The following is a 134,544-nucleotide window of genomic DNA, read 5'->3' as shown; positions in this document are numbered from 1 at the left end:
GGAAGGAAGAAGAAATGTGCCAGAAATAAGTTACTCCTAGTGTAACAGCTGCATTCTGTGTGGTAGTACTCATAGGTGTGGGGCCATGGCCCATTTCCCCACATCCGGGATTTTCAGGGCTATCTGATTTATTGCATGAGACACTAGTTTAGACTGGATAATTTTAAAAGGAGTTTAGCACCATTTCCTTCTTTTACAGCTCTTTGAGAAATACTTACACGTTAGCTGTAGCGGAGAGCCAGGTGAATTATGAGACAAAAAGTTTTACTTGGGGATGGTTATGTTGCATTACCTGCCTTTCCTTAAAGGCTTTAGCTGAAATATATTCAATATAGACATTATAACATGGAAACAAAGTATCCATGACCTTTGTAAATTTATAGACAATCCAACAGAGTTGCAGAAAGCATGTGATTAATATAGTCTAGGGCTTAGAAACAGACACTGCATGCTCATGTATTCCAGCAGAACCTCTTTGAGAGTTACCTACTTATTCTCTGGAATTTCACTTGTCATTTAGAAAAATGAAAATGGGTTAAATCTCTGGCTGTTACAATTGTGAAGAAAACTTCCAAAATTAGAACAACATGTAACAAATAAACAGTTCTCTGGAGAGATGGGAGTCATCTCAGCAAGGTGCTAACTTAATTGCCCAGGAGTAATAATTTAAAGGCCAGTAAGATTTGTTACATTGTTCTTAATGTAAAAAATAGAGAGATTCAAAGTACATGCATTTAGGTTGTGTATTGCAGTACCAGTATAATCTACTTAAATGAACACCCTGTCATTTTGGCCGCTCCTAGGAACAGAAATTTTTTGGATGTGTAAGAATCCTATCCTTTTTTTCTAAACTGTCTTTTGTTCTCTGTTACATTTCAGCGTATTCAGGAGCTGATTTCATGTTGCTTCCATCTATTCCCGTTACAACCATGCAGCAGCTCCTCAGCTTGCTGTTTTCCTGTGACTGCTGTTCCCCTGCCACAGGGTGCACACACACACCACCACACACATACACAGACATAAAGGGAAAAAATTATTTGTGACTTATAAAAACAGGCAACAATATGAATTCAGTTCTTCCCAGGACAAACAGGTTAAAGTAAATGTTGGGATGTCTATGCCAAGCTATCCAGGTGTGGCGATGTGAAAACTGTCTTAGAGAGCAGGAGAAGGGACATCGTGTATGTGCTTTGAACCTTCCCCTCTGAATTGTGTTTCAAAGATTTTTATTTGCATGGATCTTTAAAACAGACAAATTTAATCCTTACAGAAGAATGCAACTGCTTCCACATATGACTCATACCTGCAGGCAGATCGGTTTACTTTTAGTTAAGATGTGCATGCCCTGGAAGACACAAATGGGTATACTGAAAATTAGCTTCATTGTTAACTATGGAGAGAAGGTCTCTACATAATCAATCAATCGCTTTTTTTTTTTTTAGTGCACCCTTCATGCCAACATGCCTGAATGCTTTATGGTCATTAAATTCAATCAAAGAACAAACCACAGAATGGACAAGGCCAGATCAATAAATCTTAAAACCTGATTCAAACTTACCAAGGACTCTGCACAAGTAACCATGAAAGGAAGGATGACTCCAGTCAGAAGTTAGAAGACAGAAACCTTTAAAGGAACTGATTATTTTTATAGCATCACCCAGCTACCAACTCATCTACTGGGAGCTCAATGTCTTAAGAGTCTTTTTGGACTTCTGAGCGATAGTAGGAAATACCATGGTGGCAAGATCTGTTTACAATGGGCCAGACAGCTATATGCTTCAGGTCATGCCCGGCCAGGGACATGCCTAATTTTAGAGATTTGCCTATGTGTGATCTCTCGATTTGATTATTGCAGAGCACCATATCAAAGAAAGATGCAGCACGCACCAGCTGGTATTAAACCTTGTGTGACTGGTTCATCTTCCAGGATCATCCCAGCAATTTGATCTTTGCAATGACTCTGTACTGAACTCAGATCCAGTCAAAAGCTGTCCATTAGTTTGGCAGAACATCTCTCCCTCCTTGCTTGAGAAGAGACCTTTGTGAAACGACAGTAGCCTTTATGAAACTACCAATTAATTGGGAGCTTTGTACATTTTGCTCACAGAAATTTCCTGGTAGCTGTCATAACCTATGAAGGTTCATTCCCAGAGACGATAAAATGACCACAGGCCTAACTCCATTCAAAACTAAATGCAAACACCAGTTCTTCAACTTAAACTTCCCTCTCTCAATAATTTTGTAAGGCATGTGCTTCTTAGTCTGTGAATCGGATCAAAAGTATTGCCTAGAGGCAAAGGGTCAGAGGAGATTCCACATATGAAAAGCAGGAGGCCCTCAAAAGGGTGCAAGCTCGGTTGCTGAACAGACACCACAAATAGGATGGATAAAAGCCCACATGAGACTCTGGTATGTGAGCAAGCAGAAGCTGACAGTTGCCCCTCAGGAATACAGTATAAAGCTTTCAGTTCTGCAGGAGACGTGATCTGAAAGTCTGCTTCCTGGGAGCACCTGAACTGTTGCATGATGCTGCACTTGCATAATTTAATAGTTGTCATGTTTCATCCCAAGGTGACTGTCCTTGGTGGTAGTGTACATAAAAAAATTTGTTAAGTTATTAGAGATAAAAGGGTCTATGCAAGAAAAGGTCAGATATTATCCTCATGACTGGCAGAAGGGGTCCATATTAAAACAAAGAAGGTACTTGATTTTCTTTTGAACATGGGCAGATGATTCAGACCCACCTGCCCTTCATATGCTCTGGCTCTCCCCTTCCCATCTCCTCTCTTTTGAAACAGATTTAAGTCCATCTACTTTTATATTTTCAAACAAAACCCATAAAAGGGCCATAAATATCATGACTCGCTAAAATGAAAGCTGTTTTCTTCTCCTCCCAGGAGACTCCTGCCTGAGAGAGAGAGACAGAAAGAGTTCACCTCTTTGAAAATTTCCTCCTCTGTTGAAGTAAAGCTGGTATCTAAGAGCAGTCTTCAAGGCTTTGTTCTTATCATCTTGACCTGCCTTTGTACCGGCTTCTCTCTGTATTGCTTGTGGAAGTGTGAAGGACGAGGCTCGGGGAAGGAGTTTTGGCTATCACTGGCAGAGCAAGGGTCATGCTTGGAAAGGGATTTCATTGTGGTTTCAGAAAACTTTATAAGCTCAGCGCACTGGCAAAAAGAATGAAGAAACTCATTCCTGGTCTCCTGGATCAGACCAGCAATTCACCCCTTCTGTCTCTGATGTTGGCCAGAAGCAGATGCATCTCAGAAGGTATAAAAACAGTTTAAGTGGGTAATTATGGAATAACCTGCCCTGAGTAGAATTTTCTCCCTGCCTGGCCCAAAGCCCTCCTTCATCTCTCTTCCTTGGTTAGAGTTCAAGTCTATGCCCTGAAGCACGACGGCTTCTCTCCCTTCCAAACCGCTTTTCATCCTGGCCTGTCTAACGTGGCTGCCTGTGACAGTGTTGTGATGGGATGTATAGGTCTTGTCCATTGAGAGTCTGTGACAGATCACAGCCTTATTGCAAAGGGAGGCAGAAAGGTGAAGAGAGGGTGAGGGAAGAGAGCATAAACTCAGATGAAATATCCATCAGGAAGATGGAAAGAAAAGTGAGTGGCTGAGAAACTAATTGCTGCCTGCTGGCCTGGGCTGTGGAGATAGCTTGCAAGTGAGCATTTTTGCTTTTGAGAGATTTCAGCCTAGAGCACACTAGGAAAGTCAGGTTGTGGTTGAAACTAGTGTTTATCAATACTTCCCCTTATATATATATATATTTTTTTTTTTAAGCTGTAGAAGTATGAGAGTAGTCTTGATAAAAGTATTCTATTACATTCTGAGGGAGCTTTTTCTTCCACTGCAGTTCACTAGTCATTTCTGAGAAGGTATTGGAGTAATCTGGCACTACTAGACATTGAACACTGGTGAAAGTTAGGCTATTTTTCTACCTCCTGAAAAGGCTTTAGGAACCCAAAAATCAGATATTCTTGTCTAGGGCCTCACCTCTATCTTATAAACAGAGGTGGATGCTCATGCTCTTGAGTAGAGCAAAGAGCATATCTGAAACTGTCATGGAGGTTACCAGCTTCCATGGGTTTGTTTGATCATTGCATAGTGCATCAACATTTATGTGACAGAATGCAAGATGCCCCAATGCGAGGGTCAGAATTGTCTGACATGAGGGCTCTTGTTCTTTAAGATGTTGTCAACATTATCTCCGGTGATAGCACTTTACCATAGAAAGCATTAACAAGGTTCCAGGGAATGCTCAGTGTACTTTCTAGGTGGATATTTTCCATAGTATGCAGGTTAAATGACAACATTAACTGATTTGTCCAGGAGTTCAACAGTTCCTAGAGAGAGGGAAAGAAGACCTAGGTCTTGGACCATATCCAAGCCTCAGTAATGATTAGTTTCACTCCCACAGTATCCACAGTTTCCCATATTTCTTTCCCTCAAAAGTGCTGCAAAGTGATCCAGCGTTTTCAGAGTGAAGGTTGTTGAAATCTCACCCAATCTCCTGGATGCCACACCGAGGTATTCAAAGCATCCTGCTGGTGTTGCGTCAGCACAGGGGATTGTTCATTAAGAAAACTGACTATATCATTTATACTGGGAACAGCTGCAGTGAGCAGTTCAGTGGCAGTGTTCAAGGCTCTGTAATCTACTGTTAGTCACCACTTGCCATTAGGTTTCTTCACTGGCCATAAAGGAGAATTGTAGGGGAAATGAGACGTGACAATGATTCCCTGTTCTTCTGCCTCCTTTATCAATTCACTAACAGGACAAATAGCATCAGAAGGTAATTTCTATTGTGGAATATTAACTAGCTTGCTATGGGGTAAAGGAGCAGCTGTTTGCAACAGATTAACAGTCAGGGATGCATTTTTAGGAGGTAAACTGTGGGGCAAAGATGGTGGTGTCCCTGTTTCCCATTTTCCACACGAGTCCACCCACAACTGACCCTTCAATACATCCATACCCAATATATTATAGGAACCTAAAAGTACAGTCAGGCAGATTGCCTGTCCATTAGACAGAATCACTTTAGCCCTGACCTGTGGGTGGTTAGTGATTTTCCCATTAACGCCTACAACAGAAACTAACTGCTCACTAAGCAGAGGCTGCCCTTTGTAAGTGTCCTTACCTACCATCGATATTTGGGCCCCTGTGTCAATGAGGAAAGTTGTAAGGTCATTACAGATCATTAACTGCGACCATCATCTCGGGACTGGGATTCTCAGCAGTGGGAGTAGCGGCAGCCAGTACTGCCACTGAAGCAGCTTCCCCACCCCCACTGCCCCCCACCCCCGCCCCAGTTTCCTACATATTCACGCTCTATGTGAGTGCTGACAGATTTGGGTATATCCCCAAGCTCACATCCCTTGCATCCTTTGGGTCCCTAGTCGCTATCCTTTTAAACCATACGGTGTCACCCCCATCTCTAGACACAGGTCCTCGCGGGCTATCACAAGTGAATGAGGGAAACCCAGCCAGTTGCCACAGAAGGGGAGTTGGCAGCCCATGGAACTGACTTGGAGAGAGCCCCTCCTCTAAACACATTTTCTATCATCTCTTATGCTCAGTACTAACCAAGGGCGTTTCCCAATTTCCCCTTTTTGCTTTTGTTGCTTGCATGGAGACAGGCTGGCTCTTTTCTATTACGTTTACTTTAGCTGACATTCCTCCCTGGTTTTTATCCTGTGGCACGTGTAGCGGTAAACCTACTAGCATACGTTGAAGGACCTCTTGGAAAGTAATACCATTTAAGCCTGTCTTAATGGCTAAAGCTAAAGATTTCAACACCCCCTCAGTTCTCTTTATTACAGGAAACAAACGTACAGGCTTACAAATCATCTCCCAAGGATGCGGCTTTGCAGGAGGGGGTTGTCCGGCACCCAGGGCAACAGGTGCTGGTCCTTCTAATTCAGCTAAAATTGCCATTTTCAGTAGGGTAGTTTGCAGGCTGGCTGCTGAGGCCCAGGGCCATGCACTTTTCCGCTCCACAGTCAGTGGGACACATGCCTCATCAGCGCAAAGCACAAATCCATAAGGGACTGGTAATGTTTGGTCCCACAGTATCCAATGATATTCCCAGACCTAATGCTCCCAATGGAGCTTTAGCTGCGGCAGAGCGGAGCTGGTTGGGTCCAACTGTCTGGATCTGTGCTAGCCAGTCCGCAGATGTGTCTCTTGGGTTAGCTCTGCATTTCTTCCCCAGACATCCTAACTCTAGGGCAGTAAACCCTCAAGTAGCTGTTGTGGAGGGAGGCAGGCTTTTGGACATGCTCTGTTGTTCAGTCTTGACTGCTGGGGCCAAGAGGGCAGGGAATCATCCTATCACATGGCCCTGAGGGGAGGGTTTGCTGGTCTGCTTCTTTCCAGATAGCCCCATCCCAATCATCATCACACATGGCACAATAGACTTTAACCAGGTCTACCATAGTAGCTTCCAAGACCCTCCTCCTGCGCTCTTCAGCTTCTGCAATGATCTGGGGCTGAAGTTTTGACTCAAGCAGTCTATTTTGCATTTCTAAATGCTTATACTTTACTTCCCAAGTATTCTTTCCATTTTCCTTTTCCTGATTTTCCTTTTTCAACTGTGTATTTTCCCCTTTCAACTCAGTCATATCTGTTGCTGCCTTACAACTGCCTAGTAGCCAGCACATAGCATCTTCCGCTTTTCCCTTCTCTGACTTACAAGAAGCCTGCCATCTGGCAGACTCCTGCCAAATATGATCAGCATCTGTGCAGTGGCTCTTGACTCAGGACAAATACCACTCGGGATTCTGCCATCCCTTTTTCTCAAATTTTTCTCCCAGTTGTTACCACTCAGTGCCTAGTTTTTCATGGCACAAACATAGGCACACAGAGACACAGACAATACCTTTACACTCACACTGAGACACAGATGATACCTTTACACTCACACCAAACCAATTGCCTCAACAGGCATGGCAAAGCAGCTTGGGCTTGCCAACATAGCATGTTCAAGAGAGATCCCACTTCTGACACCCATAAAACGTTATGGTCTGTTTGGATCTCTCAAATTTACTGAAACCACCAGACAAAAGATGATGGCTGCAGGAGACAGCAATTTGCAGGTGAACATGGCTGCATAATATCTGTTAGCTCTTTCTGGCCACCTATCCTGCCTACCTGGTGCTCTGGCTGTGACTTAACGGCGCAGCTCCCAGCATACGTCAGGCCTTAGCATGAGTTGGGTTAGCCCAAATCTGGGCAGGAGTTGAGTGAACAGTCACAGAAAGGCCAGTGTCTCAAACAAAACAAAACAAAAAAAGCAAGAGGTTATTAATAAGATAATGTAAACCAATATGTAATTTCTCATTTATGTGCATTTTTCCTTCACAACAAAAAAGTGTCACAATTGTGAGACACCATCATAGTGTAAAACAACAGAAAACACAGCTGACTCTTTGAAAGCATCTCCTTTGCTAACTCCCCATTAAACCCCATTAAAGCTCAGTAAACTATCCTTTTGATCTGTATGCGTCCTTCTTAACACTGGGGAGCAATACTGGTTTTCCCATAGGCTTACTGAAGAGGCAGCTGGGACATTGCTTTCCAGCAGTAGATCTCTGGCAGAACTTTGCGTCTTCTGTTTCCTCAGGTGACCAATGCCCAAGCCTTCTCAGTGCTCCCTCCCACTGGATTCAAGAGATGCTAGAAAGCTAGGGGTTTAGTGCTGGATAATTTTTAGGCCAGATTTTCTCTGGTGAGCAGATACTTGGGCAAGGCTTTTTGCTCAAACAATCTAACAGTGATCTGTATCATGGCAGAGCTGTCACCCTTTTAAGCTGCCATTTACAAGTTCAGGCAACTAAGTGTTTTCTTCTAATCCCATAACAGAGTGCCACTGCCTAGTATTGATGGGGTGACAGGAATATTTCCCTGAACTGTTCTCATATGCGTGTCCACAGCTTGGTCTGATGACAGTCACACACTGTAAAATAATCCTTCACCTCATTGTCAAATCCCTCTTCTGTCCACATTTAAGTCCTCTTTATAATTCCACTTTTTGCCATGTGGACAACAGTATAGCTATTGCAAGTATATAGAAATTGTAAATAACTTGCCTATTATTTTTTCCTAGTCACCTTTATTTTTGTTTCTCCCTCAGTTATGAATGCCTTGGAGAAGACAATAGGAAAAAAAATTTTACAATAAGGATGGTAGAACAGGTTGCCCAGAGAGGTGGTAGGTGCCCCAGCCCTGGAAACATGCAAGGCCAGGTTGGAGGGGCCTCTGAGCAACCTGATCCGGTTGGAGATGTCCCTGCTCCTTGCAGGGGAGTTGGACTAGATGGCTTTAAAGATCCTTTCCAACCCAAACTATTCTATGGTTCTAAGATTAGCCTCACTTAGTGCCTGGAAATTCCTTAGTTCTTAGGCCAGCTACACTTAAAAAAAAAATTATGCTAGATTCTATTTTCTTTACAAAGAAAAAAAAAAAGCCATGTTATAACCTGATTTAGTGTGATTATACTGTAAATAGGACTTAAACAAAGGGAAAATAACCCACAGTATTCAGACCATTGAGACACTGTAGTGGTAATCACTGTTCTTCCCTGCTGTTCAAAATATTTTTCCAAGTGTCCCCAAAACTGCATTGGCAGCAGAATGTGGCCCAATTCAAGGGCTTTAATGCTACTGCTAAGTAGAAATTATTTTTCTCCTAGAATTTTTCAGTGAAATAGTCTCTATTTTGAAAAAAAAAAAAAAAAAATCATAGCTATTACTGCAAAAGCACTAGAAAAAGGCAGAGACCATTAAAAAAATATTTCTGACAAATCAGTCACAGGTTTTAAAAAATTTAGTCCAATTAAGGAAGAAGTACAAATGTTGAGTTTCAAAATTAGACATTTTCTATCAATAGATGCCAAAGATTTTTTTCCTGTGTTGGTTGCTGAAGTTAATAGGGAATATAACCTCAACTTTATTCATGGGGAATCAGGAAAATAAATTTGTTTGCCTTCAGCTAATTTTTTCCTTTTTCCCCCAAGAATTGTTACACTTTCCTTGCCACACAGAGAACAGCATTTTAAACTGGTGGTTTAGTTTACCTTTAAGATCACAAATCTTCTTCACAGAAAAGATGGCCACCTCTGCCTATCGTAACACTACAGAAGAGCTCTGCCCGAGATCCATTTCTGACCTTGATGCAGGGAGACGCTGCGCTTTTCCTGCCCTGCGTAGAGAGGGTCTTTTTCATCTGATATCCACGCTCAACACTTCCAAATATTTCCCCTTTATGATCTTTTATTTCTCAGCATCCTTTCGGGCTTAGTAATAGCTAAGGACATAGTTATTTACTGTTACTCCATTAGTATCCAGAGGTCTTTACTAGCACCAGGACCCCATTGTGGTATATATTGTACGCAGCACGATTCAAGATGTTCTCACCCCAAAACACTTGATTAAATGCATGAAACAGACACAGGCAGGGAGAAAGAGATTGTGTCTGTCAGTGTATTTGAGACCCAGAAACTGCGCTCAGCATCGTACACGAATACTGCAGCAGAGGAAGTGTGCAGCAAATTTCAAAATACTCATCTCACTAACAAAGTCATTCTCCCTGAGCAATCACTCAGCTCTATGTGGCACAATTAAATACTCATTGGCCTCCAGAGAGCACAAACACAACTCTCTAAACTGGTGATTAAGCTGTTTGCCTGAGAGGGGCTGACATACATTTCAGGCCTTTTCCCAGAGAATATCCAATCTGAAAGAGTTAAGAGTTCATCAGTGCAGGTTTTTCCCCTCCCAAGTCACTGTTCCTGACTGCTAATCCACAAAGTTTGCTTTGTCCTTCTGGGCCAAAGAATACTTAAATAATCAATTCAAAAGGATAGAGTCAATGTGGGATTCTTTCACTCCAGAATAACCAACAGCACAGGGAAAGACCCTGCTTCTTCCTCAGATACAGATTCAGGTTCTCTCGGTGAGTTAAAGCGCTATCTCCCATCTTCTGAAATGGCCTGAACACTGAGCTACTGTGCTGAGAAAAGCCACTTTGCTTTTTGTCACCTGTTGCTTGTGGGCTATGTCTTGTCTGTGAATAAGGGTTGGTGTAAGAACCAAAGATAAAGTTTAGCCCAGGCTAGAAAGACGTGCTTTGTTGTAGTTTCATGTTTATGACTAACCCAGTATAATTGCAGACTACTGCCAGAGCAGTGGTCCCATCTCCCTCACCCGCCCTTCCCCAGCCTGCAGGCAGCACATTGACATCATGTTGTTTACACCAGATCTAGCAATGACCCGAGTATGGGCCTGTCAGATCAACTTGTTGATTTGACAGAAAATTAATCCTTTTTAGAGGTGGAGGCATGATGTTAATGACTACCCTGTGGCCACTCAAATCACTGTCTCCAAGATAAACGAGTCAGCAGGACTCTGCCTCAGCGGGAATCCTCAAGTACACCAGGGTAAAACTCCACCTTAAGACTGGAGCAGACCCAGTCCTTGGTATTTCTTCTTTATTTATTTAAGAAATTCATTCCTCATGCCTTATGGTGGTGTTAGAACAGTGACAAAAGGAAACCAGGTACCTAACAGAGAACTACAGGATTGGCTGGGAGGTGAGTCCCTAAAAGCTAGAGACACTGCACTGAATTCTACAGTGCCTGGATCATCTTCTGGATCTGGATCAAACTGTGGTGGTGCAGGTGGTGTCAGATATAAATACAGGCCATCACATGGATGGGGCATACACTCCTGGCAGAACTGGCAGTTTTACCTATGTTTCTGTTTGAGAAATGTTTCATAAACAATCAGATTGGTTCTGGCTCTGTGTGCCAGGTTGCACTCAAGCATGTGGCAGCCTTCTAGCAAAAAGCTAGGCTGCATCACACCTACTGAAAGTACTAGCCTTCTTTAGCATTTAACACTTCCTTAGCATTTAACAGCAAAAACTAGCAGTGTGCCAGCTTTTATTTTTGCTTTGTCCTACTGTCATGGTTCAGCCCTACTCAGCAGCTAAAATACCACACAGTTGCTCACTCCTCCGCTCACCACCCCTCTGCAGTGGGATGAGGAGTAGAATTGGTAAAGAAAAAAAGGCAAAAATTGTGAGTTGAGATTAAAAAGAAAATAAAAAAACCCCCACAGAATAAAAGAAAACAGAGATAGAAAACAAACAAAACAATAACAGAAAATACTTAAGCAGATAATTTACAGTACAATAGCTCACAATGGATCCTGATGCCCAGCTTTCTCCCAAGTAGCAGAGGCCTCCTCTCACCACTCTCCTCACTTATATACTGAACATGATGTGACAGGGTACGGAATAGCCCTTTGGTAAACTATTTGGGTAAACTATCCCAGCTGTTGGCTAATAATCATCCCAGCTGTGTTCCCCAGCCACAGGTGCCACCAGCTCAGTTCCTCTTCCAGCTCAGGTGAAAATTAACTCCATCCTAGCCAGAACCAGGACACCTACTCACTCTCCCAAGGCTCAAAAGATTGCAAATGCCTCCAAAGTATCAAAGCTTCAAATCCACTGTAGACTCGCTATTATTCCCTTCAGCTGTGAGCGTGGCAGTCAGGGAAATGGGATGAATGCTCACCATCTAGAGAATTTAAAACCTTTGTTTAGTATTAAGTCTGTCACTTTTTAACCTGACTTCTAGTTTGGAAAGTAGTCGGCTGACAACACAGGGCAATGCAATGCCCTATGCCTCTGCCTGCTGGACTTGCCCATGACAAGAGGTCATCTTGTAACCTTACCCACTTGCTGGAATGGGAGTACCATCGTGATTTTAGGTGAGATTAGCCAATTGTCAGAAGAACCTACTCTGAGGGAAACAACTTGCTGAGATTTATGCAGACAGGATTATAAAGATACTGCATGTGGCACATTACAGTCGACACACAAAGTCTTCCTATTTCCTCATTCTACCACATGGACTGAGTTACACACTCTAAAAACCATGTTCCTTGCACGAAGAAGCAGAATAAAATACTGTTTGGCTTAAATCTATTCCTGCTTGTGAATGTAAATTAAATATGTTCTCCTTCATATTTCATTTGTTCTGCTGCTTTTACCTTTGTGGAAATTTTCCTTGGTAACTCCTCTGTCATCAGTCTGGCCCTGCCTGGTGAAAATCATAAGCTCTTCTAAAGTCACAAGCTCTAGGAACACATCCTTGGTACCTTCCTATCTTGGCTGGAGGCAACGTGGAATTAGAGAACCCCAACTAGAGTGCACTGGTACATTGGCTTTTCCTACCCTCTCCTGCACAATTATTTTGGGAAAAGCTATGAATCTAGGCCAGAGAAACTATATTCGTAACATCCACTATTTAAACCTCTCACTCAGGTTCTTTCCTTCCAGCGGGAACTGACATACTGTCAAAGGTGACAGCACTGTGCTAGTTTATTTCACCAGAAGACCTGGCCATTTCTTTCTTCCCATCTACTGAGCTTGGCTGCTCCCATTATATGAACCCTGGCTCACTCCTCTCCCTAATAAAATCTCCATGCTCTATATGCTTCCTCAGCCTCACTTTGATTAGTGCTCCCATAGTCTTCCTCACTGCTAACGCTGGGTGCACGCACAGCTCTCTAATTTCCTGACAGCCTTTTTCAAACACTGGCTTTTAATCAGGCGCCCTGTTTTACCAGCACTTCCTTCTCTCACACAGTGCCTTTGAAGCGAGGCCGCCGATGGGTGGTGGGGTTCCCTCTCCACTGCCCTTTTTTGTTGTTTCCATACAGGATTCTAGGACAGAATTTCGTAGCTTTTTGGATGCTCTGATTTTTTTTTTTTTTTTCTGTGTCGTGATCCTAATTTCCTTCAGGATTCCTTCTTCCTCTCCTGGGAAATTTGTCTCTATTTCTGGCATCTGTCCTTCCTAACCCTTCCCACTTTTTTTTTCCCCCTTCCAAAGACAGGGGAAAGGAATCCATTTAATATTTTTCTGTAGTAACGTCTATCTCATCTGTCAATAAATTACCCTTTGCCATCTCTGGGAGACCCCTTTGTCTCCCTTCACTGACCTTATTCTGTACCTTGCCTGTTTTTTTTTAAGGGAGGATGCAATATCCCTGGGCTGTCATTCCATGAAGAACAGCTGTCATTCCTCCCATAGTGTATGCGTATGTTTGAGGAGGGAGGGGAAAGGAGGGGGGAATTAGGGGAAGACAGGGAGCTGCCATTGGGAAATATGATGGTCCTGTTCACAGTGGTGAATGTTTTTTCATTCATGATATTCAGCTGCAATTCTGTCTTCTTCTTCCAGTGGTTTTAGACATTCATTTTCTAATCAACAGAAATCTAACTCATATATCTGAAATATAACTACAAGAATATTTATTAAAGTAAACACATTTTTAAAGTAATTATGTATGCATTTTATAAATTTCTATTTTCTTCATAGACTGCAACTGTGAATGCTATCTTACTGTCAGAGCTGCAGTCTGATATTACAGAGTAGGATTCAGGAAGCATATCTGTGGCTAAAAAAACACGAGACTTTTCCATTTATTTTCAGTGTTATAAACTGAAATGCTCACTGAGAGGGTTAAAGAGCATGCTATAGTCCTGCGTGCAACTAGCTAGCTGTGCAGACCTGCATGAGGAAGAGACAGACTTGTGAATCCACCTATTCCAGCCCTGTCCTTACTCCTCCTTGTGCTGTTTGACGCACTGCAGAGAAGTCATCACGGAGCATTCCCTAGGTATGTCGTGGTCCAAGAGCTGCTTTGTGCTGGTCACACATAATACAAGTTCCTTTCTTCCTGCCCCTGCTCCCCCACACAATCTAATCATAAATCAGTACAGTTTGGAAAAGCAATCTCTGGCCTTGATCAAATTTTACCAGTATCTTTAAAGAAGTAAAAGAACTGAAATAAATCAACTGAGGATGCCTCCACTTCTGTAGTGTCTGGTAATTACACTTCTTAATGCATTTATTCTCACTATATGGACATACAATAAGGAAATGCAGTTATTATCTATGATGCAGGTGTGAATTAGAGACACATCAAAGTGGCCTGAAGGTATAAGACGTAGCACAAGCTAGGGCCCTCATTCTCCAAGTATCTGAGTGAAAAATTTGGAGCAACATACCATGACTCTTGTTTGATCCAATCTTGGGGTTTCCTTTGTTTGGGAACCCGTGACAGGCACCATGTGTGTGTCACAGGCCAAATCCAGGCAAGGACAAACCTAGGGTATGCCTCTGGACCTGTGAGTTCAGAGGTGTTCCAAGGCTGCAGATTAGCCAACACTAGAGAGAGACTTGAAGAACTCATGACAAATCAAAAAGAATGTCTAGGTGTGAAGCACGTATCAAACCCGTCACTTCCTCATCCTGTAAGACATCAGCAGAACATCTTTTATCTTAAAAGCACTATATTACTTATTTTACAACTGCTTTGTGACTGATGTCCGCCCTGGTCCCTTCTCTCTCTTCTAACGGCTCTGGCTCACAGTCTCGGTTGGATTTAGCTGCCCTAACTGAAAAGGTAACTTGTCTCCACAGCCAGAAGTAATAAATTCTTTAGCCATCACAGCAAAATACATTGATATGGTCTTGAATTTAATCACTCATTTTTGCAGTCCTCAATCCAGGCTATTAGAACAAATTGGTATCAGTTTAAATCAGATTTACATTAGCCCATCAGGCTATGAGTTGAAACAGTTAGCAGTGGACACACCATTCATTCAGCCACCTCTTCTTTGGGTTAACTACCTCTAGCAGTTTAGTGATAGAGGCAGCTGAAAACAGTAGTATCTCAAACCTCTTCAGGGTGAATCACTAGGGCTTGGGAACCAGAGCCCTTACTTCCCTGTAAAGATCACGGTACTGGAAAGAGTCTTGTGCCTTCAGGGACTAAGGCTCTGTTTGCATACGGAAACCGGGCTTTCAAGTGTGTCCTACTGGTAACACCAACCCTGCTCCAGCACCAGCAACAATGCTGGGAGTCTACTGAAGAATGGCTCCTGGCTACTGCCATCTTCAGGACTAGCCCATGTAATTATTCAGGCCTTTTGTAAAAAGACACCTGTGGCAACTGGCAGAGTATCAGCACAAACATTACCAGCCTTGAGGCTGAGAAACTGTTAATAGCCTTAGTAATAGAATATTAAAACCCTGATGATGAGTGAGCGTGGGTGGAATAATTGTCTGCTCAGAAAGAGGCGCCTTTTTCTCATTCTATTCCTGTAGTTGAATCCTTATCTCCTGGATAAATAAAAACAAACCTCCCCAGTTATTATTGTTCTTGTTCACCTTTTGACTCTTGATTAGATTTACCGCAGATACATCCCTTTGGCAATGAAAGTGGAATCAACGCATTTCTGATGTACTGCAGTGGAAGTCTCACCCCTGCTCCACCTCAGATTCAAGCTCCTGAATGGCTGTTAATTACCCGTCCCTCTAGCTCATGTCTAGGATACACCTTTCCAAGTGATCACTCCCTCTGATCAACAGACTGTTCCATATCACTTTGAATCTTTATCTTATTTTATATCCTCAGCACTTGGAGCCAAACCTGATACCTTTCTGGAGAAACTCATGGCAGTAGCTGCCTTACTAGGGCTGCTTCTCCTTTCTGTATTTTTCAGTGTTTTCCCAGATGAGGCCCCAGGATTATTGCAAACCAGTCCCAGGAAGAAACGCTGCTCAATTAGGCGAAAAGAAACTCAGAGGAAAAAAGGAGTAGAGCCAGCAAATTGCTTGAGATAACAATCTCCCCCCACCCGTGTGTCTCTGTAACTAAGAGGATTAGCTGAACTTTCTGTGTCACACCAAAACTGACAATAAGCAACAGTGACTTCCCCCCGCTGGCACTTGTACCTTCATGTGTTTCATTTTCTTGCCCATACTACTGCCTTGCCCCTTGCTGATTGTATGACAAACTTGGGGATGAACATGATGGCTCTTTCCTTTCCTTGAAGATTTATGACTCAAAGCCAAACAAAACTCAAATCTAGTTATTACATGCTCTGTTTTCTCCTAACAACAACTCACTTTTAACAGTATAAGCTAACCAAGGAAACATGGAAATATGGTCTACTTGATCTCACCTGATCTATCTGCTGTTTGCCAGAGAGGCAAACAGCAGCCTCAGGTCTGCTATCATGGCAGCAGGCATAAAGATGTGCATTGGGAGCAGGACCAAATCTGCAGAATATAGAAAGCAGAAGTCCCATCAAAGTTCAAAGTGACTGAGGCTTCACATAGATACAGCACTGCGAGCAAGAAGCTGCATGTTTATTTTAGCTAAAGATTTATCATTGTGTGGTAGGAGGACTACCCAGGGTACTTTTGCAGTGAAGGGAAATGAACTTTGGTAAAGGACTCTGTTGCTAATCATGGTATCAGCTGCATGTTCCTCTGACAATGGTGTACACATGGTGAACAGAATATGGCTGTGGTTGACGATGATCAAACATCAAGTAATTCTAGTTTCTATAGTAAACCAATTCCTTTTTGCTGAGCTGTGTAGAACATCCCTTTAAACCAGGTGAGCAATTCCTTTCCATGAGCCTGCCACAGAACTTGTACAAAGAGAGGAAGTTTGTTTTAAAAGACAAGACAAAGCAGTATTCTCCCCTTGAACTACACTCCCTCCATTTCTCCATCTCATGTTTCCACAGAAGACCGCAGCAGAAGATAGTAGAAACAGGAAAGGTGAATGTTTCTGATACCTGAAGGGCTACACGCAGGCACACTGACCAAGTAAGTAGCTGGTGCTACAGTAAGGAAGGAAGTGGAAAGCAAGAGGAGGCAGGAGAAGCAGAAATATTTTCACATTAATTTTGCATTACAGCAGATACCAACACTTAAAAAAGGAATGTTGTGATAAACCAAATTGGGATGTGGGACTCAGGTGATCACCACCAGGGCAGGGATTGAGGGAAAATGCTGGCACAGCAAAATCGGCAAGAAGTATTGAGGTTGGGTCATAAAATGCATGGTACTTGCCAGTTTTTGTAAAGCATTTTACTGAACAAGGCACCTGTGCTGCGTACCCTCTCATTGCTACACATCTCCCTGAACCTAAATTAAATCACTATGGCATTTCTGCCATGTTAAATGGTGCGAGCAGGTACTCTCAGGCCACATAAATTCAGCCAAGTAGTGGTTTGGGGGTCCCTGTACAGCTTTATTTGTGATCAAAGGGTATGGTGTTGTGGGGGAGAAATACCTCCAGACAGATTTAGACTTTTACTCTGTTCAGACTGAGGCATTGTAAAAAATGCCCAATGTATTGCCATGGGGCAAGACTGCCTTGTCACTCTATAACAACCCCTGTCTCGCCTATATGGAGCAGCAGTTTTACTTCAAAGGGATCTAGGTCCATTCTCTTTCCCCATTTACATGAAATGGGACTGGAGTGGAGCGTGGCAGCCTTTTAACAGTGCCCCACAGCACTGCAAGACTTCAGCCTAGAGAGTGAAGGACACCGTGTCCAATTGAAATTACAGAGGAATTTGGGGTAGGCAGAATGTAATTACACAATTGGAATTTAAACTGTGAAATTAAAAGGAAATATTCAAGGATGAAGGGGCAGAGAGAATCCCTAATCTCCAGCCAGGCTAGGCTGTGTGCCAGAAAAGTCCCTTTCTGAAGAGGGAATAAGCAAAGAGTCTGTTCTGGAAGAAAGGGAGGTAGAGAATAAAGACAATGTTTTCAAAAGCACCCTAACTCCAGCTGTGTGTTTGTTTCATAGGCTATGTCTATTCTACAGAAAACCTTGTGGTTGCTAAAAGGTGTCAGATGTGTCCCTCTTGGCCCCCTCTTCACTGAGGTCAAAAACAATTTGGTTCCTCATGTAAGCAGTACCAAAGCATTCCCAAGGTCTACAGCAGAAAGCGTGCTGTACGTCTGGTTGAAAAAAACCAGGAGTTCAGCCCTCTTTTTCACATAGGTGCGAAACAGAGTTTGTTCTTATATACAGGGTCTGCCAGACTGCAGCCACTCTTGCTGTGATATCTGAGCATTTCCCAAGTCAGAGTTAATAATTTTTAGAACAAAAAATATTATCTATTTTTAAGGGTTCCCTTGTAGTAAGGGGAGGCAGAGAAAATGACTGAAAACAGATCTATGGCAGTTTTGAGTGGCAACTGGAATCAGGCTATTGCAAATCCCACTCCCCAAGAGATCTGAATCAAGTTGTAGGACCCGATTGTTGTCTCTCTTGGAGCAGAGAGAACAGGTAGAGACTGAGGCAGCTGTATAGATCTCTGGGAGAGGAACGATGACAACCTGAAAAGGGTCTTTCAACCAAGGCACAAATAGAGAAAATCAGGGGCTCTTCTTCTTGGGCTGCCCAGCCACACATGCAACTGAAGACAAGTTACTTAATTTCTCTGTCTTAGTTTACTATTGATAAAAAAAGAACAGTGATAATTTCCTGAATCTTCAAAGTTGGTGATTTGTAATGGCATAATTGATTAAAATTGGAAAGCGCTCCGGCGCTGCATTGATGACAACCATTGAAATGCATACAAAAAAATTGAGCTAGAAAAAGTGCACCTAAAGCAGCAGAGAGTGAGAAACAGATTGAAAAACCAACCTGAAAAGATAAGTGTCCTCTTGGTGATTACCTCTCCCTTTCCTGAGGATGTGTGAAGGTTCTGAATTACAGGGTTTTTTTAAAATATGAAAATGAAAACCATGTTTCTTTTCGTCTGTGCTCCATTTCTTATCTCCAAAAAAGCAGTTAGCTGCACCTGGGAGGGGCTGAGTATTATGAGATGGTACAACTTTCCTGCTACCATTTCATTAGCTGGAAGATTCAGAGGATCGGCAACAACTCTCAGAAATAAGAGATTCAGGGTCATCCTTTCTCCAATCCAGAGACAACAAAAGAGGGACAGAAACAGAGCTAGAAAGCAATCTGGTCAAAGCAGCCAGAGGAGCGTGCAGGGGAAAATAACAGCCTATATATGCAATGGACAGCCTCCGTTCCTCTTCTGCTGTTCATGCTCACACTGTTCAAACAGTGTGTAGGAAGCAGCTCTAAGCTGAGCATAATACTGGAAAGAGAAGGTACTGAGGGGTCCCAAGCCTCGGGCGTGAGGGTGGACCACCTCCTCCACGGAACAGGAGGAGGGTGAGGAGTGACACAGGGGAGAAAGGCAAAACAGTTTTGTGGGTGAAGTACTGAACTGTACAGTCTCAGAGCACCTAGGGCCCAGATTTGAGTACCCCTAATGTCTCTGCTGTGACACTGGAGGAACTATGCATGGTCTCTACACTGCTTTTCTTTACTTCCCCTCCTTGATCAAGGAGCTACTAATTCCATTTTTCTCTCATTCTTTGCCTGCCATCTCTCTAAATTGCAGGCTTTTTGAGACACGGACTGTCTTTTGCTGTTCGTATCTGTAGCCTGTTCAAAAAATGAGACTGTAACCTCTGTGACTATTACAGAGACTGTAACAGAGAGACTGACTGTCTCTCTGTAAGGGTCTGTATTATACATGAAAAATGGTAAACAGAGACATAAAGGTAAGTTTAATTAAAGGCGAGACAATCTGAGCAGTCTGAAAGTGAAAGGAATGGAGAGGTTTGGGGGAGGTATGCACAAAAGCCTAGGGGGCAAAGAATGACTGTTTTGAGGCAGAAGCCTCCATTGCAGTACCTGGAGGACAAAAGGGAAAGCTGAAGCAAACATGACTCAGGAAACAGGGCCTCCTTGAGGAGAGAAATCTGATGGGATGAAAACATGACAGAGGGAAGGCATGTTGTGTGAGAAAAGCAGCATCTGGGATTCACATCTCAGCGGCACAGTGGAATTGGAGCAGAGCAGATAAGTTTGCTCTTAATTTCTCTATACACTAGAGCTTTGTGGGGAAAAAGGAGAATTTCCTTCCCAATGTGCTTTTTGCTGAAATAGTTCAATTTGTGTTTCTTTTCCTCCCTGCTTCCCCTCCCTGCCTCTCCACCTTAAAAAAAAAAAAAATTGTCTCTGAAACACTACTGAATTAATTCTAGCAAGAGATAGAAAATTCAGAAGGTAATATAGCTATCATAGAAAATGTGGGGTTATAGCCACAAGTGGAGCAGGCTAAGGAAGTCTAGGAATTAGGAGGATCTGCACGAAAATCAAAACAATAGACACTGATACACTGCAGAGCTTTAAAGGATCGTGAAATACTATTTCTTCCCCTTACAGGTGTGTTGATTTTGAACACTGTATTGTTTTTCACTGCCAGAAAATATTTTTAAAGCAAAATCCCTCTGAGAGGTGGTTCTATGAGCCTGACAAGTCCAGTCAGAGAACAGAAACATGGAGTCCTGCAAGGTGCTCGCTGCTTTGGGCTCTGTTTCAGCAGAGGACGTAAGCACGTTCTTAACCACCAGTGTGAGCCCAGCCTCGCTGACTGCAGCCAAACAACTCAAGTTTCCCATGTAAGTCTTTTTGTGAAACGAATCTAGAGTGCTCAGCTTCTCATAGGACTAAGCTTCGTATCATCTTTGTATCCAATTATCTCCAATTTCAAGTATTTCCAGCAAGTTGCTCGTGAGCAAGACACCAGTCAGACACATGTGGCAAGTAACATAAAATAACAAGTTGGCAGAAATCACAAGCTGTTTGCAGACAACTCACAACTGAAAGAGAGGTAAAATTTATCTGATAAATTATTCATCACTAATGATTTGGCCAGCTTTCCTGGATATATAGCCACAGGGATGTATGACACCTTGGGGAAGGCATCAGATGGAGATGCGTTCAAACTAAACTAGAGAAGAGAATGCAGACACAGGTCCAGAGCAATCTTTAAAAAGAGAGGGAGAACAGCTATACGGCCAAACAGAATAAAGTTCTCTTTATAGCTGGTCAATTAGAAAACACAGAGCAGGTTAGTAACTACCAGAAAAAAAAAACCCTAGTAACCATTTATTTTCAGACAGCTTTCTGTGGCAGCTGTGGGCTCCAGCTAACTGTGCAGAAGCTGAGCAAGAGCAAAGGCTAAATCAGGTGTGGTAATGGGAGCAAATTCTCTCCGGCGAGAAGCTGCTCCTATCACGGAGGAGGTTACTGGGAAGTAGCATGCAGGACTGAGAAGAGTCTATGGGTGAGATGGGAAGATACGGGAGAGAATATTCAGCGTAGGCAGGATTAGAGCTGAGCAGAGTCTTAATCTCGGCAGCCCTTTCTCTACACCTTTATCTGTCATGGTGCAGCCACTGTATGCTGCAGTGCTGGTATAACCTGGCCATAAAACTGGATTAACTGGCCCGCGAGGATCACGGCTCTGAACAGAAAAGGAGCACAACAATATGCCTTTGTTTACATGTTCACTTCTGTGAGTGAAACACAGATCTTTGCAAAACAAAATGCTTAATTACTGGTATGGAATATCATCAAACGTGCAAGAGTAGAATTAGTGTTAGGGGAAGGTTTTTGCTCTTTCATAGCGCAGTCCATTTTTACTTATGTTTTCTGCAGTATCACGAGTTTATTTTATAACACAGAAAAAAAAAATCCCATTACCAGAGGAACTTATTTTTAAATAAAAATGTCAAAATTACCTTTCTGATTCAGCCCTTGGAGAGAAACCCTGCTGTCTCCCTCTCTCAGCCTTTCCTTTTTCGCTCTTCCCTACCAATGAAAAAAATCTACCCATTGCCTCCAATAAGACTCATAATTTCTTCAGCAACAGCACGCAAGGACAGATCCTTGCCAGTTTCTCTTATTCCACAAGGTTTTGAGCCCCAGAAGAAAATCCAGCTTGGACTCTGACCCACTAAAGTTAATGACTCTTGGAAAAAGCTTAAACTGAGTCCTTAATGAACACTGTTCTGTAGCACCTTCTGTTTCTTCTTTCTCTTCCATGGATGAACATTACAAAGCACAGGGATTTATGCAATATTAAGAATGTAAGCAAGTTTTATTTTTACTCTGCCAAATTTGTCAATAATTAGCAAAGTTTTGCCACTCTGCCTGTTTAGCTGATTGCTCGTCCTGATTTGGAAGTTTTGAATCTAAAGCCAATTTTATTTGCTGGTGCCTTTGGTCTCTTATTATTTACTCTGCTCCCTTTTACTGAGGCAAGGCATGAAGCCCGATTCCCTCTGCCTTTCATGTCAGTCAAATTTGATGTGGAAAGTGGAAGAGGATGCAGTATTTGAGAAAGATACCGCCGGAGCACTGTACTGCTCAGAACAAGGGGCATGTTACAGTGGGTTTAAGAGAAAATTCCTTCCTTGTAATTGCCCTTTTCTGAAGGAAAACTGGACCGCCACTCATGCGCCCTCCTCCACGCACAACCGCAGGTTCCGTGATTTCATTTTCTCCGTATGCAATTCCTTTTTATTCACGGGGGATTAATTTTGCTTGGAGCTTGGGGAGTACCTGTCGCGCAGAGGCAGTTACGAGAGGTATTTTCACACAACCGCTTGCAGATACAGCTCTTTTCGAAATGCCCTTTCAGCCTGACGGTTCTATTTGAAGACGTGGTCATCGAGTTGCCTTTACTACCACGATTAACTATTTGCGGTCCTGCCCCGTCGGGTCTGGCGGCCGAACAGTTAAGGCAGGCTGTACGAGGCAGGGCTGGAAATACCCTCTTCGCTGGGAGCAGCTCCTCCCTGCCGCTTGTGCCTGCCCCGCCGCCGTTAACCCGCAGCGGCCTTCGAAGAAGCCCCCCGCAGCCGCAGGCCCCCCCCTCACCCGCCCAGCCAGCTGCGGGGGGAAAGGGAGGGGGGCGGACGCCCTGACCTCCGCCCTGCGCCATTCGCCAGCCCTGGCCAGAGCCCGGGGAGCTGGGGGGGGGTGGGGGGGTGGACAGCCCGACCCGCGCCCCCTCCCCCCAGCACAGCGGCGCGCGCGAGCCCACAGGGCGGGGGGGGGAGCAACTGAAAGGCTGGTGCGCGCGGCGCGACGGTTTACACATTAACGAGCCCTCGGCCAGGGGTGAAGAGAAGGCAGCCGCGCGCTTGCGCATTGCCGCGAGAAAGCTGGCCGGGGTGGGGGCTAGCAGGGAGCCAGCGAGTCCACTCGCTCGGCGCATGCGCGGCGGCGCGCCTCACGCTGGACGAGAAATTCAGCCGGGGAGGAGGCGGGAGAGAGAGAAGGACGCGGGGGAAGCTCGCGCAGGCGCAGAGCGAGGCGGCGGCGCGGTCGGTTGGCGGCTGCGCAGTCGGGCGGCGGGGGGAGGGGGCGCGCGGCGGGGGCAGGGGAGGAGGAGGGGAGGAGGGAGTGGGGGGGGCCGGGAGCGAGGGAGGGTTTATCGGGCGGCCGATTTTGGTTAAAATATTCAAAATGGCGGACGGAGGAGCAGCGAGTCAAGATGAGAGTTCGGCGGCGGCGGTGGCGGCAGCGGCAGGTAATCATTACTGCATTTTACATATTCATATTCATACTCGCACACGCGGCCCCCCCGCCACCAGCCCGCCCCGCTTAGCATAATTTATTAGTACTCAGGATTATTATAATTAACGGCACAGGAGGGAGCGGAGGGGGTGGGGGGGGGAAGGAAAGCAGCCTCCCCGTGCGGGGAGACACACACACACATACACATACACACGCTCCCTCCCTCGCCCGCCCGCTCCCCGACACGGAGCCACACTCGCACCCGCCCGCACGCCGGGGCACCGGCACCGGGGCAGGCAGCGGGGCGTTGGGGGGCGGCGGCGGTGCGGGCGGCGGCGGCGGCGCAACGGCGAGGCGCTGGGGTCGGGGTGGGGAGTTGGCGGCGGGGAGGGAGTTGGGGGGGGGGGTGTGAAGCCGGGAGGGGGGAGGCATCCCCGCACCCAAAAGCGGTCGGTCGGAGGTGGTTAGCCGCCACCCGGTCGGGCTCCCCCCCAACCCCCGGCCCGCACGCCCACAATAAAAGCCGTTTTACATATTCATGGAGGGGGGGGCGAAGGGGGGGAAATGCTGGTGGAACGGCCCCAGCGGGGGCCGCGGGAGGGGGTATGGCCCGCCAGGCTGGGGGGAGGTGGGCGGCCCCCCGAGTGGGGCAGAGTTCACCCGCCGGCGGCAGGACGGGGACGGAGGGGGACGGGGATGCTGGCCCCTCGGTGGGGCCGGGTGAGGGTGAAAGCCTTGCTTTCCTCATCATGTTACCCCCCCCTCCCCTCCCCCGCATCCCCCCCAGCCAGGGTTATTTCCCTAGAGCCTGAGGCCTAAAGGCACGGGGTGGATGGGTGCGGATGGCCTCGGGGGAGGGGTAGGACGAGAGTGTGGCTTGGCTTTTTATTTAAAGCTCCCCCCTCACCCCCCGCCCCGTAAAGGGCAGGTTGACTGTGGGGTGACTTGGAGGGTGTGCGGGCAGAGTTTCTCCGTGCCCCTCTCCGACGGGGGAGCCCGCGTGTTTGCACCGCTGAAGGCTGGATTTGCCCCGGCGGTGTTTTCCCTCCTCCCCCTTTGCTCTCCTGTTTCCGCAGCCCCGAGGGCTCGGGGGGGAGTAATGTGCTGCGGCCTCGGAGCGCTGGGCACCCGGAACCCCCTCCCCGCGCCCTGGGTGCCGGGGCGCGTGGTGGTGCCGGCAGCCCCGGTGGGCTGGCACTGGGGGTGCGGGTCCCGTCCCTCTCCCTCGCTCTCTCTCTCTCCTTCTCATTTGAATAATGTCTAATTCGGGGAGGTTTATATTATTGAAATGGCCGCCTGGCTTTCCCCGCCTCTCATGTTTAGTAATTCAGACCTTTAATAACAGCCACTCAGAGCCCAACGCCGTGTTTATATTTTACATTCGCCCCATGTGCTTTTGTGGTTCAATATGATTCTTCTTTCTCGCTCTCTCGCTTTTTAAAAATTTTCTTGGCAACCCACAGGGCCCAGAGATCAAACCCAGGCTGTCTGAGGAGAGGAGAGGGGAGAGCTAGGCCCTGGCTTCTCTGGCAGGCGCCTAGGCCTCACTCTCTGCTGCTTGATTTATTTACTAATAACCAAAATGACCCCCCCATCTCCACTCCACCCCTGCCAGCAAAAACAAAACCCTCCTGGGGCTTGAGCAGCATCAGATCTGCTCATAGATTCTCAAACACTCATGTCTCTTAAATAAGGAGCTTATTTTTAATTTATAGCAACTCAAGACTGTAAAGCTGTTCCTTTCATATCTGCTTTTCAGAGGCTTGGGCATTTTTGGTCCCTTTGTCCTTGATTCTTTTCCTTAAAGGAGAGTTGCTTCTAATTTACGTTTCCTGGCACTGAGAGAGCTATAGAAGACACACTCAAAATCTGAACAGCTCTCCTCCTCCTTCTGAACACAAACAGAATTGAATACATTGAAGATAATCTTATTCACCTTCTTTTTGCGTAGTGCGGATGCAGTTTAACAGAGCAGTGTGTCAGATGCTTTTGTCGCTGCTTGTATCTTTGACTGTTCTGGGTTGAGGTTTTTTTTTTTTCTCTTTCATTTAGATTTGGCTTTCAAGACAGAAGATACTACTAGGCAGTACAGGGTGTAGAAGGGAAGATAAGTTTTCTGTGATTGTGTCATAAGAACACCAAGTGAAAATTGAAATTAATCCTCTTAAATTGTCTGCAGTAATTCAGTTTTAAACCAGATATTAGTCTGCTTAGAAAGAAAACAAATGGACTACTTTATTAGAAAGAGGCAGTAATTAAAAAAAAATATGCAGGGATGTGTTTCAGATAAAGCTATGTAGGCTTTCATTAGTGACCATTGTTTTCATCCTATGGAGAAAAAAGACCTAACAGCAGGGTACTTCAAAGTAGCTGTGCCAGATTATCATGTAAACATCTCTGAAACATTACTAGGAAGACAGTTCACATACGAATGCAAGTGTCATATTTTGTATTTTGGTTCTAAATTTAATTTGTCATGAAATACGCTGCGGCTAAGGAAAAGCATTTTGATTTAAAAATAACAACTCAGATTGTTTATCCTTTTTGTTCACCCTTGGTGAAGACAGGCCTCGAATACTAGAAGAAAAAAATCTGTAGAAGCTGTAATGAGACTGTTCAGGTGACTGACTGTTTCGCAGACCAACAGCACAAGGCTGGCTGGACAAAAAGCAAGTAATATGATTTCATGCCTTAAATAGCATATGTTTTTGCACTCGCTTCACAAGATGTGGTCAAGCCGATGATGTCATTGGCCAGAGGACAAGGTGCAGTTAATTTGATTTATTGACCTGGGGTGAGGTGTAGCACTGAAACCTTCTCATAGGGAAACCATTTATCTGAGGACAATTTCCTTTATAGCAGCAATTTAACCACTGCTGAGACTGTAGATGTTTTATCCAGCATGATAAAAATGTACATTGCATCTTGCAAACAAAATTTCTTTGTCACTGTTGTTTTAGCAATTTTTATAGAATGGAATACTGGACAGTGGCCTTGTGCAGTCTTATGGCTGAGCTGGGGTTTATAACTCTGAATTCAGCTATTTACATGCTAAAATGCAGATGTATTTCTCTGAAACGTATATTTGTGTGCCTGTGTTGTAGCTTAAAATTCTACTGGAATGTGATGAGGATAGGAATGCATCTTCACCGCTGAAGCCTGTAGGCAACATATTAGTGGGAAGCCCCTTTTCCTAAACCCTGGTGTCATCTTCACTTGTTGGAAGGTGCTGAGACTAGTGTGTGGGTATTACTCTTCAGTCTTGAGTAAGGACTTTTATGTTCGTTTGTCACTGGTGAGTGTCAGGTTTTAAGCTGCCTCTTGAACCTTCTCTATCAGTGGTGGGTGGGCGGGAGAGTAATAAAACCTTTTTTTTTTCCCTACGCACTACCTGGCTGTGGTGAGAGTGGAGGGTTGTGCTACTGTTGCAGTGCTTCCTAATTCATACCAGGAGAATGTCTTCTATATTGACTGTCCTTTCAGCTTTTATTTTATTAGGGACAGAAGGAAGAAGGCTTGTCCTCCCCATGAAATAGTTCCGCTGCCTGATTACTTCTCCTCAGTTATCAAGGTGGCTCTGCCTTTTTTATCTTTTTTTTTTTTTTTTTTTTTTTCTTTTTCAAAACTGACCAAAACTTACCAGTGTAACAGCTGGTTGGAAAATAGACTAAGCTGTGTCAGTGGCTGTGCTGCTGCATGTGGAGCAGAATTGGGAAGGTGTGTATCAGTATGGTGATTTTGGTAGAAGGTAGAGTTTACTCCTCACTTTCTAGAAGGAAGGGGGAAGAATCTGAGCTTCCCACCCTGTCATTTTAGGAGGAAAAAAGTCCTCAGATTTGTTGTCACTCACAATTTCTCGAAGATTAGCCTGCAGTAATAATTCAAGCAAATAAGTGTTAATACTGACTTCCTGATGCTGAATGTGGATAGCTTCTGAATGCTTGTCTTAGCAAGTCATGGTGATAATGTCTGGAGTTGCTTCACTTGATGGAATCAGTGAGGTAGCATTCAACTTGGTCTGTCCATTAAACCTAGGAAGCACCAGCATATTCAGTGTTAGGAGTCTCTTATGAAGAAGTATAGTTCCTCCTTCTGCTTGATCATAATAATATATTGTGCAGAAACATGAAATCTTGAACACTATTGTCACTTAAATACCAATTGAAATTTGAAAAAGATTTAATTCTACATTTAGATTAGCACATCTTTCTTTTTCTGTTTTCTTTATGTTCAGGTGTGCGAGCATGCAAGTAATTTTGGGGTAAATGTTTTTTGCCCATGCTGGCCAGAATGTCTTTAATCTGTCATCCAGCTTCTTTCTATTAAATAGTGTTCATCTCCTTCGTAGACTTGTTGGTTTTCTCTCCTGGTTCTGTGACAAATTTGCAGTATTTTTTTTCTATATGATGCAGTAAGTTTTCATTTGCTTTCCTCAAATTTTGTCTCCTGTGGAGTTCAAGACTTCAGAACTGATTACAACATTTTTAATAGGCAAATCTAGTCAGTTAACTTTCTTGCCTTTTTTCCCACCGTTATTTTCTGTTCCCCTCAAACTGTTGTTGCCTGTAGCACAATAATCTTGATACTGATATTTTATACAGCTGACAATTAGGCAGCCTCTGCTACGTGCACTTACAGCTTTGTTATTTTAATCTTGAGAGAATCAGTGACAGTCCTGGCAAATGACTATCTTTTATGACCTGTATTTTCAGTCTCTGTGACAAAGCTGTTGTCAAAAGAAGGTGTTGAACAAAATTAAGTATGACTTGAGTGTCCCAAATGTGATATGCTTGGTTTGGGTGCTTAAGCTAGTATGTGAATGAAAGACTATCTCGTGTTGCTGGATAGACTTACAGTGCTGTCTGTTTACTACTGCAGAGATCTGCTTCTGTGTTGACAAATTTTCCCACCCCTTTTCCTATTGTGCTACATTGTTATACAGGGCAAGGTAAGCGTGGGATTTGTTGGACTGAGCGTGGGAGGTAAATTTAAGAAAAGATACTGGTCTTGGTTAGTGACTATTAAGTAATTGCTTCTATTTCGTTTGAAACTGTTTGACAATTGCTCATCGAGAAAAAATGTGCATAGGTGTATTTTCCTTTCTATAGTTCTTTGCATTAAATTTGCTGCTTTGTGCCACTTATTTTTCTCTGTAGAAAAAGAAATAGTTAAGATCTCAGTATTATTCCTTTCCCTAGCTTCTTATTTCATAACTAGCTAGGAAATATCCACATTTGATAATATAACTGTATTATAAATTATGAGATCTATACTGCATTACACAGTCTTTGCAAAAGGAGTTTTTTTTTTTTTTATAGACTGCTACTGGCTAATTGAATTAGTTGAGGGTTAATAAACAATATAGTTCAGTGATGAAGTGTTGGTTTGGTATAGAGGATTTACTGGGTTCCAGTCCTGAGTTGGTCACCAGTTTTGCTTGCTTTGCTGTTCTGGGCTAAATCTGTGTAGTGGGAATTATAGAGCATGTTTTCAGAGGTGTTGCTGGGGAAATAATTAGCTAATGTTTTGTAGTATTTCTGAAGGTAAGAGTACTGTGAGTCTTCTGCTTTTACATGTAATCATTCAAACTTGTACCCAGGTTAAACTTTGCTTAGGATGTTTCAGTGGTGGTACTGCTCGTGGCTCTCATCAGCCATGAAGGCCTCCTGTTGTAAAGACACAGATTACTGTCAGTTCTAACTACAATGTGACGTAGATCTGCTGTAGGGTATGCAGTTCAGTGACAGTTTAAATCAGCTCTAGCCTGTCCTCATCTCCCTGTGTGTTCCTGCCCCCTTCTCATCACTGGTGCAGATGCTTGCCTGATTCCTTTGCTGAGCTAGTTCAGGGAATAAAACTGGCAGAAAACAAGCCTTGCCAAAAACAAAGAATAGGTTTTTTTGTTGGTTTAGCTCTCTGAACTGCTTACAATGAGATTAGGAAAGTAGCAGTACCAATCAAGGAAGGGAACAAGAAGCACATGTGTTGACCCAAGTCTTCTCATAATTTCTTTCTCTCTGATGGCTTTCCTGTTGGCATAAATGGGGAGTCATGCTCTCAGCCATGTGATCCTACTGCTTGGCACCCGTCCTAGCACTTACTGGTATCCAGGATGCTTTAGCTTAACTTGCTAACCTGGTGGAAAACTAGCACAAGATAATTTTAGATCTCTGGTTTGTGACATGAAATTGGCCCAGCAAAGGCCTTCAAGTGCAGGAGAGAGGGTAGAACCATGCGAGTGAAAGTGGAGGAAGGGGAAAGAGGAAAGAGAAATGAAGCTTCCTCTTTTCAAAAGGAGCAGCAAGCATTCTGGTTAGCTTAGTTGTGTTGTATAGCTTTGCTTTTAGATTGACATAAACCACTGTGAAACCACAGTTGATTGAGTTGATGAACTCCAGTTATCTAAAATGGTACTGGCCCAAGGGAAGCATTGGGAATGTGTAGCCATGGGCACTGTGCTGGACCTCCTATTCTAGCAGCAGTCTGTAAAAGTTCACTGAAGCCAGTGATGAAACTGCACCTAAGTAAAAGAGTAGCTTAGAAACAAGTAGATGCCGAAAATTTGGCGTGACTTGTACTGTCGTAGGTATGATTGCATTAATAGTAGCCACAGCAGAAACTCTTAAATAAAAATTGTGGATGGGACCTTTAAGTGGCTCCCATTATTTCAGTGCTACTTACAGTGAGACATCTCTTGAAAAAGGATTGTGACTTAAAAGGACATAGTGGCAAAAGTACGTGGGAAATTAGACACTGTTACTTCTCCTAAATTTTGGACTGATATCCCTGTAAAGCAACCTTTTAAAAAAACCACTCACAAAAACCCCTAGTGTAACTGCTTCAGCCATTTAACACGATCACTCTGAGACAGATTTGTAAATTGTGATACTGTGACAAGGAACCTTTTGCTCATCGTTCCTTTTATTTTTTTTCTTCCGAGAAATCAGATTTGGCTGTATAGAAATCAAGTAGCACATATAGTATGTTTGACATTGTGTGACAGGGCATAAAGTTTTGGAAAAGGAAGATATGAATGGCTAAGTTAATAAAATAGTAAACACAGTTGAAGACTTAAAAATAAGTGTAGAAAAGCCTGTTGAATCAGACTGGAGATGTAGCTTACTTTTTTTTTCCTCCCTCTTTTTTTTTTTTTTAAGAGCTGTTAGGAAGCCACCATCCTTTTTGCAGTGAGCTCCTTCACTATTTGTTCTCTTTGTCCTTTCAATGATTCATTTTTATTTGAAAAATACCATGTGACTTAGTAATTTGTGCCTGACCATACTGGTGTGAAGTCGCAGCTTTATACTACTTGGATATAGCTGAGGGGGAGGAGTATACAGTGAATACAGGTAGAAATGACTCAGATGTTTGAATCACTCATTTCTACATTATTAGTTAATACAGTCTACTGAATGAGAGAGTCAAATTTCTTCCAGGAATCCTGTTGCAAAAATGCCTTTCTAATTATTCACAATTTTATTTCTTACCTGCTGATCTTTAGTAGGTTGTAACATTCATTTGAATTTTCAAATGTAGTTTTAAATAGATATTTGAATTTTCTTAATTCTAAGGCTGTGGGGATACAAATATGCTAGGAAATGCAACCTCTTCTCCCTACCAGGTCCTGCGGGAGTGTTTTCCACCCCATCCTCCAATGCACGTACGCACACCCGCATGCACACGTGCTCTGGAAAAAGTACCAGAAAGCTGGGGCTGGAGACAGTTCTAGCTCTGATTGTAGTAGTAGAAGGCATTACTGCTTCTGACTATCAAATTTCCTGTTCTCCTGCATCTATTGGTGGGTCTGCCCATTTGGGTACTGTCTAAGCCATTTCAGTTAAAATTAGCTGGGTTAGTAAAGACTGTGATCTAAGCTGCCTAAAGTAACCCAGATAATTCTGATTGAAATCTGTGAGTGAAGGATCCCCTGAGTTGCTTTGTCATCATACCTGAGGGTGTAGTTCATGTTGCACTTAATCCAATTTAAGGGTGGGCTGCTACCAAAAATAAGTGGGAATATAAGCAGGAAGAGTATTGGGCTGTCACTTTCTGGACTATTGTCTGTTTTGACAAAGCCTGTGTAAAACTGTGTCCTAGCTTCTGACAGAAATAGGTTGGGGTTGTTTGGAGAAACTGGAGGTAGGAGGGCAAAGGGAGCAGTAACTCTCCACTTGTAAGGTTTGTTTCTAAATGAGGGTGTCTGTTCTCAGTGTTAAAGAAATGGTACTTTTCAGACTTTATTGAACTTTTCAGTGGTACTTCTCTGTTTTTTCAAACTTATGTTGATCTGAACTACACAATGTAAATTGTTATTAGTATTTCCAGTATCTCAAATGAAGCATGCAATTTACAATTAATTTCCTTTAGATGGGCTTTATCATAAAGTTATCTTCACTTGCTGTTCTATTTCAGTCGGAATACAGTTACTTTAGACAGCTTATGATAACAAAGCTAACTAAACTTGGGAACTTAGGAGTATCTTTCAGAAAGGTTGAGAATTTACACTTTTGTATATTTATTTATTCTGAAGTCTGGTAGCTTCTGACTTCATATCAGTCACACTGTCTCATATGGCAAGTTGTTTGAATGGCATCATTGCTAACCTTTACCCAACTACTATTTTACTGCCAGTGTAACTTCTCTTTGGATAGGATCGGTGTAGCAGAGTAAGGAAGACACCATCAGCTGCCAGGCTGCACTGCTGCCTGTCAAATTTTGCCAACCACTGCCCTAGAAAAACTTACTGAAGTAGCAGTAGTTGTAGGGCAGACTTTTAGTCAAGGCTCTCAAATGAGGGTACATCAGGTGGAGAAGTGTAAACTGGAAACCTGATCATTTTCCAAAGTTGATGTTCATCAGTTTTGAAAAAAAAAGATCTTCTAAATTTGGAGAAATTTTTCATGTATCTGGTTTTAAACTAACCTTTGCTGCTTACCCTTTTTGTTTTTTCAGTGTGTGCAAGGTTGTACAAAGAAGGGCTAAGCAGTCTGTTGCATGTTGTTCTTCACCTCTGGCTCAGGCAAGCACTGAGCTGCAAATTCTTGGCATTTGGGAATGTAATCAAAGGAACTATCACTCTGCTTGCCCTGTTTTTACACTCTTCCCTGGATGTCTGCTGGTGACTGCTGTTGGAGGAGAGTCAGGTAGATCCTTTGTCTGAGCCATGGTGATTTTAGTATTCTCTTTCAAACAAAAAGAAAAACACCTTCTCACTTATTTCTCAGTCCATCTTAAGTTTTGTACTTAACTGGTTCTTTTCCTATCCTAAAGTGCTAAGGAGCACCATAAAAGAGTTCAGGAAAGACTGTGTGCCTTGTCTGCTCTGCACATTTCTAGCTCTGGAAAACAACCGAGGGTTTGCTCCAAGGGCTTTCCTACTAATTTCTAGTTGCCTATCAGGGAACTAGAGAACTGGAAGCTCCTTTTGCTCTCTTACTTTGAGGAGATAAGGGGAATATAAGAGCGTGGGTGATAAAAATTCAGCCTGTTGCTACTTCATTGAAAAGATCCACAACTAAGTGGATTCTCAACTCCTTAAGTCCCACTGAGGGTCTTGAGTATGTTTGAGAATTATCCTACAGACAGGGACTGCAGAAATCTGTATAATTTTTGAGCTTATTTTATTTCAAGACTATTTCTTTTCCCATTACAATGGGAAAAGGCATTGTAAAGAATATCTCCTCTCAGTTCCGAGAAGTAAAAATGCTGTGTCTCAATGTGTGATTTAATTTGATTTGGAACCAAGGTGCAACATGGTTGCACCTTATATGGTTCAGTCCAGTGGTGCAGAAGGGACTTGTTCCAGTTATACTAAGGGCTGACTAAAGCCCAGTGCCCTAAAACTTCCTGAGAATGCGCTTCAGCCATGCCTGTGTTGGGAAAAACTACTTCATTAATATTGTTCTCAACATAGTTAAAATTGAAAATGGATCCAGGCATGTCTTGTAACACATTTTAATAATATCTATAGTAGACAACTATTTATAAACAGCTGAATTTAAAGGATGTGACATTGTGTTTAGGTGCTTATACGCTTAAGTTTTCTGTAATTGTGGATTATGAACTCTGCAACAGTGGAAAGGATTTGCTATATGTAAGTTTGAACAAAGGCATAAAGAGTTACAACAATTGTTTGGCATCTTAAATCCCCTAGGCCTTCTCAACTTGGTTTGCTGGGGGAGAGAGGAGGGATAAGTAGTGTTTCTTTGTGTTGTGGTGTCTCTAGTAAGGTTTGCAAGTGTTGTGGGCACTTCTAAAGATCCTCACAGAAAACATGGTTGTTGTTTCTGTTATAATATTGATAAACGAATAATACAAGAAAAAATCTTGTGTACAAAGGTGGACCAGCACTTAGATATTCCTGTTCTCCTATCTAGTGTTAACAAAAGCAAAAGTTAGGTTTAACAGAAGGACTGTTGGAGAAAGCCTAATTCAACAAGTTCATTTTAGAGTTATATAAAAAGCTCTCTAAAGTCTTGAGACAATCCATAACTTTCTGTGTGCACTCAGAGAAGACACATTAGTTGCTTAAGGGATCATTTAATCTGTCAATCTCTTAAAAAGCAAAATTAACTGCAGGCACAGTGGTATTTTTTTTCCTTTACTTTAGTGATTTCATACTGTGTGGGTTAGAGCTAAAAATGCTTGTTTGCTAATGAGAAAGGGAATGTCATTGCCATTTGTCTTGTATTTACCTCACAAATAGGTCTGTGGATTGTATAATACAGACACTTCAAGAAATTTATACTCAGAATTGCAAAGAAATTGAAAACCTCAAGCAAGTTACATCAGAAATGAAGCTGCTTTCTGTTTTCTGAGTTTGTGGCAGTTGTATTAACTGTATTTGGTGTTTTAGGATATATGCTTGTATACACAAGGTATTGTCACCAAAGACGATATCTGTTGCAAAAGTTTTTAAAAACGTGGAAGATTGTTAATTTCTTTACTTCTCAGTGTCAGGGAGTAGATTGACGCACTCAATTATTTCCTTAGAATATGTTGTCAACTGTAGTCATTTCCCGACTACTCATCATGTTGTGGAAGGTTAGATAAACTGGGGATTTTCATGGCATCATCATTCAAGTAGTGATCATCATTCTTGGTTGTGTGAAATAATGTTAGGAGAACATTGAAGACAGAAAGATAAGGGATACAACTGTCTACTAATCACCTGTATCTGAAACTCCTCGTTTTATTGTTTGTTTGTATTCTCTACTTTGTCTAATACACATTTGTTGAGACAGTCTTATAAAAAGAATGAGACTGGAGAGGTAGGTTACTTCGGTACTTCTGTCCTTTGGTTTTGGTGTACTACCTACTGATTGGTGTATTCAGTAGCAATAGAGAAAGTGTCAAAGGCACGAAGCCAATATAGAATTGTGGTGCTGTTGTTTAGTTGGTAACTAGGACAGTTTTGTTTTCTTAGAAGCTGAAAAAACCTATCAATGCATCCTGAAACTGTTTAGACACATTGACTGATTACATATGGTTGTGTGGAAGTGTTCTCTGGTTCAGCAATAATTTATGGATTGCTCTTTAAGAACCACTGCGGGAGCAAATAAGTATACTTTATACTTTACTATGTAGTGTGGTCTGTTCGTTAAAATTTGTTTTGAAACAATTTCTTTTGGCACTAATCAACTCTAAGGTTGAACTGTGAAACACTCTGGTATTCCTGACCTACAGCTCTGACTTTATTAATCAAGTTAATATGAAGAAGTTAATTTTCAGGCGTATGTTCCTTTATGTGACTTTTTTCAATAAGTATTTGAGAATGCAACATCATATGTAACATTTGTGCATTTAATACTTAACTGTTAGTCACAAACCTGGTTGTGACCCAATAAGTTGTCAACTGCTTAGCTTTTTTTTTTTAAAAAAAAAATAATAATTTCTGAAGCTTTTATATTTGTGAATGGTGAGGAGCTGGGAATAGCAGATATTCCCAATGTAAAAGAGGACAGTTTAGAGGAAATGGAATGACCTTTTTCTTTACAAGAAAGATACTTTTGGGCTGTTCTTGGAGCCGTGCAGATTTGAAACACTGTATTTAGTGAGTGCATGAAAAACTGATGGCTGGTGTTTGAAGGCCCTGCCGGGGCAGTCCTTAAACAGCAGGAGTTGTGGGCTCTAAATGTGGAATATGTTCTTTATAAATTATTTCTGTTGCTCTATGATAGTTCGAATTTGACTGTCTGGCTTGTTGAAATAAGAACTGGAAAACGTTTTTTTCTTCAGAGTTTTGTGCCTGAACAGAAGTTTGTTGTGTATGACTGCAGTCATATGCATAGGAGAGGAAAGCACAGAGAGAGGAATTACTCTGTACTGGAAAAATTGAGGAACACTGTGGAAGAAAAACATCATTTTTTCAATTAGACTCTTTTTATTGTACGTATGCTTTATTGGACCTCTTTGTGTGCCCGAGTATTTAAAGTCTCACACCAGGTGAACAAAATAAGAGATATTGAAAAGGCAATTTACTTACAGTAATATCTTATTTCCTGTGTTGTTGACTAGATCTGTGTTTGAATAAGAACATTTCTTTTGTGGCAGCACAGGTGCTCCTTGATTCTGCAGTGAAGGCAATATTCTGTGCTTGATACTAGCTAGTTGCCATGGCAACAATTATGATGTCATGAATTCAGTGCAGTGACTTCACTGCAGTGTATTTTATCTTTATTCTCAGTTTTCTTCAGATCTTGCTAGCAAACCAAAAAGCATCTATGCGTGATACTGTGACTTGTTTATTATGTGATAACGATGACTAATATGATCCAGATCTTTCTCTCACAGTAAACCTAATTGCTACTTACCTTTAAATTCACCCCCAGAGTCTGGGAAACTGAGATCTTGCATTTTTATTTAGCTGGACCTGTTTTCACCTATACTAGCCCAAAAAGTTTGCTGGTAGGAATGAAGAGGAAAATAGCGTTGGTTTTTTTTTTAAATCATTCAGATGTGATTCTTTTCAGCTAAGAGCAATGTATGTACTTTTATAACCAAAAATGTTAGAGTAGCAGTGTCCTGTTACATCTTTTCTCATACAGTAATTTGTGCAATTCTGGCTTGCCTTTCTTAGTCCTATTCTTTCCCAAAGCAGATGAAATGTTTTCTTAGTCTCTTTTCAAGGATTTGTTGGCCTGCAGATTGTACCAGGAAACTTTGTACCCATCAGTCTTTGGAAATGGTCAGCTGTTTTCTGCTCTCTGAGCACTTCCATTTATCACCGGGTGTTACACCTCCATTTCACAGGTAGCAGAGCTGATTGTTCAGTGCATACTCTTGCCCTGTCCTTCATTGCCTTCTGATAGTCACAGAAAAGTATTTAGCATTTTTTGCTGTATTTTTAAAGTCATATGCCTTCCAAATTTAGGCCCAGTAAAAATGCCAATAAAAACATTTTGTTTAACTAGCCTGCATTTCTCTTGTTGACATAACTGTATGTCTGTTTAGAGCTGGCTTATTGGCTTAACTCAAAGGTTGCCTGAGACTTCTGGGCCATCTGACTTTACATTATTAGGGAATAGTGGAAAGTGTGTTAAAGTGGTATGCCAGTTATTTTTTGTAAGGCTTTTTTTTTTTTTTTTGGGCTTGGCAAGTAAAAGGTTCTTCACCTTTGGCTTAGTTTGACAAAGGTAGTTTCTATGTATGGATAGGGCCTAAGTATGTTGTTGTAAGTGTGCTGAAAGCCTTTCTAATAACAGGAGAAAATGTAGAATGTTCTGATTTCTTCCTGTGGCTTACTGCTGCAGTGATCATTTGCATTAAATTGTATTGAGCATATATCCCTTTAGGTGAGGTTAAAATTAAATGACCTCTTCACATTTTTCTTCCCCTGAAGATGGAGAGTTGAATAGCGAGTGGGGGGATGTCATGCACAATGTGTAAGGAAGATGAAAAATATAACAGGAAAATCAAAGTTGCAGTTGTCTTTCTGCAGAAAAGAAAAAATAATCTGTGTAGCCTGTCATGATAACCATACCATGGAAATTGAGTTCTGGCATGCTGCAAATGGAGTTAAGAATATGTGATAGATGTTTTTGTTAATGAGCTGCTAACAGAGCAAACTGCAAAATACTGTTGCAGGTACTGTTCCCATTACTTAAGTGCAGAGATCTAGTGCATGAAGATTTGCTGGTTTATGTTGGTAACAGCTGTGCTTGGAATTAGTAGCTTTTGTCTTTAATCAGCATAAATGTACTATTGATGGGGTAGCTTGTGTTAAATTCTCTAAATGTTTGTTCAAAACTGAAAACACTTTTATCTTACTGTAATGTCTGTGCATGTGGAGGGTTTTACTAATTTAAAAGAACTGGTATGATTTTATTGCTAAAGCTTTTTTGGTCTTTAAATTAGGTTTATGTGAACTTTAGAGTAGCCTTTTGTAATTTAGGTGGGGTTTTTTGTTTCTGTTAATTTATAAACATTAAGATTTTTCTAAACTTGTAGGTTCTCAAGATACGATTGGCAGGCTCCCTTTCCCACAAAAGGTTGGACCAGGTGATCTTTCAAGGTCTCTTCCAGCCTAAGCTAATCCAAGATTCTAGGATTAAGATGTTGGAAGGAATAACAGCTTTCTTGATGGCAAACTGACAAAACTGTGTGTGAAGAATTGCTAACTCAAAACTCTGACTTTTTAGTCACATGGAGATTAGATCATTCAGTTCCCAGCAGTGTTTGTGTGAATGAGTGTTGCATTTAGAAACAGTATTACGGCAGTTAATACCAAACTGAATATATATGGAGTTTAAAGCTCTGGAGTGCAGGTGTCTTGGCAATGCCGATTCTTCTGAAGAAGCGAAAGGGGAGTATAGAAGTTTTTTGGAATGCTTAGGGAAAGTGATCACCTATACAAAATTTCACCATGTGAAAGTGAAAGGAAACTTGGAATGGAAAAAGCAAAAATAAGTTTTACTATGTGGGTGCCTTATTCTCGTTTATGAATGGATGGGCATATGACCTATCTGCCATATATAGATCAGAAGGAAACCCACTGCACTTTCTTCAAACTTAACATTTAAGAGAATGGGATGATGGTGCAGAGAGGGAAGCAACAACACAAAAACACTACCTCCTCAACTGTTTTGTTTTAGAGTTATTAAATGAAACACCCTAAACTTTCAGTGCTCTTTTATTCCACTCCAAATTCTTCTATGAGAACCATTTATGTTCTTGCTTACTGGAACTTTAAAAATAAAAAAAGCTAGTGCCTCCATAGTGCTGTTGGTTCTACTTAAAAACATAGCATAAAATCAAGGTAGTATGTTACTTCACTTTACAGACTTCTACGTGTTTTGCTTATACAGAGAGACTAGAACCTGTCTCGTAAGTTATTACCCATACTGGTGGTGCGTGGAAGCGTGGCAAAGTACTTAGCTTGCATTTCAGGATAAAGTGGCAAATGGTGGCTTGAGGTTGTGTTTGTTCAGGGGCTAGGACCTAATGGTGATGTTTTAGTACTTTTTTTTGGCTGCGACTTTGAACACTTTTTCTCCAGGTCAGCAGCTTCAATAGCATTTCAGTGAAAAGAGTTAAAATGCTTGGATGGGACACTTTGCAGTGCTTACTTCACAGCCCAGAACCAAATCTTGTTCAGAATCTGAGTGCGTGAAAGAGAAGTTAACAGAAGAAAGTGGAGGCTTGAAGGGCTGCCTGCTACTGTAGAAAGATTAGGAGGCTGGAAATGCCAGGTAAGTGTTTCAGGAACAGTACCTGAAACCTGAAAAGCTGAGCTTCTAAACTTGGTCCTGCTCAAAGGTCTCTTCTGACCTATTAACCTATGAATGGGTTAATCTCTTGTCATTCTAAATATCAGATGAGCTAACTCACCAGTCCTTTGCTGCTTCCAGTCTGCTGGGGAAGGCTAGGAACCGTATCACTGGTGGAGACACACCTTTTTAGATGTGCCCTGTCCTCTAATAAAAACTGTCTTTAGCCATAAATTGCTACGTCTCTTGCAAAGCCTATATAGAAAATTATATATATCACCTTTCAAAACAGTAAGGGTTTGAAATTTAGTATTTGGAAGGTAGTCAGGAGAGTCTTCATCAGTACATGGGGGCTGCCTTTATCAAACATATGATTGTTATAGATGAGCTTTGGAGAAAACACTGTATTAATTGGGAGCCATGTGAAAACCTCCATGACAAATTAGTGAATGGAGATGGGTGATTCTCCCCACACCTATGTCCACGATTGGGAGTGCTGTGGGATGCCAGGGTGACATGGTTATCTTGGCCTCAGCGGGCTGCCTGGCTCCCTTTTTCTGCAGCTCTGATTCAGATTACCCAGCAGTCCTTGTGCTTTGCTATGATCAAATGATATAGCCCTCACAGAAAATGTGCTACTCAAAGCTCTGTGTGGCTCCTGTAGCCAACTTGATCTATACAATGGGAAATAGGAAAGCCTTCTTTATCTGATTAAACAGGTGACTTTGGCATGAAATCTCCTTTTTAATATCAGCTTGCTGGAAGTGGTATAAGTGGTGTGACAATAAAAATGCTTCCCCCCTCCCCTGCCCTGTTGGGAAAGCAAAAAAATCAACACTTCCTTGTTTCATGTATTACTGCCAGAGCATTCTGACGTTCTTTGAGTTTAATAATCAGATGCAATATCTTGTTTTTTCTTAAGCACATAACTTTTAAACTCACTGTTAACTGCCGCTATCTGTGCTACATGAGGGTTTTTTCATGGTGACCTCAACTATTGTTTCTACTTACTTGCTTGCCAATATGGCGTTAAATGAATTGATAATAAAATGAATCAATAATGAAATGAATCATGTTTCAACAGTAATCATTAAATTACAGACATCAAATCATCAGTTTGGGAAATTACTGTGCCTGCTTTAATAGTGAAACATTACCCTGCACACACAAATCTGGAAATACAGTATATTTTATTTTAAAAATGGGGATTCTTTTTCAGCAGTTCTTGATAAAGAATGTCCCTGTCCTTCTTTTGGCACTAAGTTGTAATTTTACTGAAACAGAAGCATGCCATTAGCAGTTGAAGTACTGTGATACCATACATATTATTTTGTCCTGAAGAACAGTGAAGTTACTGTACTTAAGACACAAACTTGAAGAAAAAAAACTCTCTTAATATCCCACTTGAATAAAAATAAAAGGTGAAGGTTTGCTGTAGCCCTTCTTGGATTTTCAAGGCTGTTATGTAAATAGTATTAGGATAAACACCTTTGAGTCCAGAATTTCTCTTTAAAACAAATGTAAATTTTGGAAAATAACCTTCCTATTAACACACACAAATGATATTTTAAAAGTGGGCTGCCTCTGTAGTAAATGGAGAGAAGGAAAGGTTAATTTCAGTAACCTAACAACAGATTCAATGGTTAAACTTGTTGTTTTGTGGTTCTGTTTTCTCTAGATAATTTTGGGTTTTGGAAGATTGGGAAAGGAGATATTTTTATGCCCTTTTCTTTATGATGTCTTGCTTAAGATTCTCTCCTTGCTTACGAGACACACACATGCTTACTTCTGTTGCAGGGCTATGCTGGAGAAAAGATTTGGGGGAAAGGGAGAGGAAACAGGAAGGTAGAGGAATAAGCCATCAGAAAGTGTTTGGAGAAAGATATAGCAGGAAAAGAACGGCTCAGTAGGAAAAGAATATGCTGCATTTTCTTTATAAATAGTGCATCATGTGGGTGAACTACACATCTATGTCTATAGTTTAGTAGATGTAGAGAGATAACTTGCCTGGTTGTAATTGCAAAGTGTTTGGAGTAAATGCTTCTTTAGAGAGAACTTGCAAACTGTGAAGAAGAAATCTTAGGATCGGTGGATGTACTCTTATATCATTCAGTTATCTATTAATCCATATAATTAAAAAAGAGGAGTTGAAGTAAGTGCAGTGTTCACGTAATGCAACCTCAAGATTTTAGGCAGATTGGCATTTTATGTAGCTCCCCAAATTTGTGAGAAGCTTCTGCTTCTTGGATAACATTGAGTAGAAAAAAATGATGTTTAGAATAAACAGTCTTCCATATGTAGACGGCAACAATGAATTATAGGGTGAGGATAATAAACGTTGAAGGTTGTTATCTAGTTTGACTGGATAAAAGTATCCTTGAAATATTCTTTTTAAAACTGTTGTCCACAGCCCTTACAGCAGAGATAAATAGCATTTATTGGCCTCTAAGAGGATCACAAGGTTCCATATGTGATTTGTAGGGATAATTTCAGTTCTGTGAGCATGTAAGAGCAATGTTCATGCAACACATCTTTCTCAAGATAAAAGAATTCCCTTTACCATCATGTTTTACTAAGTGCACATACATTATAATAGTTTTGTTCTTTGATCCAGAATGAAATTAAAATCTAGAGGCTATACAAGTCAACTGGTTGAGCTCAGTTGGTGGGTTTGTATTTTGATTTGTGCAAACAACATCTACAACAGAGAGAGGACATACAGACTTAGTAGGAAAAATATGTATGTCTGATATTTCTTGTTCTAGAAACTTTGCTTGAGAAGCTGTATTGGATTTACTTCCTTCTTATATTAAAAAAGATATCCTGAACACTTGACTGCTTAAATACTTGTATGATGTGCCATTGCAGAGACTTTTTCTTTTCATATTGCTTTCATTCAATAAGATGCGCATTTTTTTCTGTATAAATGAACTCATATTCAGTAGTGCAATTGATGAATTCTCCACCTCTTTTCTTCCTGCTGTAACATTGGCAAGCAGTTCAGTTCATCCAGGTGTCAATGCTTTTAGGTGTGTGATAAGAATTTTCTAATGAGGGGAGGAAACTGTAAGAACTGGTTTGAAATCGCTTTTCAAGTTCCAAAATGAAAAAAGAAAGCAAAGCCATCTTAAAATTAACAGCTGGAGTATTTTATGCTTTATGGCCTTTCAGAAGGGGAAGAACAGAGATGTATTTTTTTTTTTTGGCTTGTATGAGTGAAACCTTACACAGCTTTCCTCCCATTTTTCTCTCATGTTCACCCCTCATCTTTATAATAGAAATGTAATTCCTCTTCTGATTACTTTCCTCTGAGGTTTGTCCTCTGTGACGCAAACTTAGACACCATCTCTGATTCTGTTCAGTTTTGCTCTTTTTTTCTTTTTTTTTTCCTCATGTCTCTTCTTTATTTTTTTGTTAATTAATTTAAATTATATTTTTAGAGGTTTGTGGGGTTTTTTTTTTGTTGTGAAAATATTTCTACCAGGAGGACTGGTACATTTTTTTATCCTCTTTCTCCTTCCCCAAGCCCACAAGATAGAAGTGAAAGTCCCTAACCATCCAGGCTTGCAGAATCGTAGATTAAAAAAAATTGTATTTGGAGTGACTGGCTCCTGACCTTGCTCATTTGTCCTAAAAGCCATTGACTCTGACGTGTGATCTTGAAGAGTGGAACAAGGAGGTCAGAATACCTGGATAAATTCTTAGTTGGAATACATTGTTTTCTCTAAAAAGTACCAGGAGAGCTTGTTTCCAGGTACAGGATACTTGTATCCCATTTGGAATGACTTGACTTTGTAGGCTTTAACGGGATCTTCTTAGACAACACTGGGATATAGTGCTTCCGCTAGGCAACTCTGATTTTTATGTAGTGAGGCATTGAGTGGTTAAGGCCTTTGCAAAGGCCTTTGTTAATATAGGTTCTTTTCCTAAAAACAGTATTTTTGATGATTTTGAGGAGCAGCATTGATGTGTGTTCTACTTATAACTGAGTAAAAAGTGTTTTGAAAGGGAATTGGGACAGGAAGCTGCATAATACCTGGTGTCATTTCTAAACACACAAAAGTTCTCCAGACACAGGTTAGTCAGATAAGGATAAACAGTACTCTTGGTTTCAAGCATGGGGAAAAAAAGCTACGCTAGCCAGACTGCTTGTAGTACAGGTGTTTCCAGTGAGCAGAAACAAATGTTTGCCATATGAAGGCTTATGACTGTTGACTTGAAAAGGTAGTCCACTAATAAAAGCCTATCTTGTACTTAAAGTGTTCTAGCAAGGAAGTTTTTTGCTCTTAGAAAGTCTCGGTATGAACAGAGTCTGTAAATACTTTACAAGTTGGGATTGTAAACTGGCAGCACAAGTGCAAAGCTGCAGTTGCATGCCAAAACTTCTATTTGTAGTAGAAATAGATTTTCATATGCCTTTGCTGCAAGATGGGGCATTGTGATATTTAAAACAGTAATTTCAAAATAACCTTCCCTGGGTTTGCAGGTGATGGCAGTTAGATCACCTTTCAATTGAGAGCAATTCAAAGGTACTCTACCTTCCTGAAGTCTTGAATGCGAAGCTAACAATGGAAGAATATGCTTTGCTTGTTAGAAGAGTCTTATCAGTATAACATGCTTTAATTCAAGGTAAAACTGAATGGAAAAATATGGAGAAATGGTATTACACTTCCTGACTTTCTTCCTGAGAAGCTAGCTTTTGGTGCCTGCTGTTCTGTCTCAAGGCTACCATAATATGTCTGAAGGATAAGAAATGAGTACTCTTTCTGAACTCTTCTTCCATTTGATGGAGTGTCAGCTATTCTGTGGAAAGACTACTTGCCCTTATGCAGCAAATATCTTATTTAATGTGCTATTTAACAACAACAGAGGGGAAATTATATGACAAGGTAAAGAATTGTCCTTTTATGAAGTAGCCATAGTTCCAGTTACTTTGTTTCATTTCAGAATGGGGAACTTGTCTTCATAAAACTTAGACAACTTTGACTTTCTTCAGCACTAAGAAATGAACAGGTCTAGTCCAGCAACAGTGTTAAGTACACAGTTGCTCTTTACCTGAAAGGAGAATGTATTTTTCGCTGTAATATCTCAAATTTATTTAATGACATTGTGACAGTAACAGAGGGTCTAGGAATCCTATTAGAATTCATTCATAGTTTAAAACTTATTTTTGCATGTAGGTCTTGGGGAACATCATGTCTGTTTAGCAGGATTCAGGTGAAACTTGACGATATATGTGAATAAAAGAATAAAAGCTGGTAAGGGGATGAATAGGGATCATTAAAGATTCATGCGTACCACTGTACAACAGTGCTAGCCATGAAAAGAGATTGGATGTTAGCTTTTCCAAATCAGAAGTTTGGTGTGCTTGTGGAGATTTGCTGAAAGCTGAAAAATTCAGTCTTTCAAAGGGGCATAATAAGTCAACGGTCTTGTCATTGTGTTTCTGCTTTCCAAGTTAGAGGTTTCCAGGTCTCTGAGCTTTGAGCTTAGAGCCAGCAACTGAGAGGCACTGCCTGTTGCAGGAGCAGTACAACTCTTGGCGACTAGCCATCATCACCAAATTTTAGTTGTTGTTTAGAGACTCTTTTGTCTCAACTGAAATTCTTTGAGGGGGTTTGTTTCCTAAGTACTAGCAGATTTTTTCCCTTTTGCCTTGAACAAAATTCTGCCCTGAGGTGTTGCTGTTTCTTCCCGATGTTAAGGTTGCATGTGTTTACTTTGTGCATATTCAGATAAAGGTATTTCATATATATAATGTACTCACTACTTAAGGTTTTGGATAGTAAGTGAGATAGGAAATAAGAAAACCAGTGCAACAGAATAAATACCAAGCTGTTAACTGGGGAGCAAAGACATAAGGTACAGAATATGTATTAAAATGAATGGTTTGCAGTATTGTTTTTGCAACAAGCTTGTGTGTTGACAGAGCAAGGGAGACTGAGATACAAGGTTCCATAGCAAAGCATAAAAAGAAATTAAATCCTTAAAATAACAGTTGATTACTAAGTAAAATATTAGTATGCCAATTTCAAATATGTTAATCTGAGTAAATTCAGAGAATTGAGGTTAGGACTTCAAAGATTTTCACTGGTTTATACTGCCTCCAAATGGCCTCTTAAGCAAGTTTTCTAGCTTACATGTTCCTCGGTTTCTCAAGCTGTAGTGTGTTAATTTGCTTCCACTTCTTTTAAGTAAAAAAACAGACAAACAAACAAAAAAAAACCCAAACAAAGACAACCAAACAAACCAAGAGCCTCAAAAACAAAACCTAAAATAATCAGAAACTTCCCTACCTTGTTGAGTGCTTGAGGTTTAATGCTTGGGAGTGTTGTATGTTGCAATCATTAGGTAAAATATACTGAATAAATATACAGTGACAGATAATTATTTTTTCTCTTCTTCCCCTAATATTTCAATTAAGTATTGTTTGAGAAAGTAATCCCTGATGTTGTCCCACTGGTAAAAGACGTTTCTGACCGGGTATGACTCAATACAAAAAAGCATGTTCCTTTACTTTTCATGCCCGAGAAATAGCAAGTGTCATGAATTTAATTTTTAGATTTTGATTTTTTTTTTTTCTGAATCCTCAATCTGCTTTGTATTATTCAATATTCAATTTGGAGTTTTCAGAGTGTTACTCAAGCTACAGTCACCATTTGCAGCCATTGGCTTTTACTGCACTATCTGTTCAGGCTTTGCTTTTTTTTTTTTGCTGTCAAACATCTGCGTTGTGCTCTATTCAGTTACCTTTGGGTAGTTCTCTTGGATATTGTGGAGCTCACTAACACTTAAAGATCACAGATACAGTAATCCAGCACTGATGACAGGAATCTTTTAGTTTTGAATTCCCAAAAATAAGAATTGGTAAGAATAGAAAAGTATGGCTACCAGGAAAGCTTTGGCTCTGCTCTGTCAGTTTCCTGAAAAGTAAATGTCATACAGGTAGAAAAGCTGTTGTAATACAATGTTTGTCTGACTGGATTAATAGTGAATGCTTTTAAAAGCATCCTTCGTTATTAGCCCAAATCGGTTACTAATACATGGGGATAGCTGAGTGAGGAGTCACCAACAGTACATTGGAAAAGGTGAGCAATTGTCAAAAGGACTTAAGGCACTCTCTTCCTACGTGGCGTTTGTAAACTGCCTGATACAAGCTGCTGCTTTTGTGAAGCAATAATTATGTATCTGTGATATCTTAATAATTTGCTGTTAAAATGAAGGTGATGTCAAATGTTCACTATTGCCATTTCAGTGTAGTAAAATAAGATTGAATAAATTGAGAGGAAATGACTCAGTTTTTGTTTAAACACCCAGTAGTGCACAGTGCACAAAGCCTTGTCAAGAAGGAAGTTGTTCCCTCTACTCTGGTTTCCTTTATGAGTCTCCTGGCTTCTCTAAAATAAGCATGAAGGGTGGTTTTAGTTGCCATGGAAGTTGTGTTGTGCCAAGGCAAGAGGTAGACCTTCTGGTAATTTTAAAGGAGATATCAGGAAGAGAGTATTTTTCTGGTACAAAAAAATAATGTGGTGTTACCAAGATGTGATAAAACAATTTGTAGTTCTCATAGCACCATTTAACTGAAGCTTTTGGATTACACTGCAGCCATAGGTCTTAAGGCTACTATTTTCATAAACTTTATTTAACTGTTTGGGATAAGGACATGTTTCCTTCTTTTTCTGCCATATCATATTTGGGAAGCTTATGTAAACTTCTCAGCAGAGTTGGAGACTACTTTACAAGTTGTACTATATATGGACCAAGCCTTACCTTATTTGGGGGACATTAAGTGCTATCTAATCCTATATTTGTGTAAGTGGTGGTGTATCTCTGTCATTCAAACAATAGCTTCTCTTTTTCCAAGAGCAGCAGCTGCTGTGAGAGAAGGATGAGGCGGCCAAAAAAAACCCGAGAGGACTTACAGCTCACAAAGCTGGAGATGGGTGGCACTGTTGGCTTAGGGAGAAATGATACAGCAACTGCCCTGTGCACTTCTACTTCGTTAGTGTCAGTAGCAAGTCTGTCTCTGGATAAAAATATGCATATAAAAAAAGCTGAGCTGCCTAGGCAACATTTTCTTCTTTAAGAGACATTCTTATGGAAAAAGTTGCGAAGATGAGAATAGCCATTGACCACTTTTTTGAGCAGTCTGTTTCTGTACTGACTTTTGAACTGACAAATCTTGGAAGAAGAAATAAGTAAACTGACTTAGTATTGCTACAGAATCTCACATTCAGCACTTGCTAATTAATGAAGTGCCAGAAAACGGAAGCAGGCAGAGCAAGTTTAAGTATGCTTCTGTTTAACTGCAAAAAAGGGCAGATTATATCCCCCAAATCTGCCTCTGTGGAACATACTGTTTTTATAGAAGTGTAGTGAGAGTGGGTGGAAAAGACATGCATGTATGCCATCTATCAGGTAAACTCAGTTTGATGCCAGCATGTATATAAATATCTAGGGATACTAAAGGTAAGCAGTTATAACATTTGTCATGTTACGGGGTCGTCTTGTACCAACCAAGTTGAGGATTTTGTATTTTGGAATTTGATTATATCACTTTTTTCTCTTGATTGTCTTTTTCTGAGGATGGGTTTTAACTATACTGTGGCTCCTATAAGCACACTGGTTCTTAAATTCTGCAGAAATATTACCTGTAGTGCAGTTTTGTGTTACAGTTTATCTGATATCTGGCTGCTGCTGAAGGGGATCCCCTTGCCTTTGCCTGTTAGTTTTTATACCTTTCCTCTCGAAGTGTTTTGTTTTGTAATTGAACAATTGAAATATAACTGGTTTAATTTGCTGACTGAGTGGAAATCTCTCTCTCTTCTGGGGTGATTTTTCCTCTGTATCCCTTAGGGGAACCAGTTCCCCTGATGCCATGTAGTAACTTCCTGACAGGGAAGCAGTGAGAGTTTTTGCTTTTTGAGGAAATTTTGTCCCTTCACATCATCTTTGTGCAGCTAGCTTGCAGTCTGACTTACTTGTTTTGAGGAACTGTGGCACCAGTATGATGCCCTTATCTGTGGTGATTTTTTTTTTTAACTGACAAGTGTAGGTAGCTGCTGAAGACCTAGGATCTCATGTTTACATGTCCATCCAGTATTTTTTTTTTTTTTTGCTGCCACCTACCCACCACCAAGCTTCTGCTAGGTTGATTCTAACCTAGAATTAGGTTAGAATTGCTAGGCAAGTGCAGTGGTAAGGTCAAGTGTACAGACATCAGGAGAGGATGGAAAGTCAAGAACTCTGTGTAATAACGTATATTTACTTCAGTTTAGAGCAGCACTGTTTCTGCTCTGCTTGAGGTTCTCTCTGATGAAGCAATCTGATATTAGTGAAATGTCTTTGGCATGAAGAAATGTTTTGCCTGATTGCTTCCAGTTCTGATTTGATTTAGTAGTTTTGCTTTTTCAGCAGACACCAGTGGGAAGCCTAGAGTTCATACTTGTTCATCCTTTTTTTTTTTTTTTTTTTTTTTTTTTCTCCCTTGAGCTGTGGTTTGATTAGCAAAGAATAGTAAAAGAGAATGAGAATGTGGAGGGATCATTTTTTATTATTATTATTTTTTGCCTCAGTCTTTGCCGACGACGGCTCTAGCCACATTGCCCAAGTCGCAGATGGCAAAGGCAGGGACTGGGAGAATGAAGAACCACCCACTGTAGGAGAAGAGCAGGTTCGGGACTGTATAAGGAACCTGAAGGTGCACAAGTCCATGGGACCTGATGAGATGCATTGCAGGTCCTGAGGGAACTGGCAGATGAAGTTACTGAGCCGCTGGCCATTGTATTTGAGAAGTCGTGGCAGCTCGGTGAGGTTCCCACTGACTGGAAAAGGGGAAACATAACTCCAGTTTTTAAAAAGGGGAACAAGGAAGACTGGGGAAATACAGGCCGGTCAGCCTCATCTCTGTGCCTGGCAAGATCATGAAGCAGATCCTTCTGGAAACCATGCTAAGGCGCATGGAAAATAGAGGTGATTGGTGACAGCCAACATGACTTTGCTAAGGGCAAATGGTGCCTGACGAATTTGATGGCCTTCTATGATAGCTTTACAATGTTGATAGATAAGAGAAGAGCAACTGACATAATCTACTTGGACTTGTGGAAAGCATTTGATGCTGTCGCACCCAAGGTCCTTCTCTCTAAACTGGAGAGACATGGATTTGATGGATGGACCACTCAGTGGATAAGGAATTGGCTGGATGGCTTCACTCAGAGAGTGGTGGCTTAACTGCTTGATGTCCAAGTGGAGACCAGTGACAAGTCGCATTCCTCAGGGATCAGTATTGGACCCAGCCCTGTTTAACATCTTTATTGGTGACATGGACAGTAGGACAGAGTGCACCCTCAGCAAGTTCACTGACAACACCAAGCTGTGTGGTGCAGTCGACACTGGAAGGGAGGGATGCCATCCAGAGGGACCTTGACAGGCTGGAGAGGTGGGGCTTTGGAAACCTCATGAAGTTCAACAAGGCCAAGTGGCCTTGTTGTCCTGCACATGGGTCAGGGCAATCCCAGACACAAATACAGGATAGGCTGAGAATGGATTGCAAGCAGCCCTGAGGAGAAGGACTTGGGGGTACTGGTGGATGAGAAGCTCAGCATGAGCTGTCAGTGTGCCCTTGCAGCCCAGAAAGCCAACAGCATCCTGGGCTGCATCAAAAGAAGCATGGCCAGCAGGTCGAGGGAGGTGATTCTGCCCATCTACTCTGCTCTTGTGAGACCCCACCTGGAGTACTGTGCTCAGCTTTGGAGCCCCCCAACATAAGAAGGACATGGACCAGTTGGAGAAGGTCCAGAGGAGGGCCATGAAGCTGATTAGAGGGCTGGAGCACCTCTGCTATGAGGACAGGCTGAGAGAGTTGGGATTGTTCAGCCTGGAGAAGAGGGGGCTCCAGGGAAACCTTGTTGTGTCCTTCCAATACCTAGCGGGGGCTGATAAGAAAGATGGGGAGCAACTCTTTAGCAGGGCCTGTTGTAGAAGAATGAGGGGTGAGGGTTTTAAAATAGAGGTAGATTTAGACTAGAGATAAGGAAGAAGTTTTTTGATGATGAGGGTGGTAAACACTGGACCAGGTTGCCCAGAAAAGGTGGTAGATACTCCATCCATGGAAGCATTCCAGGCCAGGTTGGATGGGGCTCTGAGCGACCTGATCTGGTTGCAGATGTCCATGCTCTTTGCAGGGAGGTTGGACTAGATGGCCTTTAAAAGGTCCCTTCCAATCCAAGCTATTCTATGGTTCTATTATTTTCATTAGATTTTATTTTTTTTTTTTTACTTCTTACTGTGGGTCTAGTATAGCGTTGAAATCTGATGTACCTTAAAGTAAAATTAAAAAATTGGAGCAATTACCTGGTTCTGGTAGCATGGTAACATTTCTGGAGACATTCCTTGAAATATTCCCGGTGGACATGCACGATTAAGGGAAGTAAGTAGTTTAAGATGGAATATGTAATCTACATAGTGATTTCTGGAATAGAAAGCCTCTAAGTAGACAGATAATTGCTGTGCACATCACAGGAGAATGAAGCCTGTATGAAAGCTATTTATACAATATACATATTCCCTGTTTGAAAGCTAAGTGAGCATATGCCTGGAAGCTACACTAACAAAATAAACAGATGAGATTTCTTTTTCACTTTAAAATAATACACCTGCTGCCTCCAGTCAGTGTCATGATGAATGACTTCTCTTTTGTGATCTATATGCTGGATTAATGCAGTAAATTTTGTTTTAGTTGCTTTATAAACTCTTTCTCAATGACTGGTTCAAGTGTGGCATATGACTATACTCTGCCTGTTACCCAAAATATTAAGTGATAGCTGCGCTCTAGAAGTGTCTTCAGAAGCTGTGCTTAACATCTTGTTTTCCAGTGTGCATGTGATAAAATGATTCAGGACCAGTCTACTCAAGGAGTAGTTTGACTCTTCTGTCAGTTGATACCATCATGATAGGTGTTGGTAGTCTAGTGTTTCACATTTTCTATCTATGTACTTGACATTTTTTCTCTTGTGTAAACCTAATTTTTCATCTTTCTTTTGGCTGAGAATTGTCAGAAGTTGGTTGTTAGAACTGTTATGCTTAAACCAGAAAAAAGGTTTTATACTAGTTGAATCTCGTACTGTAGGAAATAATTAATTTTAAACTTTGTTTCTTAAGTAGTGGTGGTGTTGTTTCCAGTTCCCTGATTTGGTTGATTTCGACCAATTTGACAGAAAGGCAGATGTATTTAGGAATTTTTCTGCAAGTTCCATGAAACTGAGCCAGGGGAGGAGAGGGATCATAGGAATGCTCTGAGACAACGACAGTAAGATTGTATAAGGAATTGTCTGGATGGTTGCATTCAAAGAGATGTGGTCAGTGGCTCGATGTCCAAGAGGAGACCGGTGACAAGTGATGTTCCTCAGGGGTCAGTACTGGAACTGGCCCTTTTTAACGTCTTGGGTGATGTGGACAGTGGGAAAGAGTGCACCCTCAGCAAGTTCACCAACGACACCAAGATGTGTGGTGCGGTCGGTCAACACACTGGAGGGAAGGGATGCCAACTAGAGAGAGGGACCTTGACAGGCTGAAGAGGTGGGCCTGTGCAAACCTCATGAAGTTCAATGAGGCCAAGTGCAAGGTTCTGCACATGGGTTGGGGCAATCCCAAGCACAAATACAGGCTGAGCAGAGAATGGATTGAAAGCAGCCTTGAGAAGAAGGACTTAAGGGTGTTGATGGATGAGAAGCTCAGCATGAGCTGGCAATGTGCCCTTGCAGCCCAGAAGGCCAATGGCATCCTGGGTTGCATCAAGAAGAGCGTGGCCAGCAGGTCAAGGGTTGTGCTTCCGCCCATCTGCTCCACTCTCAAGACCCCACCTGGAGTACTGTGCTCAGCTCTTGAGCCCCCAACATAAGAAGGATGTGGACCAGTTGAAGCAAGTCCAGAGGAGGGCCACGAAGCTGATCAGAGGGCTGGAGCACCTCTACTATGAAGACAGGCTGAGAGAGTTGGGATTGTTCAGCCTGGGGAAGAGAAGGCTCTGGGGAGACCTTATAGCGGCCTTCTGATACTTAAAGAGGGCTTACAAGAAAGATGGGGAGAAACTCTTTAGCAGGGCCTGTTGTGATGGGACAAGGGGTAATGGTTTTAAACTAGAAGGAGGTAGTTTCAGAGTGGATATAAGGGAAAAAAAAATTACAATGAGGGTGGTAAAACTTTGGAACAGATTGCCCAGAGATGTTGTAGATGTCCCATCTCTGGAAACATTGAAGGCCAGGTTGGACAGGGCTCTGAGCAACCTGATCTGGTTAGAGATGTCTCTGCAGGGGGCTTGGACTAGATGACCTTTAAAGGTCCCTTCCAACCCTAACAATGCTATGATTCTATGACTCATGTTACAGGCATTGAAGAGTTGACATAAATAAATCCATCCTTAAAAATGTCCCAAACATAAGAAAAGCTTTGATCAAACGTAATATATGAAAACTTGGCAGACAAGCCAGTGTTCACAGAAACGCATGTTTAAGATAGTCAACACTCTGGGTTTTGGGAGAATGAAAGTAATTTTAACATGTTTGTGTGTGATTTTTCAATATATGAGAAATCTTACAAACAGCCAGAAGTCTTTGTAGTTATTAATATATTTGCTTTGCCAGCTTTGCGAGCTTAATTGCTGTCCAGCATCACCAGATACACATACCTGAAGAGAACTGCAGTGAAAAGTGAGACTTTTGGGGTGGCAAAGGTAAACTACTTCTTGCAAAGAAAGAAATGTGTGAGTGAACGAATTCAAAGAGCAGGCAGCAGCACCTTTGGATTCAGCTCTTTTACCCAAAGTTACATTAGTAATGGTCTCAAATATTTTACATTTCTATAGTTAGTACATCAGAAGTATTCCAGTGCTGTCTGCTTTATATGGCTGTGACACTGTCAGTATTCAGTGTTTTGTAAATTTAATTAATACTCAAAGACATTCCTGGTGCACAAAACAGATTTAATTTTTATCTTCAATTACTTAAATTGCTCTGTAAGCTCTTCCATATTTTTTTGCTTCTACTCAGTATCTGTAATCTGAAATACATTGTCTAGCTTGTAACGTTGACATAATAGGTACAAATTCTGTAATTTTCTCTAGTGGAATTCCCCCAATTTTTGTAAAAAAAAAAAAAAAACCAAAAACATAATTACTTCAGAAAACATAATTCTTAATCATAGAAAACAAGCTTGTGATAAAGAAACATTTCTACCAATGTAGAAATTTATTTCATGGTGTTTCCAAGGTTACCTTACAGGTAGCATAATAGGTTATAAATATACTGCCAATGTGAGACAAACTTCTCTGCAAAGCACACTGACAAATAAACTCTGTGTCAATGGCTGCACTGGCAATCTGCTGGAGACTTACTTGCTTGTTGGTTTATAAGCATGCATTTTTGTATAATTTGCATACTCTAATTGTGCTTTTGGACTTTTAAATAAAATGAACTTTGTGCAGGCTCATTAAAATACATATCCTTAAAATCGGGACTACTTTATAGTCCTAAACAGGAAGAGAAGTATTATAAGGTATGGAATAAATTTGAAATTTTTTATTTTGGGTATCTTTTTTGTTCAGAAGATCTGTTCTGAAATGTCGTAGTTCAGCCCCGATCGGGACCAGACTACGCAGTCTCTCTCTCTCACTCCCCCCACCCTCCGAGAGAATAGGGAGAGAAAATATAAGAAAAAGGCTCGAGGTTTGAGATAAGGACAGGGAGAAATCCTTAAAGTTACCATTACGGGCAAAACAGACTCGACTTGGGGAAAACTATTCATTTATTACTACAAACAGCAGGATAATGAGACAGAGAACAAGATAACCTCCCTCTTCCCAGGCTTAACATTATCTCTACTACCTTCCTCTGCACCCTGCCCCGAGCAGCACAGAGGGGAAGAGGGAATGGGCATTACGGTCAGTCCATCGCATGTTGTTTTAAGTCGGGGGAAGAACTCCTCGCATTCCTCCCCTGCTCCAGCATGGGGTCCCTCCCACATGCCACAGTCCTTCAAACTGCTCTGGCGTGGGTCATCTCTTCCACGGGGTGCAGTCCCTCCAGAACAGCTGCCCCAGCATGGCCCACAGCCTCCTTCAGGCCTCCACCTGCTCCAGTGTGGGGTCCTCCACAGGCTGCAGGTGGATCTCTGCCCCTCCATGGGCCTCCATGGGCTGCAAGGGGACAACCTGCCTCACCATGGGCTGCAGGGAAATCCTGGCCAGGAGCCACATTACTCCTCCCCCTCCTTCTTCATGGACCTTGGTGTCTGCAGCCGTTCCTCTCACAAGAAGAATTCTTCACAACAGGCTGGCAGATGCCTCTCAGGTTCTCTTCACATCTCATCTCCTCTCCACTTCTTGCAGCCCAGTCGGCTGCCCAGTGGGAGGCCAGAGCGTGACGGCCTGCAAGGCCCACAAGGCTCACACCTCCCCCTCTCTGCCCCTGCTCAGCTGCCTCATGTCTTCTTTTTTTTTTTTTTCTGTTTTCCCCTTCTTTAAATACGTTATTGCAGAGGTGTTATCACAGAACATTCTGTTACCAATCGGCTCGGCGTTGGCCAGCAGCGGGTCCACCCTAGGCCCAGCCGAGTCCACTGAACAAAGGAGAGCGACTTCTAGCAGTTTCCTACAGAAGCTACAACCTTAGCCCCCCCCCCCCCCCCCAACAAAACCTGAACATGAAATTAGAATAATAAGTAATGGAAAGAGCATTATCAAGTAGGAGAGTTAGGTTATGGATTTACTGATACTTTCTACACTCTGGAAATAGTGTGTTATAGGTAGACACATGTTGTCAGAATATGTAAATAAGGACAGAGATGGGTTAATTGTCAATAAGGGACAACTTAAGATCCTTATGCAGTAAAAAATCTTAGTGAATTAACTTAAAATGGTTAACTATTGTCACATAAATCTCTCTGCATTTTGCAGTCTCATGTTTTGTTACAAATACTGTTGGCAAACATTTTCAGTATAGATAAAAATCCACACAGGAATACATAAATTATATGTAAGTAGTTGAACCACAGTCTTGAAGGGAAGAGGTGGTCTAGCAGACAAAAAGAGATGCTTGAGAAAAGTGCAGTCTGTAGTTATGAATTATTTCATAAAAATATTGCCTATGGCATGGATATTTAAAGAGGGTGAAAAGCCGAATATATTACAAGAGCTAATATTAACTGCCGTTAGTGAGCTGTCAGAGCATGCTCAAGCAATTCCAAGAGGAGGAGACCGAACCTGGAAGCCTGTCTCAGATATGCCCTCATGTTTTTTCTTTAGATAACCAAGTTCAAGCCACTTTGTCTTTTGAAGCGTTAGTATGTGTTGATTCTTATTGTAAGTAATGGTAAAGACTTTTTCAGAAAATTGTGCCTTCTGAACAGTTTGTGTAGAGCAGCAGCCTTACACTGCTCTTGAGTGAGGGGGTCAGTGTTGAGCTCCCGAGGTGGCGCTGGCTGGTCCGGTGCTCCCGGGCTGCCCCCCTGGGCAGGAACCATGGTGCTGGGAACACTAATGGGGCCGTATATAAAATGTGTGCCTTTCGAGTGACTACTGGAAACCAGATGTTTTTTATAAGATTTTGATAAATGTATTGGGATCCATTGAGAATAAGATTTAACATGTAAATAAATAAAAAGCACCCGGGGGAGTAATTCTATTTTATTTATATTCCTTAGCTCAGATAGATTTATTTTTTAAATTTTTGTTCTGTTCTTTTCTTCTAGCTTTCTTAATAAGAGCATTGGACAATTTATCCCCATAATGAAATTATATGAAATGTTTTCTGCCCTCTTTTTGAATCTAAAACCTTCAGCAATGCATACAGCACAACTGAATTTTCAAAGGAAAACTCTTTGAAGTCCTTTTTTCTTTTTTCTTTCTTTGTGTCTCTGTCTCCCCCTTTCTCCATCTCTTCCCCCTCCTTCTCTCTGTCTGTCAAGTTCAAGAGCAGCTCAGATGCCATGAATTAAGTGAAGCACAAAAGGGGAAAAGGAGACCCTTTTGAAGAACAAAGGCCTCCCATTAGGCTGCCGTGTTCTTTCTCTGACCAAAATTGCTCCCTACATGGTTTTTATTGCTGTCCACATGCTTGGCACATAAGGTAAATACAGTAGGACCCTCGTTACCTCACACTCTCTCTTCCTCTTCCTTCTTCAATAAATGTTTTGTCTCTTTGATGTCCCTAGTAATTCTTATACTGATTGTTCCCACCCTCATAAAAGCCCCAGGGGTAGTCATGGTGGTGGATAGCATTAGATACTGTGTAAATGCTTCCAGAAAAGAAGACAAACTGCGGCCAAAGAATTTATTTCAGGTGGAAGAGAATGGGAAGGAAATACAGATGTTTTCTTTTCTTCTCAACATGTTGCCTCTGTGCCCCAGCTACACTTATATATCTCAGGGAAGTTAGTAATTTTTTTTCCTGTTTGTTTCAAAAACAGGAGTTAGGAGGAAATATATGCCACAGGACTTTAAAGCTGTAGAAGTCTTCTCTTATGCCTTCCTGATTATTTATTTTTCTTTATATTTTGGACAGCTATCTATTCCATAGCTCTGGTGAAGAGTATTAGCTAAGGTTGAGACCTAGACAGGTTTAAAATGTGAACTTTGTAGTGCGCACCTTTTAAAAAGAAATCAATCAGGCCCTTCTTACTGAAGAGAAGTTTAAAAATATCACTGAAATGTATGGATGCATATACAAAAAATTAAACTAGTGTAAAACACCATCTTAAATGCAAAATTGCAACTAAGCTTTTTAGTACTTAAAAGACAAAATTTGCAAATAGTTTAAAAGCTGATTTTTTTTTGTGGCAGAGTCTTGGAAGATGAAAATAATTGATGTGGGATAGCATAATTCATGTCTAACTTGTATCGAAATTGTAGAGCATACAAGTATTTACTGGAATTTGGAATTTATGTTCTCCCAACTTCTACTTCTTTCTAAATAAATGATTCTTCAGGGCTGTCTATTTGGTTCGGTATTTGTGCTTGCTTTCATCTTCTAGTTTTATATTTTCACTGACAACAATTTTTATTGACTTGTATAACAGTTAAATATGTAATGATTAACAGAAAATGCCCCACTATTTTTATTTTTGGCACTGCTTCTTAGTGCTACCACCTCACCTCCTGGAGTATATGCTTTTATGAGCGTATACTGTTCTGAACATGGTAATTCCTGAGAAAATGTCAACAAGGTTACTGAAAGAAATAACGGTGACTTATCAGTCTTTTTTGTAGATTACAAGGCAAGGAAAATCCACCTTGAAATCTGACTCTTCATGGCAAGTTTGATTCCCTCCACCCCCCATCATGTTGCATAAAAAATTGTACAATAAATGTTATTGATTGTAATCAGTCAAATTTTTCTTCACTCTATATGTGAGCAAGATTTTTCACACCCCTTTTCCTGCGAAGGAATTAAACTCAGTTCTCCATCCACTTGTAGTTCACCTACTTAGCTTCCTGCTGTATGGGGAGGGAGGTGATGCTGGCATTTAATGAATTTTCAGTATATAATTGACTTATTTTGATCCATATTTTATGCAACAATAGGTTGACTAAAATGGAATCTGTAACTTCAGGTTCTACTAGAATACTGTGTGAGTAACAGTAGTACATCTACTTGTGGTAGATGCAGATGCTGTGATTAATGGCAGTGGCTACAGCTGCCTGAGTATGGAAGATGAACCTTTGTTCTGTCTTCCCCCTCCCCCTTACCATGCACCATTTGTCATGTAACCTCTCCTGTTGTCATTTAACCTATGTCCTCTTACTCCATCATGGATCTGTACCTGTAGTCATCTTCCCCAGCCTCACAAATCACAAACACTGCCTCCCCATCTGTCTTCGAGGATGTTCTATACACTGATCAGAGTGGTTTTTGGCTGACACTGGGAGAAGATCTTCACCCTGGTCCTGAGCAGCAAATGCAGGTCTCGACTGTGCCAGGATGATCACAGCAGCTGCTGGAAGTAGAACAGCAATTGAGGAGATGCAGCTGCCAGATCCATCACTTAGCTTCAGCAACTGTTGAATAGTGCTAACTACCAATCACTACCATGAAGATGCTTTTGTGAGGAATTGTGCTGTATGCTGAGTGTAAGGCACGTACCACCATGAACAAGTCTGTGAACCACTGGACTAAAAGGGTCCATGTTGGGTAGAATAAGAGGAAGAGTTTCTGAGGTAGGTGGGGCTGTATCATGCAATTTAGTAATTTTAATACTACTTGGAATTTCTGTAAAGGTGTAAAGGAATTTGCACATAAATACATTTTAGCAACACAATAAACAGTGAGTGGCAGCTTCTGAGTATTCCTTCCAGTGCTGATAGGAGAATGATTTTCCCAGGAGCATCTTGTTGATAACTTGTGTTTTTAAATTCCATCAGATTATCTTCCTCATATTTTTCTTTAAGAACACGTAACATACACCCAGAAGAGACCACTGTGAATTTTCAATCGTATGTCTGCACAAAACAGACTTAGGGCTTGAATTTTGAGTTTTATTTGGCAATTTCTGCATAAAGACCAGTGACATAGAAGTAAAGACTTAACAGCTTCCATTGAATCCTTCTTGAAATAAGTAGTGAAAGAATATACTAGCAAGAGACTTAGTTTTAATTACTTGAAACTGTGTTCCTTACATAGGAACTGCAAATTTTCAACAATAGTACCTAGTACGTTGAGGTAGAGCCCCACAATGGAAAATGTTTTTATTGCTACTTTTGAAATAAGCTGAATGTTTTTAAGAAGTGTGATGTCTTCAGAATGATTTTGTACTACCACGTTGGCACTTGCAAAAACAGATTTCAGTTGAGAACCATGCCATAGCTTCAAAAAGCACTGAATGTGACGTGCGGAGATATGAATCTTTAAACTGGCTGAAATACACCTAGATCTGCTCTTGTGAAGGGTTGGCATGGGCATGGGACTAGTCAAACTGAGGTTCCAGATAAAAATTTAGATGGCTTTGAGTCTTAACAGTACACTCCAAGACTGTGGTGCATGAGAGATCCTGTTCTTCCTGCCTTCTGATGTGTACTTCTGCCATCTCTGTTATCATTTGCCTCTGAGGTGGTATAGCTGAAACACATCCTCTACAAGAAAAGAAGGATCCTATTCAGTTAGAACAGCAGGATGATCTTGCCCTCCTCATGACAACGCAGTCCCTCAAGTTGATTGAGAAATGTAGAGATGGAGAAGGGAAGGGATCAACTGTTCAAATGTCAGGCTCCATTCCTGAGCCAATGGTGAGGTCACGGGGTGCTGTCAGCAGCTGGCTATGCTGTCACAAAATGCTTCTCTAGCCTCCATGCCAGTTTTTTTTTTTTACCTAAACTCCTGTGACTCCCTGGAAGAGACCTTTAAAAAAAGATTTCGGTTTTCAAGTTTTTTAATTTGAGCACAGCTCTTGTGAAGATTGTTCCTTTGCCACTCCATTTTCAAGATCTCATCCTTCTTGTATGTCTGTGATATCATGGATGCTCCTTAGTATGAGTGCCAGGCCACCATATGTGGCTGAGCCCTACAGTTTTGAGTATTTGCTACTTTTATTAAAGAGACTTTCTATATCTAAAACTTTCTCCTATAGTGTGAAAATTGAATTTATTTTTTTCGTAATGACGCTGCCAGAAATTTTGAAGGTTTGTCTTCATTTTGAACTCTTCGTCATTCAGGAAAGGCTTGCTTATCAGGACTCTGAAATGCTGGTTTGGTTGTTGTAGTCATTGAGATTCTCACAGGGTTGGTCCAGGATAAGTGGTCCATTACATCATCTGCTCCTTTTCAAAGGGCTGATATTTCTTATTAGATTCCTAGTAGAGCTTTGAATCTGTATAGCTACTCTCATCCTCATCACACAAAATGTAAAATTTAGTGAGTTAAAACAAATACAGTTTTCTGCTTTTTTTTTTTTTATTCCTTGGTTTGGAGACAACGATAAGCAAAACTCCGTGCAATTTGAACTGTGTCTAGCATTCTGAGTTCTCAGCTATTGGAATGAGCTCTTTTTCACTAGCTTGCTTTAGGTTGCAATATGGAAATTATTCTTTTTATGTTTAACTTCCTTGTTTCTTGTATGTAGCATTTTTTTCAGGCAGCAGCGTAAAACAGAAACTTTTGCAAAAAGATTGTGTTGCACATTGGATTTTGAACACTAACTACAACTTTCAAACTTTATTACCATTCTGCTGTGTGTTAAATCAATCTCTTAGCAGGCTTGTGAAGACGAGATTTTGTGTGCTGACACTTGATGTTTTCCTTTGTAAGGGCAAATAAAAATGTTAAATTAATTAGTGTAGCAAAATCTGTTCAACCGCATTCAATAAAGAGTCCTCTTTGGTGGGTGAATTTTTCAGGTTGTAGTGGTTTAGGAAAGGACTACCTGTTTTGCCATGACAGTGTGGTCTGTCCTGACTGGGCATTAGAAAAGAGAAGGCAGGACTTCACATACAAACAAGTTACCTTGCAGTAACCACTTACTGTGAAGGGCATACACTAACTGACTGTGTGTGAGAACAATCAACACTTTTTTTGACTGTTACCTGCTTTTATTAAGGACCGAGCTAATCTGGGTTATTTTGTACAGCTGCAAGCTCACAACTATTTTACATGGGTTATTTACACACTGTAACTTGGAGTGCTGGAGGCTTGGGGTGTTTTTGCATACCATCCCCTGGATTAGAACAAAAGAATCATTGTGTTTTCCATGTATTTCTGTTTCTAACATCATCAGGAATATGAAGATAGGCTCATCACCTTGACTGGGCATGGGAGTGCTGTCTTCTGTCCCTCCCCTCGTTGCGGGTTTTTTGATGTGTGTGTGTTTTTCCCTGTGTATGACCTTGGTCAAGTTAAGCTATTTCATTATAGCATCCCTTCCTTCTTTTCATTCCCCACACACTTTTGTTGTTTGAGAGGGAGATGGTGGCAACCAGTTCTGGAGCTTTTTGGATGTAATTGATAAAATTAGCCTTGATTTATTCTTGTCAGTTTGGGTTCTTTTGTCTCTAGTCACTTGACTATCTGATCTCGACAGTACTTGGCCATGTTTTTCAGGTCTGAGTGGTTTCTTAAAATTACAGCAATGCACAATCAACCATCCCAGTTTAGATTACTGGCATCAAATCCAGGGAGCTATTCTGAAGACTGCGTACTTTGTTTTACAGTGAAACATACAGTTGTTGTTTCGTAAAAAAAAAAAAACCCAAGCTAATCCACAAACCAAAACAACAACAAAATCCCAAACAACAACAGAAACAAAACCCCCTTCTATTAAAAAAAAAACCAAACCTCCACCAACTCTAACAGCTTTCTCTTTGATGTTTATTTTCCTTATCAATTCTCACTGACACAGTCTAGGTTATTCTTACTCATTACAACCTACTTGCTTTCACTATTCTTCCAGTTTTTTCATGCTGCACATCTGAATGTAGAGATTTTTAAAGACTTATCTTGCATTCAGAACTATTTCTAGCTATCTTTTCTGTTCTGGGACTGGAATCAAGCAAGCCACGTGTCTCTGGTTTAGATCACTGTCACTGCAGCTGCAGTATCTGAAAGCCTTATGATCTTTCCTCACAATATCCTGTGAGGCAGGGAGGGTTTTTACAGGTGATAAACTGAGGCACTAAGGACAATTCTATAAAGATATTTAGATATGGTACTTCTCTCTTGCTGTGGAATTACCTTATAAAGGTACCATCAGGGTCAGATTGGTGCCTAATTATCTCTTGTGGATTTTTCCCGTGGCTTACCCATATATTAGAAATGGGGAAGTCTTGAAACTAGGTCTCCTATGCCCAAAGTTAATACAGTGAGTGTTACAGCTATTTTTTTTTCTTGATAGATCAGAAGTTTCATCTTCTAGGAATTTTAACCCTTCTGTTAGAATTTATTGCTAAAGCAACAATAGTAGCAAAGATAAGCCATGAAGCCTGTGTTCTGGTTAGATCTCTTCCTTTTCCTGCTTGCCATGACACAGTAGTCTTTCCAGATAGGATGAGACTACATCCATATTCTAAACTCCTTTAAGTTGATTCTTTCCTTCTGTATGTATCTCCCTGCCTATACTTCCTTTTTGGACCAGGAGTCTATTGTGTTGATTTTTGGATGTGTGTGTGGTGGTAGAATTCAGGAAGATCCGTTCTCAGGAGAAGGTTTTAGATGTGGAGCACTTCTTAAAATGTAGCCCTAAGCTGTTATCTGGAGAGATGTAAGGCGTCTACACTTACTACACCTGTTCTCTGCAGTTTACATTTAGGGAACATCCTCCTCCCTTTTTTTTTTTTTTTTTTTTTTATTACTTACAGATCTGTATAAGCATATATTGTAATGTTGTGTTGAGGTAACTATTAATATGTTTGGAAGGATCTAGAGAGTTGTATAGATTACTTTTGCACTTTGGAGTTGTTGTGTGGAATTCACTTTTTATGATTAAGCACTGTGATTCCGGATTTTGTTTCTGGGCGTTGTAGCCACATTGGAAGAGAATAGTCCTGCAGTGTGTAATTTTACATTAAAGTCTCATGGATATCTTCCATGTCCATACTTGGAGACCTTAATTAACAGAATTAATTACCATTCCAGATTGATCTGCGTTTCCCAATGTGCATTAAGAATGTAGAAATGAAATGAAGCTGTCATGTTCTGGCTGCTTATCAGCTGTTAAGTCTAAATGCTCAGGTCTCCATGGGAGTTACAGGAATGGCCAAAATAATTATTTTCCCTAGAAGGCCTAATTTTCTCAGCTGAGAGAACATAGGTTTCCTAAACAGAGAATCACCATTGACAATCCACTTAAAAAAATTACAGTTAGTGAGCAAAACCCCCTGTTTTCTGGTTTACCAGCACACACATTGAACACTGGCATGATCCTAGGCAAATGTAAAGTAGCATTCATGGTTGTGTTCGCTCTTTGGAGAAACATCTATGCCTCTGTGCTTTCTTCTTGCAGCCCTTTCTGAAAGGCCAGTCTGCTTTTTCTTTCACTTATCTTGTACCCGGAGCGGGGCTTGCTTTGTCTTCCTTTGGAAAATTGCTGCTGCTGTTGGCTGTACAGGTTTGTTCTGTGAATGGAGGCTGGGAGTCTCCAGAGGAGAGAGAGGCTTGCAGTTCTAATCTCTCCTTGCCTTGCCTCTGGTCAGGCAGCTGATTGTTTTTCTGGGTTTGTTCCTCCGGGTGGCATCTGTCTTCAGGAAAAATTTCCTTACAGCAAAGTGTAGATTGCTGAACTGTGACTGTCGTTTCTGACTGCTACTCTGAATTAGTTATGTGAGCAGTTATGATGTAGGTGCTTGAAATATTTGTGACCATTCAAAATGGAACGGTTACTCTTAGATGAATTTCTTTCTCTTCTTCTGCAGCCTTTTCTTGTTTGTTTTTGCTTTACTCTTTTTTACTATTTCCTGAATAATAAAATTTAATATTTTGAATGTATAAAAATTGGTTTTGTGCCACTTGGGATACCTTTCCTATTTGTTAATGTCTTTTGTGATCTTATTGTCAGTATTAGAAGTGGTTTACGTGCCTACACAGCATTTTACTCCCATCTTCCAAGCTTTACCTCACCTTAACTTGCTAAGTTGTATATTCATGTTTAATACTAATTAATTGTTTCTTTATTGCTCATCGTTTTAACTCTGTATTACTTGAAGGTTTATCTTAAATTCCTCTTTTAAAAGATGGGGAAACGGTGTTCTTGAAAATACTGAATTAAAATTACTTGATTTACAAAATTAAAAATGTGTGAACAATGTGGCTGTACACAGCCGGATGTTGCAAGATCAGCATGAATCTGACAGAGCCTAGAAGGGATTCTCCTCTCGCTAGGTAAAGACTTGAGCAAATACATGGGACTTGCAGTGTTCCCCCAAAGGCCAAAATAAATGAATTCTCTCAAATCAGAATGTGATTTCTCTGGAGAAGTGTGCTCCACTGAGAACACCTTCTCAGCATCTCCTGGGACTTGAACCATAAAGGTCTTTGGTTCCAAGTAAGCTGGAGTTTGCACAGAGCAACATCAGTAGAGAAATAATTAATCTAGTGAAGACTGCAGAGCTCAGTTATGTTTTGTGGAGAAAATGTACCTTTGTGGTTGTATCTGTGCTAGCTGAGTTATCTTATTGTTTTCTGTTGAAATATTCTGGTGTTAATAAGGGGAAAGCTTTAAATGTTCACTTTTTTGTTTCCTTTTAAGAAATTAAGGTTTTCTGGGCTGAGATAGTGATTTATGCCATTCATACCTGTAAAACCTAAGTCCTTCATAATATAAAAATCAACTAATGTAATGGCAAACTATTTTCCAAATAGAAAACAAATGTGTATTATACAGTAATTTTACAGTAAGCTATTGAGATGCCTCTACTGCTTATCGGTTTTACTAGTCAGTGGCAGAGTGAAGTTAATAGGACTTGCAGGTAATCAGAACCTATGTAGGTGTTAAAGAGAAAGGTAGCATCACTCTTATGCTCTCTTTTTGTTTATAGGGAAATTACAACTAAGGACACAAGTTAAAAGTATGCTGTATAGAAACGGGCAAAATGTTATTAAAATAATAGAAACATTTCTTAAAACCTTTACCAGTGTGTAAAATATACAGTGTAATGTATTGTAGTCTGCCTTCACAAGTAACAATTACATTTTTTCAGGTGAAAATTGAACGCAATTTAACTGTTGTGCAGCAGATACCGAAAGCATTACTGGGACAGCTTTGCCTATTCCACTCCTGCTAAATTTATGTGAACTATACTGAAATGTAGATTTTGTGGCAATATGTGTGCTGGAGTTTCCAATGCTGTTTCTTCAGATGTGTTTTGAGCTTGTCTCATTGATACGTGTAGAAGTTCCAAGTGCCAGTGCTGCTTTAAAATGAAAATTAAATCTTTGTGCATTTAGGCATGTGCTATTTTAAAAGGTGTTTTGCTCCATAATAAATAAATAAAGGAAGAGAACTCTCTTACTTCATTTGAGAGAATTTCTTGAGGAGGAACCTGTAAAAATACTGCTTGTGTAAATTTCTTCCTCTTTATGGGCAAGGTGAGGAAAGAGGGAGTAATGGAAGTTGGAACTTGAAAATGGATATTTCCCTATAACTAATAAAATTACTCTTTAGGTCACCAAAGCTGCAGAGTCAGCTGTTGTGTCCAGTGGATTTTGATTAAATTGAAGCACAACATTTTATTTTCCCCTTTGTGTGAATCTGGTTCTTTGTGGCACGCCCTCCTAGAGCATGCAGTTTCAGCCTTTGTTTCAGGCATTTCCATTCTTTGTATCTGCTTTGAGCCCTATGAATCTTTTCCTTGCACCTTGACCTTGGTGTACCGTGCATTTGTGAAGCTACTAAGGGAGATGTAAGAGAGTGGTCTGTCCCGTAAGTTGAGGGTAAGAGGCTATGAAATAAGCACGTAGCGTATTATAGAATGGGAGAGAATAGAAAGGTATTTAAGAGGAGGGTAGATCTGCCTCTACGTAGTTTCTAGCTTGCAGGGAAAAAGATGATGTACTGACAAAAGGTGGTAATTTCTTTCTTTGAGAATGTATTTTTGTTGTTTGTTAGCCTGTTTAAAATCTATAATTTAGATTTTATACTAAAAGCCTATGAGCTTTATTAAACCTCATAGGTTGGCATGTTGAAGGTTTTGTTTGTTGAACTGTACAGTTACTTTTAATATCTGTCAATTCTTCAATCTTGTTCCTGGGAGACTGTACGAATGATCGTATTGGTGGAACTGAGAGAGTAGAGCAGGGGTAGAAACAAGTGGAGGGGCATAGAATTTGACTCAGAACATATGGTTGCCAAAAGAATCGCTTGCCAAGAAGATGGCTTCTCTGCCACATGGATGGTGATGTGGCTTTTAAGCTTTTCTGGAAATTAGGACATGCAGAACAACTTTTTTGTAGGTGGAGTGTCTGATATATCAAAAGCAGCAAGCTCTTGGTTTAATAATAACCTGGTTAAAAAACAAACCACAACAAAATACAACAATGACAAGATACAAATATGTCGGAAAAGAACCTTTGCTCGTTTCTTTGCCCATTGAATTACATTGCCACTGCTTATGTTTTAATAACACTTCTGTCTTGCATCATTTCAAGGGAAACAAAGGTTTGGACAACTTTTTACCAAAATGTGAAAATAGTATTTATCCACCCTATTTTATTGGAAGCTTTTGTTCTGAAAAAGTAGATAATATATAAATAGATTGAGAGCTTAAGGAAAACTCTGAAGTTGAGCAGTGCTGTGCCAGCTTTTTTCCTATGAACTTCTTTTATTAGAGTATTACATATATCAGATTCCAGTTCACTAATATAGTTGAGAAGGTAGCAATTGGCTGCCAATAGCAGCGATGGTGACTTGAGTGATTCCTACATATTACAACATTATTTTTTAAGCACTTTAACCATACACTGCTGTTTCTGAAAGAGAAGTCTATATACTCAAGCTATGATTCCAAGCCAAGCTGACGTACAGCGCTCTGAAGCTGAAATGGGACTACCCTTACTACCTTCAGCCTCATCTTGCCTTTACTCCTCTTCCCTTAGAAAGTCTTCTACCATTCTGGCAACTTATATACCCTTCTGGAAGGGGCTCACTAGTGACAATGCCAGCACAACATAGCCAGTAACAGTGGGAAATCCAAGTAAGGAGTCTGGTCTTCTTTTAGCAGTGATAAGGTGTACCCTGTCTCTTCACCCTCGTGCTGAAGTTATAACACAAACCTTTTAAAGTTTCATGCCACTGGAAGAACAGACCATTTTTCCTTTCTCTCCCACTCCTTCATGATTCAGCCTCTGTCCTTGTGTCTGTTTTCTGTCTTTGACTTCCACACACAGCTAATTTAACTTGAAAGGAAAATAATTTTCTGTTAGCTTTTTATCAAGTTAATTTTCTTCTGAATTGCCAAGTCAAATTGTCTCTCCTGGTTAGGTGAGCACCAGGACCATTGTGAGGGAAGAGGTAGAGCCATCTTGTTGTGACTAGGGGAAGGAAAGAAAATGAGGCCTGTCTATTTCAGTGGTGGACAGTCATTAGATTGGATTGGTTATAAAATCTAGATGTATTGTGAGGCTGTGGTTTAGACAATTTAAACCAAGCTAGATTGATTTTGTTCAGTCCCACCCTTAGTGGCATTTGCTCCATTGCGCTTGTCTGATTCTGTAGTCATCCATGTCGGGGACCTGAGCTGCCAAAATTGTTTTTCAGAAGGGTTAATTTTCTGCTGCCCAATTCTCGATGAGCTTGCTAATCTCACCAACTGTGGGGTCAGTTGAGTGCTGGTGTGACCCTATGTCCAGGGAAAAGGGGGGGTTGGCCTACAACTTTGTCAACTTCGTTAGTTTTCACTATCGTGTTAATAAAATGTTTCAACTACTTCTACATCTGTATAAATTATGTAGATGAGATAATTGACATAGATAATGCTAACAAGGGGGAGATGTTGCATGAGTTAGAGTAAGACAATGCTTCTTCAGTCCTGAGGAAGATTGAGTTACAGTGAGAATAGTCAAGAGTTTGTGAAAAATATGAATCAACAAAGGAGATAAAGGAGGCTCTGATGGGTAGAAGGTACTTGACTGGGGCTTCTGGGAGTCAATATGCAATGTTGTTCTTGGTATGTTCCTGGCAATCATGTTCCCATGGTGACAGGAAAGCACTCAGTTATCTGCCTCTTGTGCTGGACTTGTATTGGACAGATGGAAATCAAAATACAGATCTTATACTTCTTGCATAATTACCATTTGCATCTCACTGCTGTGAGATGTAACCGAGGCCAAAAGATTAACAGGATCAGGAAAGAAAAGGGATTATTCATTTACAGTACATTATGTTAGGTTAAATGAAAGCTTTGTAAAGCCTTTGTAAGGAATTGAAAAACCATTATACAACAGGGAACAAATAAAGTGCTATGCAAAGGGGATTAGGAAGAAACTTCTCTGGTAAGTAGGCTATTCCATGGGTGTTCACTCTGAGGTTTCTTGTACCTAGTGTTAGTCATAGTCAGGCAAGTTTTAGGTTAGGTGATTCATCTCTTTGCAACAATTCTTGTGACCACATAAACAGATGCTATCTTTGATTTGAATAGAAATGTGTGGCTGGAAAGACTAGGGAAGCAAAGTTTAAATTTAGTTATGCACGAGATCTCTTTTCAGAAGAGAGAGCCTCTGGAAAAAGGATAGGATCTACCATACTCAAAGTGTAACCAGAAACTTGACAAAGAATTATTAAGGATGATTATTTGCAGTAGGGATCTATGGTAAAAATTGTAAGCAAGGAGGAGCATTTGGAACGTCAAATCTGAGCTAGGGAGGTCAGTGGGTAATGGTTTTAAAATAGAGGGAGGTAGATTTAGATTAGATATTAGGAAAAAAAAATGTTACAACGAGGATTGTAGAACACTGGAACAGGTTGCCCAGAGAGGTGGTGGATGCCCCATCTCTGGAAACGTTCAAGGCCAGGCTGGATGAGGCTCTGAGCAACCTGATCTAGTTGGGGATGTCCCTGCTCCTTGCAGGGGGGTTGGACTAGATGACCTTTGAAGGTCCCTTCCAACCCTAACCGTTCTGTGATTCCATGATTACAAATTAGAGAATTTTAACAGCTAAAATAGTGGGTGCATGATTTAGAACTCAACGTATCCGTGATTTCAAGTGTGATAATACAATAAAATTATATTAGTAAAAATTATTATTTAAAACATATAAGGTGAGCTCAGCAGCAATAAAAAGGGCCCTTAAGATGGTATGTATGTTTCTGTAATTAGGCAGGACAAAAACATTAAAAATTAATAATTAATTTGTCTGTTAATTTAATAGTCAAACTGATGATTTGTTGTGCAGGTAGGATAGATTAGCTTTAAGCTGAAGTAATGCTGTAAGATTCCCAACTTGCATAGTGAAGTAGAATTTTAAAGAGGAATTGCAATGAATGCTGTTTGAAGAGGCTTCCCAATCTTGGAGTCCACCTATTAACTATTGCAGCCAAATAATGTCCAAGAGACTAGGTCTCAGTGAAATGCACAAATACTGATGGCTGATATTTTAAAAATAATATAAAAATGAGGGAAATCAAAGAATAAACTAGTGATGACAACTCATTTAAATTGTACCTCTGCTACCTGATATCTACTTTCCATTAACAGAAGCTGTTTGACAGACAAGTAACTAACTGCCAATGTTCTGCTGTTCAAAAGGATGCTATAGTTTTGTTTTGGTTTGGTTTGGTTTTTTTTTAAGTTTATTGAAAAAATAAATGTAGTAAATACTTTACATGGCTTCCTCCCTCCTGATGAGGCAAAGAGGAGTCTGAACAGGAGTCTGGTCTTCAGTATCTTTCTGCTGGCTTGAGACACCAAGAGTCCCAGGTATAAGGCTTCATCGGTTTACTCAGTGTACTCTCCTTCTGAAAGAGCAGTCTGTTTTCTCTCCAAGGTGATTATGTCCCAGTTAGCAAATAAGAAGGACAGGTAGTCATGTGGAGTTACAATATCTACCCTTCCAAGCTGTTGGAATGGAAGTACACAAAGAATTGCTTGGAACAATACCCTAATCTATTTTTCCTGATGGTATTTAGCAAGCTGGTAAAGCTCAAGCAATGCCAATAAATGCCTCCATTGCAAAATTTACATTTAACCCTTGTTATATGATTATGATTGTATGATGAAGGATTAATATTTCTGCAGACAGGATTTCATGAGGCAAAGTGAACCACCATAGCAGCTTACTGTCAAAAGAAGCAGCACCTGTCCTGCTACGCAAGCACCCTCTGCTTCTTTCTTAGCAACTTCCTGTTGCCCCCAAAAAAGAGGATACCGTGAGATTCCCCTCCCCACATCCCCCTTTGGTGAGAGCCAGCTCTTAGGTTGACTGACCAGCCCATGGAGCTGTAGTCCACAAGCATATTTTGAAATGTGCAAAGGTGAGAAGCCTACTTTCTGACATGGATTGCTAGCACATTTGCACACTTCTTAATCTGTTTTAAGGGATCCTCCATCCCCCCTCCCAAGCTTATGGAGTTGAGCTGGCATGACTGAAAAATACCTTGTTTACTCATCAGGAAAGGGTCATACGTGTTCTTAACTCTGTAACACAAGGGTCACAAGTGAGAATGCAGTCTTGGAACTTGATTGGATACTTACCTGCTTTTGAGTGGCCTTAAGTGTTTCCTAAAAAATGGAGAGAAAATGCTGTTCTCAAAGTAAATGGGAATGGGGAGGGAGAGGAATGCTTGAGATTGTATGAGCTGGATTTCTAAAATCTGCAGGATGAGGCAACTTGCACTTAGTAGTTTACAATGACTGGAGAGGAATCTCTCTAATTTGTCTATTGTTTGTATTTGTTTATGTAAGTAAATCTTAAGTGGCAGAGATGGGGTGAAAACATGAGTGAGTCAAGAATGTGAAAAAATGGGGCAAGTTTATTTCAAAAGTTAGAGGCCAGTTTCACATACTCGAGTGACTAGATAATTTTATTTGCTGATAGACACTTTAGGGTCAATAAAAATAATCTGATGTCAGTTTATAAAATTTTCTGGGGTAGGAGAGAAAGTCTTTTCAGATGAACTCGCTGTAAGCTTCTTCAATTCTTGTTAAGATTAAAGCTTTGTTTTGTAATTGTATTGATAAAATGCACTCTTTTATAATGTATCTGATTTAGAATGGCTTACTTCATTGATTACCAAATTAAAGTGATACAAAATCAATAGTGACACATACTAAAAGGATTAAGGACAGGGTAACGCAAAAAATCTCAATACAGTTGTTAATGGAAAGTCAAACTCTACTAGCTGTGTGTTTTTCTTCAGCAAGTACTCTTCTGTATCTACCAGTGATCAGGAATAAATATGGAATCTTCGTTGGTAAAGTTTTTAGAGGATGCCAAGATCAGTGGAGTTGCACCTATCAGATCAGTTACTACAAAGGGCTCTAAGATTCATCAGTTTTTCCGGGAAATTAACCATGTATTTTAATTCAGCCAAATACAGTGTCTGCTAAACATCTAGCAAGAGATGTAGATTCCACTTTTGGAAGAGGAGCCTGAAACACATGGACTCTAAAAATTCATTGAATTGTGGTGAATTCAATCTGGAAGTGGCTTTTGGAGTGAGGCTATACCTATGATAACAGCTACGATACTTGAATTATAAATACCGTTGAGACTAACCTTATGGTGCTTCATCTCTTGGACTGTGCTAATCAGAATACAGTGTTTTTAATCTAATCCATCACTTGGAAGTTGAGGCCTCAGTTGCACAGGAGAGCTTAACTGCCTCCTTTTATTACAATAAATGCCACGCTTGTCTCCAGATCTCTTCAGAAGTGGAAACCTTCACTCCTGCATGTTACCTTCTCCTTTTCCCTCCATCCCTCATTGAAGTAATTTATAAGCAAGTACCATGTGTTAGGGTTAGTGCTGATCTGACCAAATGACAGTCTAATTATATACAGGCAATTTCATTGCAAGTTTGTCCTCAGCATGCATGGACTGTCATGAATAGAAACCACAGCAGAGAGAAGAGCTGTAGAGGACAGAATCAATATGTGCTTAAATCTTCTGTATTTTTGAGATATACTAAACATGCCTTTTCCTTGGTATGAAAGATACATATGAGGACTCTACGTGTGTGCGCGCGCATGTGCGTATTTGTATTTGTAGTGTCTCCTCCTTAAAACATGCCTGACATTAAGTATTTATTTGTTATAGCAGTATGAGCTGGTACTACACTTGAAATTCTTTCAAAATGACATGTTCACTTCCAGTGTAAAATCTGCACTTCCAGTGTAAAATTTTTCAGCTTTTCACATTCCAGGCTCTGCCACCTGTATGTCCATTTCATTTTTTTCTGTAAATTGTCTAAACCTATTGCTTGCAATATAGACCAAGAGCCTTTGGTTTTTAATTCTTTGACTTTTATTAACATATGTTGGACTGTTAATATGATGTGGTTCTTAAAGTGCAAATTGTGCCAGCCTGTAGGGTAATACTACAGGTTGGGGGGGGGGGGGGGGTTGTTGGTTTGTTTTTTTTGGGGGGGGGGGGGTGTTTTCTTCTAATGAATTGTGATTTTTTTTTTTTTTTCCCTTCAATTGAGTGGGCTTACAGTCATTTCTAACAGTAAATGGCATGTTTCACTTGCTCAGTGGTTGTACCGTGTTAAAGCTTTGTATGTTTCCATGGTCATTTTAATGCCACCAGCTCAGCTGTTTCTTTGAAGTGCTGTTGATTAGTCTGAAAAGAAATTTGGAAGGCAATGTAGAAAGGGCAGAGACGAAAACTAAAACTACTTAAGCAAATGAGCAGCTTTCATGTTAGTGATGGATTAAGGCTAGTTCCCGCAGGTGGGGTAGTGGATAAAGCTCACAGTTGTACAATGTCTTATATATGTTGATGGATTAATAAAATTTATAGCTAGCTCCCAATATGCACATTAAATGACTCCTGTTACTTATATTTCCCCTTTCACACATAAATGTATATTCTCATATGAGACAGTTAGCATAATGGTTGCCTCTTGTGCAGTTAGAAGCTGAATGTTCCTGGGTTAGCTTGCCTTGCCCTCCTTGAAAAATAAGGGTCTCTTGCAGAGAGATTAAGCCAGGTACAAGGACAGGCATTTTGTAAAGTCAGCACAAACAGAACTGACTGATACCAAGTCTATTTCTTATCAACTGCCTGCTCTTTTGGAAACAGATAAGCATCATGTTGTTTATTTTTGTTAGCCAGACTTCATAATGAAAGAGAGCTTTTTGTTGTTTCTGACTTCCTTTCTGCTCTCCCTCATAAGCAGTTGGCCAGTTTTAACCAAATTGAAAAAAAAAAATGTATTTCCAATGATAACAAGCTTCTGTAGTTTTCCTGAAGCTGGTGAATAAGTTAGAGATAAGATCCTGACTTTGTATGCAGTAGTATAGGTTCTCGTAACGCTCCAGGTATGAGATCATTCATGTTATAATTTTTCATGGAAATATCTGCTATATTTTCATGCTCAACAAGTGGTCAAAAAGCAAATCAAATGCTAGGACTTACCAGGAAACGAAGAGAGTGCAAAGCAATATAAGAAAAAATTGTGCTACAGTCCATTACTGGTTCTTTATCCTGGGTCCTGTACTGTGCAGTTCGTTTCCCCTTCCGTGAAAAGGATGTAGAAACACAGCATTAGGAATCATTGTACAGAAGTCATTCACACTTTTTATGAACAACTGTGTGGGCAAGAGATTATCATCCCAGAGAAGACAGCTAAGGGGGGTGTGGCAGTCATTGAAGTGTCATACAGGGGTTGAATAGAGGCTTACAGTTCACGGTCTTTTTGTGCAAGAAGTAGGGGAGATTGAAGTAGTGCTACGGAAGGAGATAGATTCGAAACAGTGTTCTTCAATGTATACTTAAACTATGGGACTTCTTGCTGCAGGCTGGCTCCTAAAAGTTTAAAGGAATTCAATGGGATGTTGACACTGATTCATGGGAGAGAAAAATCTGTTGAGGGTTACTTAGTGTTTATCAACTTCCTCTGCCCCCAAAAGTCTTTGAGTTGCAATTTGCTGGGCACAGTGTCTTACGTACCTTCTGTGTTCCTGCACTCTTGCCTAATTGCTGGCTGTTGTTTGGTTCCTGCTTTCTGCCTAGCTGTAGGATATTAGCTGGGATACATGGGCCCTTGTCCCTAAGCCTGTAGGGCTGTTCCTACTTGAAACACAGTCTGAGGGGAGATGTCTTGTTTGTGGCCATGCTAAAGGAAAAGCAGAGAAAATGTATTCCTCGTCTGTATTGCCTGTCTGGTCAGTTGACCAACAAGTATGTGCCTGTGGCCAGTCAGTACACCTGCGGTTCCAAATTAGCCCCAGAACCTTCTCCCTGTTGTTTAGCCAGCAGCTGTGGAAGGGGACATACTGCAAAGGCTGAGGTGAAGCATAATGGAGAAGAGTTGCAGGCTTGGATATAGGGAAAAGCAGCGAGCTACGTGTGCAGGAAGCAGAAAGGAGTGGAATGAATAGAAGGTGGGATACGTGTTTTGTAGGTAAGGAACAAAGGCGAGGATTTGTACCTGATGAACAATATTTTCAGTCACAGGGTAACTTTAGATTTTTAGAATGAGACTTAAAAAGCTGATACAGAAAGAATACAATTAAAATTGGAAACATTACAAAGCACTGGAGAGGTACTGCCTTGTGGAAGTCTTATAACTCGACCAGAAGGATTTCTATTTGGTTTTCTGACTTTTCTCTGTCAGCTATTGCTGTTTACAGAATGACAGGCATTTTCTAAATGGTGTTGTGTTTCTTGAACTTCAGTACCTTGCAGCAGAAGAGAGAAGCCATTTCCTTCACAGGCATCACCTCCTGTAAATAACAGATACTCACATGCTGAGCAGTTGCTGAACTAGGAAAATATCCAGAATTTTATTTTCCTGTATTAATCAAGAAAAAATGGTTGTGCTTTTTAGTAGATGTTTCCTTTACAAAATGCTGTAATTGGTGTTTCACTCACTGAGTGTTTAAACTCTGTAGCCAATATGAAGCAGATACAACCTCTTTCTCATGGCCAGCTGTGCAAGTTGCTATGGGAACTCGGTGGGGACTATCTGCAGATTACTGCTCTGGGGACCACACCTGGCTTATTTGCATTCAATTTAAGTTGGGGAAAATTCAAAAGAAGAAAAGAGGAGTGTAGACTAGCCGGTAGGCAGGCAAAAAAGGGCTTGTCGTTTTGAGATTGTCACATTGGATGGAAAAGCTGTTCGTATTCATGGTTCTTGCAGACTCATGCAGGGCTCTGAATTTTGTAGCCTTTTTCATGCATTTTCCCACTGTTGTGAGGCTTGTTGGAAATGTAATGTCACATGATTTTTTTTTTTTTTGTATTATTGCCTCTAACTTAGTTAAATCCCAGAGGATTTGTTAACTTTCTCTGCATTTTTAATGAGTAATTTCTCTGTGATAGTGCAGGATTGCGAAGACAGTATGGAGTACAGGTCATTCTTTTAAAATGGCGTGTTAGTTCAACTCAGTGCAATATTAAAATGTCAGTGCAATATTGAGTGTTGCTGGAGAGTTTAGCTTGATTTTTTTTTCTGAATACTAAATTGCTGCTCTTTCAGTAGTGACTGTGGCTGCCTAAGAAGGCTGTGAAACAATTTTTATTCAAGTCAGCAGCAGTGGTCAGCTGGCAGCACTCAGGCTGTTTGTGGCTGAATTTTTGGGAATGATGGTGTCCTGGCAGTTAAGCACTTTACTGCTTTCTTGCTTATTCATTCTCACTGCATCCACTTGCCTTTTGACTAAGACTGGACAAAAGTGATTAAAACAGCGCTATTCTTCCGCTGGGCTAACAAACTGCCTTGGTACCTTTCTGCAGGAATGTTTTACAGGAACATGTAAACTGTTTTCAGAACAGTAGGCTTAGAAGCTTTGAGAAATCTGAGATCACCACCTCATACCTTTTGATTTTGTTTTTTTTTTTAATATAGTATGTGTTATATATATACACACATATATAAACAGTATATATAATGTAGTATGTATGTTTTTAGGTGAAACTACATAAAGTATGTATGAATATATATAAAGTATTTATGCTTATATATAAAACCTATAAAGTTAATATAGATAGATATAAAAATTCTGAGAGTTAATGGGTGGTTTTCTTACTGTAAACATTTTTGGTTCTCATCTATTGTAATGTCACCAGAGCCTTGGTCTCCCTTGAAGACTAAAGTTTTCAGCCTGTCATAATGCTGCAGAGCAACGTATGGGCTTTTTATATAGATGCATCAGACATTTATAAGGTGTACTTTGTGTTTATTTGCTATGATTTGGTCTACTATGATTTGTAGGATTACTAGCAGTTATTTTTAGCTTCTTCTGTGCACAATTCCTTCACTTTGGAGTTTAGTGCTCTAAGCCAGGTCTATGCTAAATTACTTACTGGTATAATTGTAGGTGTTACTCTGCTGCTTCTGTTAGTGTCCACACTCCTGATTTTCTTTACTTTCAAAACCTTCTAGTTCTAACGAGTTCTTCAACACGTCTGATGAGAACAAGTGATGATATAGTTAAGTCTTACAGTGTAGGAATAACATTTCCATTTTTGACCATGGGAATGGTGAGCGAGGAGACCAGAAATCAAAGAGTATTCTCAAGAGTGGAATTGGAGGGGTATATGCATATGTAACTGTACTAATTAATATGAGTTGTCAACATTACGGCTGAGAGTCAGTGTCCCAAGGAGGAAATAAGTAGTTATGCTGAGATTTTAATTTCTTGTATTTGTCACGTAAGTTGCATGATACAGTTCATAAGATGAATATGAAATACAAGTGAATTTAAGCTGTAGACAATTCAAATTTTAAGATAATACTGCTGCTGAAACAGCCTTGCCTAGTTGTTTGTTCCTGCCTTCTTGCTGCCTCTGTGCTTCAGCAGGGTAAACAGTTCTCCGTTCTCTTGTGTAGTTCTGTATATGGCAGCAAAAGCGAGGTGGCAGTACAGCAGTGGGGGTGAATGGGGCTGTAGCTACTGGCGCTCCTGCTGACTTTTTGCTGACTCAGCATTCGTGGCAGTGGTACTGACAGGCACTTATTTAGAGTTCTAAATTAAGTGTCCTATATTTTTTTTTTTTGTGAAAACTATGAGATATACATGTATATGAAGCTTGTGTTTTATTGAGAAATTGGCAACTATGAATTAAAGTATTCTGGATGTCACCTTAAAAAAAAAAAATTGTTAGGTCTTTTGACGTAATTTTTTCAGTTGACTCCTTTTACGCTGTAATTTGCAAATGGATCATGAATTTGTTTTGAGAGGATTCTGTATCTGTCAACCTAATGCTTTCAATCAAAGTGAGTTACAGAAAGTGGGGCAGTGGAAAAGTTTACCTCTGCTCTGGTTTGTGGAAATAAACAAAACATTCCTGTTGTCCATGCTGTGTGTCCATGGGCCCGGAAATAAAATGTGCATGTCTTCCCAGCAAATCCTGTGCAAACACAGGCACAGGTGGTAGTCATACCGCATGTATTTCAGCATTGCTGCTAGTAAACCCATTCTTGTGGTTATTTCCTGGAAAATATCATATAGGTAATACTTCATATATGTAGTTATGCCAAGATTTTCACTTTCTACGGTTCCTAAATTGTTGTAAATTAAAGACCCAGGTGCCTGGGAACTTAGTATTTTTATTTTTTTTCTGACTGATAGCAAATGCAGACTTACGTTAGCTCTGACCATCCAAAATGATAGCTACTTGGATAGGTGTGCTGATGGATGGAATCAGTGTCTGCAGTGTGAATAACTCTGTTTCTTTCTTCAGATCTTGCATCTGGCAATTTTTTGTTCAATTTGTAACATACAAAGCAGCTTGTCTGGAATTTGGCCTCTTCCTCTTTGAGATCAAATAATTTAAGCTTCAGAAAGAAGCATTCTCATGACATGTCTTGTGGTTCCTACAGGTGTTAATAGTGTCTGGATCAGTGTGCTGAGGGCATTAAAGCAATATCCTCCTTCAGATTCGAGATAGTTATTAAGGAAGAGAGAGCAAAGCAGTTTCTGCAAAGGATGGTGATAACAGCAGTGGAACTTCAATTCATACCATGAACTGTAGAGGCTTTGCATGTGCTTTTTTGTATTAATTTGTCAAATGCTCTAATGCTAACTAGTGCTAAATACTGTCTCTGCTGTTGATCTTAATGTATCCAGTTGGCTTAAGTGGAAATCATAATAAACTTAAATCTGTGACTTCAATTTATGTATTTTGAGAGTCACCTGTAGTGTAGTTAATGACAAGTAGTATGGAGACTCTGGAATTCAAACTGAACTGAATTGTATGGTTAATCGTATCCTGGATTAGTCTATTCTTTGTAGAGCCCGTATTCATCAGGCTAGTCTAGTAATTACTACTTTGACAAAGTGGAGAATGGCAAAAGAGCATGTTTGCACAAGCCGTTATGTTTTTATTTAGGTGAGATTAAAAATAATGGTTTTAAATTCTAAGGGCCTGTCCCTGTTAGGTGGGTGGACATGGGGAGGCAAATTTAGTGCTTTTGGAATGCACATATGGTGATGTTTTCTAAATACAATAGGTCATACAACTTGCTAAAACATTCAATATTTGAGGTTGGCCTGAGTAGCCTTCGTACGTTGTCAGGTCCATTGTGTTGTGTTTTACCTATTAAAGAATATTTATTTTACTCAAGTACTTGATGTTTTTAATGTGTATTGTAGTAACAATTTGAAACTAGCAGTATTTGTCATCTTCATTGCTTGGGGAGTTGGTAATACGAACTGTGTTTACCTTTTCCATTCAAATGTGTGCACAATTTCAGTAGCCACTTGCAATATGTGGAAGATGAGTTCTCATAAATGTCATCCCAGCATGCAACTAGTAAAAGACAACCACTTTAGGTCCACGGATAAAGGATCATGGGCTAGTGTTCCCTGCCAGGGGACATTTGGGGTCACCCCACCTCTTTTGGTGGCTGTGCACCTGGTGTTGCTCCAGGTTCTGCAGCTGCCCCTAGCTTCAGCATCCCATAAAAGCTGCCAAGCTTTCAAGGTGATGGGTGATTTGGGTTTTTGTTTGTTTGTTTTGCTTTTATTTTGTTTCAGTACTGCTATCACTCACACATATGCCCTTCAATTGCTTTTAACAAAAAAAAATTATTTCCTATTTTTGATAAATTTTAAAGTTTTACTAGTCGTGTTCTTCAGCCCTCCCTTGTGTTTTGTTTGTGTAACTTCACATCAGTCTTCATTTCAGTCTTTCTCTGCATCATTTCCTGCAGTACTTTTTTTTTTAAAAGCAATTAGGGCATGCAAATATTGTAAAAAGTAATAAAATAATGAGATGTCTACTAATAAAACAATATGTATATATTCCAGGTGTTCAGTATTTGTCAGTGTGAAGTACCTCAGATTTGACAAACCAGTAATTTTAAAGGAAGATGAAACCCACTAAAAACTCAGACAGGTGCATCCCTTAAAATACTTGCATTTAAAAAATGGTTTGAGTGTGTTTTTTAAGAATTCCTGCGTAACTTTGGATACTATTTTTCATATGGCAGTTCACTAGAACAATGTCTATGTAATGATATAGAACCATACCTTATGTGTGGTGGTAGAGCAATGTATATGTAATGATATAGAACCATACCTTATGTGTGATGGAATGAAAGCATGATATGCTCATTTTTTATGCTAACTTATAGTTAAATTGAAAGGAGGTGAGTGCTCTCTTGCGAATACTAAAAACTGCCACTGTGCAGCAGCTCTGTGGCAGGTGGAACATGCTAGTTAAATAACACAATTTGTTTTCAAGTGTGCAACATGGTTTGTTTTTTGAATTAAGTTCTTGGAGTTGGTGCTTATGATGTAGTGTTTGGTGTGTGGACATTTTTTTTTTTTTTTTTAAAAGTCTAAAGCCATTAAGTAATAGTGATGAAAATCTTGAAAACATAATGTGAGTGAAACATGAGTTCTTAAATCAGAAGATTTGAAGATCTAATATTTGCTGCTCTTCAAAATATTCCATTATTTCTAAGTAAATGTTATAATGGTTTAATGGATCAAAGTCATGGTTTTGAACGCTGAGGGTTGACTGCACTGAGTTTATATCCTTTGCTTTTGAAAAGAAAACACTCAACAGAATGAGAGAACTTTTATATAAATATGATAGGGAACCTTTCTTATATGATAGGACTTGTAGGGAGTAAACAGAGGGCAAAACTGTTCAGATGATGCACCAGAGTGTGGTAGTATTAAACATGAGTTTCAAATAAGCCTCAGTTTGCTTGTGAAAGCTGTAGTGTTGTAATTTTTGAATAAGGATTTTTTTTTTTCTCTCCTGCCCTGTCTCTTGCCACTCCCCCCGCCCCTCCCCCAATATAGTGGTACTGTACTGTGAGTTTGTCATGATTACTGTTTTCTTTCTATAAAAAAAATTACTTAAACCATGATAGTTGCTACCTTCTGTGGACAAAAATAAGTGAGACTTAAAAATCCAAACCCACGAACAAACCCCTTTATATTAACATCTTAGATGCTTATGAGTATCTGCTGTCCTGCTCTGATAAGCTGGATTAGGATTCCTGCTTAGCTGTCTGCAGGACAGCTGATACTCATAATTTTCTTAAGGTACGCAAAAGAATTTTGAAAGGCATTTTGTGTGGTTGAAAGTTTGAAAGGATAGTTATTATTTGAGTTAGTGAGAGAGAAGTAAAATAAGATGTAGACTAAAATTCCAATTCATAGTAACTGCATAATGACTGGTAATTCTAAAACACGCCAATTTTATTTGACTTTTCCAGACAAGTACTCTTTGGCTTTCAGAGCAAACTTAGCAATTTTCAGATAAAATCAATTTTATTAGCCAAAGTCAAAGGTGGTGGCTAAAATTAGAGCTTAGTTTGCAGCCCTAAGAACGAGCTGCTGTCTTACTCTAAGAGGATTGTGCCAACTTTAATAACTATTTATTTTGTTGAAGTACATGATTTTTATTTTTTTTTTAGTAGCACATTGGAGTTTTGTTTGATTAAATTTTTATTAGATTTTGTTTAGCTTTGGAATGGAGACTTGGAAATGTCTTGAGTTAAAATGTAGTAGCTCTGTGTAATGTCAGCGTAGCTGTATTTATGGTCTTGGCTGGCGTAGCATAGAGAAAGCAGCCTTACTCTGAGTGTTGCCAGTGTTCATTGCCGTTGTGCTTAGTCATGCATTATTCTCAAAGCTCTGGTTACCAGTCTTCCAGTTGTTCAAGATAAAATTTACTAGACACTGATACACTAATGAAGGCAGTATGCTAATATGTTACAGTTAATACAGTATTTCCTTTCCTTGTATTGTTCCAAGTACAGTGTTGAAAAGGCAAATGACGAGTTGTTCACTTACTGGGTAATCTTGCCGTGTTGTATTAGAAAGCATGCCTGTGACGTTTGTAAAGGTCATGCTTGTCACGGGGCTGGCTAGTGGCTGAAATTTCCTAGCTGTCATTGAGGACATGTAGTAAATGACATTTTACTAATATATTGAAACATACCTATATAAAAATGAAGGTTCTTTTATCCCATCAAAGTGTTGAATAAAATAATGTTGATAATAACTTTGCCATTTATCTTTTCAATTCTGCCTCAATTGTATTGTTTGATTGATTGGGGTTTTTTTTTTTTAACAAAAAAAGAGACCAAGTGACCATTTGAAGATGAGGGTTTAAACATTGTTTCCCTGTAGTTTGTAACAATTTTTACTGTTTGTAACACTGATTTACAACAGATGAGATTGGCAAATAATTTTGTGGTGTTTACAGTCAGTCAATTGACCATAATAAATTGAAAAAAAAACAGGAGGAGAAATAAAAGAGAAGATACAAAAGGAGATCTAACCAAGAGTTGTATGACCTGCAGGAGAAATTGAGGTTCCCTTTCCAAAAAGTAAGGTATTAAAGTTACAAGTCTAATTATTAGAACTGAGTTAATGAAGTGACATATTGTTGTGACTAACAGCAAAACCAAAAGCATTAATGCCTGTTGTGACAGGACTAGGGGTAATGGTTTTAAAATAGAGGGAGGTAGATTTAGATTAGATATTAGGAAAAAAATTTTTACAATGAGGATTGTAGAGCACTGGAACAGGTTGCCCAGAGAGGTGGTGGATGCCCCATCCCTGGAAACGTTCAAGGCCAGGCTGCATGAGGCTCTGAGCAACCTGATCTAGTCCGGGATGTCCCTGCTCCTTGCAGGGGGGTTGGACTAGATGACCTTTGAAGGTCCCTTCCAACCCAAACCATTCTATGATTCTATGATTTGAAATGGGAAGATACAGAAGATATGTAAAGAGTGAAGAGAAGAAGAGAATGGGGTAGAAAGAGTCTCTGGAAGTCCTGTCTGCAGACTGAAGTGTTTAACTGAAGAACATATGCCTCTGTCACACCTGGCTCCATGTTAGTGGCTTAATTCCTTTGGTTTTAAGGAAAAGTATGAATAGAATTATGTGGGAAAAATCATCAGTGTAAGAATTGTAGAATTGGGTAAAGAGGAGAGAAACAACTTTTGAGATGTCTCCAGTTGCATAGGATGTAGAGAGCTTTTTGCACTGATGATCACAAGGTGTATACCACTTTCTCTTCTTAGAAGTGCCTTTGGAGGAAAGAGGAAACTTTGTGTGCAAAGCCTAGTGTGGTATTTTGCTTAAATGTGAGTACCAGAAGGATGACTTTGGTTCAGGGTGTTAAGTAACTTTTGACATAAGAATCCAGAAAAAAAAGAATGGCCAATGATGTGGCAGAACCTAAACAGAAAGTTAAACTAGCGTTTTCCATCATTGGTTTTGAAGCAAGATGGTTCCTCCCCAAATATTTTCCTACTTGCGTCTTCAGGCCTCCTTCAGAAGCCTACCAGATAAGTAGTTGCAGTACTGTGGCCTAAGTGAAACAATAGCATACTTTTTGGCCAAAAATTAAGAACTTGCATAAAATAAAGTAATCAAAGAAGGAAGTGGTTGTTAGAGGAATAGGTATTCTACTTTTTTTGTTTGTTTGATAATTGTTAATTTGAAAAGTCAATGTGTAAGATTTTATTTCAATTAGCAGGTTAGTGGAAGTTGCAGTTCAAACAAACATTTGTGGGGGGCTATCTCGGTAAGGCAGCTTGATTGGCGCAGTCGGGAATGGGAAGAAAATTTCTGCTTTGCCCTTATTAGCTGTCAATGCAATGCTGATAATATGAACAATGAGGAGCACTGTGGTACCACCAGCACACTTGCTAACACTGCTTCAGGCATGTTCTTTCCTGGTCTTTATTTGCTGTTTGCTTGTTCTGTTGTTTAATACAAGTCATCCATCACTACACACGTGCCTGCTTCTAACGGTCACTTCCTGTGGTCGTGAGCTTTTGATGCTGCACCTGTGTACAACCAGCTCAACACAGACTGTCATTTGAAAAGGATCCCAAAGATAACATTGCAGTCCTCTTACTATGCTACTGGCATCAGCCACTATGTAAACTGACACTTGCTTTAAGTGCTTGCCTTGTTATACCATTTGTGTCCAGACTCTTCTGATGAAGCAAACAGATTATCTCCTAGTGCACTCCAAAAGCATGCATGGAAGAGTGAAGTCTACTGAAGGTCTGCTAACCATGGAGATGTGCCTTAGAGTTCTCAATGGGACACATGAATGCGTAGAAAACCAAGTTGGAAACGAGGTCTTAGGAAAACTTATTCGGTGCACAGAGTTGTTTCCCTGCAGTTGGGAGCACCTTCCTGTCTTGCAATCTTTTTCAAGTGTAGATCACTCATGTTAAATATATAGTAGGGAACATCTTGTGTTAAGTAGAGGTATGAACCTGAACAGAAGAAGAGGTCAAGCGTGGAAATAAATTCCAGTCTGAACTGGATGATTGAGAAATCCCTTTTTCTCTCGCTCCCTCTTGTTTGGAGAGGCAGTGCTTGAATTCACTTCAGAAATGTGCAGAATAAAAAGTACAGCTAGCTTTTTTTAAATAAAAAAGAAAGAAAAAAGCAACTTACTCTTTAAATTTGCATTAACATCTGGAAGTGGGTGGTTCAACCCTGTAGTCACCTGCATTGTTACATTTTCTTTTCCTGATCAGAATATGGAATATTAAATGTTGTACTGTCCACATTACACTTGAATTTTTGTGTATATATATTCTTGCTGTTTAGGACACTAGTATTTGAGTGGTAAACAAACTATTTGAAATGGCTTAATCTAGCCTTATAGTTCATCAGTACACTTAGTTCTGTGGACCACTTTTGGAAAAGAGGATAGTTTCTTCCACAGACCAAAGCCTCTTCCCAGTTCTCCAGTCCTGCAGCATACTTTGTGGTCACAGTAGCAACTGTGTTCTGGTTGTCACTGAGTGGTTTAAAGATGGAACCTGGGTGTAAAGTGCCCCTTTCAAAAGTTACTGCTCCGTAGTAAGCTTTGTTTAGCTATATTGTGTACATTTGTGGAAGGCATTAGTAATAGGTTTTTGGTTTTTTTTCTTGGAAGTCACTGGAAAGCAAAGACTAAATTTATTTTGATTTCACTCGGGATAGATTAGTGGGTGTCAAATGTTACACAATACTTGACACATCCACTGCTGGTAAGTTGGCTGTGGCAAAGGGATTACCTGATAATGAATCACCAAGCTCTTTAGCTGTTTGAAGGGAATCATGCTGCTTCCGTGCTCTGGTGGTAGTCTCTCTCCTGCCCAGGACCTTCTTCTGACAGTTCATGTTCAGATGTGGAAAACTGCATGTGGATGTGCAAGCACCGGTTTGACAGCTTTGTGTTCAGCTTCTGCCTTGCTAATTGTTTTCGCGGGATTATTTGGATTGTGTGGAAAGCTTTTTCCAAATCCCCATTATTACTGAAGTTATTGTTGCCAGCAGGAATAAGATTAAAGGTGCTTAAGTCTGTAGAGTTGTTTCTAATTTATACGTGTCATTTCAGTGGCATTTGAACGGAACTCTGTCTCTTCCCCTCCCTGCTCCCTTGTGGTACTGTGCCTGAGTTAGGGCTGAGAAGCCAAGCTATTGGAAGAAAATTCATTTTGTTCCCTAATTATTATGCTGGCACTCGGGAGATAATTTTTCCCTTCATGCACTGCCAATTAATATGCAAATGAGCTGATAAATATTTATACCACGATTTAAATTATGCAGGGAGCGCTTTCAGTGTACTCTGCAAATGAATTGTTCATGGACTTCAAAGTGCTGGCTGCTGTGCTAACGAGGGGAGATTTGCATAAGGCCCTAATCAGGCGCATACTGATTAAGCTTCATTATGGAAACTGCCAGCTGCAATCTTTGTTTCTATTTTATTACAAAAAGGGGAACTTTTCACGCTTCAGTCGCCTTGACAATGTCAGACACAGCTAGTAGGAGAGACTAAAACTCCACAGAGCAACTGAAGTTTCCCTGTTCAGTTGAAGATTGCTATGGTGTAACTGAAGTTGTATTTCTTCCCCCACCTCCCCACTCCCTTTCGTGTTTGGTCGAGAGCAGTAGTGTAGATTTGATAGAAATTGCCGTTCTCCCTTTCCTTGGACTATCTGAACCTGTAGAGGATACCACAGCAATGCTGGACTGCAGCGACTACATTCTAGGTGGGTACCAGCTCAGCTCTTTCTTATGAGCGTTTAATATGGAAATAGAGGCTGTGAGGTTGACTATGCATAGAGGCTTAATCACATATGCAGAGGCTAGAGAAGGTATTTGTAAGGCAAAAGCTCACCAGTGAATTGGCAGCAAGTAGCTGCCTGGTAGATAGATAGATAAATCTGTACCAGGGAAATACACGGTGTGCTTTTTTCCTTCTTTCCCTCACTCTAGGAGAATTCGTTTCCTCTGCACTGGAGAGATTTGCTGCTAGGCTTAGATGATATTCGTACAGACCTTTTGCTTTTAGGATTTCAATCTAAGAAGCATTTGGCTTTAACAAACACTGGACTTGACTTGTGTATCTGTGTGTTATGAATTTTAAAGTATTAAAATGAATGAGGGAGAGTCCCAGTCTCAAATAATTTAGTAGCTGTATTGAGCCGTTCCCCAACAGAATGTATATTGCGTCTGTGTATTTTTAATGTAATAGCAAGGTTCTTCATGCATGATAGAAAATAAGGTGGAGTGCACAGTGGTTGCCATTGATACCGTTGCAAGCTGTGCCTAAGGTTACTGGGATAATGTATTTCCTGTGCTGAGATTCCATCAGGACTGCAGAACAGGCATGCCATAATTTCTTCTTCATATCTTTTAAAGTTATTTATAATAGCAAATCATCCTAATTTTACAATAGGTTTTATTTATTTTCAAGACTCTTTCCCCAAAACTCAATATATAGGGGTTTTTTTTTAATTATTATTCTTTTGATTACATTATATAAGTTCATGCAAGAACTCACATGTTAAAGTAAGAAAATATATTTTTAGATGGTAAATTTTAAAGCAGATATTTTAATATTTGTTTCTGAATATTAAGTGGTTTTTTGAAAATTAATTTCTAGAGAATTCTTGGCATATTTTCACTCACATTTAACTTTGTTTTTTCCATAGACATCAATGAATCATTTCTGCTGGTGCTCATGGAGTATTAAGCACTTTCATTTGCATGGGTGAAAGGAAAGAGTTAATGATGTAGTCCATGTTAAGATTTTCTGTGTTTTACTAGCTATGTACAGTCCCTAATACTCCAGATTGGTCCAGTGTCCACTGCTTCTTTCTTCTGAATACCTTTTGAAATGTTACTGAGGATGTGTGAAAGCCTGGCACAGCACTGCCTTGTGACACCCTCAGTCCTGCTAACGGAGTAGCAGTACTGAATGTGTTCACTCCTGAGAGTTTGATTTCAATCATGCACCTGCTGCTTTCGATCCTTCCTTCTGTGGAGTTTGTTTTTAGATAATGTTGGCAGAAGTTGTAGCCCAGGGCCTTTATTTAAAACCCAAGTAAGATCTAAAGGAAAAAGAAAAGATGAGAGCAGTATGAGTTTTAGTTGGTTTTGTTTTGTTTTTGTTTGTTTTGGGGGTTTTTTAGCCTATTTCATTTGTTTATTCTTTAAAGCAGAAATTGTATGAACATGTATAAACCAAATAATCTTTTTACTTGCCCTATAATGAATCCATAGGTTTAGTATCCTGCGGATATGTGTCTGTTTTGCTGGTAGCAGTTTTGTGCTTCAGATGTATGTCATACCATTTGCAATGGAAATAGCAGCATTGTTCTTGATGCTTTACATGCAGAAGGCCCACAGATTGAACAAGTAGTCGTCAGCTGGTGAAATAATGGATATTATCCTTCATTTGAACCCGAACAGTACCAGAAAGATGTTTCTTCATCTAACTTGCTGCTTTTTTTTGCAATAGCAATGTTTGAGGTCTTTGTTAGGGATGAATCTTTACAATAAAATATTCTTTATTTAGACATGCATTTGGTAGTTGAGTAAATTTTATGTGTATGTCTAGTACTAGGAAACACTGGAAACATTTTTTTAAAAGGATTTGTTTTGCAGCATAGCCTGACAGAAAAACATGTCTTGATTGCTTTATGAGAAGAGATCTATACAGTTTTAACTCTGTCCTGAGCAGACTTGCTGGTCCTGCCGGAAGGTTTGTTGTAAGAGCCCTCTCATATAGAGGGAACAGTCACTTTGTTGCTTTAAGCTCTGTGCACAGGACAGTTGCTTCCCCCCTCCGGGTTTAATTTGTTCATTCTACAGTGCAGGGTGGCACTAATACTTTGTTTTACACACAGATCTAGCAGCAGGAAGGGGCACATCAACAAACATTTCTGTGCGGTCAGTGGAACCTATGTTCTGTTTCTAGAGTGTGGATCTTACTATCCAAATGTGGAAAATGACAAAATAAGGAGCTGGGAAGCAGTAGGTTCTGTATCCGCAACCTTAGCAGAGCTCTGTCTTTCAATACTGTGAATTCATAGACTCATAGAATCATAGAATGGTTAGGGTTGGAAGGGACCTTCAAAGGTCATCTAGTCCAACCTCCCTGCAAGGAGCAGGGACATCTCCAACCAGATCAGGTTGCTCAGAGCCCCCTCCAACCTGGCCTTGAATGTTTCCAGAGATGGGGCATCCACCACCTCTCTGGGCAACCTGTTCCAGTGTTCTATAACTCGCATTGTAAAAAATCTTTTCCTAATATCTAATCTAAATCTAGCCCCCTCTATTTTAAAACCATTACTCCTTGTCCTGTCACAACAGGCCCTACTGAACAGCCTCTCCCCATCTTTCTTGTAGGCCCCCTTGAGGTACTGGAACGCTGCTGTAAGGCCTCCCCGGAGCCTCCTCTTCTCCAGGCTGAACAGCCCCAACTCTCTCAGCCTGTCCTCATAGGAGAGGTGCTCCAGCCCTTTTATCATCTTTGTGGCCCTCCTCTGGACCTTCTCCAACTGGTCCATGTCCTTCTTATGTTGGGGGCTCCAGAACTGGACACAGTACTCCAGGTGGGGTCTCACCAGGGCAGAGTAGAGGGGGAGAATCCCCTCCCTCGACCTGCTGGCCACGCTTCTCTTGATGCAGCGCAGGATGCGGTTGGCCTTCTGGGCCGCGAGGGTACATTGCCAGCTCATGTTGAGCTTCTCGTCCACCAATTCGTAGCTTGAATCTGCTAAGCAGAGGTTGTGAAAAACGGGGCCAAACTTGCAGCCTTTTGCTGAAGCGTGGGCCAGCAGCGCTCAGCTGGAAAGTTTCTCCTCACTCATTCCCCCTTGCAAAAAGTCTTGCAAAAAGCATGTCTACCTTTATGCTAAGATGAACATTGATAGTTCAGATCTCTTTTAGACATGGCTGACATTTGAAAGATATAAGCAAATATAGGAATTTTCTGAGGAGAGTTGAGGCTCTGGAGAGGTTAAGTTAACTTGTTGTGTGAAGATTCCTGTTTGTTAAAGTCCTCTTGAGTTTTCTAGGCCCTACTAGGTTCAACTGCAGCAGCTGTTTATGTGAAAAATTACATTTGTTTTAAAAATACTGACACATCTTTAATTGTGTTTCCTAACTGCTTATTGGAGTTTTTTCAGGGTTGATGTATCTTCTCACACGTGCTGCTTTTCTAGCTAGCTCCCTCCTTTTCCCACCCCACACTCCCAGCCAGGCTTCATCGTGATCCCCATTTTCGTTCAGGCCCTGTCCACCTGCTTTGTTCCTCCTAGCTTGCGGTTGTGTTCCTCTGCTTCTGTCGCCTCTGGTTCTGATAGCCTGAGGGTGGCACTGGTCTCTCTGAGCAGTAGCAGGTGATAAGTAAATGGCAATAATCCGGCTTTTCATTTCCAACTCTCGTAGACTGCCAAGCAGTGAAGTGTCTGGACATTCTTGGAAATATCTCGGGGAAGGATGCAGCAATTAATGCTGTTACTGTATTCTTCTTCAGCCTGTTGGTATTTTGCAAATCACTGCTTTGATGAAAGTGTATGACAGGGGTAACCTTTTAAACACCTAGCCAGAGAATAACCTGGAGTAAAGGGTTCAATTTGAACTCATTGAACTTGCCTTTAGCTGGTTATGAAAATGGAAGAATGTGCTTAAGGATTTGCTTATGCTTCATTTTATGAACTAGTCTGTCTTGAGATTCTTTCTGTAATTTTGGTTTGTGATAATGTGACACATTGAGGTCAGTAGCAAGGAATGAGGAGGTAATAAGCTGGAGAGCTGATGCTGTACACAGAACATCTATGTAGGTTCCTATATAAGGAACCTGGTTGTCATCTGGAGAGGCCCTCTATATTACACTATATTCAGCTGGCAAGCTTTGAAACCAAGAGCAGACTTTTCAATAGATTCATCCAGAGGGAGAAGGAAGAGGAATTATTCTGTATTTCTATGGTTTTGCATGAATATAAAGAAAATATAAAATAACTTAATATCAGTGACATTTTTGTAAAATGAAAATGCAGTATTAGAAAAATGGCATCTATTTAATTATTGTGACTGAATTTCCTTTCTCTTGGGGGGGGGGGGGGGGGGGGGCGGGGAGATGCCCAAGAATAATGTAGGCCATGGTGGTAAGACTTAATGTTTTTGAATCCTGATGTACTCATTGTTCCTTCCTTCCTCGCCCGCCCCCTTTTTTTTGCTTCTATAACTCTCATTGTACTGAAAATTAAGTTTCTACTTATCTTTGCCCTCCAAAATGCTGTCCTTTATTCCCTTCACACCATGTTTTCACATATGTTGATAATTACATAGGAATTTTTGAAACAGTATTTATCTGGAAGATTTGATTTTGTGTTCTGCTTCTGATTATTCTTTTTTTTTGTGCTATAATCTGAATTAGGGTAAGGTACATAGCAAATTCCTGATGTTCTGTACTTCCCTTGGACAAGAAGATATTAATACGTTTGGGTTTTTTTTTTTCTGTATTAATTTTTGTTTCTATTTTAATGCAGACTCAAGAATGAACAATCCGTCAGAAACCAGTAAACCATCAATGGAGAGTGGGGATGGGAACACAGGTAAGAAACGATGAATTGGTGCACAGATGTTTTCTGGTGGAACTGAATGGATATTAAAAGCAAAATTCCTTTACCAGTTTACAGGAATTAAAAACAAAACCAAGACAACCCACAAACAAACAAACAACAAAAAAAACAAAACCAAAAACCCACCCCCACACCTACTTTTTTAGAGGCTTGGGAACACTTTGTCTTGTCATTAACCCTGCTGTACACAGGGCACTCTTCACAGCTACTGTGTCAGAGCACTGCCCACACTTTGTCAATATGTAGATAAGATTCCCCTTCTCCTCTCCTCCCCATCTATCTGTCACATTTCTGATATTACAGAAGGTCTGGGTGGCACTAGTTCTTAATTTTTTACTGACAGAATGTATCTTTGGCACATCTAACTTTGTCATTTATTTTTGGTTTTAAGTGTTCGCTGACAGATGTGGGCCACTGGCTGATCTTTCCATTTTAGACTTCATTCAAGCTTTCACAACAGTTCATAAGAAAAAGACAAAGGGAGAAAGCATCATTTCTCAACATTAAAAAAAACCCGTTAGCTGGCTTTTCTGCAATTTCTTCGTATGTTAGAACCAAGCATTAAGATTTGGCTGGGGAAGAATAGCCTTTGTGTCAGGGCCAATGTGTCATCCTTAAGGTATGACCAAGTTCTAAGCTACTGAAGAAGCTGTTAAGCCTCTATAATTCAATCATGCTATCTCATGCTTTAATCCTTTTCTAGAGGTAATTTAATGTTCATTTTGGAAGCAAGAGAAATGATAATTCTGAATGTAAAATAAATAGTTAACCTAACTCAGAATCTTCTCTGAGCTCAAGATAGTATTTGAGAAGAGAAAGTTTTAATGAGAAGGAACTTATTCTTGTTGCTTTGAGAAAAGTCTAGTTCACTTGTATGAGGAAAGTTAGATTTGCCTTTCTTCGTTCAATAATCAGAGTTTTATTTTAAACTCTGGAGTTGTAATGAAATTAACAATTTGTTTAATTTTATGCTGCCGTCTTCTCATTCTTTGTTCAAGGCTTTAATACAGCTAAGAGTGACTGAATGTTCCTGATACTGATCTGAGAGGCTGGATGTTTTCTGCCAATGTATGGGGTCAGCCAAAAGGAATTCAGCTCACTTATCAATGTCTGTTTTGCTACTGGCATCTCAGTTTTTGTAATTTCCGTTGTATTTGTAATAAGGTGAGGTATCAATTCTTTTTATGTACAAAAATGATTTATTGTGTATTTAATACTGATTTAGAATGATTTAAAATGTTACTTCAAAAGGCATGTGGGCTATAAATATTTCATAATGATAAACAGCATCAAGAGAACAATGGTTTTAAATATTTCTATAGAATCCATGTAGCTGGAGGATGTCTCTAAAGTTCTGAGAGAATTCAGACTGCTCTATATGACAACAGTTCACTGCGTGTACATTCCCATTGCACTTCCTTAAGTGCCGCTTTAACCAGCTATTTCACCTAAACTGAGCTGTAAAAGAGAACTTGGTTTATTCAAAGGTAGTCCATTACCATGGAAGTATTGCATCTGTTTCAGCAGAACCGTGGCTCTGTTTCTTAGGCAAATACTTCATCAGTGCGAAGGTGGTAGTCATGGTATAAAGAAATGGATGGACTGTAAGCTGCCTGTAGGTGCTTTCATCACAAAAAAAGATACATCATCTGTATTTTTTTTTTATACTCTAATACTAAGGTTAGTTATTACAAAAGTTTTACTGGTGTTTTGACCTTTTGCAAACATTGCTTCTGTGCTGGAAATGTTCCTAGTCATTCCTTTCAGTTTTATTCCCTGACTTTTTAAATTATGTAAACTAAAATAATCTAGAATTTTTGAGGACCCTTTGTTCTGCGGTAGTTGTTTTGTTTTTAAGTATAGTGCTTATAAACCACTCGAGGTGGTGATTAAGGGCATTTATGACATTCTTGGAGACCTCAAGCATCAGTTGCATTAGTCAACTGGAAGATGTTAAACCCTGAAAGTAATACTCACAGAATGTAATCTGTGATCTTCTATAATCTTCTGATCAGGATACTTAGATTATGGTTCTGGGCTCTGTGCATAGTTAGTGCAAAAGTCAGCTTTTGGCTTGAATGCTAAGGAACTGGAAGTGCCATTGATTATCTGAGGAGCATGGGCTCTGAAGCAAAATGTGTGAAGATTATTTTTATAAACACTCAGAGTTACTATTTTTGTAACTGTGTTTTCCAGTGACATTTGTAAATCACTTGAATCTGCTGTGTAAGCACTACTAGTCTGTTTTGAACCTCAGTGGATGTTTTTGGGTCATTCCTGTTTTAAACTGTAGTAAGCTGATGCAACTTGAAAAATTTTAAGAGAAATTGTTGTAGGGCATGGAATTTACATTTGGCAGAGCTAGTGTTCTAGCGATTGCCATGGGTAAACGGGACAATATCAGTAGCTTTCTGAGCTAACAGCTAAGTTTCATGGAAGCTAGCAAATTAGGGGTTTCTATTTCTAACTCTGACTATTTAGGGAACGTAGTAGAGTCCCCTGAATACATTGGTCAAAGTAAAATGCTTCAAACAGATTTTAACTTTAAAATTTTTATGCTAACTGGACTTGCCATTTAAGGATTTAAAGAGCAAGTCATATTTCGGACAAATTAAAAACAGCAAAAAAAAAAGTCTTTACGAGTACGAGAGTTGTTAGATGGCTGTTTTCACTAGAATGTCAATTGATGAAGTGTTTGTCAGTATTGCAGAATTACACAAATCTTTTCCAACATTCAGTTGTGGGTGGACGATCTACTTACTTCTCTCTCTTTTTTCCAGTAGATACCAAGAAGAATGTCTTACAGTAAACGGATAGCCCTTTTGGTTTCCTTTTTACAGATTGCGGCATAAAATTTTCCAAAACAACTCAACCTTTTTTGTTTGTTTAATGCATATTCTTTTTTAAAAGCTATGTGAATGCAGTACTATGAAAGCCAAAGTTATAATGTCTATGGAAACTGTAGTATTATGACATGCATTGATATAGCAGCAAAATAATATTTTTTAAAGTGTAATATTTGTGAGGATTCTAAGAATTCTTGTTTGCATTGCTTCATTTCCACAGATTGATTTTCCAGTTTCCATAAGAAGAAATTCTGTAGGAGAGTGGGACTGTGAAATATTCTTTAACTGCTAAATTCTGGGCAGATATCAATGCTAAACTTATTAGTAATGTGGACAAGGAATCAATGATTTCTGAGTGTTGGGGATCTCTCTCTCTCAACACATGCACACAGAGAGATGGGGAAGTGTACTGCTGGTGCTGAAAGAAGTCTCCCAGAGCACAGTGCAGATACCCACTCAATTTAGTTTTGAAATCTTCCTTCTCCTTGTTTACCTTCCCTTCTCAAGTCCTTTCTTGCACCTTACTCCACGTCCCTAGGCCTGTAGTTCCTCACTCCTCTTCCTTTCTTATACAGTTTGTAAACTCAGACTAAAGTGTGATAATTATGATCTTGGATTCTCAGAGTATGTTCTTCTCCTGACTGCAGGCACAGTGTTACCTTGTGTTCCTCATTTTGTCATGCCTTTACCGTCTGCAGATATTATTCCAAGATAGCATAAACTAATCCATGTTCAGGGTGTCCTGGTACTTAGTGTTCTGTTCCTTTCCCTGGAGTGGCATTGAGTGAGATGGTTTAAAGATTTGATTTGACTGAAAATTAGTTGCACTTAGCATTAGTTTTCATCCAGACCAACTCTGTGAAGTAGCTAACCACATGGCTGAATTTATGCCAGAATATAAGCATGCTGAAGTTGCGTTGGACTTGGGCTTTAAGGGTGAAATTTCATCCTGCAGCTTGATTCAGTCTTAACAACTTGCTGGGGGCGAGGGAGGCTTATTTCCCTACTGTCATATCTCTGACCTCCCCTGCTTTGCGTTATCTGCTCCTTGCTGGGTACTTCGGAAGTTAATTCATCTCACATAACTGTCAGGGGACTAACGTGGCCAAAAGAAGAAGGGAACAGGTCACATGAATTGTTTTCGGCTCAGCTAGAAAGATGAATTGGCTTACTGTTGTGTCCATGAACTACTTGAAGGGGCAGGATGGGAACAATGTAGATGGAAGCAAGAAGAAAGGGGAGGTGAAAGATAGATAGTTCCCACTCCTTGTTTTTTGGTATTGGTAAGGTGTTAGATGAGCTCTAGCAGTTCTGGGAGATGGGATGGAGATGGAAAAGATGTAAATGCTTGGGATTATTGAAATCACAGTACTTGTGATTTCATCTGCCATGTCTATTAATCACCGTGAGTTTTTGCATTTAACTCTTGAGCAGAAGTGGCATTCTGGTCCTTTTGTGCCCTTACAATGTGTTGACCTTCTGCTTCTGACAGCTCCGTTTTCTAGTCTCCTTATCAGATTTCTTGGATTCCACAGGAGTGGTATGACATCCTTATGAGCACCTTCAGACCAAGGCTTCTGACATACTGGGCTCAAAGTTAATTTTCCCTGCTATTCTTCAAAAGACATAGGCGTCCTGTGATACATGCAAGCATTCCTTCCAAAACTGAGACTGCATCCAAAGGGCAAAGGACACTGTACTTCCAAATACCACAGAGAGTTTAAGATGCAAGTAGAACAGTGGGTGAACAGGTGTGGTTTGGGGTTTTTTGCTCCAAGTTTTCTTTTGGGAGGTGTAGGGAAGAGGGAGTTGGAATCCTTTGAGATTGAATTTAAAGAAAATGTTATTTTCTCTCAGTACTTGTCTAAACTGGTTTTTGGGAGCCATGGAGATTTTAAGCTCAGTCTTGGAACATGCTTTGTTCAAAACTATCAAGCTAGGAGGCTCATTTCAATTTCCATATTTAGAGTCAGCAGAAGCTCTGTCTGGAGCATTTCTTGGCACACATGCACAGCAGTGCTCTTTTAATATAGTATTGTGATTTGAGGCTCTTCTTGAAAGATGCTTAACTAGAGCAGCTTCACCTATTTATTTAGGGTGAGGCTTCCAGCTAGTCCTCTCAGAAATGGATAATTTTTGTGATCCCTGCAAGTTTCCACTTGGAATGAGGAATGCCTGCCTTACAGTAGGTTTTCTTATCTGTTTGGGGTTTTGTTTTTTTTCTTTTTTGTTTTGTTTTGGTTGGGGGTTCTTTTGTTTTTTTTTTTTTTTTTTGCCCTTGAGAGTCCCTGACCACAGGTTGAAAACTGGTTCAAAGCATCTGCTTAAATGAGGAGGTGGTAGATTGTTTCCTTTGAATTACAGCAGCTGTTGGTCAGAAATTTTTTTTATATATTTATCCAATCATCTTCACACTGCTTTTCTCCTTTTGCATTGAGAGAATTCTACAGTTTACTGGAAAGAATGAAAATAGATGAGATGCTTCTAGCTCTTTCCAGCAGACCTTCTTATCTGCCTTTCTTTGGAGAAATGCAACCAAGTTGCATTCATTCAAGATCAATTTCAGACTGGTGATAATCCTTCCATTAATTTTGCATTGGAATTTTAGACTTCCTAAGCAAAATAATTTAACATAGTTCAAAATTTGAATATTTTTAACGTGTCTGTGGATCTTTGCACATATATCTTTTAAGTCTGTAAACCCTGGCCCAAAGCATAGAATTAAAAACTTGAGAGTAGACCAAGTCTTCCATCACAGCACCTCCATCAAAGATGCATCAAAGGGCCAACTTTGCAAGGTATACCTTACCTGAGTGCTGGAAAGCTTGACTTGTACAATACATTGTATCTGTATTTAGTTGAACATTTAGTTGTATCTGTATTTAGTTGAACATTGGAAATTTTATCTGTGTAAACTGTTTGTAGGTCAAAATAGCAATGTTAAGTATTGGATAGTGTATTTTACTAATGAAATTTTTATGCCTGCTTGCTTTTGCAGGTACTTCTGAGGAATAGCAAACCCTTGTTGTTTAACAACAGTGACTCTTTTTTGCTTTGTAGATAACCTAGATTTTTGTGGTAAAAAAAACCCCGTAGATGATGAAAGAAATTTTGAAGTAGGAGTTAGTTGAACATCTGTCCATAGGCACTGAACAAAATCTGATTGTCAGGAAGAGTAAACATGCAAGTCCAAAGCTGGTTTTACTTCATTTCAGTCACAGAATTTTAAAGATTGTATCATCTGTTCTAGAAACTCCATGCAGCGTGAAACGGTCAGAGTCTCCCTTCTTGTCAGCCACCCTAGGTAGTAATAGCTAACATAAAAAACCAGTTGTTGATAATACCTAATGTTGATTTTGTCATCTCACCACAGAATGATTCTTAAAAGTTTGTAGTTATAGTTCCTCTTGGCAGAAGAGAATTCTGTGGTAGTTTCCTGTGGAAAAAAAAAAAAAAAATTAATTTTTTTATTTTTATTTTTTCCCCTTCCTTTACACAACCAGGTTATTGGATAGTTCATGGGTTTTCATGTCTTCCAAGCTGTTTAGGAACATGACAACAAAAATGTAGGAAAATAATCAATGTTTAGTAATACAAAAGTGGGTGACAGCAAAAACAAGCCCAGGCAGTTATCTTATGAGAGCTCTGCACAAATATTCATGGAAATGTGGAGGTACCTTTTATCAAAAGAGTAAAACTGGCCCATAACTGCTGTGTATATATGGTGCTTTTGTTCTCATCAGGTATTATTTTACCTGTCTTTAATGAAAGGTGACTTATATGAACCTTGTTCCTGCCACTTTCTGAACTTGACGGTAGTCTTCAGCTGCTGCACAGAGAGTGCATATAGAACAGAAACACAGTTCAACCTTAGCAGCGTGTACTTATTTGATTCTCAAACCATGGTAGAGAATGATGGGGTGATAATGTACATAGAGTAGGTAAGATGATAGAAGCTAAAAAAAAAAAGTATTATGTTGATTTTGTACAACTGACAAATGCTATATTATTGAAGCCTGGAAGTGACACTGCTTCTCCACCCCACCTTTCAGTAAACTTCACTTCTTGTTACTCTCAGAGTATTTTTCTGCTATGCAATATTAAGAGAATAGCAGGAGACTTAGGAATGCTAATTCTTATTCCATTTCATAAAAATAATAACCAACTGTTCTTAATCTCTCTCTCTGTCTCTCCAGGCACGCAAACAAATGGCCTGGACTTTCAAAAGCAGCCTGTGCCTGTCGGAGGAGCAATCTCTACAGCCCAGGCCCAGGCCTTCCTTGGGCACCTTCATCAGGTAAGAGAAGATCCATTTTAAAGTAGGGGAGATATGAACACAGCTGCTCTTGTATGTTCTATGTTCTCTCTTTCTGTGAATGATGGGCAGTCATGTAAAGGATCATGTGAGTAGACCACATGTTTAAATAGCTTGGCTGGGAAAAAGATCTTATTGTGGCACTTACTTCATTGCATTAGGCTGCAGAATACATCGAGATACGATATGACCTATTTGGGGGAACTAGAAAGCCCCTTTTGGGGGACTTGGGAGTGCCTAAAGTATTTTTTTTAAAAAAAACACACCTTAATGGAGATACCAAATTGAAAGGCGAGGTAAAGTTTTATGTTTTTGGTAAAGGATTATATTGGCCCAACAGCCGCTAAGGTTCTGAAACTGTCACTACATAGTTAAGAAACCAGAAGAGATGTTGAATGGTAGTCAACACTGTGCTTCAATCTTTCAAGCTCTTACACATTAACTAGAAATATAAAAGGATAGTACTTACTAAGCATATATGGTTTGTGAGTTTTTAATTTTTTTTTTAAAGTTATTTCAAGAACCTGTTTGTCAGATGATATTCAGACTTCTACTAGTATCCCTCTGTCTACTGCTGCTGTGTTTAGGGAATCAAAGCTTAACTTCAGATGTAGGCTGAAGCAAAATGGGGCATCCCTAGGTGAAGAGAAGTATAAGAGGCATTTTTTTTTGTAGTTTTTTGTCTGTTCACACTTGATGTGTGAAAACAAATGTCCTAATTTCTTTCTCTTCCTCAGCACCAAGTTTAAACTTTAAAATACTGCACTTAATTGGCTGACCTTGAATGTTTGAGGTCTGAGGTTGCACAGTTATTGTGGTATAATTGACGTACTGAAGCTTTTATGCCCTCTTGTAAGAGCTCTGAACTGCCATTTTATTGTATGGAACATTCCACACGTCTTGTCACATAATTACAATTTTCCTAGTAGATTGTGTTATATAGGACCTAGGGAGTGCCAGTGTTTGAATTTACTGAACCAATAGGCTGTTGTAGGCTGCCTTTATGTGGAGAGAAGCTGACTAGTTTTCATGGCTTGTCAGTGTGTTTTTAATACGGAGACAGATACAGCTGTTCTGCAGAATTTAGTGTGTTTGTTTTAGTCTTCATTTTGTTATATAGATTGATCCAGGACAGTAATTGTATTTAGCACAGTGCTTTATCTTGCTTTGGAAATATATTTATTTAAACAGTTGTCAGGATCTTTATAACTTCATGTTTGATAAAGTGTGATTCATTTCTTGAAATTCTAGTTCAAAGGAAAATCTCAGCTATTCTTTTATGCACCTGCAGGTGTGTGGGAAGCTGTTGTCAAACTGTCCTCTTCTAGTGTGGCTGATGTTAGTGGGGTGTTATTCAGCCTTCATGCACAGTGCTTTCCTCCAGACTAATACAAAGTATTAGGTTGTAGGCAACATTCAGGAGTAGTTTAATTTCTAATTAGGAAGTGTTTTTTGTGTGGTGGAAGGAGTGTTCAAACTGCATTCAAAGAGATTTTCAGGAATACACTGGCTGTGCCTGAGTGAGATACATTTGTAGTCTTTTTTTGTGGTTTTAAAAAATTATTATGTATTTTTGAAAGTATTATTTCTGAGGAGTTTTTTTGGATGCAGGCTGTTACTGTTTAGATTATTCTCTGCTGTTAATTGATGTTAAAAGCTCAGATTACGTCAACTGTGTCAAACTATTTCGCTTGTGATGAAGAGGGGCTTTTTTTGCAAGTGTTTGCTTAAATGTAGAGCATGCTTAATAAGTCTAGTACCTTCATCTAGAGTGGTAGGAAGTATTTCCAAGGTGACTGAAGAGTTACCTGTTCAAATATTCAGTTATTAATTTCATGTACTGCAATTTAAATTAAAACTCTCCTTCCTGTGCTTGCAGGTGTATGGACTCTCTTTTGTGATGCATGTTATGTGGGGACATCTTTTTGTAGAGGCAGGAGCGCTAAATTTTGCTTTGCTTTATTGTATCCTTAAATGTTGCCTGATTTTAAAATGAGCAGTGGTTTTCAAACATGGCCAGAGATGGAATTTGCTGCAAGCTATAGCTCTGGTCTTTGAAAGTGTTGGTAATTAATTGCGTATCATTCCTCCTTTAAGGTAGGAGTGGTGGTAAAAACAAGGCAAGACTGATTGAAACAGTCTTCTGTAAATGAAAATTTAGCATTTGTTGTACAGAGAAAATCCTTATTAGAGATAAAATAACACTCTTTGAAAAATTTCACTTTCTGGAGCATCAGGTTTTCTTCACTGCTAACCCACAAGAACTTCTTTGGAACTGTTAATCACAAACATTGGATTCAAGTTTTGAGTATACGTGAATCAATACAGCCTTTGTGAAGTGTCTCCAGTCCTCTGTATTGAGGTCTTATTTTCAGTGGCTGAGGATTGCAAATACTTGAATGGATTGATTTGAGGAAGAGTGTTTATGCTGTGGGTTTTGTGCTATGCGGTTGATTGCTTCTCTGTTGTATAAAGAAGTGGGTGAATGCAGTGTACGTATTTGGGGTAAGACCCATTCTGAAATATTAGAAGGATGATGACAAGTAGAGCTTAACGCCCTCCCCTGAAGCCTGGATTTTTTTAACAGAAATAGGAAAAGCTAGCCTGTCCACCCAAAAAAATGCTGTTTCAACTCAATTTCATGATAATATCAAGATCACTAGGCAGGAATACGTTTGGCAAAAAGTAGACAAATAACAGCGGGGAAACGTCTTACAGACTTTTTTTCCTCCTGGAGTACAACTCCTCTTTCACTGATTCAGGTGTTAGAGGGGCATGCATTTTTCTTGGGGGAGTTTTTGTTAGGGTGCGGATGTGGAGGTCGTTCTTTTTACATCGTTAAAGTTTTTTATAGACTCTACATTATTTCATTTCCATTTTTGCACTGTGTTGTAGGTCCAGCTCGCTGGAACAAGTTTACAGGCTGCTGCTCAGTCCCTAAATGTACAGGTAAAGACAGTTACGTTCTGCTGCTTGTCCTTGTCTCGTTCCAAACAGCATTATGGTCCTGTTAGAGATTGTTTTTAATCTATGATATGTTACTCTTTTTTTCATTCTGACTGGTTTTGCAAGTGATAGATATGAAGGAATAATAATCTTACAACTGTAAATTAGGTTCAGGATTGTAAGCCATTCAGAAACTGGAGTTGTTTAAAACATTCAGTGATTGTAATTTTATACTGAATTTCAGTCAGGTGTTGTATCATGAAAACTAAACCTCCGGGAATATTGCATGTTCTTCCATTTATTCACTTATTTTAAACATAGCAAGTATTACTTCGCAATGTGTCCTTAATTCTGGTAGCTGAATATAGGAGTAGAATGTAACATTAACTATGAAATGTGGCTGGTATAGATTGCTTGTGTAAATAACACTAGGTGATTTCAAAATATGTCAGAGTAATTGTTGTTTAATAATGCACACGAGGCAATAAAGCTTTCAAACTTTTTTCTGATGCTGGACACTTCAGTGTATCTGTTAACATGCCACTTCCTCTCAGTACTATATTAAGGGGCAAGGGATGCAGTTTTATTGAAAACTGGTTTCAGTATTGCTTGTTTTTAAAGAATGTAGGTAGTGCATTACATGAAATGCAATAGAATGTGGATCCACTTATACATAATAACAATTTGGAAAGAAGAGGAGGTATAGTGACCTTCCATTCTAAGAGGAAGGAGGCAGAAAATTGCCTTGGTTGCCATGGTAAACTTCCATCCCTGAGAGAGATGTTGGCAAACAGGCTGTATCTCCAGTGCAGAATGTTTACAGTCCTGCGCTGTAATTATCGCTCAATGACTGGCAGAATTAATCAGAGCCTTTATGTTAATTAGCCTGCTCTGCAGTCCCCAAAACAGGTGGTGGAAAATATGCAAATCTATGCAGAATTTTAATGTTCTGCATAACCAGTTTTAATTATCATAAAACTCTCTCCCCCTGTTAATGCACTTGCATTTCCTCCCTCATGTCTTCACAATTTCTTCTGCTTAAAAAAACCAAACAAACCAACAAAAAGAAAAACCACACACACACAAAAAATAAAAAACTGCTAAATCTTTTAAAATATAGCAGCATTCAATTAAATAAATGCTAAACTGTGATTATTTAAAAGTAATGTTTGTATTAGGTATTTTGCTGTAGGTAGATAAACCTGTGAGGATTTCTCAAACCAGTTCAATGTAAGCCAACAGCATGATGACTTAGAGGTGGAGGATGCAGATATAGAAAATGGAAACACAATCTCCTTTCCCTCATTCCATTGTTCAGGATTTTAGGCAATGAATAATTTTTAACAACCTTTTCTTTCTTTATGGTGAAAGGTAGTGTGAGCTTCAGTTGCGTTGCATAAAATGAAATGAGACCTGAAAATAACGTCAAAGAGTTACAAAAGACCTGGGAGTCTTTTTGTTTTGTTTAAACTGCATTACCTACAGATGTGTTTGAGCAATCATAGCTGAGATGGTGGGCGAATAGAGCCATTGCTTAAACACACTCTTAAAATAAACCCAAGGGCTTTTTGGTATGCAGATGAAGGATTTTTGTTGTGCAGTGTTGAGATAGCAGTGTTATACATTAACATCTGTTTTACACTATAAAGAGTTGTATTTTTTTTTGACTAGTCTAAATCTAATGAAGAATCTGGGGACTCTCAGCAGCCAAGCCAGCCTTCCCAGCAGCCTTCAGTGCAGGCGGCCATACCCCAGACCCAGCTCATGCTGGCCGGAGGACAGATCACTGGGGTAAGATTTACCCAAGTATACTGCAGTAAGCCTCCTGTCCAGCAGGTGATGGCAGTATCTACAGCAGTCCCTGTAGAACTGTCAGTGAAGGTTATTGTCATTTCCTTTAACCTAGGAAGAAACTTGAGTGAAAGAGGGGCCGGAAAAGACCTTCCTATTAAAAAGTAGACTTTAATCTTTGTTTTTTTATTGCAAAGTATTTGCTTCCAAAAAAAAAAATTTCTCTCTGTTCTAGTATATGTCATGACTCCGCAGTGAAATTAAAACCTGGTGTCTGCACAGCTAAGAAAGTCACTGATGTCATAAAGAGGAAAATTTTTTTATTTTTATTTTTTTTTTAAGATTAAAGTGGGGCATGGGAGCATGAGACTAAATTTTATCAGATAGCTGGGTGAAGAACAAAAATGATGGGAAGTGCTGACACTAATTCATCCTCTTCTCAAACACATTTATTTTTAAGTAACTATATTAACTCTTGCCTTAAGCCTGTTCAGCTCTTCTGTTTTAAACTACCAATTCTGAGTTTTTTAATTGCAAGGCTTTAGGAGTAATTATGGAATAACTGTTGTTTTCGGATTGCTGGTGTCTCTGAATTGTTGTAAACTATTTCATCTTAAAAAAGAGCTAGTTTTTTGAATGGGCTGGTTTGGTTAAAGAGTTTGCTTCCACATAATCAACTTTGCAGTTATAAGAGTTTGCATGTTAATAAGGAATTTAAGGCAGTTGCTCCAACAATGTATTTATGATTTGAAGTATTAGGTTAGATCATCTCTACACTTAAATGATGTCTTAATTTCATGTTCAGTTGTTAAATCTTCTTGTATGCTAGCGTGTAAGTAAGCATCCTGTTTAGTTTTGGGTTAATTACGTTTGCAAGTTTTGAAAGTGAGACTGTTCTAATATGTTAGTAAAACCCAGTATATTTTATTGGGTTTTTTTATTCTCAAAAATTACTGGTTTAATTTATGATTGTCTGCAGTAGTGAAACATTCAAAACTCCAGGCCTGTGCAGATATGGATTGTAGTAAATATGGGCATCGAGTTTCATTTACATGTAAAGGAGAGACTGCTGCCACCTGTTTCGCAGAGATAATGCGTGTTTGGGGAAGGGAAGGGATGTAAACTTGCCAACTCTGTTCTATTTAAAAAAAAAAAAAAAGCAGATGGGGAGACTTGGAGAGGAACAAATGGAGCTCGTGTTCTTTACTTATATCTTAGGGCATAATGGAAATGATGGAATATGGCAGGGATTCATGCTAATGTGAAGCAGCTGGGATGTTATCAGTTTGTTCAGTAGCCATAGCCAGTATTCCTGCTTCTCATTCATCTGGCTAATCACTTGCTGTTCTGCTGGGTGTAAATTTCCTTTCAACTCCTGGCAATACTGATTCTTTTCTTTTGCTTGCTACTTAATTACCTTTTTCCTGAACCTCCTGGTAGAGTTGTGAAGAAAACTGAGGAGTAAAGTTAGGTGCTGTACGTTCCAGTCAGTGCAAATATTTGCATTTGTCTGGTTTGGTTTATGTCAGGTCTGTGGTAGGTTAGTTCCAGCTCTGTGTTGAGTAGCCAGCCGTCCTTACTTAAGGCCAGAGTCATTGGCTAGTTAATGGCTGAACTGCAGTTAATAGTTCTTGGAATGTCTGGTTAATATAACTAGCAATGAGCTAGCTAATGACTTTGTAGCTGAAGTGGCTCTTTCCATTATTAATGGCTGTGTTTTCTAATTATTTATAGCTCACGTTGACGCCAGCCCAGCAACAGTTATTGCTACAACAGGCGCAGGCACAATTGCTGGCGGCTGCAGTGCAGCATTCAGCCAGTCAGCAGCACAGCGCTGCTGGTGCCACCATCTCGGCCTCTGCTGCAACGCCGATGACGCAGATCCCTCTATCTCAGCCAATACAGATTGCACAGGTGAGCCTTGAGGCTTGAGAGGGTGGAAAATAAAGAGATTTTTCTAATTGCATCATTCAAATAATATTTTTATTCCTTATTCAGTGAGTTTCTAGAGTCCTTGAGTATATTAGTCTTTCCTTGTGCATCCTTAGCTGACGAGGTTGAAGCTGATAGTTTTAGAAAAGAATGCATACCAGCTGCTCAGCAGTTCCACTGGGCTTCTGAGTTTGTTCCAGAATCTGACCAGATGCTGTATTTTCTGAATTTTCCTCCTTAAGGTTAGTTTGAGAAAAGAGAAAAAGAGATATGGAAAGATGCCCATAGAAATTACGCTTGTCGAGGCCTGTATAGGTGGGAAGGGGTACCTACGTATCACAGAGGATGCTTGTTAGATCCAAACAGCAAAATTAGAGAGAGCTGAAGAAAGGCAATTTGACTTGACACATTTGTGTGCTATTTTGGCTTGGTGCTTAATGCTCAGAGTTCAGTGACAAAGAATGGGCACTCTTGTGTGTCCAGAGAAAAACTTGCCAGAATGAGTCTGGTCAGAATCTGTCTAGTGTTATGGTCTGCTGCTAAAGACCCATTAAGTCTTAATTCTGAAAAACTGCTTGCCAAGGAAGTTCTACTTACTAGGAGCAGCAAAGATCCTCCTGCGTCTTCCAGGATTGGCTTAATTCAGTGTGGAAAAAACACTGAACTTTATGCTGAGCATAAAGATTTCTGGACAAGGGTAACTGAATGTACAGCACAGGCATCTTGAGTGCTACTAGGAGGTGATTGTGTTGCTGACATTGAGGTCCATCTTTCCGTACGTTGAGGTTCTCAGTTTGGTTAGTCTAGCGTGTTGAGTATGTAATCTCCAAAGTTGTTGTTTCTTACAGTGAGCAGGTTGGTTAAGACTGTCTGACCCTTTCTATTCAGTCTAATTTCACTTGCATTCAACTGGAATTAAGTATCTAAAAAGTGAAGAGGAGGGCCGATTAGGTAGAAGAATGGAAGCGTTGCAGTTATCTGTGAAGTCCATTGGTGAAATATGCTGTTCCTTTATTGTGCTAGTCCTCCAGCTGAATAACAGCCTGGCTGTGCTATCAGTTTTTTATTAGCTGGAGTGGCAGACTTCTGTGGTGTTGGTCAAATATGCCACAAAATTAGTGGATATTTTTGGAGGTGGTGTTGTGCATGTGTGAGATGTTGCTAACCCTGCTCTTCCACCTCAGTGGGAAGCTATTGAAATGTGTGAAGCATTTACAATTATTAATTTAGTACTGAGTTTTTATGCAGAACTTACAAAATCTTCAGAGAAGTATTTGAGAAGAGTTGAAAAGATCAGGCATGCGCCGTCAAATAGGAACTTCTGAAGTGAGCATTATCTGGTTTTTACGTGTAAATGAGCTACAGGCTGTATGAAAAATAGCCTGTGGTCATGTAGTTGCTGCTGTATAATCTGTATTTGTAGCACAAGGGGAACAAATTAGTTTCACTTGTTTTCTGGCATTCCTAATTACTTAAATGTTTGACTTTACAATTAATTTATTTTAGGCTAGATTATTTTGATATATAAATATAGCATGGTTGAATCTTGTTAGCTGCTTCTTATGGCGAAAGTGCAGGGCATAATCTGTGCAGGTGTTGGATACAATTTGAGATACTTTCCGGAAAACTTCTACTGTCTAGGTTTGTAGGTGGATAACTTTAGATCCATCTTAATAGCAATTTATAAACAGTACTCAGCTTTGTTTGCAATGCTATTGTAAACATATAGCTGATTACACAAATAGCTGAATGTTTGTTTTAATTGATGATTTTTGAATAATTGATTAACTGGCAAGTCTCTGCAGCAGGGGGATTACTGTATTTATTTTAATTAACTAATTGCACAAGCATGACTTCTTTAATGTGCGCTGCAGTTAATGTAAGGTTTCTGCTGCAGCAGTCTGGTGAGATGTTAGTGCTGCTGCAGGGTGAATGCTAAGTTGTCACTAAACAGTTATACCAAGTTTTGGAGTTCTTTGTAAACCTTACTTGTTTTCAGGATCCATGATCAATGTTTATATAATGTAAACCTCAAAATTACAGAGATGCTTAAGTTTGTACTGAAGTTGTAACTAGAGATAATGGCGTTGAGTGTAAACTTTAGATGATTTTTCTTTAAAAAAAAAAAAAAACCAAAACTTCCTCATGTCAAGATGTAGCACATGGCAGATTATACTGATGAGGTAGGAGTTGAATTGTTTTGATTTTCCTAAATTGTTAGGCAGCACCAGAAGGCATGCATCCTTCCCCAAAAGTCTTCACATCTTTTTCTATGTGCTTGTGCTATTATACAAATTTTACCATTGAGAAAAAAAAAAAAGATCAGTATGGGAAAACAGTGTCAGGGTTGTTCACATGGCTGCTATTGGGAGATTTATTGTAATGCTGCAATTAACTAAATAATAAAACTTTCCCAAGGTAGAAATAAAGTTGGATTTCAAATGAATTTGAGGGGCTGGTAGGGCTGTTTAAGAGTGATTAGCATTAGAGGTACCATTTCCATTCTGCGTTACAGAATTGTATTTCTGTATTTAAGCAAGACTCAGCCAAGATACGATTTACCAAGGTAGATGCACAGAATAAGATTGCTTATACCAGTTATCCCTGAGGCCTTAATTTAAAAACAGCTTTCTCATATTAAAGTGTAAGAGCCTGATGATAAGAGCTGTCATGTCTTAGCTGGGTACCCTGTGTTATGAATACTGTAGTCTTAAACAGAAAGCTCTCCTCCTTTGATCTTACAAATACACTGCCACTGTTTCTTTGTATTCTTTCTTGTATGTAACTCCATCTCCTGTGGTGGTGCTTCAGATCATCTGAGATGATGGTCATCTACTTGGTCATATGGGGGGATTTCATTTGTTTGCTTGTGAGGGAGGTTCTCAACTTATCTGTTTTTCCTGTCTGTACTTTTCCTTCAGAAATGTCTTCCCAGCTCATGTGTCTCTGCTTTTTCATTTATCCACCTATGTTTCATCCTTCAGCCTCTCTTCGTTTCTTTTTCGTCCACCTAGCATTTACAGCTTTAGTCAGCTTGCTCTCCTCCTTTCTGTTTCTCTTTCTTCCTCTGCGTCTAGTCCTCTTGTCCAATTTGGTATGAGCCCTGCTATGCTGGAGGGTCTGCTCAGTCTGCAAAGGTAACCAGTAAGTAGAGCATTGAAGATCAATGAATAAATGAGTGGAAGTCCATGTCATGTTGAGCTCAAGAAGTAAGAGTTTTTAGCAGCGATTCTGACCAGCGTAACTTTATGATAGAAGTCAGAAGAAACATGGAGTTCCTGGGAAAATCTGGAGCAGATATCTCTCTCTGTTTTAGGAAGGAAATTGGCCTCTTTTTCATAGGAATGGTTGCAGTACGTCTCATATTTTCCAAAAGAAAACTATACTATCAACTTTAAAAACATTCTGGGAGTTGCTTTTTAAAGTTTTACCATTCTCTTACAAAATGGAAGTTTCAGTTTCTTAAAGAGCATTGCTTGGTCAATCCATCTGGTGTCTGTCTACCTTATTATTACACTGCATGCTTTTGACTTAAAATGACCAAGTTGCCTAAGTGATTGATGGCTGGTGTCTTTTTAATGCAGGTTTAGTAGTTATTTTCTTATAATACATGTCTATGGTCTCATAAATCAATGGACTCTTTTTTTTCTTTTTTTTCTTTTTTTTCTTTCTTTCTTTCTTTTTTTTTTTTTTTTTTTTTTTTTTTTTTTTTTTTTTTTTTTTAATATTTAGCTCCCCAGTCTTCCTTTCCACTCACTGACACTCCCCACCCCTCTTCCCCCGAAGGGGATTGTTGCAGCTTTTAAGTCTTAGTTTCACAGTTTTTAAATTATGTAAGATCATAGACAGTTAACTATATTGTGCAAATAAAAAGTTATCGTTGTCAGTTTGTCTTAACGTCGCATCACCATCTCTACTGCTTGCAGTTGATGACCCTTTGCATCTGCTGGCTGAGCAGCTTGTGTGTTGAGTAACCTGTGTCAGTCAGAATGCATGGGGGCTACTTTCCTGGCCTTAAGAAGCAGGTCTTTGTAAGTCTGGCTTGCTGTAACTCACATATGTTAGGAAGTATGCTAAAACAAGCAGCTCCATTTAAGCTGCCAGATTGAGCACTGGTTTAGGAGAGAACTGGCATTGTTAAGATCTGACACAGTTGGACGCAAAAGAGGGTATCTGTCTGCAAACAGTACTCCAGTATCTGAGTAACTTCCCTGAAATAGAATTTTGGGAGGCTTTTTGGTTGGTTGGTTTGGTTTGTTTAATGGGAGGTTATAAGTGTGGTAAATATTTCAGACTTTCATCTGTCTGCTTGGAGGCTATTTTGAAACACCTTCTCAGGAAGATGGAGAGCCTCTACACATGTGTATAGATAGTTTTCATAGATTTACCTCAGTTATGCTGGCTGGCTTAACTTTGTGCTTTAATTTTTTAATTTCAGTTACCCTTGTTATTGTCCTGTTTCAACATGATTAAAAGAAAAAGAGTAGTTTGGGAGGAATATTTTTAAGCAGTGCTCTATGTTTTCGTTCTCCAGCTAAAGAGCAAGTTGAAGCATTTTTCTCTATTCAGTTTCTCAGAGATGAGCATTTACATTGAGACTAGTCATTTAATTATAGACAATTAACAGTTCTGAATGGTTTAAATACATAAAAGTAGGGTTCTACAATAGTGCAGTGGGTTTTTTTGTTGTTCCTTTTAACCTTAATTATAGCCATTTCTACTAAGCTTATTGTAATTTGTTTCAGAACTAATCAAATATATTTATTTACTGTTTGAGTTAGCCACTTCCTGAAATTTGACCTCAACAACCAGAGTGCAAACTAGGAATCTGTAATTTTTTTTTACTTTCCTGTTGCTGATTAGAATGGTAATTGTAGATTGTTGTTGTTATGAACAAAAATAACTGACAGCTAGTACGCTTGACTTGTTCACAGTGAATTTTGTAGTGGAGTTACATCCTCAAAAAATAAGTCTGAGAAATCCAGGTGCTGATGAGTCTAAAGTATTTGAAAACTTCTCCGTTTTGTGGGAGGGAGACTGTTTTGGTTTGGTTTTGGTTTTCTTTTTTTGTTTGTTTGGGTTTTTTTCTTTGTTTGTTTGTTTTTAAAGCAGAAGAGTGCTGGAAATATTTTCCTGAGTTATTTGGTAAACATTTTTGTTTGGTTTTATGAAGAACAGTGATATATAAAGTATAACGGATATTAAAGGTTTTATAAAGGATATTCAGTAGCAGGACTGATGTGTTTGACATCCACTTTTACCTCTAAATGTTAGAATATAACTGGTTAATAGGAAATCTAGTCACATTGGGATTCATGGCTGACTTAAATGTCTAACACACAACTCTTTCTTTTCTCTTTTCTTTTTTCTTTTCTTTTTTTTTCCCCCCCTTTTTTTTCCCCTTCCCCTGTTTCCTTAAGGATTTGCAGCACTTGCAGCAGCTTCAGCAGCAGAATCTCAACCTGCAGCAGTTTGTGTTGGTGCATCCAACAACCAACTTGCAGCCAGCACAGTTCATCATCTCACAAACACCGCAGGGGCAGCAGGGTAAGTGCTCCTTGCCAGAAAAGAAAATCGTGCATAGCTTTTTGAAGGAAAAGGTGAAACTGAGATGATTCATACACCTTCACTAACTGTTGATATTCTGTAGGAGAAATAACAATATTGTAATTAGGGGAGACTAACAGGTTGTCCCTTTCTGGGTGTTAGACCTCAGCCCCTGTCAAAGCTTGTGTAGCTCACATCTGAAGGAGGATCAATCCAGAGATTATGTCATGGGAACGTTTGTTCACAGCAAGGCCTCTTGGGAAATACAGTAACATCTGAATTTCTGGGTCAGGCTCTCAAGAAGGAAGCCTGTTGGGAACCGAGCTTGGAGAACACACCTTTCCAGAACTCAAAGGCAGAATCCTAGGAGGTAGAGGCCTGGCAGGTGTGTGGGTTGTCTGGATTAGGTCAATGCTAAAAGGGCTATAAAATTCTGAGACTGGGAAAAGATTACAAAATCAAGGGTACTTGTAGGAGACCAGAAAAGTCCTTAAGCCGGAAGAAGGTACAGTGAATTTTTTCATAAACTGAAATAATAATTATACCTTAGGAAAAGAGTTAGAGTACTTGATACTGTATCACAACTCTTGGAAGTTGTATTTTGAGGATACACTGGGTATCGCTTACATGTTAAAGGCAAACCAAACTAGTGGTAGATTGTATTGTGCCAGACCAGTTAAGATGATGTACAAGAACTTTGCTCTAAGAACTAATGCATTCAAGTTGCAATACATCACAGTACTGATTGCACCCAGTTCGTTGATGCCCACAGAAAACCGCATTTGGCCATGGCCTCTTACACTGATATATTCCAATGGTCTTTTCCCCCTGCTTTCTCTTCTATGTGAACTCTACTCAGTTTTTCAGGTCTGGTAATCCAAAGGTTCTTGCTCAGAAGGCAAATGCTGTTATGCTTGAAGAGTCCTCCAGAGCCTGGCTGTCCTATAAAGTAGCACTTGGCACCTCATTTTCTTCTGTTCCTTTCAATTTGTTAATGCATCATTCCTTCTTATATACTATGACTTGGATGGAACTGGCTTCCCATTATGCTGAAGCTCTCTCACTGTCTGAATGCTTTTACACTTGAACAAAGGGTTAGTCAAAATTAACTTTCTTTTAATAGGACTTTATTTGGGAGAGCTTTTATACTAGCACTGGTAGAAAATGGATAAAAGACTATTTATGGAGGCATTTAGTGATGTACTAGTTTCTTAAAATTTATAAGCTTAACATATTTTTCTAGAATAAATCAAACTTCACCAGAATTTAGTTCAAGGATTCTTTAAAATAGGCTTTTTTTTTTTTGTTGTTTAAATAAATCATTTTAAGGAAACAGCAATCACAAAAGCATTGTTTTGAAAAATGCACTCGTATTAATATCTGCCTACATTTTTTTGGCTAACTTCTGCTGATTTTCTAAAATATCTCTAAAGATTCTTCACAAAAAAGGAGGCTAACAGACCCAAATTGTATTTCTCTCTCAAAATGAATTATTTCCATTATAGAAGGGAAGGCTTTTTGTGTGTTTGTTTAAACTCTTCTGAAGTAGAATAACTACCAGAAGAGGTTTTCATAGTACCTTTTCCAGGGGTCATCTCTGAAAATTATTTCTTCACTGCAATTTAAGACCTGCATATTGCTGTCATCAGTGACACATTGTGTGTAGAAACACCATGTTTTACTGATAATGTGCAGCCTGGACAACTGAGTAGCTCAAAAACGTAGGAAGATTTATATTCTATGTTCTGACCATAGGCCATTAGTGTGTGACAACCTTCCAAACTGAAATGCTTGAATGGATCTAATTTTCTTCACGAGCACTCAATGATAAAGCAACATGTATGTCATAATACCCCTTATCTCAGTTTTTGGTATGACTTTTTCCAGTATTTCATGGTTATTGTTAGAAGATCTCAAACAGTATGGTTATCATTTATGAGAAGAATTGAGAAAGTGTGTGTTTTTTTGTTATTTGCTGTTGCAGCTGACTTTTCCATGTTGTTCTTGTCCTATTGCTCCATTAGTCAACTTCATAAAATAATAAATATTCTGAAGACACTAGCATAGAGCTTTCTTTAAAACCAACGGCATTCAGATTTTTTTTAATGCCTCCTTGGTAACTGCATGCAGCTTTAGAGAGAGAGAGAGAGATATGTATGAAGTTAATAACTAAAATGAAAATTCAGATTTATTTATAGATTACCTATTCTGGAAGAAATCTACTACTTTCCAGACTACACTACTTCTTTTGTACATGCTGTGTAGTCAGGTACATGAGAAACATTGTTTTTAATACAAGATAATAATTTTGAGGGAAATAAGTAAAGAATACTATCTCTAAACAAGAGAAAACATTTGGTAGAGAAAAGCTGCTTTTACTTGAAGGAGGTGGTGAGATGCAGCATGATGCAATCGTTAGCAATCAGATTCTTGGAAGGAGTTTAATGTCATGACGTAGATGCAGTTTCTGAAAAATTTTTAAAAATTCAATATCTAAAATGTTAATCCACAACCAGGATGTTATTCTGCTAGCTTTCTTTAGCGCACATTATAGATCACAGCAGCAGATGTGAAATTCTCCCCATAAATCCACTGCCATATGTCTAATGTAGTCATCTTCCTTTTCCACATGATTTCTGGTTATTCAGTGGCTTACGTGAAACAAATTGTAAAGTTTCTGTTTTTCATGGCTTGTAATAGGTAACATCGTAACTGAAGAAATTTCTTCAAGCCTCAGCAGATATGCAGAAGATTGAATGGAAGTAGAAATTTGAAGCAGTTTTTTATTTGGAGTAATTATGGTCCCCATGTTATTGTTAGTCACAGACAGGAATGTAGTGCCTTGTACAGTCTTTATACCTCTTGTATCTGTTCTTGTATCTAATAGATCTGTCTCTAGAATAATCAGTTCAACAGCCTTTACTGTAATTATAGCTGCTTCTTAAAAATATTACCCTCCTCAGATGATTGTTCACCTTTATGCTCAGAAGATATTGCCAATAAAAATCTTACCAGTAAAAATCTGAGTGGAGAGGGAAAATGATGCTGCATTTCATTTAAATTAATCTTGCAAACAGAAGTTAAGATCTGAGAAAAGACTGCATCGTTGTCAAGGAGAGTATCCAGAAAGGCAGATGTGGAAGATAAGGTACTAGTTAGCTTTAAACATTTAAACTGAGCCTACGTAGTCTCAAGTTATTGCTGTTTATTATTAAAGACCTTATTTATTATTTCTCTTCTTTTTAGTTGTAAAAGTACCTTAAATGATGATAACAGGCCAAATCCAGTCCTGTTCTCTTTTTGTGTACTTGTCCTCCAGACTTTGTGACTTCAGTTGTATCATTTAAAAAAAAAACAAAAACAAACACACAACAAAACCAAAACCAACCAACCAACCCACATTCTTAAAATGGGATGATGAACGTTAAATGTAGATACTTACCCTGCTGGCCTCTGGTACCACAAATCAACAAATCAGAATGCAGCTCCCTCATCCATTGTGAGGATGGAGGAAGATGCCTGAAGTTGCCTGTTTCTTCTGAGATGCATCAAAATTGTCATGGACAACTGATCATTTCATCTGAGATTGTGCACCTGCACTGCCCTTACAGGACTCCTGGTGACATTTTTCCCTGTGCTGCAAATACGCATTACCAAGATATTAATTAAATGCTTAATATTTACTATTCTCTTTGCTTCTAACCATCTAACCATCTTAACAGCATCAATGGGTAAAAATGTTGACTTTCATTGAAGTAGTGTGGCAGATCCTTTTCGTGGATTGCTGAGTTGGTACTCTTCAAAACCACAGTTCACCAACTTCAGCACATTTGTGCTCTGTTCTTGTACTGATTTTAAAGGCTACCTGGGTACTGCAAAAGGTGCAGCAGCATGCGGCAGTTTAACATCTCAGTGGAACAGATTTGTAGGATACATAGGTTAGTACTTTCCTGTGTTGGATCCCAGCGTAATTCCAACTACAGGTCTCCATTTTGGAAGATCCGGATTTGGTAAAATGAGGTACACTGAAGTACCTAGAAATTTCTTTGCATCAACAGTGATAAAAAAATTTTGATCACATGGCACTGTATGTAATATGTGGTATGATGCCCTTCCTTATTCCCTTTCAGTTGTTTTCAGTTAATCAAATCATAATATCATAATGACTTTGTGTTGCAAGCTAACTTCCAGGTTATGTCTGTGAGATGATGAACAGCTTTGATGGAGAAAAAACAGTCAAGTTCTTAGATAAAAAATTCACTGTTTAGGTAGATCAGTTAGGGATGAATTATATATTATGCTTCTGGGCCAATTTTTTAAAAAATTGTGCTAAAAAAAATTTTGCACTTGAATGTTTGTTTTATCTTTTGTTTAATTTTAGATAGCAACAACTGAACCCCAGATAAGTCCTTTGGGGACTGTTGGCTGGCAGGAGGAGTTTTTTGGCTTGGGCCATTATTTACACTACTTATGGACATTAAAGGAAAAGTCCTGGGTGATGGTAGATGCATTTACTTTAACTATTAAAACAAACAAACAAAAAAACCCAACAAACTTCAAAAGCATTATACTTTTGCGTAAATCCTTATGTACCTCCATGCAGTCATTCTTTTGGAGCTTCACATAGGTGATTTAAATGCCATATTTACTGCAGTAGCACCACTGGGCTTATAGAAACCAAAGCAGAGGGTTGGAAATCCTACCTCTATAAAGTTAAGTATACACCCACAATATTAGTTTTTATAGATTCAAAAATAATGTAGGCTGGACGGGACCCCTAGAGGTCATGTGGTATTGCTCAAAGCAGGTCCGATTACAGCAGGGTGCTCAGTGCCTCAGCCAGTTCAGTTTTGAACATCTCCAAGGATGGAGATTCTGCAACCTCTTCACACACTTGTCCCAGTAGTTGACCACTGTCATAGTAACAAAATAAATAAATAAATAAATGTTTTCTTATATCAAGCTGAAGTTTTCCGTGTTCTAACTTACATCTGTTGCTTCTCATTATTGTGCACCCTCAAGAAGAGTCCATTTCTGTCTTTGAAGACAGCAATAGGATCTCATGTTAGTATTCTCGTATGGATGTTCCAGCCTGTTAGCCACCTTGATAGGCATTGTGTGTATAAGATCCAGGATGTGATTGTGTCTTGTACTGGGAAACTCAAAAGGACTCAGTACTCCAGATGTGGTGTCAAAAGTGCCAAATGGAGGGGAAGAACTATGACTCCTGACCTGCTGGCTGCACTCTTGCCCATACAGCCTAGGATGTGGATGTGGTTGGCTGCCTTTGTTCTAAGGACACGCTACTGGCTCATATTCAACTTGTCCTCCAGGATGCCCACTTTTTTTTTCTGCAAAACTACTTTGAAACTACTTTCTAGCCAGCCAGTGCCCATTCTGTGTTGCTGCATGGGGTTATTCCCATGCAGGACATTGCATCTTCCTGCATTGATCTTCCTGAGATTCCATTTGTCCAGTCTGTCTAGACCCTGACTTCTGGATTATTGACCGCTCTCCCCGTATTTAGTATTGTCCACAAACTTGCTGAGAATACGTTTTTTGCCTGTCATTCTTATTGGTAATAGAGGCATTAAACAGTATTGATGCCAGTATGAGTACCTGAGGAAAAAGCAACGTTTGAAACGCCAATATCGCAGCAGTTGCCTGAAAGCTGCAGTTTTGGACTTAAAGAGTGTTTGAAAGGCTGCACTACGTGCCCTGTAAGTTAAGTCACTGAAGTTAGCTGGGACCAAAGTCAGGACCAGTAGTTTGTTCTTGGGGGGAACGGGAGGGGAAGGTGAAGCTTGGACTAGTACAAGTCATGTCTGAAAAAAAGAAAAACTGCAGTTGCCTGCCCATGGAAGCCAACAAGAGTCCAACGTCTGTGCATACTATTACCTGAAAAGACTAAGTCAGTGGAAGAAATGCATACTTCACCAGAACAGTTCAGCTGCTTTCCCTGTCCCCTGGTCATTACTTCAGTCAGCTGCAGGTTGAACTAACTTGTTCTTTCTCCAGTTTCTGCCTGAGACACCTTGTGTCAGTATTTCTTAAATAGGATAAAATGATGTAAAAACTGAGTAGATGAAACATGTTCAGAATATTTTATACTGTCCTTCAGTTATAATTATTTCAGAACATATGAGTGAGAATAAAATGAGGAAGAGCATAGTCATCTTGTGCTCTACAGCAGAAGTGTTATTGCCAGAAAAAAAACACCCTCTGGGGTTTCTTTAAGGACAAAACATCACAAAAGGACAGTCCTAATTACACTGATTACAATCATAAGATGAGTCAGTAACTCATGATCAATGGTGTTACCAATTGTGATCACTGTCAGCTGCCTATTTTTGGTTTCATTGTTGGTCAGTCACTCCATAGTGTTGGTCTGATGGCTTGGCCCTTCCTATTTCAAGTTGTTAGTTAAAATTCACTGTCACTAAATGAAGGTCAAAACCTCTTCACTTAAGGGTGACTGTTCACTAATTAATACTTAAATTTGGGCAGCTGAAATAATCTTTCAAGTGAACAAATGTTTGTGTTGTAAAAAGCACTGTGTAACTCTAGTAGATCTTGGAAGTTCCTTAAGCTGATCTATTCCCTTGCTGTGGCTTTTCAAAACCACAGCTGGAAAATGTTGATTATGTGGTACAAAGCAAATTTACATAGTTGTCTATGCTATGCTATTACGTTGTATAAGCAGCTGGCTTCATTCTGTAGATCTTGAGCATTTTGGTAGCAACACATTCTTTTTAAAATACATATTCAACACTTTGGGAAAAAAAAAAGTAACTGTAACATCACTGTCAGAAGACAACTCTCTTGTAGTTGTGTGTCCCTCATTAAAGATACATTTTCTCCTTCCTGCCACGTTGTAGTCCCTCTGTGCGTGTCTCCTGTGGCCTTAACCTCGTGTAAAACATCCAGCTTCTCACTCAAGTCCAAAATTCCTCTGTCCCCTACCTGTATTCTGCTAAAAGGTAGCTGGCTGTGAGTGGTGTGCCCTGATTGATCGGCCAGCTCATGAGCCAGAACAGACCATGTTGAACTCAAATTAACAGAATTTGAATGATACTTCGTGTTCTGTCTTCTGACTGGCCATAGTGTCCATCTGTTGTAGTCCTGCCGTTGTTCCCCCCTGGTTTTAGGAACTTGGTATATTGAAGAGGCCTATTATATGTAGGTTTAATTAGTCAAGTTCTTAAGTTGTTATAGGGGAGATTGATAGTCATAGCCAGGAGTTACCTAAAGAATAACAGTAGTAGTATTCACAATAAAGTTGAGGGAGTTTACTAACTGTAGGTATATTTTTGTCAAGATTCTTACCTCTTAAAAATACATAAATTTTAGTATTAGAAATGTAAAAAACTAATAAAATCAGATAGCTTCTAGTTCAAATACATAGATGTCAGCATATATCTCAATTTCCTGAAAGATTCCATAAACCATACAAATAGTGGATTGTAAGAGAATTTATTTGTAGAATGACAGCATATTGCATATATTGGTTGCACCAGTCATAACTGTTCTTGAATGTTGTCACCTTTTCATAATAGTAGAGGTTTTCATACGTCCAGTGTAGTGTTTATTCTATTTGTGCAATTTAAACAATGTTCAGGATCTTTCCAAAACCTTAAGTTCTGATTACTTTTCCAGAAGATTCCTTCTTTATTTCAACTACAGGGAAGTTATCTGGACTTGTTTTGTCTTCTGGTGTGGTCTGCTTAAGTTTGACAGAGAAAGTTGCCATCTTGTTAGGGAGCTGGCATGGGGTGATACGGGGAGGAAGAAGAGAGATCAAACTAACCAAATTTATTGTAGTTTTCATTAGTATTCAGTTGTTGGATTTGCTCTGATTAGTGTTCAGTTATTTATTTTTATATGGATCCCTAATTCTTGGTCAGCTGTTGATTACAGGAAGGATTTTACTCAAAATCTGCAATCTGAAAGGGGCAAGAAATGATTCCTGCACACAGAATTGGGATAACCTAGATCATTACAAACTTTCTCTGCAGAGGAGACGGGTACAGACTTATATCTTTTCTTTTACCCTTCTGTCACTACATATACTTCAGGAAAATGGAAGGGGATTTTGGAGTGAAAACTCCAAAGTCTGAAGATATCTATGCAAGGATAAAATGAAGGCTTGCATCTCAAATTTTTTATGACTTTAATTATTTAGCAAGAACCTTGTTTCACCTCACGTTTTATGTTTTAGTCTTTTAAAATGACAAACCAAACCCACCCTTTTCTCTCTCTAGGTCTCCTGCAAGCGCAGAATCTCTTAACGCAACTACCTCAGCAAAGCCAAGCCAACCTCCTGCAGTCTCAGCCAAGCATTACCCTTGCCTCGCAGGTCAGGCTTATTTCTACAGTTCATAAGTTGCTTTGGGGGGATTTGGATTATTGCAAGTAAACGGACCCTTTATATTAGTTACTGAAGTAGGTAATTGTGGCTGTAATAGAGAGTTTGTCTTTCTAGGTAGATTCAGTGTAAAGCTGAAGTACCAGTAACTTCAGTTTTGTAGTTTCCACTCTAATGTGCCTCTTTCTGTGCATTTAACATTCTAAATACCAGTTTTTTTATCTGAAAATTTCCATGATTGATATATTGAGTTAATGACACTAGAGCATCATTTGATTTCTTGTAAAGCTTTCTTGGACAGTCTGCAAATTCGTGAAATTCAGAGGAGCAAGGTGTGGGCTACCTAAAAAGCTCAAAAAGAGGATTACTGACAAGTATCTTTTTTTCTAAAGATTGCAGTGGTAGTGTATCTATTGTAGCCTAGTTATCATGCTGTTATTGCTAAGTCATTGCCAGTCTTATTAGTTACCTTCTGTGAAAGTGAAGAGATTGTTAGAAATCCATTAAAATATTATGTTAGATATATGTTAAAATATTAAAGCTCTATGATTAAGCTTTCAGATTGTAAGAAAAGCAATTGTAAAGTTGCACGTGCCTGCAAATTTAATTTTGCTTCACTCTGGGTTTTACTGTGCAGTTTAGTTACATGACTGCATGCTGTTTCTCAAATACCGCATAATATCATACAGTATCTTCCTGCTAACTTGGTTACATATAAGAATGTTTTAGACTGTAATAAGATCCCTGAGTCTATCAGAGTCTTAGAAAACTACATTTTCTATTATACAACCTATAATATTTTTCACACGCCATGTGGAAAATGGCATTTGTCTCACCTCTGTTCGTACCTCAGTTAGCAGCACGATTCCCTTCTAAAGATGATAGTTGGATTAAAAAACATACCAAAAATACAAAGAGAAAATAAATTATATAAAGGAGGTGAAGTCAGTAGAGACATCTTGCAGTAATTACCCACTATGTTTAATGTAAATTAAAAAAATATTTAAAACCTTTTAGTGTGACACATATATCTGCAATCCTAGAAAGATCGTATATGATCACGTTATTTCTCAAGTAATGGAATTATAGATCCTGACCTCCCTCTAACATTTGCTGCGCTGTGAAATACTGCACTAACTCAGGAGAAAAACAACGTGAGGAACTACGTAGAGACTCAGCTGTATGCAGGCCATTTCTTTTAGAACAGCCACTTCTGGACCTTTGCATAGACTTTGGATAGTACTGTAGCATTGCATAGACTTGAGGCTGTTCTTATTTGCACTGAAGGATTCTGTAGTTTCAGAACTGGGCATAGGATGTAAAAGCATGAAGTCATCTTTGTTTAAGAGCCTCAGCTGAACTGAATAGAATTTAACTAGAGTAAACGATTTGTCTATGCATCTTAGTTCATCTATGGCATATAAGAAGGTAGAGTTACACACTCAAAACAGGTTTGCAATGTTCCTGATGCACATAAAGCCTGAACTGTGCAATGCCAGAACTTAATATATTTTGTTCACCTGTGAATATTTTCTGTGATGCTCAGTTATTGCTGCGTAGAAAAATGGTCTAGTATGCCAGTGTTCAGGAATAGTGAACTTTGTGTGGACTTTCTGGAAAATTAGCTTTTTCTATAGAAGAAAAATGTGACTTAAAAGGAATTACTTTTTGCAGGTTGCCTTTGCTGAATTTCTACTATGACCAGTACATTCATTCTTACTGTTGCAGGTATCAGCAGAGGGGTTAGAGGGGGATCTGTTTTTTCTTACTGGAAGAGTTGAGTTTGCTGCCTCACATATGCTCACTGTTCCAAGATTAAATAGGAGACTTGAATCTTTTGCGCTAATGACAATCTACCACCTCACACAAGCAGTAAATTTGATTTTAAAATTATTAAAAGGGGATGAATGCCAAGCTCTTTATAATGTTAGAACTATATCAAGTAAGAATGTTAGCCTTTCTTTGAGCAGCCTTTGTAGCAAGCAAAAGTTGTTGGTTATCAGCTGCGTTGAACATCTCTTACTTTTCTTTAGTTGGTTCTGACAGAACCTTTAAAAGGCTGTCATACAGTTTTCTGGATTGTGATTGCTCATTCTTGAGAGGAGCGTAAGTAAATTGAAGGAACTTTCGGGAACTTTCAGATTGCTGAAACGTCAAATTCATTGATCTTTCTCAGAGAAACCTTGCATACTTTTTCTGAATTTAATTTTTGCTGATTAATCTTTTAAGTCTGATTTCCATCTTTTCCTTGCTCTTTATCTTAATAGCCAGCAACCCCAACACGCACAATAGCAGCGACCCCCATTCAGCCACTTCCACAGAGCCAGTCAACACCAAAGCGAATCGACACTCCCAGCTTGGAGGAGCCCAGTGACCTTGAGGAGCTTGAGCAGTTTGCCAAGACTTTCAAACAAAGACGGATCAAACTTGGATTCACTCAGGTGAGACTGCGTACCTTAGTGCCTGCCAGTGTGGAATCTGAGGTCTCATCTTTCAAGTCTGGAGGGAGACTACAATTCCACATTTTCCTAGGAGAACCTTCTTAAACAGGGTTATGCTCTGGCCTTTATGTAGAGGATTTCTAAGAAATAACAGAAAAAGCCATACGTCTGTCTTACTTCCCTGTTGGTTTTAAAGCATAACCATTTTCCCAGCAGGTACGTGCATTTACCAGCTCCAGATGTCATTGCATGTGCGCTATTCATTCTATAGGATGTAAAATGAATGGGACAAAGCACTTTGTACTTCTGAAGGCAGCTTTAAAGTTCCAAAAATCATACAGCACAATTAACTGCGCTGTGTGTTTAAAAAGTATGTCACAACTGTGGAGATGCTTTGGATGTCAAAGGGTTTTTATCTGTATTTTCGTATTAAACATCAATGATTCCTGTATTTAATGCTTTTGCTAAGATGCCTAAACAAAACCTGAAAGGACTGTCGCTTTGAAGTTCTCTCCTTACAGAGGTGAACTGGAGTTGTGGTTTGTTTTGGTTTGCTTAAAAGCTCAGAAATACCCGTAGAGCAGAAGAAAAGAGGTCCTGAACATAGTGAAAATGGTTGAATGAGGAGTACAATTAAAAGTACTAAATGCATTTATATGTCGTGTTATTCTGTTGAAGGGAAATGCTGCTTGGATCCAAGAGTCTTTTGTTATTAATGTAAAAAATGTATTTTATCCTGCAAAATTAAAACATCTATCCAGGTAAACAATTAATTTTGGCAAGAGTCTGTAGTAAGCATAGGCGTGGGTTTTTGCTAGAAGAAATAGCATGCAAAAATCAAAGTAGATATTTAAAAGTCTGAGCTCAGAGCAGGCAATCCAACATAAGTGAATTGTTTCTCCCACCCCTCCAGAATAAGAAAATCTACTCTAGCTGAACGCGTGTGCTGAAGTCAGATTTATTTTTCTGGTAAAGTCCTAAATGTTTGAAAAATCAGGGTTCATAATGAAAGTTCCTGGCAGCGTCTTAGTTATAACTCAAGAACAGAATGTTTTTAGTAAAATGAAGTACGTTTTGCTGGCATCTGTGCCTCCTTCCCTCCCTTCTTTCCACTAGAGGGAGGCACAGAAATACAAGTGATGGACACGCACAAAAGCTGGAATAGAGCAGAACAGAATAGAGTAAAATACAATAGCTTCCCTGTAGCCTGACCGAGGAGGTTCATGTAGATCTTTAGTTATTATGTTTAATCTGCCCTACTGTGAGATCATTATAAAGGCTCAACTAGACTTTTAAGTTATGGGTTAGCCCTTTTTTATTGATGCTGTTGTGAATTTTCATGGTAAGGAGAAATGAACGCAACTGCTCAGGCTTACATATCAGTATTTGCTTTTGAGCATAAAAAAGGGGAATCTTGAGAAAATAATAAAATTGCATTTAATCATTCTTATCCCACTCTGAGTTTGTATGTGTATAATTAGGCGGTTCTAATAACTTCTACCAAATTGCATAATTAGATGATAATTAGAGACCCCTATTAGTTTGGTTTCCTATAGCTGGATAAATAGACTGCCTTTCAGAGGATAAAAGAAATTGATTTCCAATGGTACTGTAAGCTTTTTCAGACTCACACCACCCCTGCCTTTCAAAATTAATTGTAAGATTTAGTTTGCATTGCAAACTAATCACTTACTACGTTCTGTCTTGCAAGCACTATAACAGGTCTTGAACTTCAGCAGTTCTGTCTCTTCTCTCACCCCCAAATTGGGTGATGTATTTAAATCCTTTTGTTTAATTGTTTTCCTTGAAAATATTTCCATGTTTGACATGAGACACAATCAACATACTGCACCTTAGCATTATTGCAGGTATGTGACTAATTGGTTGGTGTAGATTCAGGCTATGCGAGTGAACATTTTAGACAATGTTATTTTTACTCTGTAAAAGATACTACCTTTGGTAGTCCATCTGAGTTTCTTAACAGACCAGTACACACAACAATGATGTACCTTAGAATCAGTTTCAGTTCAGTACCAGAGCTTCATTCGGCCTAGGGAGTAGATCAGATGTGTATACAGTGCCTTTATCCTCTGCTCCATCCGTCCTTTCAGTGGCTTATCCCAATATATTAAATTCTCATCCCAATATGTAAATCTGTTTGCCTACAGCTGAAATGCTGCCACCTTTTGGCATTGAAAACTATTGACAAATAAATGGATAACTATTCATTTTAAATCAGACAAATGTTAGTAAGAACAACATAAATACCAGAATTAAATTTAGTTGGGGGACTGGAGCAAATTTCATAACTCTTTCCTGCCAAGACATAAATCAGCTTATCTCTAAAACGGTTTACATAGCCAGGTTTTCTTCTTCATAAACCCAGTAGGGCATCCATGTTACTTCTCGTGGAATGATTTATGAGTTTCAAAATGCATGGAATCTTGGCGTATGCCTAGAGGTATAAATGTGAGTTCCCACGTTTCCTCTGATTGAAGGGTGTACAAACCAATTGTTCGGGTCCTCTTCTAGGAAGGAACTTATCTTCTTTATGCAACTTGCACAATTTACTAAGCTTACCGAAGGTTGTTTTCTTCCTCGCTTGGATGTGGCCACTCTGCATGCTATTAGTATACTTGTATCAAGCTGTGGTTGTGGATCTGACCTAAAAGGAAAGAAAGCAAGCTTTACACACAATCCCACTAACCCACTTGCAATTAAACTCCACTAACTATGCTCAAGCTTTTCAGTCTCTTCTTCTAGACTTTTCATACTTATTTGTGTTAAATAATAAAAATCTAAATTAAACTGCTTTAGACCAAATAATATACTTTAAAAATAATAATATTTTTTCAAAGGGTTGGACCTTCCAGCTTTAAAACAAAACAAGAAAATGTGATGTTGTTTTTCATGGCTGCAATCAAGAAGGGATTGTTTTATTTTTTTTTTAAAACAAGACTTTCCAAGTGTAAAATACATAGATGTGTATATACATATATATATATATATATTAGGATAAGCAGAATGTCTGATAGCTAGCTAAAACTGATTTTTGAAAAGCAGTAACAGATGCAAAGAGATGATCATCTGTCTGTAAATCTTCTGGGTAGCTTTTTGGCAGATGGGTAATGGTAGTCAAGACTACAGTTAATCATTATTTGAAATGGTTCAACTTCTTGTCTGCTCTGAAGTGTGTATCTGTGGGGAGAAGTTTGGTTTGAACCTCAGAAGATACTGAAAGTTCAGATAAGAATATTTTTGTATATATTTAAATGTAATACATGTTTGCAGACATCTTTTTGAGAGTGTTTTCTACTAATTTGAGAACATGAATTCACTGTGTCTCTGCTTATTTGAACTTTTCTTCTTTGGTGTGAAAAATGCAGATGCTTAAATCTGCTTTTAAAGAAAGCTTGGCCTTCACTTATTTTAAAGAACTAAGAAAAAAATTACAAGTTAATATTCAGTGATAACGAGTTAATATTCTGCTCAGTGATAATGCTAAGAAGACGAAGCATCAGAGATTTCCAGGAAAGAGTTACATGGTTAAACTGACTGAGGTTTGACATTTCTTTATGATTATTTGCTTTAGCATGAATCTTGGTAGTGCCAAGCAAGTTTCTGTGAAACTGAAATCCCACACAGCAGTGGAGTCACTACGAGAACATGAGAATGTGACAGAATTCCTTGCTTTGGAAGTGCCTATGTTAGTGAATCCCTTTTTTCTCTTTCTTTGTCCAGGGTGATGTTGGGCTCGCTATGGGCAAACTCTATGGAAATGACTTCAGCCAAACTACCATCTCTCGCTTTGAAGCCTTGAACCTCAGCTTTAAGAACATGTGCAAGTTAAAGCCACTTCTGGAAAAGTGGCTCAATGATGCAGGTGAATGAGTCTGTGTATTTCTTCACCAGCCTACAAAAATCAGTAGGATTCTGAAAAACCCTGAAAAACTGCTTCGTTTGTGCCCTTATGGTTTTATGAAGCCACTAATCTTTTTAACTGTCCATGGGACAAAGGTGTAGGAATAAAGGCCCATACTGCCTTTTCATGTGCCCATACACATCCAAAATCATTCCAATAGGAACTTTCAGAACTATGTTCTGCAGCCAGCTGAATAATTGCATGGGGTGAGGTGTAATACGTGTCATGCTTTCCCTCCTTCATGTATGTTAATGCATATAACTTCTAATCCTCTTCTAGCTTTCTTTTTCAGATGTGTAGTAGAGGGAGGGTTGCATGGTTTGTTATTTCAGTAGGCAGAGCTTATTGCATTCTCCTCCCACACCCCTATGTGCGTTCTTTTCATCTCTCTCCAAAAGTCTGTATAAAGACACTTTTTCTCCCCATAAGAAAAGGGTTTTTTTGGGTTAGTCCTTCCAGAATTTTTTTTCCCTGGGATATACGTTATTCATGATGCGGTGTTGATAGTGTTCTTTCTTTGTGGTTTGTTTTTTTTTTTACCCACCAGCAAAAGGAGCTTGGATGGTCCTGCTAGGTGTTAGGGTAGAAGTGTTTGAGTGCTGTCAGCCTGGTTTTTCTTCCAAGTATACAATTGTACATAGTTTAAAACTGGTAGATCTGCTAAACAGATGGCAGGGATGGTGTGTGCCTTCCTATTTTTAACAAAATGAAGAGAACTGTATGCTGGCGCCTACAGTATTCTCCAAAATTTTGAAAGTAATTGGATGCAGTGTTGAAAACTTGTCCTGCACGGAAACAAGGAAGTGTCATTCTGTTGTGCTGACAGGACTTATCTTTAGGTAATCTAGATCTATGATAGAAAACATAAAGATCGTCACACTGAGTGCTCTAGTCCACAGGCCAGAGTTCCCCAAACCTTCCAGCAACACTGGATGAGTCTAGTGCTGCAAGGAATGTAATAGCTTGCTTTACCTGCTAGCCTGAAGAAATACTGGGATCTGTAAAGTTAAGGACTGTAAACAGTGTCAGGGTCCTTTACAGCCTGGAAGATGGGAACCATTGTCTTTGGCTAGATGATTTTGAAGGCTACTTGTAGGTAAAAGCAGGCAGGAGAAGTATAGTGGTGTTGCCTTCCGTTACATTATACTGGAATGCTGGAGAATTTGTTGTTACAGAACTCAGCTTGTCCTGTGGGATTTTCTGGATGGAGAGGGGTTCCAGCACATTTGTGTGTGCCATTACTGAAAAAAACCCACAACCAAATCTGGAAAATAATGAATGTACTTGCCCATTTGAGCCTACCACAATGGTCTCAGGCATTTTGAACTTTGACACCTACATATCATCCACAGACCCCAGTACAGTGAGGGATCTCCAACCATAATTAATTTTGTTTAAAATCCCTGCTGGGACCTGCCTGTTGGTTATTTTGCACTTTCTGCTACAAAGTGGCATCAAGTGCATTCTCTCTTTGCTCTTCTGTGGAGCCAAAAATACAGGATTAGGGATTGACAGCTAGAAACCTAGTGAAGCTAAGGAGGGGGAGCTGCTAGCTGTGTAGGCTGTTTGGTAGAACTGTATAGCACTGAGTATCTGCTAAGATCTCCAGAGAGAAGAGATTAAACACTGTAAAGCTGGCTCTGAACTTCCTCTTCCTCTAGCGTATTGCAGAGCAAGTAAAAGAAATTTTGGGCCGCTCAGATTTTTTCATAATTGCTTGTGACTTACAACTGTGGCTCATGGATATCAGTGACTGCTGTTTTTCTTTAAACTACGTCTTGCAGTGAGTGTGTATGGGGTGGAATGAGATAAGTGAGACAAACTTTGTATTGGTATTATAAAAGGGATACTGTGGTAGCCTACAGGAGCAGAGAGAGCCCTCTAGGCTTACTTGTAGCTTTTAAGTTTCAAGTGTATGTTGTAGTTTACAAGTACAATTCGTGCATATGATCTTCAGAAATTTCTGTATACCTGGAATAGATACAGAGTGGGTTTTAACATACCTTGCACAAGTAGAGAACACTTGCATTAGACTGCATGGCATTCAAGTAAAATCTCCTGATTTACGTTGCTTTCTTTTTTCAGAAAACCTCTCATCTGATTCAACTCTCTCCAGCCCAAGTGCCCTGAATTCTCCAGGGCTGGGGATTGAAGGCTTGAACCGTAGGAGGAAGAAACGCACCAGCATAGAGACCAACATACGTGTGGCCTTAGAGAAGAGTTTCCTGGAGGTCAGTGATACTGTTGCTGTGCTCAGCCTATAAAGAAATGAAGAAACTTTGCTTACAGTCGTATCTGTTAGAGTGAACCCATTACTGTGCTATTTAGGAAAGCGCTTGTACTAAACAAGGTGAATACAGAGATTGTGCCAAGAAGCACACATCAAATTCGACTTCACTTTAAAAAAAAAATAAGAACACAAAACCCTTCAACAAACTCATTGGTTCTTGCAGGTTGCTGACTTTGTGATTTTTGCATTCCGAGATACTTGAGCCATAGATCTAATTAAGCTTGATATTCTACACATCAAAAAGAAGAAAAAAAGATTACCCTTTCTGAGGATGGATAAATGGGGTGACAGTCTGAACATACATAATGTGAGGTTTTTAGCTGACCTTATGTTACTCTTGTTAAGCACTTTGTGCAGCTCTATGGGCAGATAACCTGTGTAAGTAGCCCGTTCAATCTACCTAGCTCTAGTCTTTCGTTATAGGTCTAGACAACTTGGGATTCCTTTGGCTATTGCTGTAGTTAATCTCTCCTATTTCTTTTTGAGAGATGCTGGAAGAAAGATTTCCTTATCAAGGTCTAGAATTCCTTGAAGGATTCACTCGCAAGTCAGATCCCTTCTCTCAAAAAGAAGCACGTGAGCTTAATCTTCATCACCCTTCTCTGAGGAACACAGCTTACTATTGGTAGAAATGTTCCTGTAACTAGGAAGATGGAGGGCAGAAGTACCTGTTATGGTCTGTCTGTACCATACCACTGACCAGATTCTGGTTATAAAAGGCCCAGCCAAATTTCTGCCTAGTGAAGAAAAAGCTATAATGTAAAATTTAGAAGGTAGTTTCCCAGCTTCTCAAGTACCATTTCCTTTTCTCAGAACCAAAAGCCTACCTCGGATGAGATCACCATCATAGCTGACCAGCTAAACATGGAGAAGGAGGTGATCCGCGTTTGGTTCTGTAACCGACGCCAGAAGGAGAAAAGGATCAACCCACCCAGCAGTGGTGGAACCAGCAGCTCGCCCATCAAAGCAATTTTCTCTTGCCCAACCTCCCTGGTAAGAATCAAGAAACTCTGTTGACAAAGGTCACTGGGAGAGATAGTTCTATTGCGCTCACCGTGGAAGTTGCACGTGCTACACCTTCTTTGTACAGCAGACTTGTTCTCACAAATTCATATTTTAGTGGCATTTTAAATATCCTACTTGCATACTATATAAGAGAGATCGTACTTAAAAATCAGGCACTAGTTGGGCCTTCAGTTTGAGTGTTTTATTTAGTCAGCTCATGAGTAAATATTCTGACTAGCACATTTGCAGTTGGGGTTATTGCTTTGAACATATTCCAAATAATAACTCCAGTTTATAGCTGGACTTTCTCACTTGCCCAAACATTTTGTAAAATTATAGTAATAAAAAATATGTAACAGCTCTACCCCTCCCCTCTTACTTTGGCTACTCTGATAAGTAGATGAGCAGCAGTAAAACGTATCATTTGGAGACTTTAAGTCACACAAATCCAATGATACTGTCGTCGTCACTTTTAGTCAGCAATGATTTATATAAAAAAAGACATGGAACAAAGGAACAATTTAGCTAATACTTATGTAATTAATTTCCCACACTTGTATTTGCCTCAGGTAAACACAAACTCTGTGAAAATAAGAATAACAAAACACATGCATCAAGGTTCCTTCTGTTCCTTTGCTACCAGTGTCTGTGGAGGTCTGTTTCCATAAATAGAAACAGTAGCTATTAGATTTCATAGTAGCTATGCTAATAGGAACATGATGGAATTTATGTAGCCTGTAGCTGTTCTTTTGTAGTATTTATTCCACCGTCATCACTGTAGTAGCTAATAACTTCCAGTACTTCATTAAACCATTAATTTTAGTGATGTGTCATTCTTTCCCCTCATCTTTGTATCAGGATATGTGCGTGCAACCTTTTGTTTCAAAGGAAGGGATGTGTTAAATGTACTTAGTCTTTTTTTTTTTTTCTTTTTTTTTTTTTCCCCAGTTGGAAGGCAAGGTTGCATGCCTTGGTACCAAAGCAGAACATAGTGAGATTTATGATAGTGTGTTTTAATAACAATGGAAGTTTACTCAGACTGCAACTTAAGAAAGCTTTCCTACACAAATTTAGCTTTTATTATAAATTGCCATTGTATGTAAGAAATTGAGGTGTCAGCCACAGTCTCTGTTTTTCCAGTGATGTTTTACTAAGCATTTTCACTCATTGTAAGCTTCTCTTAAGACTGTGCTACCACTCAAACAGATGTTCCAGCCCTGCTGCCCCCAGCCTTCACTGGCTATGTGGTTTGTCAATTCCTTGTGTCAGCTCCAGAGATGATGTGTCCATAGGATTATTTGGCTTGGTTTACTAGTTTGACTGCACATTAACCACGTGAAGAGCAATGATTAATTTTGATTATAGCTGGATAACCAATCTGACTTGTAGTCTGGCTACACAAGTGGAATTGGATGGGAATGCTCCCTTTAATGGCAGCCTACTTTTGCATTGGCTGAAGTCAGTCATTGTAACCACAGAGTTAGCTATATTAATTCTAGATCGTTCACTGCCCTGAAATATGGATTGTGACCTTGACCTTAACTGTTCAGTGGACAGATGATAGATACGATGCTTGGGCTGCGTTAGTGGGAAATGTACTACGTATCTAGCTTTTCTTTATTTCATACACTATTTGAGATGGGCAGAAAGCTTTTAGATCTGTCCCAGTTGTCCCAATCTTGTTTAAAATGCGTGAAGCATTTGACTTCCTCTAAGAGGATATGCAACAGGAGAGAGATTTCCCTGATAATAAACTTAAGGTAAGAGAGGGGAAAGGAGGAAAGTTTTAGCTTATATCCTTGACTGTGTTCTCTTGGGCAATTCTAAAGGATTCATTTCTCTCACTGATGTGTAACAGCCTTCAAATATTACTGTTGGACACCATTTCTTGTCCATAAAAAGTCCTTTCTCTCCTTACATTTTGTTTTTCCTCATAAGCTAGTTCCTCCAACCTTAAATCTTTGACGTTTTTTATCTGTAATGTCTTCAGTTTATTGTATCTTTCTTGTAATAAGCTGTCCACAAGTAAAATTAGCTAATGTCGTTTGAATGTTATAAAATCCAGAGATCCTTCCTCTGGCACATGGAAACTTATCAAAACAGAGCTTATAGTGCGGTTGAGTAAAAGTGAAGTGTTATTCTGTTTGTCCGTGTAAACACATTACCCTAAATAACCTTTAGTAATGCTGGGGCATTTAAATAATTTTATCAGTGAAAAAGATTTGGAGCTGAAAAGATGTTTAAACAAGAAGAAAACCCATGCAGAAATAATATATTTTGTAATACTTTCTATACGAGTAATTCTATTAAAACAAGCTGCTTTCTCTGTGGGGAGCCAGAGAGGGAGGGCTAGCTTGCAGTCCTGAGATAGTGTGGATGTAATGGATATATCTCCCTTCAAATACTGAATGATTAAAGATATTGCTGGTACTATGGTTGATCCACTGAACAATAAAGTAATAGAATTACAAAACAGTTCGTTTATATGCAGTGTTTTCACTGGTAACTTCCTCAGCTTGAGGATGGAAAGAAAGAAATCCAAGTCTAGTAGCTAACTCTGTCTTTTAACAGTTGAGCAGTTGTATTCTTTTGACCTCCAGGTGGCAACCACACCAAGCCTTGTGACTAGCAGTGCAGCTACAACCCTGACTGTCAATCCTGTACTCCCTCTGACCAGTCCTGCTGTAACTAGTTTGTCAGTCACAGGTAAGGGCTGATTTCTCATGCTCCCACGTTAACCTCTGCCATTTTCTCCTTTTAAACTCTTCAAAAGGTCGTTCAGTATTGGTCACTGATATCCCAGGGCATTCTTGACATTGTTCCTTGTTACTCCACTAGGAAACGTCAGCCTTTGTGACGATTCATTTGACTTTTCTGGGGATAAAATCACAAGTGAAGCTGAAATTAAATATGCTATATTCCATTGCTACCTTGTAGAGCTCCTCATCCTCCTGTTGGGAAGTGTCATTTCACTGTAGTCTGAGGTTCTCACTTGGACTCTTGGTGCTTCTTGGTCCTACAGAAATGTGTATTTGTCTACCTTTCAGTTGGATGTGCAGTTCAGTTCAGGTGGTATAGTGGTTTCTGTTCAGTCATATCTGTGTTTTGTGCTGGTCTAACCAGAATTAATCTTCTAGGCACAACAGAAACCACCTCCAACAACACAGCAACAGTGATTTCAACAGCACCTCCAGCTTCTTCAGCAGTGACATCACCTTCCCCGAGTCCTTCCCCTTCTGCCTCAGCCTCCACTTCAGAGGCATCCAGTGCCAGTGAGACCAGCACAACACAGACAACCTCCACTCCCTTGTCCTCCCCTCTTGGGACCAGCCAGGTGATGGTAACGGCATCAGGGTTGCAAACAGCGGCAGCAGCCGCGTTGCAAGGAGCTGCACAGTTGCCTGCAAATGCAAGTCTTGCTGCCATGGCTGCTGCAGCAGGACTAAACCCAGGCTTGATGGCATCCTCGCAGTTTGCAGCTGGGTAAGGATGAATTTTTCACACACTTTTAGGTGAGATGACAGCAGAGGGAAGAATTATTCTCAGGATAAATTGCTTTTATATATCACTGTTTTATGGTAGCTCACTTGGTGATTCTAGTGTAATTTATCTCAAATGCTGAAGATTTACTTATAGATGGTAATTAGCCATTCCCATCAATATACATAAATACTGTTTTCATTTTACAGATGAAAAAGCTCTATTGCAGTAATGTTGTTATTTTATAAGTCATCCATCCCACTGAAGAGCTTGACTTAAGAGCTGCAACTTACCAGTGAATCATAGAATCTGTTCTAGTAATTGTAAAATGGAGAGCTAGTCTAGACCCACTTCACATCTGTGTTCATTTCTCCATCATGAGCAGGAAGCTGTAAAAGATGCATGATGATGTATTGTTGAAATTTTAGTTTTAAAAATGTTGCTCTGAGAGATGACTCTTTGTTTCTTCAATTCCTTTTGATTTACATCTTTCTTACCTGAATTTAGGAAATTATGATCGCTTTCTAATGAGTGGCAGTTTCCCCAAAATATAAAATATTTTACAGCAATACAAGTCATGTTTTTACAGTGCCTGTACTTCAGGCATGTCGCTAACCACACAGCAAGGTCTGCTCAAGGCGTCATGGTGTAAAAACTGAAATAAACTAAAATTAGCCCTTAATCTCTGGTCTTTCATCCCTACCCCCCACACCCCCCTTTAAAAAAAAAAAAAAAGATGATGTACTTCTGAACAGTGACAACCTTTTCTTAAGAGTAAGACCCGTTTGTCTTTTTTTCTTCTTCCACGGTCTGGCTTCCTGCAGAGGTGCCTTACTCAGTCTCAATCCAGGGACATTAGGTGGTGCTCTCAGCCCAGCCCTGATGAGCAACAGTACACTGGCAACTATTCAAGGTCAGTAGTGTTTCTTTTAATTCATCTCTGTCATACAGCTTCAGTTTACATGCTTTGTTTTTCTCTACCGAAGAACAACATTGACTCCTCAGCACTGGATGTAAATTTTATAGGAATAAAGGTTTTACAAAATTTAAATGCACAAATACATTTTATGTATCGCAGAGATAAGAGCAAGTACAACTTCAGAAAGGAGATTAGAACTGTGTATGATCTTGTAGTAATTTACAGGATGCATTTAAGATGTTTAGTGTAATCTGGTATTTATTTTGTTATCCTCCCCCCATTGGCATGTATCTCCAGCAGGTTAGAGATTGACTTTTTATAGCTCTTCTGTCATAAGCTTGAGCAGAGTTGCACTGTTTTGAGGTCTGTTAGGAGAGCAGTTCCAAGCAAGACTTGATCCTGAATTCTTGTCCTCATACAGATTTAAAAATAAACAACAACAAAAAACCTACCTCCTAAAGTCCTTATGTAGAACTTCAAATCCATAAATCTTTTTTCAGAGGAATAAAGATCTATTTTGCAAGTGCCACACAGCCAGAAGTTTCCACTGACTTTAGCAAGAGTTGTTCTCAGTTCATAGTTTGTAATCTGTAAAAACTAGATAGTGCAAGCGCCTAAAGAGCTAGCTAACCTATGTGTTCGAATATCCTCTAAACTAGCTTAACAAATCTTGTTTCCAGGGTACAAGAAAGAACCATTTCGTAAAGTGTTGCAGATACATTTAGGAGATCATAATCTAAGGCAGACTGAATCCTGTAGACCGGTGAGAGTAAGTTGTAACAGTAGTTATATGTCAACATTTAAAATGTTATGCTCAAGGTTACATGACCATCTTTATCTTGTGATAGCTGTCATTTCATGTGAACGCTCATCTCAACCCTTCCTAGTACAGGTTACCTGAATGTACAGGTTTTCTGTGGCAGGAAACATAGACCAGTATAGTGCTTAAAGACCTGAAGAAAGGGATGGTGGAATTAGTTTAGGAGCAAACGACAGAGGCATTTTAGTATCTGCAAGGTCTTGTCCACTCTTCATAAAGAGTTGGTTTTTTGAAGAACAACCTATGATGAGATGACTGTCGTTAGTGGTGTAGAGAGCACACGTATCGAAGAAGGGAAAGTGCAGATACCAGTTGCTTTTAGGCCCATTTTGCATTATTACTTACTGCTAATGGTATCTCCTTCCTGCTCAATTTTCCCTTTTTTAGCTCTTGCGTCTGGTGGCTCTCTTCCAATAACATCACTGGATGCAACTGGAAACTTGGTGTTTGCCAATGCCGGAGGTACTCCTAACATCGTAACTGCCCCTCTGTTCCTGAACCCTCAGAACCTTTCTCTGCTCACCAGCAACCCAGTTAGCTTGGTCTCTGCAGCTGCAGCCTCCGCAGGGGCCTCTGGACCAGTCGCCAGCCTTCACGCCACCTCCACCTCAGCTGAGTCCATCCAGAACTCTCTCCACACGGTGGCCTCTGCAAGTGGGGCCACGTCCACCACCACTACTGCCTCCAAGGCACAGTGAGCCGGGCTGAGCTGTGCTGCCAGCAGCCTGTTTCACTGTGCGGTGGGACTGGCTGCCAGCGGGGTTTATAAACTGAAAATGTGATGGGCATCCTCTCGCCATGTTGCTGGGGACAAGGGAGAGAAGGAAAAAATCTAAAAAACAAAAGCAAAACAGGAAGGATTTAAAGCTGGGACAGACATTTGCCTAATTTTATAATAAACACTGTCTTTTCAGGATCGCTTCATGGATCGGAGAACTTTCTAACCAAAAATGTAAAAAAAACAAAAAACAAAAAAACAAAAAACCACAAAAAAAAGTGAAAGGACTACTTATCATTTCCAGCAGTCACAATGACAAGTTAAGGTGGGTTATCAGTTCAAACATAGGAAGGGGATTTCTTGTTTCTTTTTGGTCTAAATATCTTTCTTTTTTAATTATCATTTTATAGGTCTGTTGTACAGGCCGTTATGTCATACAAGGTGTTTATAATCGTATCAATCGTGTTGGGGGTTCCTTTCTTAACTGGTACAATTTAGGCAGGCCTGTATTACTGGTGTATCTCTATTATTATTATTATGATTATTATTATTATTATTTTTATATATATAGTTTGGACGCGTTTGTCTTTTGCTCCTGGATTATTTTCAGCGAGCTCCCACGCCATGGGGGGAGGGCGGGAGGGTGCAGAGGAAGAATGGAGCACAAATAGACTTTCTGTCCTAATGAATCTTCTGGGAACGTTCCGAACAGTTTCCTCATCCTTGAATTTGTCTAACGGTTACTTATAGGGGTCAGAAAAATTTATGTTCATCATTTGCGCAGGAAGCTCAGTGTAGCAGTAGAGATCATTGTGTGCAAACTTCCAGGCTTGTCTCTACTTTTGAAGCAGAGGTAGGAATTTGTTCCCAGCTGCAGTTCTCCTCCTCTCATTTAGGTAAAATGGCCAAATTCTGCTCCTTGCTTTGTGTGCATGGTTCATTTTTACTTCAGAGAGCAGGATTTAACCTCTCGAGTCTAGATCATGTGACATACCAATGGTTCTTCTGTTCTATTGATTTCATTTTGCTGTTAAGAATGTACACAAATACTTAAAAAACGTCAAGTTACTCAAGCTAATTGGCAGTATGTAAAGCAACATTTACAGTCCTAGATTCCTGACAGGTGTCTTGGTACAGGATTTCAAAAGGTCAGATTCTCCCTAATCATAGCAATATTCCTTTTCCATTGATTCTCATGCTTCCAACGTTGTATTTA

The 134,544-nt window shown here is 39.7% G+C and overlaps 1 protein-coding gene across 9 annotated transcripts; it reads left to right on the top strand.

Moving 5' to 3' along the window:
• The first annotated feature begins 23,217 nt into the window (after positions 1-23,217).
• On the top strand, positions 23,218-133,962 carry POU2F1 (POU class 2 homeobox 1). Of its 9 annotated transcripts, XM_086763330.1 has the most exons (17): positions 23,218-23,303; positions 89,899-89,964; positions 97,034-97,134; positions 100,048-100,101; positions 101,770-101,889; positions 103,624-103,803; positions 109,242-109,368; positions 117,630-117,724; positions 120,001-120,174; positions 123,916-124,057; positions 126,182-126,327; positions 127,200-127,379; positions 129,992-130,097; positions 130,529-130,874; positions 131,696-131,784; positions 132,471-132,559; positions 132,998-133,174. In XM_086763330.1, the coding sequence occupies exons 1-17, from the start codon at positions 23,240-23,242 to the stop codon at positions 133,025-133,027; spliced, it is 2,109 nt and encodes a 702-aa protein (XP_086619456.1). In that variant the 5' UTR covers positions 23,218-23,239; the 3' UTR covers positions 133,028-133,174. The 9 variants fall into 9 exon arrangements, with proteins under 9 accessions (XP_086619456.1, XP_086619418.1, XP_086619409.1 ...); XM_086763292.1 differs by lacking the exon at positions 132,471-132,559 and having other exon boundaries at positions 109,251-109,368; positions 132,998-133,962; XM_086763283.1 differs by lacking the exon at positions 132,471-132,559 and having other exon boundaries at positions 132,998-133,961.
• Positions 133,963-134,544: the final 582 nt, after the last annotated feature.

Source organism: Chlamydotis macqueenii, chromosome 1 (assembly GCF_036417535.1).
Source record: "Chlamydotis macqueenii isolate bChlMac1 chromosome 1, bChlMac1.mat, whole genome shotgun sequence".
NCBI lineage: Eukaryota > Metazoa > Chordata > Aves > Otidiformes > Otididae > Chlamydotis > Chlamydotis macqueenii.
This window is presented reverse-complemented; position numbering and strand designations above follow the sequence as displayed.

Bases quoted from the DNA above. Each gene is read 5' to 3' on its own strand.
- POU2F1 (XM_086763283.1), top strand. From the start codon at position 23,240: ATGGCGGACGGAGGAGCAGCGAGTCAAGATGAGAGTTCGGCGGCGGCG. The intron at 101,890-103,623 runs GTAAGATTTACC...AATTATTTATAG, and splicing joins CCGGAGGACAGATCACTGGG to CTCACGTTGACGCCAGCCCA. The intron at 109,369-117,629 runs GTAAGTGCTCCT...TTCTCTCTCTAG, and splicing joins AACACCGCAGGGGCAGCAGG to GTCTCCTGCAAGCGCAGAAT.